The 144,179-nt window shown below is 40.0% G+C and overlaps 5 protein-coding genes and 2 long non-coding RNA genes across 11 annotated transcripts in view; 2 read left to right on the top strand and 5 right to left on the bottom strand.

The window, feature by feature from the left end:
* The first annotated feature begins 11,392 nt into the window (after window positions 1–11,392).
* On the top strand, window positions 11,393–50,072 carry BAIAP2L1 (BAR/IMD domain containing adaptor protein 2 like 1). The gene is made up of 14 exons (XM_057416848.1): window positions 11,393–11,619; window positions 20,710–20,785; window positions 24,211–24,297; window positions 40,159–40,220; window positions 40,316–40,387; window positions 40,720–40,857; window positions 42,154–42,306; window positions 42,736–42,903; window positions 43,682–43,832; window positions 44,956–45,163; window positions 45,472–45,549; window positions 45,856–46,021; window positions 48,914–48,954; window positions 49,473–50,072. Exons 1-14 carry the CDS (start codon window positions 11,569–11,571, stop codon window positions 49,546–49,548), a joined length of 1,527 nt encoding a protein of 508 aa, XP_057272831.1. The 5' UTR covers window positions 11,393–11,568; the 3' UTR covers window positions 49,549–50,072.
* On the bottom strand, window positions 34,195–40,742 carry LOC130603241 (uncharacterized). Of its 2 annotated transcripts, none has more exons than XR_008973100.1 (3): window positions 40,670–40,742; window positions 36,109–36,254; window positions 34,195–34,468 (listed from the first exon to the last, which is right to left on the bottom strand). It is a non-coding gene; the product is annotated as an uncharacterized LOC130603241 (long non-coding RNA). The 2 variants fall into 2 exon arrangements; XR_008973101.1 differs by having other exon boundaries at window positions 34,195–35,427.
* A 1,332-nt stretch (window positions 50,073–51,404) lies between the features above and the next one.
* On the bottom strand, window positions 51,405–65,266 carry BRI3 (brain protein I3). The gene is made up of 3 exons (XM_057416903.1): window positions 65,028–65,266; window positions 63,293–63,407; window positions 51,405–51,793 (listed from the first exon to the last, which is right to left on the bottom strand). The coding sequence occupies exons 1-3, from the start codon at window positions 65,191–65,193 to the stop codon at window positions 51,661–51,663; spliced, it is 414 nt and encodes a 137-aa protein (XP_057272886.1). The 5' UTR covers window positions 65,194–65,266; the 3' UTR covers window positions 51,405–51,660.
* A 3,645-nt stretch (window positions 65,267–68,911) lies between these two features.
* On the top strand, window positions 68,912–92,533 carry TECPR1 (tectonin beta-propeller repeat containing 1). Its single transcript, XM_057416787.1, has 25 exons — window positions 68,912–69,053; window positions 71,668–71,900; window positions 73,524–73,706; window positions 74,197–74,319; window positions 74,965–75,090; window positions 76,642–76,816; window positions 76,913–77,013; window positions 77,952–78,053; window positions 78,445–78,590; window positions 79,460–79,983; window positions 80,797–80,942; window positions 81,889–82,044; window positions 82,565–82,714; window positions 83,345–83,502; window positions 84,763–84,890; window positions 85,154–85,256; window positions 85,927–86,023; window positions 86,423–86,502; window positions 86,829–86,885; window positions 88,048–88,222; window positions 89,377–89,512; window positions 89,852–89,944; window positions 90,653–90,759; window positions 91,212–91,331; window positions 92,017–92,533. The coding sequence occupies exons 2-25, from the start codon at window positions 71,670–71,672 to the stop codon at window positions 92,212–92,214; spliced, it is 3,615 nt and encodes a 1,204-aa protein (XP_057272770.1). The 5' UTR covers window positions 68,912–69,053; window positions 71,668–71,669; the 3' UTR covers window positions 92,215–92,533.
* Window positions 87,037–95,262, bottom strand: LOC130603205 (uncharacterized). The gene is made up of 2 exons (XR_008973087.1): window positions 95,202–95,262; window positions 87,037–87,344 (listed from the first exon to the last, which is right to left on the bottom strand). It is a non-coding gene; the product is annotated as an uncharacterized LOC130603205 (long non-coding RNA).
* Window positions 95,263–97,230: 1,968 nt separating this feature from the next.
* BHLHA15 (basic helix-loop-helix family member a15) lies at window positions 97,231–100,073 on the bottom strand. Of its 2 annotated transcripts, none has more exons than XM_057416993.1 (2): window positions 99,988–100,073; window positions 97,231–97,866 (listed from the first exon to the last, which is right to left on the bottom strand). In XM_057416993.1, exon 2 carries the CDS (start codon window positions 97,828–97,830, stop codon window positions 97,330–97,332), a length of 501 nt encoding a protein of 166 aa, XP_057272976.1. In that variant the 5' UTR covers window positions 97,831–97,866; window positions 99,988–100,073; the 3' UTR covers window positions 97,231–97,329. The 2 variants fall into 2 exon arrangements, with proteins under 2 accessions (XP_057272976.1, XP_057272977.1); XM_057416994.1 differs by lacking the exon at window positions 99,988–100,073 and adding an exon at window positions 99,484–99,570.
* Window positions 100,074–101,557: 1,484 nt separating this feature from the next.
* The window catches only part of LMTK2 (lemur tyrosine kinase 2), a 42,659-nt gene continuing 37 nt past the window's right edge, over window positions 101,558–144,179 (bottom strand). Inside the window, exons 1-15 of one of the 3 annotated variants that reach the window (XR_008973132.1) lie at window positions 143,892–144,179; window positions 129,331–129,455; window positions 128,332–128,476; window positions 126,464–126,537; window positions 125,805–125,923; window positions 124,366–124,453; window positions 117,646–117,779; window positions 114,305–114,389; window positions 113,660–113,781; window positions 112,393–112,542; window positions 109,204–112,123; window positions 107,659–107,794; window positions 107,013–107,261; window positions 105,793–105,906; window positions 101,558–101,731 (exon numbers count right to left, since the gene is read on the bottom strand). The exon at window positions 143,892–144,179 is cut by the window's right edge and continues 37 nt beyond it. Coding sequence is in view for 2 of the 3 variants with exons in the window: in XM_057416991.1 (XP_057272974.1) it covers window positions 105,878–105,906; window positions 107,013–107,261; window positions 107,659–107,794; window positions 109,204–112,123; window positions 112,393–112,542; window positions 113,660–113,781; window positions 114,305–114,389; window positions 117,646–117,779; window positions 124,366–124,453; window positions 125,805–125,923; window positions 126,464–126,537; window positions 128,332–128,476; window positions 129,331–129,455; window positions 143,892–144,042 (4,527 nt within the window). In the remaining variant the exon portion in view is untranslated. Of the gene's footprint in view, window positions 101,732–103,574; window positions 105,907–107,012; window positions 107,262–107,658; window positions 107,795–109,203; window positions 112,124–112,392; window positions 112,543–113,659; window positions 113,782–114,304; window positions 114,390–117,645; window positions 117,780–124,365; window positions 124,454–125,804; window positions 125,924–126,463; window positions 126,538–128,331; window positions 128,477–129,330; window positions 129,456–143,891 lie in introns of those variants that run through there. The other 2 variants (XM_057416991.1, XM_057416992.1) reach the window with 2 other exon arrangements.

A 144,179-nucleotide genomic window follows, 5' to 3' on the forward strand; every position in this document is an offset into this window, starting at 1 on the left:
AGATAAATAAATTAATGTGTCACTATTCTTCAACACAGAACCTCATTAACTCAACTAACCCAGCCCCTCTTTAAAGTATTTTCTGCACTGTGGCCTATTTTTATAGCTCTGAATTTGATACAGGAAATATTACATCTGTAATCAATGACTGCAGAGAGTAATTGAAATGGGAAAGAGCCATAAAATGAGCAGGAGAGGCAAGAACAAAGCGAACATAATGTCAGAGATGTGAAAGAGGGAAACGGGACTTCTGTTCCTTTGTGTGTATGTGGTTTATTTTATATATTATTTTCATTTTATTATATTGGAAAATAGCACCTGGAGGTGGGGATGGAAAAACTGAAAAGTAAAGAAATAGAGACTGACTCAAAATTGGCAAAGAAAGAAGAGCTCAGAATATGAAGTGTACCTGATCCCAGCTGCATCTGATCCTACAGACTGGGTGGCAGCCAGGGAGCTCCATCTTCAGACCTCAAACTCCACTGCAGCTGTGGTAAAATCTACCTCACACTGTGAGTCAGACCAGCACAACATCAAACAGAATTCAAGATGCAGGGTTGCCCTAATACATATGCTGCTACCCACTTTTCCTGGAGGACTGTGCTGACAGCTCAGACTAACTCAGAAGCAGAAACGAATTTCCAACTCTTGTTTTGCTCAGGCATTTCAAGAGATTGGACACTGGAGAAAACTTTACATTAGGCTGCTATGGTAGTTGTCTGTTATCAAGGGATTCCCGTGTAAGTGGAATTCCTAGCTAGCCAGCACTTTGTCTGCCTTTTCAATTGCTTTGTGCTGCTGCTGAAGAGATGTGACTTTGGTCCACATTGTCTAGAAACTAAGAAAATATTACACATTTTTACATAGCCCAAACAGCACAAAGTGTTGGCTGTACTTAACCAAGCTGAATATTTCTGAATGTTTTGAGAAAAATACCCAGCTGCTAGCTGGTGAATCACCATAACAAAATGTTCATTTCTCTAAAAAGTTATCCATCAATGTAAGCAATGCGTGGTTCTAAATTCCCCATTCCACGGCCCATTTGACTTGGTCATTTTGACATCATTCCTGACATGGTGTTATGTAGCTGACGTAGTTCTCTTAAGCCTTGAACAATTCCCCACAATGAAGGAAATCAAAAGAAATTCACTGTCATTTTCCCCTTCTTTGCCTGCAGTTATTCCAATAACTAGTTTTGTTGTTGCTACTAAGGAAGGTGTTCAGGATCTCCTTGTCAGTTTGCTACAATGCTGCCTATCTTTCACCTTTTTGTTTTCCATGAGTACAGATTTTGGTCCTTGACTCTCAAGGATGCTTTTACTGTTTTTATAATCATTATTCTATTATAAATAGCCAACTATAATAAACACAGATTTCAGCCCTCCCCTTAGCAGTCTTTGTCATGTTGTCATTGTTGCACTGTTACAGCTCTTAACTTTATAATTTGCAATATCTTTTTTTGCCTAAAGAGCCATCCACAGCATAGAGACAGACCTAAAATGGTCACACTGTCACAGTAAAGTAATTCTGCCACTGAAATGCTACGGGCTTATATAATAAAGTTTGGGGGAAAGAGACTGTAGATACTCTCCCTGTACATTTCCCCTGCAGTGCTGAAATACTACTACTTATACTGATATTTGCATTAGCAGTATTAATTCTATGCACCACCTCATCCCTTAGAAGCTTCCAGGAAAATCAACAACACTTGTTAATATTTGAAGTGTTACTTGAAGCTTTAGCCAGGAAGTTGAGAATTAAAATGGACTAGAGGTATAGGACTTCTTGAAAAAAAGACCTGTCCCCAGTTCCTCACAGTGTGGATTTTGAAGGATTCAGAAATTGTAAGAGACAGATAAACCTATCTCTCCTGTCAGCTGGGGGAGGATGGGGACTTACGATACTGATCTAGAATAGGCTCCCAGTAAAATATTACATCTTCTCTGGGTACTCCAAAAAAGGGGACAATCATAATTGTCTTTTTTTCATTCATTACTATGTATGATAATACATACCTCATAGCAGCCTTTGAGTATCTGAAGGGGGCCCATAGGGATGCTGGGGAGGGACTCTTCATTAGAGACTGTAGTGATAGGACAAGGGGTAACAGGTTCAAACTTAAACAGGGGAAGTTTAGATTGGATACAAGGAGGAAATTCTTTCCTGTTAGGGTGGTGAGGCACTGGAATAGGTTGCCCAGGGAGGTTGTGAATGCTCCATCCCTGGCAATGTTCAAGACCAGGTTGGATGAGGCCTTGGGCGATATGATTTAGCATGAGGTGTCCCTGCCCATGGCAGGGGGGTTGGAACTAGATGATCTTAAGGTCCCTTCCAACCCTAACTATTCTATGATTCTATTCTAAAAGTGTAAAACTTACATCAGATCCAAACTGGCATCTGAATTTTGCAGCTTAGACCCTTCTCTCTATTGTAAAGAGGAGGTTTGAGTGTTTTTTCATTGTTGTTGTTTGATTTACTTTTAGTTGCTAAGCAGTATTACAATAGTAACAATGTGGGCAGAGAGGTAAAACTTTATATAAGGCTTTAGCTGCAAAGTATGCATACTCCTTGATAACTAATGTAAAACAGCTTTACAAAGAAATTCCATCTCTGTATACAGCACAACCAACTGATGGATGAAGAACAGGCAATAAAAAACATGGCATATACAACAGCTTTCTCCTGATTTTAAGTCAAAGAAGGAAGAAACAGTACCAAATTATGTTTCACAAATTATGTTTCTGAGGAACTGTTTTCTCTCTTAGAAGTTCACATTACTTGAAAATTAACACAGATCAAGAGAATAAAAATGAAAGCTGGAGTTCACTGAAACAAATTGAAAACTCCTTCAATCAAAATTTTCTCCTAAGTTTAACAGAATGACATGAACTTCAGACATGATTATGCACACCTCCTTTCCTAGTTTGGACAAGCAGCATTGTACAGGCTTTCTATAGGGAAAAAAGAGCTTCTAAATTTAACATATCCATTTAGAAACCCCTGAAGTTAATAAGAATCACTATATTGGATTCAGTGAATTCTAGAGTAGAGTGGCAGTAATATGCAGCATAGAAGCAACTCCATTTACCTCTTGGATCCAGAAGAAAGGTTCTCTGGTTCCAGGACAGTTAGTTCTAAAGATCTCCAGGAATCCCTGAAACTGAAACTGCAGTGCTTATGTGAAAAGGACAAAAGAAATAGTAAGATGCTTCTTCCTTGGAAGCCATGCAACTGAGCAGCTGCAAAGCCTATACTGTACCACAATCTAAACAATTCTTACACAGTAAGTTAGCTATAACTCTAACAATTCACTGGCTTAATATCATGGAAGAGTCATGTCTTAAAACCTTACTGAAAGTGAGTAGCCCACTGTGCAGTTACCACAAGACATGTGCTTTCTTCTTGCATGTCAGATGAGGATGACAAATACGCTCCTTAGCTCTCTCTTACATCGCATCCCCTCAATCATCTACATGACAAGTGTTACTTTACATGCAGGACCTCTTTTCTGCTATCTTACCTTTAAAATGAAATTTGAGTTGCACTCTGAGACAAGCTGATTGCAAGGACCCACCTTAAAGGTCAAACATGTCCAACTACATTGGATTTATTTGCCTCCACTCAACACAATGCTGTAAGGCTGTGGAATAAAATCCACACTCAGACTCTCACATCCTTCCTGCCAAGCCTCCAGGCACATACCATGTACCTGCAGCACCATTCCATGCATATGCTGCTCAGACAACCTACAACACAATTCTCAGATTAGTTCAGACACTTTGAACTGAAAAACACAAACCAAAGTAATGGTTAAGGGTGTACAGCCCAACGGGTAGAGCAGTGGCCCAAACCACATTGGCCAGCAAGGATGCAGTCAGCATGCCCCAGAGCAAACCCACCAAGAACTAGGTGGACTTGAGCCATCCAACACCACTTTGCCTTGAGGCTAGGAATCTCTCCTTGTGATACAGCCCACAGTTTTTATTTTCAAATGAGAAAGCTGAGCAGAACATCAACTCTTGCAGCAAATATTTAGGTATTGTACTGACTTAATGAAGAGAGTTAATCAGGAGCAGAAAAGCCACCCATAATCACCAACTTCCTTAACCAAGCTATTTTCCCAATCTCAATGTGGCTGGAGGTGAAGTATTTTGACCCTGGAGCTACCATCTTTCAGACAACCAGATTAACCATCCTCTCCATCACTATCTCCAAGACTGCCCTTGCCAGGCTAATCTAATAATCATCCTCCCATCTTTGCAGAACAACCCACTGCCTCCAACCATGACCCTTCTCAGGCGGTTTGCAAGCCAGATACAAGATCTCAAACAGAGACAGTAACTGTCACCATCTGCTATGGACACGCTCACACTTGTTACAGGGATGATTATAAATACCCATCCTCAGCTGCACAGATAGCTCCCACGATCTGCGTTGTTGAGCATCACCCACCACTGCTCGTACATTGTCCGGGAAATGTTGCTGGTATTGCCACTAGCCAGTGGGTGTTTAGAAACAAGGAGTAGGCAGGCACAGCACTTCTATATTCTATTTCACTGCTTCCTGGAACAGAAACTGAACATAGGAGGAGAAGGCAGGCTCATAAGGAGGCTGTATAAAGAAACTTCAGTAGGATTCAATCCACAAATATCCATGTATGGTTTTGGACCCATCATATTTTTATTACCGAAAAATAAAAATAGGTTATTTTTTGTGCTATGAGTACAGCTCCTAAAAAAAATGTTCACAACTAAATGCCAAGTTACAGGAATAATGTAATGATAGTTTCTCTGAATTCTTTAGTATTCATAGAATCTTCCCTGAACATTTTTCTAGTGATTCCCCATTACAGAGAGGAGTTAAGGAGCTACAAGTTTCTTTTCAATATGGAAATACAGTTCTAGGATTTTGAAAGTAACTCAAATTACCAGTATTATGTGCTTGTTCTATCTTTTTCTAACTGCAAAAAGGAAGAGGTAAGGACAGCACCAAAATTTATGTTTTAGTTCTTTGAAAATACTCACAGAAATACTTTACACCTGGTATATGTTTAGTTGCTAGCTCAGCAACAGTATCACAGTCCAGTTGAGGTCTTTATGCTCTACCCCACAGCACTGATAATTCTTATTCTGGTTCTAACGCACAATCTAGTAGTGATGTAACTAAGATCAGCAATGTGCAGATACTATGTTTAGCTGCAGTACTCCACATTCAGCCTCAGGCAAAACCAGTTTATCCATTTGGAACAGAGTACACCTGTTGTTAACTAATCCCCAGCTGACAAATTACAAAAGGGAGAATAACAAATATGTAGTTATTTAAAACACTGTGGTTTTGGCATGAGTCACCTCATAAACTCCTGAAACCTAAATGGATTAGAAGTTTCTAACAAGAATTTCACCAGGATGTTGGCTTGCTACTAGTGCCCACTTGCAAAATAAAGTCACAGATCCCAAGGCATATTTAGATTTCAATAACATGAACATCCTAACAGCATTTACACTCTTGAAAGAAAAAAAAATCCAAGGCTGTGTATGAGCAATATAAAGGCTGTTCCATTTGCTTAACACTAATATCTATCTTGTTACATTATAAAGCACTTTGAGAAAGCTTTGAGCATAAAGGTTATGCAAGTTTATTTTGTTCCATCATGCATAGTTTGCTTGCCATCTAGTGGTCACAGGACACGAAGAGTCTCTCAGCAGGAAACTCTCAAAAGGTGTGGGTTTAACAGCTTTGAATTAAATACTTCAATTAACAGCAGAAAAAGGTTAGCACCGCCAACATTGCCAATTGCCTACGACAGTTCCTTCAATGGTAAATTTACTCTAAATTCTGGGCAATTAAAAAAAAAAAAAAAAAAGAAAAAGGAAACAAAGTAAAGGAAAGAACTTGAAAAAAAACTGCATTCTTCTACACCATTCTTTACAGTCTCAAAAAATAAACCTTAAGAAGAAATCAGATCATAATTCACCTTATAACATTACCAAATAATTTGCCTTTTGAGACAGTTGATATACAAAATACAAGCATCCAAAGCATTCATCCCCAAGACAAAACAATCATCTTTAGTATGGATAAAGAAAAGTTCATTAAAAGCCTTTTGCACCTCCTTGATTCCACTCCCAGTGTACAATGACTTCATTACGTGTTTAAACTAAGCGTTTGATTAAGTGTCTTCCTTGATCAGAGAGCTCAGTATCTTATCGAATTGACCTGAGTTACAGCTCATTTGCTTTGAAACTAGCTCAGGACAAAAGGAACAGCAGGGAACAAAATGATTTTGTGCTTGCTTGCATCCAGTTTAAACTGGACTAAATCCATGTAACTAGCCAGAGCTGAATAAGACCAAAAGATTCAGTAAAGCCTTCAAAAGTTTTCTATAATTCTTTCAAATGACAATTTTTAGTGAGTTTTGTATTGTCAGCTTGAAGAGGATTAAAATACTTTACTTTAAAAAATCCTTTTAAGTGTCGACGGAGGACAAAACATACACACCAATCAGAAAAACAAGTGGGTAGAGTCACTTTAATTTCCTATTCAGAAGATTTTATTCTGACTCTGAATGTTGTTTGATGTCACTAAATAACAAGCTGTGTACATTTATTTTTTCTTAATCAAGTTAAATGTCTGCTAATGACCACAGGGAATGAGTTAGACCACAGCTGGCTATATCCTGCATATACGATTGCTGCTTAGCCACAATTTATGTAATTATTTACAGTCATATTAAAACACATGCTAAAGATCTAATGATGAGCTGCATTAATGGGTCATTATAGCACACTTAAATCATTTCCAAAGAATATCTGAATATGCTGCTGACATGCAAATAGGACAGTTACAGAAAACAGTCACATCAAAATATTAGATTTTAAGTGGAATGGTTTTAAACTGAAAGAGGGTAGATTTAGATTAGATATTAGGAAGAAATTATTCATTATGAGGGAGGTGAGGCCCTGGCACAGGTGGCCCAAAGGCTGCCCCTTCCCTGGCAGTGTTCAAGGCCAGGTTGGACAGGGCTTTGAGCAACCTGGTGTAGTCGAAGGTGTCCCTGCTCATGGCAGGGAGCTGGAATGGAATTAACTTTAAGGTCCCTTCCAAACCAAACCATTCTACAATTCTGTGATACTTATTCAAAGGAATATTTCTGAATATGGGCTTTTACAAAAGATACATCAATGATACCATTTTATCATTACCATTTCAATTCTATAAAGCTGACAATGCATGGGGAAATTTTTCTTGTTGCTACTCACTTTGTTGTCAGTTTGAAATAGAATACTCAAAACACACTAAGTCTGTTTAGAGGGAGACTTTAATTCTGGAAAGGGTGCTCAGTGGTGAATTAACACACCTACAAGGATCCTTCATCTGATACTTATACACAGAAGTTACAAAGCTTCACCTCACTGATATTATTCCGCCTACCTAATACATATTCCTTGTGATGAATGATCAAAATCCTCTGCGCCTGCCTGGGATATTGTGCTGAGCAAGCAACGTCTTCTACATCACTAAAGTCCAAGTCATCTCTTTAATCTGCTATCATCAAGGGGGTCTGTTGGAGATTATGCATAATTACAGGCCTACCGGTATTGCTGTTTGACATCAGGAAAGTATAATGTGAGGCAGCAGAATGACAGGCAGTGAGGAAGGAGTTTTATTTTCTCAACAGGCAATGTGTTACACGCTAATACCAACGCTCTAGTCACAACATGGAGGATGTCTGTTAAGGATAGGCAATTTAGCTGGACAGGTAACATACCTCTGGGGATTGCCCCCCTATGAAACATAAATACTGTCTCTTGTAACATTGTAAAATATTTTCGTCACTTGCCAAGTTACAGGTTGTTGCAAATAGAACTGTTTCAGTTCTGTTCCTCAACTTCTGCTTCCTGGGAACTTTAGAAATTCACCTGGATGAAACCCTGAGCAACCTAATGCTGAAATTAGCCCTACTCTGATGGGAGACATTACCAGGTAAGCTACTAACCTGCCAGGTTCTCTCTAACCTTCATCATTCTTGAGATGCAGTTATTGCTTGAGATGCAGCACACAGATAGTCAACAGACATAATTATACCACAGGAGGGGTTCATCACCAACGAATATTTCCTTCTTCATCTTTTCTGTCCAACAAAACAATATATGTTAAAAGTAAGCATATAAAAAGTAATCAGATGGATTTCAGTTCCAAGCAGTTCAGACAGCATATATGATTAGCGTTCACAGCTAGACTCCTGCTCTGAATTCCTTCCAAGAGCAAAGTTAGCAAGTACTCTTTAGAGTCTCTAAGAAACAATTCCCAAATGTACAACCCCAAGTACTCAAACGCTGCTGCACCCAGAATTCAGGACTATTTATGAATACAATAAAACAAACTTCTAAATAAAAATATCTCATGTGTTTATTACAAATGCTTACAGCATTATATAGGCAACAGAGCATAAAGATGTATTCATTAAGGCTTCAGTTTTGCAAGCTAGTAAATATTCTGTCCTGATCAGGCAAAACACTTTGATATGATACTAGAAGACTACAGTACATGCATTTAAATGTAAGAGCATTTAAAGTAACTTACAAAAAATAAGATCTCACTCAACCACTGTAAATTCATGCTGTTTGCACACATCAGGACTAATTCCAGCTAAGTCAGTAACGTAACACTAATCTTAACACAATGTAAGATCAAAAATCCCCTATTAAGTGAACAAAATATTTGCATTTGTTACAAGCTCAAGCAGACTTGTTTTCTCATTTGAAAATTGATGATTTATAGCAAAGGTCTGGATACTTGTAAATTAAGAACTGGATTTGCTCGTCCAGTTTCAAGGTTTTCAATTACACAGTAAAACACAGCACTACACCAGAACAGGGCAATGTTACTAATTATTAATTGATACATAAAATATTTCTAACACCACAACAGAAACAAATACAGAAAATGTTTCCAAATGCCTAACACACTTGTAAGAGTCTCAAGATATGGAAAAAAAATATACAAGACTATGGTGACAAAGTAAAACATGAATAAAGCATTAAATATATTTTCCACACTATCATTTTTGTATCAGCATCTAATTTCAACAATAAAACTGGCTGTTGCTTTTTTCCTTTATAAACACACAACCTGATCTCCTAAGGGGTTTGTAAATTATTATTTATAATGCTCAATTCTGAAATTTGAAGAAAACAGTGTTAATTCTTTCACTTTAAGAAAGAAGTCGGTCCTGGTATTTTCCATCTTTTAACTGCCTCAACTATTTATGAGCATTTTAATCTGTATATAGAAGAATTAATAGAGGCAATCATTACCCCACATTAAGGATTGATTCTTCCTTGCTAGCTCCATTTTCCACTTAGGCATTCTTTAAAACTCCTTTTCCTTGTTTCCTTACCCCTATCCATCCACTACTTCACAATTGTATTTTTAATGTCAATATTATATTTTTTTTAATAATCTACAGCACTAAAAATCTAGGAGAGATTATGTAAAAACTCTAAAAATTGTATATACATGAAGACTACAGAAATTATCAAACATCATGAAGAACACACAAGAAGTTCAGTAAACCTTTACAATATTTACATCTGCTTACAAAGTAAAATGGCTTTTAGAAAAGTATATTTTTGAAATGTTAAGCATCCCCACATTAAGCATCATAACATTTTTAAACAACTCTACCTACATCAATTATCCACATTGTTTCTTTCTGATACGCGTATTTTATTACTACTTACATTGCCATTACTACTACTGAACTAAATCATGCCAACTGGAAACAAAGCACTCTGAATCCTAGGTGAGCTGCAGGCACTCCACATTGTTCAGAGGAAATACGACAAATGCTTTGCCCCTAACAGGAATAATAAACTCCCTGCTATACAATACACTCCCAGCTCCTTTAGCAGGAGTTGGGGAAGGAAAAATCCTTTTCTACCTTCCTTTGGGTACCTGCTCCCACAAATTTGAATGCCTGTTATGGAGGAACATCCTTTTCCCACACTGGCATATGGTAACACAAAAGCAGTAGTACCCAGGAACAGTCTGTTTTCAGACTCTTCAGACAAAAAGAGTCGGGAATAAACAGTACAATTCTTCATCCCATTCTCAGGCAAGCAGCCATATCACATTCAAGAGGACTGTTTACATAAGCAAATACTGTTTAGTGGGTACATATATTGTAGACTTAGGCCCAAAATAATTCACTAGACCTATAGGACAACATTAGAAATTGGATTATTACAGAAAGGCAATTAATTCCATAAATACCAGAACCCTGTAAAGACTTTACCCGGGAGTATGAAGGCTCAAAAAACTGCCTCTCTGCCCAGCATTTTGCTTGTATTCAAGATAATGCTCCAACTATGCACTTTTTCCCAGAAGGTAAATTGTAGTTCTAAAGGCGTAAACAGCTCCATGAGCTTGAATTAAAACATTTTTACAGCTATTGAGACTCAGTAACAACCTCCTCCCACACGAGAGTCCAATATCTATGGTACTGTTCCAAGTCCAGTGTTTGTTGCCTGCCTGACACTATTCTATTGCTGCAATAAAGTGTGGGAATCAGAGGGAGAGATAGCAACCAAGAGAAGGATGTCCAACGTGTAAGGATGTTGATTATGCCTCATGCACTCAATAGCTTGCACTGCATCTCAGTTTTAAAATATCCAAGATTATGAAATTCCCACAAAGTCCTTCAAGATAGCATTGGTATTACATTATCAGAAAGCTATTCCGACTAGCATACTTTAAATTAATCTTACAATCTCTGGACAATTTATGGTCCATAAAAATGTATAGCTTATCCCAGCTTTCCTCACCCTGCTCCCCCCATGGAGGCCTCATGTGTCATTTCACACAGTAAAGATGACTGGGGCACTGTTTTATTGGTGTATATTTAAAAGAAATCTTCAACTTAAGCATACAGCATGAAGCTCGGGTGAGGCACTGGACCAGGACTCTGGAAAAAGACACTTTAGCTCTTGCCTGAAAGTCCCTGAGGAAACTCCCTCCCTCTCCTTCACGTGGTGCTACTGTGGAAGAAAGAACAGGAACCACCCCAGCCTCACTAGCACCCCTAGGACTACCCTAATTAATCCTAACAAGATTAATCCATTAATTCTTATAGAATCCTCACTTAATTGCTGTGAGGAAGAATTTACTTCCCACTTCGTTGGGCACCCGCAGCACTGCTGCCTCCTGAAGAGGCTTCCACAGGGCCCCGGCTGCGCTTCGCCTCCCGCGGCCACCGGGAAGGGAGAGAGGAAGGAGGTGGCAGCAACACCTCAGGTAGAGGCGGTACGAAGCCAACCACACCTCCCTCTGAGGGGAACCGAGGTAAGGCGATCCCGGCCCCGCCCCGCCCAGCCAGTCCTGCCGCGTCAGGCGGCAGCGGCCCCGCAGGCCCCGCCCCGGCGGCCCTGCCCAGCTGGTTCCACAAGTTTTTGACAGTTTCTTAGCGGCGGAGGAGGGAGCTCGGTCTGTTGCGGCCGCCCTGGGCTGGGGCCGAAGAGCTCTCCGGAGCACGAAGCTCTTCCCGCCGGCCGCCTCCCCGCAGTCACCATGTCCCGGGACCCCGATGAGGTGAACAAGCTGACGGAGAGTACCTACAAAGTGAGTACGGGAGGGGAGGGGCTGCCTGCCGCCGCCGCCTTGGCCGACACGGCGGCTACCTTTGCCCCCGCTGGCCGGCTCCGGTGTCGGCTGAGGCGGGGGCAGGCGGGAGGGTGCAGCGCAGCCTCGGCTCCTCACGCACGAGCGGAGCGAACTTCTTTCTTTCCTCTTTCCTTTCCCTGTGAGCCCTCTCGCCCCCCCCCCCCCCTTCCTTTCCCGCAGTGTGTCAAAGGCGGCTCGGTGCTCGCTCGTAAATGTCCCGGAGGGGTCCGGGACGGAGGCAGCGGGAGACTCGGCCCCCCCCTCGCCCCGTTTGGTCCTGCCCGCGGCCGCAGAGCCAAGAGAGACAGCTCCGGACAAGGCGGGCTTTCAGGCTGGATTCTCCCTCTCTAGCAGGCACAGTTCTCCCGCGAGTCATAGTGCCCGCAGTGTGTTTTGATGATAAAGTGGTTTGGAGATCTTGGTGCTTGTGGTCCTCTGCTTGAACCGTTTATTCGTACCGGCCAGAGCCTAAAAACAGCTTGGCGCTGACTTCAGTTGCTTGCCTGGGTCCCGAGCTGATAATCAGATTTCTGAAGGTACGCCCTAGCTGCCTCACAGCACCGGTGGGTGAGGACAGTCCAGTTTATGTCAGCGAACATGTAAACTTTACAAAATGCCTCGCTATTTGTAGGTTTTAAAATATTTTGCGTATGGGCAGTAGCTGCTGATTAAACTTTCTATAAACTCAGCCCTTCCAAAACACACCAATTCTAATTGTGCAAAGTTCCCTAAGAACCATCCTTTTGGCGAAGTAGCAATGGCAGTGTTGGATCTGTAATCTTCATTCTGTACTGTGTGTTGTACTAGAGAAAGCACTTAAATTTGCAAATGCATTTAATCATGCAAATGAACTTGCAGCTGCAGTTCATTCACAGCTTTGAGCTGAAAGGAAAGCTTTCTGGGGGATTGTTCTATTTTACAATTAAATCTTACTGGTTTACTAATGAATGTTTTCATATTTATGAAGATGTTGTCATTTAAAGGTCTCTGAAAGTATTTACTGTAGTATTTTGCTGTTAGTTTTGTTATTCTCCAACACCCTTAAGGTAACTTTACTCCTTCAAGTAGTCCAGTTATATTGGTGTCATGTATTTGCTAGTTATTTTCTTTGGATTTAAATGTCAAATTCATGCAAAACTACTGAAAAAAAAAAAAGAGATTACTTGCCTATAAATTTTGTCCTCTGTATTTGATGCAGGTCATCTTAAACGGTCTGGTGATTTGTGGTATCAGTTACATTCATGGCAAGGCCATAAGCAAATATAAATTCATCTTTCTCAGAAGAACAGCCTGTAAATACAGGCTCATAGGAGAGAAATGTGCAAAGTTGACTGTTCAGGGCTGTGCCGACAAAGGAATGTCCTACCCTGTCTATTGACTTCCAGAATGTAGCTAATACAGCTTTACAGAGGAGAGGGAAGAAAATACCCTGTGTGATGTAACAGGTATAATATAAAATAAGCTTTAAAGGATGACAGACCTCTAAATAAACAAAACCTGCCTGGTTTTTCAGTACATATTTCCTGAGAAAGTTTACCTTTTTGTTGTTTTTTTGTTTTTAACTTATTCAAGGAGGTAACGTAAGACTGAAATTACCCGCAAAAGCCCAGTAATCCAAAGTTAATGTTGACAGTGTGATGAAATGTCTTCCATGTGGGTATTTTGAGCGATCTGGTGCATTGCATCACATAGCTCGTACTCACAGGCCTGGAAACCCTCCCTCCCTGCCCTCATTAAAAGTTGAAACTTTATCCAGATAAGGTATAAAGGCTGCTTCAGGCAGAGAATGGATTCTCGGTCTACTTTAAAGCAGTTATTTCTATATCAAAGTTGAAATCTTGAAAGTAGCCCTTCACTTCTTACGGGCAGGGAGCACTACTCTGTGTATTTAGCATTTGCAGTGACTAATCACAGCTCCCTCATCTAAAACAAATGAACACCTCTTTGTGCTGTGCTTTAGCTGCAAGGTGAGTGTGCTCTCCTTTGCTTAATAATGCACATGGAACTTCTTCTCTTACTGTTTGCCATCCTAGCAATCCAGCACTTAAAACACCATGCTGGTAATGATAAAATCGGGAGCAGTGTTTGTGTTTCTCCTACCGGTAAGAAGGGCTTGGTATGGGAAAACCAGTGTGGTGTAGCAATGGCATCTGTATGCTGCAGGACCAAACACAGGCTTCTGACTTCTCAAAAAAAAAAACAATTTAAAAAAAAATTGGGTGACCTGGAAAAATAATAGAGAATGAAATTGAATGTAATGCTAGTCTGCTTTCCTTTTTCCCTTTCTTACCGTGCTAATCCATTGGATTTATTCAATACATAGTAACCCATGTTATGCAAAGCTTCAAAATATACTTACAGAAGTCATCGGGCAGCTAAGTAATGACCTTGTATTTTTACCTTGTTCATCTTTTATATTGGCAACAACATTGGAAAGTGAATACCTCAACTTTTTTTTTTTTTTAGTTAACCTGACTAAATAAACAACATAATCCACAAATATATGTGTGCACACACAAAAATCAAGGCTGACGTTTACTCTTTATGTAATACCTGAAGAATCACTTTAATGCGTTAGGAATGGCACGTGCAAAATGAAGCCAAAGGGCGTGGAAGCCTATGACTAAAGAGGGCCACAGCCTCCCTTTTACCAAGGAACTGCTGAGGGGTTCGCTGGTATGACACTGCTCTGCCCTTGAACTCACTGCAGCCATGTGGTGTGCTCTGGAGGGACACTGTATGACTCCCTCATACAGTTGGTAACCCCAAGAAAGATGTTACATGTTGGTGTGTCAATGCAGCTCTTATAGCTTTGTTTTGTCTGCTGTATGTGGGGGAAAATTATTTGGCATCCAACTGTGATACATGCAGTGCAGGGGAAAGGGGACCAAACAGGAAAGTACTGAGTTAACAGACCTGTCATTCTGTCTATGTGGTCAAAGGGCTGGGCAGCCAGCTCCCTTATTGCTCCCATGGTTTGAGGTTTCTGGAGCACTTGATAATAGCATGATAGCTGTAATTCACTGGTGTTGGTAATCTTGGATTTTAAAGGTTTATTTAATTCAGGTAAATCTTACCCAGAAATTTTGATTGTCAACCAAAGTGTAATTAGAAAAAAAATCAGGATGCATCAAAACAACCTTTATTCAGTGGAATGCTGTGTTTGCCTAAGGGGTAGGTATGATTATTTTGGTAGGCTATATTGTTTTATCATGAAAATATATCTGATAAATTCATTTTAAAGTTCCAAATTCCATGTCCCGAATCTATATCCCCGTGTTTTTAAAAAGACTTGCAATGAGATTAAACTACCAGACTTATTTACCAAAATTAAAATTCACTTGTGGTCCTAGCACGTGCTGCAGTAAGGCTGTTATTTTGCATCACTGAAATGTAAATCTGACATTGGGGAAGTGGAGCCTTTGGGAGTTCATGTGTATAAAGTCCAGTTCTATCTTAGTGCATACTATCTCTTGACCTTACTTAGAGTTATTCCTATTTAGAGTCTATCCTGGGTTGCATGTTCATAACCTGAAAAGGTTTGTATTTGAAATGCACTGATGGATGATTAATTGCTGTATTAATCAAGAAATGTTCTGTCAAGGTGACTAATAATTAGTCATAAGAATCAGTCTTTTTGAATAAACACTGGCATCCTGATCTTTTTTTTTTCCATTCTGTTAAACCTGTTTTAAAACAATATTAAGCTAACTTACAGCTGAGATAGCTTAACATGAGATGTGTTGAGAGCTTAATCGCACCCTTCTGAAAACTGTATTGTGGATTTCAAAAGCTAAAGGAGGAAATGAAATGCAATAATGTATAAAACACTCCAAGTACAGTAGAGAGCAATATGATTTACCTTCTACATGGCTCTTCAGATCTTCGCAACTGGGTTTTCAGACATAGACACTGAAGACTTTTTTCAAAAACTTAATTTTACTGTTTTCCAAGTTGAGAGATAACAATTTAAATTATTAGTAGCTATACAAAAGTTATCTATAAATATATACGTTGATGATAATATGAGTAATGTTAGACATCAAGATCTACTCTTTCGGTGCCATTTCTATAGTTTCGGATTTCCACCCAAATACATTGTTATCCACTCTTGCAAAAGTGCCTGCAGGATGTAAACTTGAAGCCACAGGGAGTCTATGCATTGTTTAGTTGTACTCATACCTGCTGAGCTATTGTTCTGTGAGGTGTGTCTTTAAGTAAAAAGCAAAGCTGAGCATTTACAGGAAGGCACTTTTACAATGGATGTCATTTGTTTTGAAGATTAATGTTGTTTATATCACTATCAGGAACTGCAGAAGATATAATACCTACACACAACAAGTGGAAATACAAGGCTTCAGTCAGCTCCTTTCTACCAGGCTGATTAACTCACATTGGCTTCATGTGGTGAAAGGCATATAGCAACTCTTATACCGGATTATATGAGGGTTTAATGACTCAAATGACCAGAGCAGGTTTATCTTGAGTTTTCTTGGAAGGTCACTTTTGCCAACTCTAAAATTCTCTACATAAAAAGATGTTTCCTGTTGCCTGTTTTGAAAGTGTTTCCCTGTATTTCCATTCATCCTAAATAATAGAAAGCTGTAGGAGCTGATCATGTGCCTCCTCTTCTCTTCTGGTAAATTATTCTGTTCATGAGAGGTAGTGTGTCACTAGAATATAGGACACTTCATTGCCAATTAGGAAGTAGAGTGTGTGTCCCTCACTGCACAGACAAATGATGTCTTGTGAACCATTGTCTCTCCTAGGTTGTTTGGTTTTTTTTTCTTTGTGATGTCTAGTTGGATTAAGATAAAAGTTTTATTCCCATGTCATTGTAGAGCATGGCACATAACAAGACTGATATTTTATGAGACTTTTGATAATTTTATATTAGTGGTTGTCTTGATCAGAAGTTCTTTGTTTCTCTGTCTCTGCTTTTTTTGAGATCTGGGTGCAGTGTCTGCCTTGCAGTTTTGCGCTGGTGTTCAGTCCCACTCATTTTCATTACCTTTTCTTTAGACTGCAAGTAAGAGAAGCTGTACAACTGTAAGACATCATATGAAAAAAATAGCTATACAGATGGATTTGAGTGGCTCTTTTCCCCTATAACTTCTGAAGCTGAACAAAATATTACAATCACTTTAACTGATTTGAAATGTTTTGGCAATTATAAAATTTATACCTAGTCCTGAAGAGAGTGTTGCCAGTGACAGTTTTCCTTTTGAAAATGTGCTCTAGATATATGTTCCTGGGCAGTACTTCAAAGGCAGCAGCAATGGTTAACTATGTAAGAAGAGCACTAGAAGCACAGCCAGGTTTTTCTTTGCTTTGAGAATCTAGAAGGAAAAAACGCATATTATGCTTCTCTATATTGCTGAAGAGAGGAAAATCATCTAAGAATTATTTCATTATACCATCTTGGAGACCCAGCAGGGATGGGAGAGGGGGAGCTAAGTCTATCACAAACTCTTAGTAGGAAAGTAGATGAGCCTTGCACAGCGCTGTGAGGATGAGCTAACCATACCCTGCATTAAACCAGGCAAATTCCAAAGGGGAATTTCCATTGCAAAGGTTTTTACTGCTTCTCTGGTTCCCTGGTGCAGACGCTTCTGCTAACAATCAACCACTGTGGCAGTGTAAAGGCTGAAAATCTTCCAGAGGCAGCTTGGTCTGATGGAGAAAAGATCCGTTAGTTGTGTGCCTTTCAGCTACCAAAGGCAGTGACCTATAAATTGTTTCTTCAACTTTTGAGCAGTTTTACGTATATGTTGAACAGATGTGATGACTGGAGCTCTTCCTCAGAGTTTGGTGTGTTTCAGTGGACCTGTTGTGTTTCCACAGTGTGATCTATAGCTGCTATACATGAATGCTCATTATGCATAGAATCAGCTAGTGAAAGTAAGCGATCTGGCTTCAGAGAGGGAAGTTTTTTGAAGGCATTTTTGTTGGGTTTTGTTCACTTCCTCCTAAATTAAAACAACTAATGATGGAGATGCAATCCCTGCTTTCTGTTTGAAATCTGAATTAGATGGCAAGAGAATTGGAATGTTAAGCCCTGAATCCTTAAGACAGTCATTCCAAAATCAGTGTTTTGAGACTAATAATTGCCATGTTACTGTTAGAATTTTTGGGTAGGAAGCAGTGAGGTTTTTACTCTAAGTCCTTGTTATGAGGAGGAGGGTAAGTAGGGATAGGAGCTGTCTTTCAAGACAGTTATTTTCAGCGTCATGTGGCAATTCAAGATGGCATTGGGATTCTTACCTGCCATGGATACACATGGTTTCTACATCATATACACCTTCCTCCCCCTCCATATCCTTGGAACACAGGACTCTATATTCTAACACAATACCCTAATTCACCCTTTTTTCTTTTTTTTGTTGTGATTCACTGGCTCCACGTATGCCAAGAGACATCATCTTTAGTACACTGCTGGGAAGGAATGGCAAGAAGTTGGAGTAGGAAGAAACACTGCTTGGAACAAAAGCCTCACAGTCACACTGCCTCAGCTGCAGGGAGGGCAAAAGAGGCACAGCAGCAACATTTACAGTAGTAAATTAAAGAGTTGTGGCAGGAGGAAGGATGTTCCCAGACACCAGAGCTTGAAATTCCATACTGTTGTTAGAACAGCCTTTGGCATTGTTGGCCCAACCTGAAACACACTTTCCCAAATGATTTCTGGATGTGGTTTGTGAGTTAACACAAATCAAGAGCCTGAGGACACTAGGTAGTTTGTTTGCAGTGATCGTGTTTGGGTGGGTAAGAGCTTAATGGTAAGACCAGAAATAAATCCCAGTTGCATTTAGTTTGTACAAATAAAGGCAGTGGGGCTAGGTATTCTTGTTCTGTGTCTGCTTTTGATGTCATATGTACTACACTACCATCAGAGCCTAACAGGGTTGGGGGGGGGGGGGGGGGGGGGGGGTTAATAGCTATATTATTTTTATTCAATATGACTGCTAAAGTAGAGTTGGTGAAATCTGGAGCTAATTCTTTTCTTCACTTTTTAAATTGACTGAAGTTCAGGTATAGCATTCTATTTGAATAATAATAGTAAAGTTCTGTCTGAATGACCTTGTCTGAAAATAAGACAAATGTGATGATGATATTCCTGTTCTTTCTGGATCCATGTACATACTAAATGGAAATATTTTCATTCTGTTAGTAGTATAACAGACAAAAGCTGGAGACTATTTCACTTGTCTGCGCTTTGTATTTCTCGTAAACAGAAAGCATCTGTTTTGAATTCCTGGAACTTGAAAGTTCTGCTCTGTGAACAGTATCTAGAAACATGTGAGTTGTGTCATAAAAACACTGTCATAAAATAGAATAGCAGAATGGTGTCTTCAGGTATCTCATGACAATAAAATTTTACAACGTAATGTCACAGGTATAGTTTTGTTAGGAAGATTCTGGGAAAACAAGGTCTAGAAGCTGCAAAAACATTAAAGTTTTTCTTCTGTGGAAGTATAGAGCTTCTGTGAAAAATGAATGTAATACAAAATACTTGTTACCAAATTGTTCCTGAGACTCAGTAGTTGCTGTTAAATGAAACTGTAGTTTGTATGGAAGAGAGAAAAGAAAGGATTAGAACATTGCAGTTACTTAACTATTAAATGACCAGGCACATCTGGCAAATTCTAGAATACTTGTTCAAGGTAGTTATTTACATACATGCAAAAGGGGGTTTTGTTAAACAAACGTGCTGTGTTTCAATTCAGGTAGTGATTCTACCCGAAGAAACCAAGAAACCACCAAGTAAGTGAAGCTCAGGGGGCTCTCCTTCAAACTTACTTAGCATTGTTCAGAAGTTAATTGCAACATCCAGGAATACCATACTTTGGAATACCACTATTTATGCTAAATGTGTTTGAGACATCTTGAAGGGCGTGATTCCAAGGAATGAATGACTACTGCATTTATATCAGCATGTCAGCTTTTCTCTTTTTCAGTGCTAATAACAAGATAAAAGTAATTCTGGAATATTGATTTGGGGGAGAGTTTCTGTCTCTGACCAGAAGGAAGGGAACTGAACCTTTCCTATGAGTAGGGACAACTCAGACTTTGTGAGTGATTTTCTTTTTTGGGTGAGCAAAAGCTGCTGCTTCTCTCTTCATCACCCCCCGACTCTGGGCAAGTTCAAATTTGAATTCATGCATCATGGCTTAACTTATTTTCTACTTTCTGCAAAAATTTGGAATGTTTCTATTTAATGGTGTAGCTATTTTCTTGCACTGTGAAAATTCCGGTCACAATTTCTACCACTTCATCAGTTCACAGAATTTGCTAGGTATGAGAGTAGTCATGCTTGGAGCTGCTGGATTTCAGATTCTGGCTGTTTCAGCCAATAATTGTATTTAACAGCCAAAACGGCTGCAGTGGACTTTTTTTCTCCTTCTATTTAAATAAGGTCATCATTTTCTTGCTGAAAGGACCACAGCTTTGCACAAGGAAATGCAGTATTTTCAAACAAACAAAAAACCCCTACTGATTTCCCTTAATGCTCTCTGTAACTTAGAAAAGATAAATAAAGCACTTGTCTCCTGTGATCAGTTACCTGGTGAATTTCTTTTTTTTTTTTCCTTTTCCTAGCATTATAGGTTTTTTTCAGCTCAGAGGAGGGGCACAACAAGAACTCAAATCAAGGTTCTTGTTACTGTCTGACTTCATAAAACAGTTAGTGGGTAGAGGTTTTTCTGTCACTTTTATTTCACCATCACCTACCGCAAGAGAAGGATCTGTGCAAGCTGTGATCACATACTTGACATCTCTTTGTATTATGAGCAGCCAGATTCTTTTTACCCCACTGGAAAGTTTACGTTTTCTTTTTCCTGTTTGTTGATCTTAACTGCTCAGTTCTTCTCCCTTCCATCCTTTGCTCTCCTCTTCCTCCCAAGTCTTCTGTTTTTCACCCATCCACAGACCTTTCAGATGTACGCTGTACATGCAAAACCTAAAACAGACCTAAGTGACACTGAGATAAATACTTCCATCCACTGTTGAACTGCCTTGGTTATAACACAAATCTTTTTTTCTGTTCCCCAGAATGTTATGGAACAGTTCAATCCAGGACTGAGGAATTTAATAAATCTGGGAAAGAACTATGAAAAGGCTGTTAATGGTAAGTCTTCTAGGTGCTAAGTTTAAAATTATATTTATTTCATTTAAATATGCATATTGGATATGAGGCTTGTGTATAAGCTTAATTTCTAAGTTGAACTTTGGATGCGTTTAATTAGGGAAAAAAAACAACAGAAAAGCACAAATACATATGTACCCACTCCACATAAGGTTTTTTAACTGTCCTGCAACAGTTGCATCCCAAACACTTAAACACAGAGCTACTGCAAAATAAACTGAACATCAAGTGTAAATAACACACATTAGAATAATAATATAAAAGGGAAAAAAAACAAGTTTTGTAAATTTGTTGTTTTCTTTTTTTCTCTGGAAATATCGCAGGAGTGGGTTATTTTTTTTTTTTTGTTGTCCATACCAAATCTGATTGTATCTTTTTAATGGAGTCAAAATCAGAATGAATAAATTTGAATCCAAGGACCCAGACTCTCAAACTTCTTGTAACATGGATGTTTACTTCCATTATTGACTTCACAGAAGCTGTCTGCCTAAGAATGGGTTTCGAGGACTGGGCCCTGGATTCCCAAAGCTCTTATTGTAGGACCTGTTAGAGCTTGCTCCATTTCACCTCTGCAGACCTGTTGAGCTGCTTGATACCATATTAAAGCGATGTAAAATCTAATTTTGCCTCATTCAAGTCTGTGGCATATCTTTTCCCTATGTGTAATCTAGTACTCTGAGAAATGTGATACTGCAGAAGTAGTGCATAGCCAAATAGACATTGAAATCTCTCTTCATGCAAATTTTAGACCAGGCTTGAGAACAAGATGAAACTAAAACCTGCTGAAGATGAAAATAGGGAAATGCTGACTTGCATGCAGTAATACCTAACCTGATGGATTAACATTGTGGTTACCTAATACCTAACCTTGGGGATTATACGTAGTACCAGAAGTAATAACAAGTATTTCCACAATTGACTGAAAAATGGTTATACCAGTTTCTGAGGGTTCTGCTTTTCACATGCTTTACTATTGATAAGTTACATTGTGCTGCTTCTCTTTTAATTCAACTTGTCACAACATAACTGTGCACAGCAGCACTGGAGAAGCTGATGGAAACCGTGATGTAGCAAGTTTGTCTTTTAAGACTGGCTGATAAAGCATATCTAGCATGAGTGCTTAATTTCAAGTGAATAAATGTTTACAATGTTGCAACAACTGTTGAGAAACGACATTAAAGTCCTCTTTGGACTCATAAATGGTTAATCTTTTCTCCATCAGTTCAGAGTGGTATAAATAGGTCTGTAACAAGAAGTAAATACTCTGTTGCTAAACAAATACTATGCAGATTTCTAAACAAGTCAGAGTAGGCTGACAACGTTACACTTACAAGACCTTCTGATAGATTTAGAATGTATATTTATACATCTTGAACATAAAAGGTCAAAACTTCTTTTCTGCCGAAGTTGTTTACTAGCCATAGAGCTGGTGAAGAGACTATCCAAGTGGAGTTCTTGATTTAGCTTGATTAGCACAGGAGAAATCATACATTTTTGTTCCTGGTTTAGTGCCTGTATTGAGACAAAAGATTGACTTGGGGGTATCTCCAGAAAACATTACGTAGGAAGAGTTGGAATGGCATAAAATCTTTGCATATGGGTGGCATACTGCTCGTTCTGTCAGTGGCACCAGTACTGTTTTTCTGTTGAGAAAGTTTGAATATAGAGCACCTGTGAGACACAGCTTAGAAATTACTCTTGTCTAATGCAGTAAAGCCTGAAAAACAATCATTGTTTCATCTGGAAGAGTTTCAGGTTTCTCAGTGAATATAGTTAGGTAATCAAAGTTGTCACCTTTGCTAGTAAAAATCACAAAATACAAACCTAAAATACTCTAGTTGGCAATTGCCAGGTATGTTCCTTTCAGAAAAAAAAGTATTCTAAAGTCAGCAGTGAGAGTCTCCTTGGCTTCTACTTTAGGTTGAAAATGTACTCGCCAGTTTGTCCTTGCTATTTCTTTGTGCAGATCAGTTCTAAATACTGTGCAGATGCAAGGCAACAACTGCAGATCTACTACATACGTAAAATGTTTCTCACTACTGGCCTCCTTGCAGTTTGAATGCTGATGTTTCCCTGTTCATATTCTAGCACAACTAGCTTTGCTACTAAAATAGCTATAACCAGGAAATGATTAACTGAGAATAACTGAAACCTTAGTGATATATAAGAAGAGCTTATTAGCTCCTGTAAAACTAGAATTGCTAAACCCCAACTATAAAGCATAAAAGGGGGGGAACTGTCCTGAAGGGATAAAAAGAGGAGGATCCAAGCGTTAACTAGGGTCTGTCTTTTTAGTTGGGAATGTTAAGCCTTCAGATTTCTACTTAAACTATATATACACCTGTTGCCTGAGGTTGTTATTGCGTAAAGTACTTGGAATACTGATTTTCTCTGCCATCCAGAGTTCAGTAATGAAGACAAAAGAAGTCACTTTCCTGGACTGTCAAAATAACTCTGTGCAGAAATTGTATGTATCAGTGCTAGTTTTTCATGTCTGTCCAAGAAACCAGAAATCTTCCACCATTTTAGCTTATTACGTTGCTGAACAATGTAATTTATAATGATTTTAGGTATTGATGGTACATTGAAAATTGAGAAAAGAATGCCAAATGGATTATCTCCATAACCTGAACATCATCTTTCAGAGATTTCATTTTTGAAGTTTTAACTTTTAAGGACTAAAATTTCTGGAAAGTGGAAAAGTTAGTGTCTATATATAGACTCCTCTTATTGCAATGTATTGTTCTGACAAGAACTTGTAATTGATGACAGATGATGACTATACAGTGTTATCCGAAATGGTAATTTTTAGGAATGACTTTATCCAACCTTTCACATTTCACCATTATTTTAAATCTGTCACACCTAGCAACTGCATTCCATCATAGCTTTTTTTTTAAGCAAGTTACTTTTTCATCTAACTTAATAAATGATGGTTTGCTTTTGAAGGGCTCCCTGTCTCCTTCTGGCAACTGTAGGTCCCTTGTCTCGTGGCCAGTAGCCATTTCTCAGATATGTGACTTGGCTGCTTAGTACAGGGCAGAGACCTTGGCATTTCTAGGAAGTTTGGGACTGCATTTCTGGTTTTCCAGTGGTTTTATCTGTACCAAGGAACTTTGTTATGTCCTGACCAATGGCTTATGGCTAAATCTACCCACTGGGTGCTCACTCCATTCATGTAGTCTGGTCTTCTGTCTTTGTCACCTGGTTTCACAAATTAGCATGTAGCTCAGTGACTCATGGAACTTTTTCTGGTAGCAGAATTTCCTTATTGCTATATACCCCTCTCTTACTATGTGCCCTGGATTACAAGATTTTGTAGGAGCATAAAGTAAGGATAATGGAAAATATTTTGACTTTGACTTTCAACACTCTTTTGTGGTTTTTTTTTTCCCTCCACCCCCAAGCTATGGTAGTGGCTGGAAGAGCGTATTATGATAGCCTTGCAAAGATTGGGGATATATCAGCTGATTCTCCAGTTTCTAAAGAATTAGGTAAGTGAAATCGCATTTTTTAAAATCACTTTAAAGTGTTTAAAATATAACCATTACTTTTATTTACCTGCTGGTACTTCACAGCACTGATGTGAAGTAGAGAAGGATCAGAAAAAATATCTCTCTCTTATGTGACACATAGATGGAAGGGATTAGTTTCCTCTGAGGTATATTATTTCTCAAGACACTTATGTTGTGACAAAAATGACTTTTTTTTTTCTCTGCGTTTGTGCCTATGCATTTAAAAGCATCTATTTTTTAAGTTCACGGAATTTTATAATAAATTAATGAATATGGGAAAATGTGTAGTTTGATTTGTAATACAAAGATGAATGTTAAATACCTCAGCAACAGAATACTGGTATGAGGAGTCCTACTGTATGACAGCAGTTCTGAGCTAAATTTTCTGGATGAGTTTAGTTCTACTTCACTGGTTTTCATCAAGTATATCACTGAAAGTTCTCAGATGCATTATATTTATTTTCTAGTTGAGCTGTTGAAAGAGAAACTGTAAAGTCAACGATGTACATTTACAGTAATGTAAAGTTAAGCCAAGTTCTCTACTTTCCTGAAGACAATTTCTGAATTTTTGGAAGATGGTCATCAGTACTTCATGTTGTACTCCTCTGGCTAGTGTTGACATGATACTGCTCAATCTATGAAATTGAAATTGTCATCAAAGTATTTATAATGTTTCTGACAAAAGAGTCTCTAACATCACTACAAAAGAAAGAGGCAAGAACTATGCTGTAATGAGGAAACATTTGTTTAAAGCCTTTGTTTGCTCTTTGACGAAAATACCTTGATAAAGTGTCTTGTGTCTGAGCTTTTGATTATGGGCGACACAGGAGTGTCAGTGATGTCACACGCATCTGCTCCTGTAACTCACACAAGCAGGTTAATTCAGCTGATTAAAAAAGGATGTTTTTACTACATGTTTTCTTCTAATGATTCTGCTGAAGCTGAACTGAGGGAAGACTCTTCTTGAGCAGTGGTTTCTCTGTGCCTGCACACATTTTTATCGTTTGTGCTGAAACCGCTTTTGTGTGAGTGTTAACATTGTGTGTTCAAAGTTGGGAGCGGCAGAACAGCAAACAGTACAAAACAAACAGTCCTAACGCAGTCACTTGCTCTATTTGCTTTGCAGGCTGTTTACAGAAAGCAGAGCTGCTGGTTTCAAACTATAGAATAGCAGAAGTATGAGCAAGTGAAAAGTAATAACAATGCAGAGTATTATAAAAATATCAACAAACGCATAATAACAATTTTTGCCATCAAGCAGTTGGTCAAATGAATCTATTTATGGAGCTTCATATGACTGTGGGATATTGCCTGCTTCTTTGCAAATATTATCATTGGGTTATTTTGAGCTGAATTCTGAAAATAATCAGGTTTCCTTATTATTGGGGACCATACAGAATTGTGATTGAAAAACATACTGTTTGTTTAGCTAGGAATTCTTCCCTGAAATTATAAAACCTTTTTTAGATATACTGTATTGGGAAAGTGTGGCCTTCTTCAGGGTCAGGCCTCTGCCACTGCTTTCTGTCCATCTTAAACTGGTACTGCAGAAAAATATTTTCTTCTTAAGGAAAACAGCAGCTCTGGATTTCTTCCAGCATATAGTCTCTGACAGAATACTTAAATTAGAGGTAAGGAAAGGCAATGAGCATTGGAAAAGGCAAGATAAGGTGGTTAGGAGTCTGTGAGAGATCGTTTGCATTTTCTTGAAAAAGTCTCCATAGTTCTGAAGCTGCGTTACAATACTGAACTATTTAGCAAAGAAAAGTGATACACCCCAGATGGCTCTAAAGTATCTCCGCTTAAAAGGAAAAGAGAATTTACTGCACATTGTAGTATTTAAAAGTACTTGGATCCATGCTAAGCAGTGTCAGATGTGTAAAGACTAGATCAAACCTTACTGTGATTTTGCTTATTTGTGGACCCTGTTAACCCCAGTGGAGTTACTGTAGGTGCAGCCCACTGGAATGATCTCTTCTGTGAGTTTCTTTAGACTTGCCATAAGACATGTTATTGACCACTAGCAGCTCCATCATGCATAATACTTATGCTACCTTTGCCAAAAAAGGGATCAGTAGCCATCAGTTAAGCTTCGTGATATGCCTGTGAACTGCTTTTCTGTACTGTGTTCTCCAGAGCATCAAGTGAGCTGACACAGTAGCTTGTTCTAGAAGAGCTGCAGACTAAAGGTGGCTGGCAAGGAAGCAGAGGAATTTCAGTATCTCTATGTATGCATGTTATCTGGAACATATCTGTAACTTTTTACTTTTCCCTTGCTTAAAATTATAAGGTCTCGTCCTGCATCCCATATTAACTGAAACCAATAGGAACATTCCCACAGAACACAGTAGGAGATCATTATAGGTTTTTTTGGTACTTAAGACATTATCTGGGTTCTTCCCAATGAATTAGATAAACCCAACAGTGTCAAAGTTTAAACCATTTGAGAATGCTTTAGTATTTGAGGACAAATTGAGGTACCGTGATCTGATGTGGACTTCCAGCATTTATGTCTTTGGACAACCTGAAGATGTAAATGTTTTCATTTGAGTAACAAAAAATTACAACATTCAAACTAATGCTTAAAACAAACAAGCCCCTTCCCTCCATGGCTTACTGATGTAACCGCCATCAAGACAATTTGGCTTATGGATGGTTAAGGCTTCATGATAGTGTGAAATCCACAGTGCTGTATTATCTACAGCAGAAATGGTGGCAAAGCATAGCTGCCAAGTAATTTTCTTTGACTTATTTTAAATGTACATGGCTCCCCTATTAGCTCTGTGGTTTGCCCATCAGGTACTTTTTGACTTTCCCTTTTCTCTGATAGCTAGCGTATCAAGCTGTAACTTTGGCAGATACAGCTCATAGTAAAATTAGCGTTCTGAATAATGAACAGTGGAATTAGGAAGGAACAAGGTTTCAGATCTTCCCTGTAACAATTTCACCTTAAGCAGTGACAAATGAAAAATAATATATTATTCTAAATTCAGTCGTATTGAATTAAGGTTCTTACACTTCATTACAAAAAGACTACAAGGCTCAGATGGCTAAACCCAACATTCTTTAGAATTTATGGAGGATCTTTACGGGCACATTGCACTGTCACAGTTCAAACCCAAACCTGCTGGGTGACCTGGAGTGTATTTACTGCCAAGTGTGATGTAAAGATTTGTATCAAAAACACAGTCAGTCCTTCCTTATCATAAGGAAATGCATAACATGGTCTTCCGGTAATGAAACAGTAAAATGGATACCAACTCCCATAGCAAAATAGAAACAGAAATGGAAAAGAAATGGGAGAAAGTAGAGGGTAAAATGCATAAAGGGAAAAGAAGTAGTGGGCCAAAAAATCAAGCAGAAATACCAGAAATTGCTTCTCTTCTGTGGTATGAGATTGGAGCAGAAGAAGGAAATGAGAATTTAATGGAAATCTGGATATTCCAGCTGATTTGGAGCTTTTGTGCTAAGTATCTGTATCTTTCAAGTCTGGTTGAAGCTCTCTGAATCATTTTAATACAGCATAACTTAATATAAGTGGAGGAAGTAGAAGAATATACTGCATTCGTAATATAATCCTTATGAATAAGAGATAAGTTGATTTAGGTCAACATTCCTTCTAATTGTTTGTATTTCCCTAAATTTATAAGCTTATAGTCCCTCAGACTTGGCTATGAGCATTGAAAAACATAACCTGAATTCATGTGGTTCAGGTTATTCTGCAATATGGAATTTGCATATCTTTCTTTCCTAGACACCTTTTGTAAATCTCACCAGGAAGAAAGGACAGGAAACAAGAAACTATGTATAAAAATGATAACATTTCATACTATTCAGATTTCAGCATACCACATCAGCATAGTAAAATTTGGGGGTTCAGTAATTTCACGTAGATCCACTGATACAGTGTAAAAATAGTAACTTCCATTTTGTGTTGCTAATCTATTTTTCTCTTGCCCAAACTATGGGTCTATGAGGCTTATGTTGTACTGATTTTTAGTAGTTAAAATTGTAATAAAGTCTCTTCTAGTAACATTGGCTTTGCTGCCTTCACTTACTCAAGGAATCAAGAAGTTATTTCTTGCTCACTCAATGAATACTACTTCTTGTATCCTCCCAACTATCCCCTTTAACACCTGCCAATTATTGTAATTATTGTGGGTGTAAAGTCCCAGTTTGTTTTGTGGCAACTGTATCTACAGCAGTCACCACAGTTATATTGTGGGCCTGTACGTAGAGCTTATTGCTCAAGAACTACTCAGTGTATATTATTCATTGCTTGTCAAAATATAAGAAGTCAAATTGTAAGAAAAATATTACATTGGGTGGTCTTGCCAGATGGAACAAAAGTGCAAGTTCAGCATGTTCAAAGGAAAATGAGAGAAGACAAAATCTCTTCCCTAATCTAACCAAGACCAGTAATTTGTTTAAAGGTTACTCTGATCTAGGCTTAATGTTTTTCATAGTCTCACTCTGTTCAAACTTACCTGGAAACAGGTATGCAAAAGCTTCTGCTCATCTGCAGTCTGGAATTTAAGAATGTGGGGAAAAATTGTGTTCAGGAGAAATTTTCTGTTTAAAAACAACTAGAAATAACCTAAAGAAGCATGTACTGGATGAAAAGATTACTTTCTCTTGCAGCAGTCACAAGACAGGGAGAGGTGGGTTGAAAAAAACCCATAAACTTCTAGCGGTGCACAGAGTAAGTGTAATTTTTGCTGCCAGGGGATGAGCCCTGAACTGGATGTTCCTCTCCTGCACAGAAGAAAGGACTGTTCTTCAGGTCCAAAAGACATCTTTGACCGCATTGTGAAATGCAGGTTTGCTCACAAAGTGGTGTAATTGTAAAGGTCTCCACAGCTTTGTCATGCTTTGTCAAATACAAAAATCTCTGTTGTGAAGTGACATAGTACATATCCATAGTGATCCTGTAACTATAGTAATACTACAGTATGGATAACCAGGAGTAGGGGTTCTCTATATGCACATTTTCTTTTCAGAGATCCCTTATACTTCCCTGCAGTTAGCCAAATGTCTGTAGTTCCGGGATAACTGCACAGTAGTTTGAGAATCGAGGCTGATAAACCGTCAGTGAGGTAAGAGAATAAGCTAAGGATTAGTGACTAGGCCTGCAAAGTTAGCATTTCTTATGAATCCATGTGAGTAAGCTGGTAAGTTAGAACTCTTGCATAACTTCTAACAGGATCATGGAGATACTTTCTAATTGTTTCCTAGCTTTTTTTTAAAGCAAACTAACAATTAGCAATTTGATAATAATGTAAATTTAATGCTAATGTAGTCAGTTGCGTGAAGTTCAATCTATAGTGTTCTGTCTGTTTAGGTTCTTTTTTCAAGCGATAACCAGTTCATTTTACATTTGCAACTAAGAGAAGCCCTGTGGACTGTTCTCTCTCCTTATCTCTATTTGCAGAAATGAGAGATTTTCTGTCAGAAACTGATCTTCAAGTGGCCAACTCAGAAAGATTTTTGCAACTGAATTGGAAAATTCTTTTGCTACAAAAAACACGTCTCCTTGCTGAGCAATTTCTGACCAGACTAAGGCGATACCTGTCTTTTTAAAACACTCTCCTGCAAGTATTTGTCATTCAAAACTATTTCCTTCCTGATTGATAAGGAAAATTGTTACTTGAGCAGGTGCTTTCCAAAGCTATAGCACTCTCTTGCTACTTCTGCGGTACAGTACTTGTCACTCTCACTATTGACAAAGCCAAGCAGAAAAAGAGAAAAGTCCATTGTTTAAGGTGAATGTAGCTAGTTGCACTTCAATTAAAAGATAAAGGGGAGGCAGGGGGGAGGTGGAGTTGTTGGCTTACTTTAGCATATAAATTGACCCTTTCAGCTGGAAACCTATCTCACTTGTGTTAGAAAGATGACACCTCGCACCCTTCCCTTCACAGTCTCATTTAAACTAAAGAAAAGAGATCTGACGTCCCCTGGTACTTACAGCGGCAGTGCTGTCTCTTCTATAGTATAAATATTCTGCTTTTGGGATAGATTCTGTTGGCTAGAAGGAGAACTGAGGTGTGCCAGCAACTACAGAACCCCTTTAGCACTTCATCTGATGGAAACTTCTGGGAAACCAGCTTAGAGGCTGCAGTTTAAGTAGCTAGAATCAGGCCAGCTTTTCCTTGGAAGGAGATGAGCCAGCCTTCATAGATACATTTTTACTGATGAAAACAGTAACTGGATTAGTGGAAACTTCCTACTATTTATAGATCTACTTTTCAAGGACATTCATAAGGTTAAAGCAAGCCAAAAATCATACTGACTTTTTTTCTCTCTCGAGTCACAGTTCTGGGGTATGATGTTTGGTATTCTGCATGTAAACTTTTGATAAAAGTCTGCTGGCAGAACCTTCAGTCTTAGATTCTTAAATATGAACAACTTAATTCCACATCTAATAATTTTCCTGAGCATCTATTGCAGAGCTGTCGGAAGCTGTATATATTCACTGATTTACAAATCAATTTAACTATGCAGATATTCATAAGCATGTGCCCTGCCAATTGCTCCTGCAAGCCAGTGTTGTGAATGGTGAGGAATACTTGGTACTGTGTTATTAACAGACCAAAGAGAAAGGCAAGAGAAACCCATTACCACATTGATATACAGAACTATAATTTAAAAAGGAACAGAAATCATGAAGCAATAAATCAGCGAGAAAGTTTGCTGCAGAACATGTCTGTGACAGTGAGTGTGATCAGGCAGCATCACACAATGAAGCTGAACAAACAGTGTTAGCTTAAGGGCTTCTGGTTGTTGTTAAATTCTATAAGCTTTCCCTGCTAAAATATAAAATGGGAATGATACTACCAAAAGATGGAGTAAACAAGAGGTGGGTTTGTTGCTAAACAGAAAGTATGTAAATGCTTAAAAATGGATATTGCAGCTTGTTCTGATAGGACTACCCCCAACAAAAGTTTGTTCTGGAAACAGTCATGTTGTTGTAACTCCTGTTATGAAGACTTCCAGATAAGCTGCAAATTTTCTGGTTCTAGAAATGGCTGAAGGGAGGAATAGAATATGAAAATAGGCAAGGCTCTTTTTTAGGAACAATTGCAGTAGCACAAGGGAAAGAAAAGGAAGTGTGAGCACTGGCATTCTTTGTGCACGGGATGTGTGTTTGCCACAGCTCTTCAAACTCACCCAGGCTTAAGGTGGTGGGGGCACTACAGGAGGTAGTCCTGCAGGCAGGAGGCCCTTCTCTCAGCTCATGCTTAGCAATCGTAGTTGTTCTCTACCTCCACTCCCAGGTATGTCTGTTGGGAAAGAAACAGGCCTGAGAGCCTGTGTGGAGAAAATACACTGAGTTGTCTTATCAGTGAGAGGAACAAATGGAAAATGGAACGTAAATTATAACATTGCAAAGTAAATGACATCATATCTGTAACTAGCTTGTAGATCCTTTAACTCAAGGTCTAAGTATATTTTGTATGCACAGTCAGCACTTCCTCAGGAGTTACTTCTCAACAACAAAAAATCCAGTATCAGTTGTAGATGTCATGAATGCAAGGGGGAACCAAACCCACTTGTCTTGGACTGCTGAGACAGACTTTTATCAAAACTTCTGTCTTGATTTGACTGTGGGTATTTTTTTCCTTTTGGACACTGCTCAGACTATTCTACTCGGTGGCAGTTCCAAAATGCTGTAGTAAAAGTTGCAGTGATTCCTTGCATTTTATTGAGTTTCATGTAACACTCATAAGGATAACTTATTTCTTCTCTCCAATACTGGAAACCCATTGCCAATTTCAGGTTTTGCTGTTCAGTGTGATTTGTTTGTTCCAGTCCTGCTGAAAAACAGAGATTAGCTTTGTTGTATGATCTTCATGAACTAATCTGCCTAAAGCCAGCAGGGCTTCATACAGGCAAGTTCAGGCTTGTGGTTGTATTGTAACTTACTTTCTTGCACCTCGCTTGTCTAAGAATTACAAGTCACTTGTTTAACACTCTTGCAGCTGAAGTACGAAAAGCTATTGTATATAAGCCTTACAAGGCCCTATGAAACATCAGTCACAGACACACATACCTTAATGTATTGTGTTTTTATATGTTTGGGTAAAAAAAACGAAATGCCTGCAGCAGTCTTTTTATGTATTAGTAACAAAGTAACAGGTGGAAAAACAAGTTTGCCATTTTTCATGCATTATTTATGTGGCATATGCTTTTCCTTTCCTCTTTTTAACATTAAAATTTAGTTACTCTACTTACCCATCATCTGAAACAAGATGAATATTTCATGTTAATTAACATCTGTTCAATGATATGGTAGATTTAAAAAAATCTAATCTGAATCTTTTTGACTAAGAGATCAAAACAGCTTGGGAAAGAGGGGAATTAGGCTAAAACTGTAATGAAGTGACATTCCTCTTTAAAATATAATGTAAGGTAATGTTTTTGTTCTGTTTTAAATTGTGAAATAGGAGCATCACACCAAGAACAAACTCAGAGTAACTGGAAATTGTAATGGTCTTGATAGTCTCTGAAATATTCACTCTTGTAAAGTCTGATGTGGGAACAGCTAATTGATGAACAGTTCACTGCCCGCTTAAGAGCATGTAGGGCACAGTGTGAATTTTGTAGTACCTTTTAAAATCACTTGTGTCAAACTGAAAGAATTTGGCATTAATTTTAGGCTAAGTAAAGTATATTTAAAAAGCAAGTTGATCCTTGGGTTTAACTCAATATGGCTTTTTTTTTTTTTTATAAACAGTCCTAGACTTTCTGAGGAGCTCTTTGTATCTTTTAATATTTAAATATTCCAAAGCTTTGAGGAACAATCAGAATTTTAATTGTTTCATGTATTGGGCAAGTACTTCGTTTTACTGTCTTACACTATTTTCTTCCACATGATCATTAACAAAGACAAGGAAATAATTACTACAGAATTTTGATCCTGAACTACAAAAGAAAATGCTATCATAATCAAGAGGTGCTGGGCTACTGCAGTGGAAGTGAACTGTGATGTATCCCTTCACTGTTTGTCTGATTGTGAAATGGGGAAGGGATTTTAGAATAGCAGGATTCTTTGATTCTGTTCCTCACACGGAGAGCAATGTGTAACCTTAACAACAGGAGAAGTGTTAAAGAGAGTATTGCCAAGTATGTGTTCTAGCAGATTGTATTCCAAATAGCATACAGCTAAGCTCCTGAGAATTGGTGGTTAGGCCTTTTGGTTTGCCCTTTAGAGATAGAAATTCATTTGGGGTAAAATCCTAGCCATCATCTTATAGCTGGTTCTAAATACATTTTTCAAGCTGGTTCCACAACATGATAAGCCTGTGACTAGAAGACAGAGGTCCTTGAGGAGATGGAGGCCACGCCTGAGCTGTCACCAGCAGTGCAATTTGCCCAGTTGGCTGTATGCTTCTACCTGGGTATAAGAGACTTGCTGGAAGGGAGAGGAACCAAGAGAAAATAGCAATAGTAGCAGCCTGCTACTAGCCACCTTTATTTTCTCATTTTTCACTTGCTGCTGTTTGGCTCTGGTGCAGAGCGAACGGGCTGTCAGTGAGATACAGACAGGTGTCTGTATGCATATGCTATATAAGTCCATGCAAATATATACATATCAAAATAAAGCAAATATTTTGTGAAGGATAGAACTTAATGTACAGCACTTGCTGTAAAATGGTAAAAGGTCTTTTTCTTCCAGTGCAAGTATGCTGTACCTAGAAAGTAGTGTCTGCTTATTAAACCAGCTGTGGGCTCAAAGTATGTCGGCTGTGACTGGAAAGGCATTATTTGGCTGGATAAAAACAGAAGCCATAGTACTTCTTACCCACCCTTGATTTTCAGCATCATGCAGATGAAGTCTTGATTGTGGTCAAACACAGGCAGTAAGAACACTGGGCTAGAATATGTTTTTTTCACTAGGGAGCTATATGAGGCACGCAGGCAGTGAAGCCCTATGTGAAGGAGGGAATAGAGCACTAGGAGGTCATCACCACCTAACACCATAGGTGCCTAACTCTCAAAATTAGCAACAATATCTTGTACAGTCCTATTTGTTACTTACTTGTTTTGTCAGGACACCAAGGCAGGATACATAGACTTGGGCATCTTCCAAGGTCTTAGAAACTTTGGAAGACTTGGTTATCTCTTTTATGTCAATGAGACTGTGAAATATCTAAAAAGATTTTAAATATTTAGAAGTAAGGGACCTTGTGGAAAAAGTTGTGATAAAACTGAGCTCTGGAGAAATTGAAACTTCTTAACTCTGAGCATTAAATCAGTTTCAGATATTTACCTGAATGAGTGTGAGCTAACTTTAAATGAGAAATTATGCTTTTTTACATGTCCAATAATGTCATGATGTTCAGTTTCATTTCTCATGGCTCATAATCAATATCACTTTGGGATTTTATTTTACTGGACTAGTACACGAATACATTGTGTCAGGTTTTTATTTCCTTTAACCCATGTTTAATCTGTTTTAAGTTATTTGCTTGTTGTATTGCAGAACCATCTCTGTTCACAGCCTTAGTGAGAACTCTGCATATTTTAAAGTAAAAATTGATCTGAGAATAGCATTTAGAATGTGAAGTTCTATTTGCTTCTGGTTTTGTTTTATTTACAGATTCGATTATTTATTTGCTGTTCTAGCAAAACATAACTATGTGGAGCTGCTGCTTCAGGGCACTACATCTAGCACGTATAATGGACCTAAAATACGTTGTTATACTCTGAAATCTCTTCCCCTATTCTCTTTTGTTATTCTTCCCCTTCGCCTTCTGCAGTCACCTTCATAAAATGGCATTGAATGGTCATGTGTCAATGCCATTTTATAAAATGAACTATAGGGAGATTTACTCCTTGCTTCCTATTTCATGTTCGTTCATGTGGTAAGGAAAGGCAGACTTGACCTCGTCCTACTGATTTATGTGCACATCAGTATTAATTCTACAGATTGTGGGGGTGTTGGGTTAGGTTTTTCTAAGCTTTCTGGACAAATTGTATTAGAAGCAAAGTAAAGACAGAGCTTGCAAATTTTTACATTACTTTGTCCTTCTTTATGATTTTTCCACATTAAATACTATTGACCCTTTTCACCTTCTTTAAAACATCTGTTGCACAATTAAATCCTTCCTATGACAAAATGATAAATTTAACACACTTGAGGCTTAACAGATGTTTTGTTCAGTCATTTATTTGTTATACTGCATTCTTTGCAACTTTCTATTTTACTGCCTCTCACGTACTACTGGCTTCAAAGGACTTTGTTTCTAACTTTCCCTTGTCGCCAATGCCTTTCTTTTGAGCAAAGGGTAACTTGGAAAATAGTATCTTGACAGAAACAGCACCTAGGTAATATACTTGAACTACATTCTCTCCAGGTGGAGCTTTGACTCAGCCTTTCATTCTCCTATTTAATGTAAATAATTTTTGGTTTCATCTCTAAGACATGAAGTTACTTGACCTGCCCTGGATGCAAAACAGGACAACAGGAGATAAATAAGTGATATAATTAAGCACTCTGTCCGTTCCCAGACATCTAAGAAAGTCTCTGTCAAGAGACTTGAAATCTTTCAAGCACAACCTTCTTTAACTAAAACCAAACTGAAGTATATTTCAAGTAAGGTGATGCAGTTAATACTTCTATTGATTCTAATATAGCTATTTAGTAGTTTTCAAGTTTCAGTGATTTTGCTGGTAGCTGTTAGTATTTGTTTCTTTATTGAGTTGAGGTTTTTTTTACTAACTTGAACTAATTCTTCTAGTCTTCTATTGGTAAGACCAGTCAACATAAGATATAAGCAGTGCAATTACCCAGTGTAAACAGTGAGGCTGAAGTGCAACTGCCGCAGGAGTTCTGCATTCTGGTCTTACAATGAGTATTTCTGTTAGAAATTGCTTTCCTTGTTTTTCATCCAAGCAAAGATGGTCTTTTAGGATGTCTTCTTGCTCATGTGATGCTGTGTATGAAGAAATAACACATATTTGGGGTTAGTAATTTTTTTTTTTTGTAACAAACCTAACAGCATTCATGGAATTCTAGTCTTGTCTTATTTTCCCAATAGAAAATATAGGCACAACCAGCAGTCTTGGTTAAGCCTAAAAATATTCCAGAGACTCCTGAAGTTTCAGCTTAAAAGATCTTTGTACCTGTGCATTGAACCTATTTGAAACCAAAATAAATTTACCATGGGACTTGGCGTTACTGTTCATGGTCATAGTTCAGATAATAGCTGTGTTATGCAGCATGGTTTCAAGAACCATGTAAGAAAAATGTTTAGGGTTTTTTTCAAGTTATTTAAGATACTTGAGGTGTTCTCCCATAATCCCTGTCTGAAAGAGATTTTCTTCTCTTCCCTGTAGTGCACTTGAGGTAATAGCAAAATAACAAAGCAAGTATCTGTAAACATTAAAACTCTTTTAGCTTTCTTAACCAAATGTGGAAATAGTTAATGTGCCTCTGCTCTTCTAGTCACAAAGATTTCATGTTCAGGGTATGGGGGAATGGAAAGCAGAAAAAACATCTTTGAAAGGCCGGTATTTTATAGTTATGTTTTTCATCAAGACCAGTGGTTTTGGATTATTAATTTGCTGCATAATATAATGCCAAAGAACTGGTTCAAGTTTACAGCATGTCTGCCACAAACTGGACTGAAGTGGCCTGTTATCATGCAGTCTGGTTGTGTTACTCTGTTTGATAGGTTTGGGGGTTGCCAATAAAGGATGACAAGGTTAATACCTGGTTATTGTATAGCATGAGCTCTCATGTATTAAACCTCATCATGAGCAGCTTGAATACAGAGCAAAGTGGTTTTAGTTGATGTGAGAAATAGATATTTGTCTTTACCTGAAGTAGTTTCCTTTACCTTTTTACAAGATTAATAATTAGTGAACACTAGAGTCTGACCTTAGGTTATGCTGTTAATAATCCAGAGTAACTGACTGTCTTTATTAGAGCTGTTCTGTTACATGTAGGCTAGGGGTTGTTTTGCCTTTCCTGAATTAGTCTTCTACAAAAACTTGTCTCCTTGTATAAATCTTACTCGGGAGGGTACAAAATGTGGCTAACCTGTTGTCTTAAACCAGGAATAAAAACCATGCTTTATATTCACTGTAAAAAGGTGCTCTATTTATTCGAAGGGCAGGATCTGACCTGTAAGTTAAATCTTAATAGGTCAAAGTGTGCTTCCTATGGGTTCTTTTCAAAATGTTGATTCGAAACATGAAAGAGGAAATTAAATGGGTGAGCCAGTACATACAGTGCCTGTGGATTACCACAGGCAGTAGGAGATCCAGCATTAAATGGCTTTTGCCTGATGCGCAGCATAGAGAGTCTTTGGTTGAGAGAAAAAGAAAATGCAATTAGAGATACAGTCACTAGTATATAAAAATACTATTTGAAAGTGTTCTAGAACACTCTAAAATAAACTTGTAAAATAACCCGGCCCAAACCATTTAGAAGGAAGTGTATTTTTTAAAGTTCTCTTCATTTCAGGACATGTTTTGGCAGCATTCTTCGTAATAAAGATGAAAAAACCCTCTTTCTAACCAAGCATTGAAAGCCGAAAGACTTGAAGGCTGCAGTCAGTTCAAGTGCTGTGTGAGACAGAAATAACAACCTCCCAGCGTCAGGTTTTCCATTCTTGCCGCACCAGGTGAATGGGTGTTTTATTGAGCGTCTGCTCTGTGGTGGCAGCGCAGGCCAGAGGAAGGGAGGGTGAGAGCTGAGTCAATACCCGACCTTGTTGGGTGTCTGTCAGTGCTCGGACGCTGGGGCTGGCTGCATTAGCAGTGCCAAAGGTTAGCCGAGAGTGCTGCTGTGGCAGCAGATGCTCAGAACGGGCTTTTTACAAACAGGGAGAGTAAGCTTGCTTTTAAAAGGGCAAAAAGTCAAGGCAGTTATTTTGGGGGGCACTTCAACACACACCCTGAATTTCTAGAACTTCCCCAGTCATTTTCTAGTCTGCATATTTAAACCTAGCAAACTTTGTAATTTTGTTTGTGCTTCTTGGTTATTTTATTCCTGATTTCTTTTCATACTATTTTCCTTTTAAAGTTGCAGATAAGTGTTTACAAAAGTCTTTTAAAAGTCTGTTAGAGTCTAAAATGCATCTTTCAGTTGAGTTCAGTGAAATAGAAACGCAGTGGACTGAAGTGCATTCACTACTACAGCCTTAAAATAACAAGGTGGCTTACTCATGTCTGTTACTTCAAGTGTTTATGTAACGACATTGTATTTACTTTTTCTATTGCATATGAGCAACTAACTACTAGAGCACCTCTCGCTCTCATAGTATTTATATTTCAGTAGTCACCAGCAACTTTAAATACAAACAAAAAGAGGGACCCAGAAAAAAAAAAGATAGCTATAAAAAAAAATAATACAGGACCCTCTGTCTCTCTCACCTACCATCCTGAGTATGAATTCCCTTTTTCTTGCTAATCAAGAAGTTAACTTACTGTATTCTAATTCCTCTTCCAACTCTCAAGTAGTCTGTTGTGCAAAGAGACAGAGAAGTGGGGACTGGGGCATGAAATGGGAGATGCTGTAAGGAAAGGCACATTTTTCTTCCTGAAATGCCTCATGTTCTCCCATAAACAGTAATGCAGACCTATGTTTTTTGTTGTTTAGCTAGATCTGTCTGTACGTTAGGAAATTGATATTGGAGGTTTAATACTGGCAGCACCCAGTATTCGCAGTGGGGTAACTGTAAGATTCCCGAAGGAGGCATGCCAGAGAACCAGCTGTGGAACAGAGCCTGCTGTTCTTGCCATGACAGTAAAACACACCTCTAGTCACGGCTCTCAGATGTGACACAGTCTGAGAATCTACTCATGGCCCCAGCACTTCCAGTTTTTTTGCAGCAGCTCCTGGGTGAGACCTAGTAACTGTGTGTACATGTCTAACATGGGTGAAGTCAGACTGGGTGCTTCAGGACACTTCCAGCTGCTCTTCCCAGCAGTGTGTTGCAAGCCAGACAAGACTGGCACGCACCGAGCGTGTCAGTGCCAGCACAAAGAAGGGAGTGGGTATGATGTGGCCATCTGCATCCAGAGCTGGATGATGTGGCTGCCTGCACCCGGGGCAGGACCGCAGCAGGCAGAGTTTACCTTGGTTTGCACACAGAACCACACCCAAAGGATTGAGGTATTTTCCCTCTTGTATCCTCCTAAAGCAAAATGAAACAGTTCAACTTTTAACTGCTCAGGGCTAAAAGCAAGCTGTGTAACTCTGTATCGGAGGGCAGCAGAGCCTAAGAGGGATATTTAGGATCTGTTGAGAGGATGCTGAGAAATCTGCTGCTTCTTGGCTGTTAGTTAATGCTGTTTGTCAGGCTGTAATCCCTGATAAAACAGCATGGAAATTAATCAGCATATGGATTAGCAGGTGTGCTGTGAATGAAAGTGAGAGGCTACTTTGTTAATTCTGAAGGTGCAGTTAGTTAATAAACATTAAAGTTTAATTTTCAGACTGAAAATGGATAGCAGCTATTTGGATAGTAACTACTATCTCTAGTTCTGTGCTATTCTCTGACTTGGCAAGAAAAGAGGCTGTTACTAAATCAGTGTGAGCTATTCTGGAGCGAAGGAAGTATTTATTTTGTCTGGCACTCCATGTCCCTTTTGCATAATAATCAGTGAGTAATTATTTTTTCTATCCCGTATGTGCTGCTTGGTTTGTCTGTGGCCAGATCTGGTTACTTATTTAAAATATGGGGATGAGCAACAGCAAGAAATTTCCCATTCTCCTAAATATATTCCAGTTAATATTAATGTTAGTTAAATATAATTTATTACTGCTCTCTGTTAACTAACTTCAGAACTCTCTGAAAGAAACAAATATGGTTGTATGTTTATCAACAGGCCAAGTTCTGGTAGAAATTTCAAGAACACACAAGAAACTCAATGACAGCCTAGAGGAGAGTGTAAGTTAAACCATTTCTTTTTCTATTTTCCATCAGAAATTAGAAATTACTTTTTTGCCAATTTGTAATAACTCTTCATTCATTTGCTTTTAAAGTTCAAAAAATTTCATAAAGAAATTATATCTGAACTGGAGAAGAAAACAGACCTGGATGTGAAATACATGACTGTAAGTACATTCAATTATAAAAATCATATTTTATCCATGTATGGCTAGTCAAAGAACTTTTCAGAAATAGGCTCCTAGCAATTAATCACTGTGTTGGAACTGAGCTTTAGATGCATAAACACTACAAAAATTGTCATACTTATTTTGTGTTAAAAAAGGAACCAGTGCAGAGCTTTAAGAATATTTTTAAACTAAAGTGGAGAGAGGCAATTGCTGAACTCATTTGCTATGTGATAGCAGCATCTCATAGATGATGGCAGTGCTTCTTAGTGACTTACTTACCCAGGTCCGGGGCTGAGTGCACTGAGATGTTTTGAATGCTTTGATTGCAGGCAACTTTAAAGAGGTACCAAACTGAACACAGAAGCAAATTAGATTCTTTAGAGAAGTCTCAGGCTGAGCTGAAAAAAATCAGGAGGAAAAGCCAAGGAGCACGAAATGTAATGAAATATGAGCACAAAGAAATGGAGGTGAGTATGTTGTCACTGATCTGTTTCTTTCTTTGTATCGGAACTGGTCAACAGCAAATGTCAAGTTATTACTGGCCACATCTGAGTCTGCTTCTAAAACTTGACTTCTGAAGCTTACCATGATTTTTGTGCATGCCATGTCATTAGTTAATACACATAACTCCTCTGCAAGTTGTTCAGCAAACAGTTAAACTTTACAATTTCAAGGAACATGCATTTTTGGTTCTTCAGAGTTGGTTTGTATTAAAGGCACTCCTAGAGTGTGTATTCCAGTTGAAATTATGCCCTATACTGCTCTCCTGTATGCATTCAGAGACTCTTTCAGTTTCTAGGTTTCACCCCTTGACCAGTACTTGATTTTTTTTTTTTTTATTATTATTACTATTTTTAAAGCGCCTCTGTATCTACACCTTTACAGAGAGGTTTACGCAGGGACTTAGCTACTCTATGCAAATTCAGTAGTCATTTGTTGTAACTTAAATTTCCCAAAGCAGGCATACCTAACCACTATTACCTGTCCTACTGATCTTAGAGCAGCATTGCCATCTTGAGGCGAAGTAAGAAATGGCAAGACAATGAAGAGAACTGAATTAGGAAGTCATAGCCTGGTTGTCACATCTCTCTCAAAAACTATCTGCTATTGATGTATTTTTTGCACAGTACTTTCACTTCATGCTAGCTTACATATTTTTTCTCCATATTTTTCTATTTCAGTTTTCAACATGATTAGTACCAGCTCCTATTTCTTACTACCTATATGACAGTCCAGGTTTTTTAAGGTATTGGACTAAGAATCAAGGATTAGCATTTAATCACAGTTTAGCCGTGAATCCTCATAACCTCAGAAAAAATAAGAGCTTAGTCTTTTTTTAACTCCTTTTCCCCTCCCTAAAACACAGTAACACAGTAGAGATGCAGTGTAACTTCGTGAGAGTAAATATAACTGCCATGGAGGAGATAAAGGCAATTAGTCTGATTAGAACACCTGTGGCCTTAAAGTTGCTCAGCACAGTTGCTGCTTTGATGCCATATTCTTATTTACTGAAGTGTTTTATTTAGAGGCTAAAAGAGTGCTGCTTGTTTTGCTTCACTTTCCCCACGCCATAACTAGATGATCTGTGCCTGATGAGATGTGGGAAGTTGGGTGTGTGCAGGAGAAGAACTTGGCGGTAGAGTCACCCTATCCCACCCTTCCAAAAGCTTTTTTCTAAGGCTTTGGGACTTCACTTCAGGAACTGGATCTAGTATCAAATAGAACTCAGAGTGCATATGATTATTTTTTCTTTCTTTCCTTAGTATTTGGAAACGGTGAGCTCTCGACAGAGTGATATTCAGAGGTTTATTGCAGAAGGCTGCAGAGAAGCTCTCCTTGAAGAAAAGAGAAGATTCTGTTTTCTGGTTGACAAGCACTGCAGCTTTACCCAGCACATGCACTTCTACCACATTCAGGTGAGTGGCATGAGTGAAGCAGAAATGAAACTCCTGAAATCTAATAATCTCGGAGATTGTAATTATCGCCTGCAGTATGTAGATCTGACTGCCATAAATAGCTAAGGAACACTGTAGTGCTAGACAGATGTGCAATATTCTCTTAAATGTGCTGTAGCAACAGTGAAGGGTTCCATGAGTTTTTAAAAAATAATATATTAAGAAAAAAAATGTATGGCTGGATCAGGTATTTCCAGTATCTGACCCTGAAAAAGGGCAGTCTCCTTCCACAATGGTATTTGTTTCACACAGGTGCTACTTACAAAAATCTTTAAGGACTTCCATTTAACTGGTGTTTCCATTTTGGTATCATGAAAATTAACAAGTAGGTCTGTGCAATTTATGAAAAAAGCCTATCTTTGACAAGTACCTTTTTAAACTTGGATGCAGTGTGCGGACTTCCTGAAATCCAAGCTGCCTGGGTGGCAGGAGATCTGCAGCGATGCCACCAAAGTGCCTGAAAAAGTCAGAATGATGATAGATGAAATAAGGACACCTGGTTCCACCCCAGTATCAGGAACTCCACTGCCTTCTCCAATGATAGAGAGAAATACCCTGGTAAGATATACTTTGATGGTTAAAGGTTCTCACTCATCTCTGCTCCCCTTGGAGCAGAGTGGCTTCACCACCTGCTTTTGTACCTAAGCATTTGGGATCGAGTCTACAATGTACCTCCGCAGGAATAATGGGTTGGGTATGAAGCAAAATCATTTTGCTGAAGTTCTGCTAGTGGAAGAACACAAGACAGAGTAGGCAGGAGCACAGCTCCAAACAAGCTCTGTTTTCAGCTGGGTGCCAGGGACTTCTGAAGAGCCCAGCCTCAGGACAACTTTTGTCCTAACCATTCATTTCCTACATTCTTATCTTATTGTGTAAGTAATAGTAATTACATACTCAATAGTTCAATATAAACAAAATGTTATTTTCTATTTTCTTTCTTCCCTTCATGATTCTTATGAACTTATTGGAGCACAGGTTACATTCTAAATTCTACCTATTTGTATGTTATGTTACCATTAGTTGTTGAATTTCTGAGTTATGTTAGTAAACGTTTAACAAAAATAAAATCTGAAAAATCTGGATATTATCTGAGTGTAACTGTGCTGTTTGTGGGAAAAAAAGTCTATCATAGCATTCCCACTAACAAATGTTTATCAAGGAACAGAAGTCTCATGCAAACTATTCTGTCAGCAATTTCATCACAATATGAGGATTTTCTGAACGTCCAAATATCAATTGCTTGGGAATATTTTAGCATTGTTTTCAAAAATTAATGTTGCAAAGAAGTTTTCACCATCTCCTCAGCACCATGACCCTGTTGTTTTTGTGACTCTAGATTGGACATGATTTTTATCCTCACAATGAGAATGCAGCGAAGGTGCCCCCTGCTCCGACAGGCAGGGCCTACACCAGCCCTCTAGTTGATATGTTCAACAACCCTGCAACGGTACCCAAGGCATCTTCTGAAAAGCTAAATAATTCAGCAGGTGAGCGTCACTCTCTTAAGTGTGAATGACATCCTGTAGTGTTTAGTGTTATCTCAGGACTACTGTCATCATGTGACTTCCAGGACATATAAAGGAGCAGAAAATGGTCTTTAGACACATAAATTACCTAACAGGAGAAACGTACATTATGAGAAGAACTGTTTGCAGTAAAATCAGGTCAAGATAGGTAGATTCTGGTGTAATCCCTTTATGTGTCTGTGATGAATCCAGCTTAACTGCTCTTAGGACTTCAATCTTACCAGAATACATTCTGTAATTTTGCACAAGGTACATCCATTATTTCAGGGCACACAAAGAAACATCACAGTCTAGGTTTGGTTTCCTTGAAGAGCATTAGGGAGGAACACACATGAGACAAAATGAGCACAGCAATGTATTTATTTCCTGAAACATAAAATCCCCTTCAGATTTGGTTTCTAAGTTTCTGATATATTGGGCATTTTTAATTTGTTCTACTATTGGGCAGGAAGGGAAAGGACTAAGCTCAGATCACAAAAGATATGTAGAACTCTGCAGTGGAATTACAGCAATTCCAGCATTTCCTCCTTAAAAGTGTGTTTACAATGTATTGTACTGATCAAATAACATACAATTTGAGATCTCCTTTACGCTGTTTTCTGGTAAACATCTGGTGTCTGCAGAATGCTGAGTATCTTGCACTCACACGGATTTAGCTGGAGCTGGTTGCTCGGCACATTTGGGAATGAAATCTTGGACTTCACACATAGTGACAATTCTTTAGAATGGAAATTTTCAAAGGTCTTTTCCAGCTGGGAACGTTCAGCAGCATTTCTCATGCCAAAAAAGGGAAGAAGTAGAAGTTAAAACTTACATTGCTGTTCATGTCTGTTGGTTCAACTTTACTGTGATGGAGGTGTGTATATAAATGCACATGCTATTAAGAACTTTAAGGTGATAATAAACACTGGCAGGTAACTGAGAGGTGTCTGAGTGGAAAGTACAACGTCTCAGAACTTGGTTTGCACTCACATATTCCATTATCTACTTTTTATTTTCCCGTCAGGCTATTAAATTATTTGATTTTATTAGTGTGGCTAATTTTGCTTTTTTTTTTTTGCTTTGTTGTTCTGTTTTTTGACAGAGAGTTCAGAGGATGCCAGTTTATCACGTTCAACTTCTGTTGCCACGGGGCTAAATATAATGAAAAGGCAAAAAGTAAAGACGATCTTCCCACATACTGCTGGAAGTAACAAGACATTGCTGAGCTTTGCACAGGGGGATATCATCACCCTTCTTGTAGCTGAGGAAAAGGACGGCTGGCTTTATGGGGAACATGAGACAACCAAAGTGTAAGATCGTCTATTACCCAGGGTTGAACATAAAGGAAAAACATGTCTCATCAGATTTTGTTTGGAGATGTTCGTAAATGCTTTTCACCTCTTTTGCTGCCTGTCACTGACTGGTGACTTGGGATCTTTCTGTAAGGTGAATCACTGCAATTACTTCAGGGAGATTTTGTACACTAATTTGGTACCACCAGAAATAGGGTCTTTAAAAGTTAAATCTCAGTTCATTGGGTCTGTTTTCTCCACTGCTATCTCTTGAAGTGTCTTTCCAATTTTATATAATATGAATCTGAGAAACTTTCCTGTTACAGAAAAGGATGGTTTCCATCATCATATACAAGACCACTGGAAGAACCAGCAGAAGAAAAAGCATTTGCCCCAGTGCCAAGGTAACGTTTTGTGTAGGACTTGCAGAAATGCTCAAATGTTATTTTTCTACTCATGTTCTTTGTTGTTCAGTACCATACATAGTATATACTTCCTGACAGTGTGTAATATGATGCCTTGATTACATTAACATGTTCTGATGGTTATGCAAAGACCCAGGAACTACCTTCACCCCAACTTTAGAGTCCTGCTGACTTCAGCAGGGTTGTACGCTGTTACTAACTTTCAGCTCATGAAGTTTTGTGGTTCTTGGGGCTAAAGTTGAGAGAGATGACTGCAAATGTCGTTTGTTGGGTTCTGTCTTGCAGCCCTGCACCAATCCGAAGTATTAGTTCTGTAAACCTTGTTGAAAAAGGTGATGTTGTCCTCCCGCCACCAGACTACCTGGGGTCTTTGCAAACAGAGAAGAGAATGGAGCCTTCCAAAGGTGCTGCTGTTAAAACACCGACTGACAGACCAGAAAATGCTGGCCCAGTAAGTCATTGATACATCACAAATCCAAATGTTCCCCCTACTTTTCTTCACCTACTTAGCTGAGCTCTTAAATGAGGCTCTGGAATGTTCTGCTTTAGCTACTTGTGCTTGACTTTGCTGCTGCTGTCTTCAGGAATGTCGTCAGGTTTTGGTATTTCAGACCACCAGTAGTAATAGGAAAGGAGAAGTGTTCAGGGATGTAAGTGTACTAGGAGACTTATTCTGCACAGCAAACTTCTCAGGAATGGAATCTGTTGAACATGAAAAGAATGCTCACAGAAAATAGTAAATTAAAACAGTACAAAAGTGATTTTTTTTGTAATGTCACATTTTATACATTGGTTCCTATGGCTGGTTGTTGAGACCTCATGGGATCAACATGTCCTTCAAATGCAGTTATGTTCCCAACAGTTAAAAGATGTCAGCCCATGGAAGCTGCTAAGTGAGCAGTTGAATGAGTTCTCTGCCCTGTGACAAGTTGCCTTCCTCTAGAGCTTAAAAATTATTGCATCTCATGAACTGTCTGGGTGTCACGGTGCTGTGCTACTGGTGTTGCTATGGATAACTGTTCTCAGTCTCAAAAGTGATCACTATAAGCATTGCTTTATTAGTTCTGTGACATTAGTTCAGGGATTTGGGGAATAAATTTAGGACTTGTGGACTAGTGTTCTTGTTGAACTGAAAAACCAAGGGGAATGGCAAAGCATTTAGTTGACAGACTAGGCCAGAATTCTAATTAGAAGAGTATATTCTCTTTGGAGGCCAGAATGGAAGCTTATGGCATTTCCAGAGTGGAAAACAAATGTACCTTTTTTGAGATTCTGAACTGCAACAGGGAAAGCAAAACTAAAAGAAAAAAAGGCAATTCTGAACTATAAAATAATACCTGCTGTTGAGATACCCTTTTACTGTGCCCCCTCCCCCCCCGATTCTTCTTACCTGTTACCATACCAAAGAAGGAAGAAAACTGTAGAGGAGAGCAGTTGCTCTTGCACCTCAGTGTTCTGCTGGAAAGTCACTATTTATTTTCCTTCTTCCTGAATTCCTCAGAGCTTCCTTGTCATTCCTGCTTCCGTGCAAGGCACCAACCCCCACACTACTGCAAGGCTTTGGAAGTAAGCTCATTAAACCAGGCTGGTCTTTAGGCTCATACAGAATTGACATACGTGTAAAGCAGTATGCTTACAGTGTCTGTTATGCAGAAGCAAGATTCCTTGAGGCATCTGATTTTTCAGAGTACACGATAAAAATAGATCAGGATTTCAAGAAGGAAAGATGAGGAATGGCTCTTGCAAGTTATATTGTTCATGCTCTCATGTAGGACAGTACTATGCAGAACAGTATTACCTAAGAAAGACTTAGTAGTTAACAGGGCTTTGAGAGTTTGAGTTCAGTGAGAAGTAGCATTTGTTCATTCTAATTAATTTTAGGGCTAAACTGGACCTAGTTCTAAGGTCTAAGTCTATTCCTGACTGATATACACGAGCAATTTCATTGGAATCACAAGTCATGCACATGGGTAAGAACTCTGCTGAATTAGGTCCTGATTAAATAGGTTTCTTCATGTGCATCATGATATTGTGAATACGGTAGGTAGGACTACTGGCACAATAGAGAGCGTGCCTGAAAACAACAGGCTCACAGGCCTTTGCTCAGCAGTGACATTTTAAGTCTTAAAACCAAAGTGGCCATAAAGACTGAACGATTAATACAACTCAAGCTGTTGCATAAAAGGTGGCTGCATATTCCTGCTTCTACATGCAAGAGTGTGTATTCAAATTTTCATTTTGAACTGTATCTGACACCTATTAGAAGCAACACAGTCTGCAGTTTAAAGTACATCATTAAGTATGACTATTGCTGAAAGTTGGGGGAAAAGGAGAAATTAACTGCCCAAACTCCCATGTAAAATGGGCTTGCAAAGGGTAATACAACACGTTTCCATTTTATGACACCTGGAACACTGGGTCCTGCAGCAGCACAGTGACAGTGACACTGCATCTCTTGGGTTGTCCTGCCTTCACAAGAATGAAGCACACTTCATCCACAAGTACAGTGCAGGCTGTAGCTATAACAACAAGGCTTTTCAGATTGTACACTTAAATATGACAGCTTCATTAGACTGAAATATTAGCAACAGCTATGCAAAACCATTCCTCCTTTTATATCACTCCCATACAAGCAAAGTAAATTATACATGTACATCCAGCAGCTGTTTTCTTGCTCTTCTATTACTTACCACTCCTACTAGCAGAAGTCACAGGAGATAACTGAACTTGTACTTTGTGAATCCACAATAGCTAAATGCAGTATTTTGTAGAAAAAAAAAAAGAGAACCCTAGATCAGAAATCTGCCCTCACTCCAGGCTTTTAGCATTTAAATATGTCATTATGCTGGCTGCTGTCTCTTTTAACTTCATGGCTTTACATTTTTGTGAAGACTCACTGAATGTATTTGTTCTGTGAAATCTGCATCAAACCTGGTTTGGTGTTTTACTGTGACAACTGCATTTTATAAATGCTGCTATAGAAACAGAATGGTGTATTTGTGCTGCAAGGAGTTCTGGCCTTTTTCCTTTGGCTATTGTAGTGACTTTCTCTTGCTCTTTTAACCCCGAAAATGCCCAGTGGACCTTCAGGTGATCACTGATCATAAACCTCGGGGGGAGGACACCACACATAATAAAAAGCCAGACAGTGCTGACACCATTTTTTTACCTTTTTAACTTTGATGTTCTGAGAATTCTCTCCTTCCCAGTTCAGCTGAATTACACAATAATTATTCTAAATGTTTTAGCTGCTTGAATGACAAGATCTCTTCTTCAGCAGGATAGTGAGATCACCTCTAGCACGGCTTTTGTACATCTATGTAAATATTTTCTTCTTCTACAGAAACCTGATGCGAATGGCATTATAAAACCACCTTTTCTAAGGTATATTTTTTAAAAAGCTTTTACACTAATTTAGTTGTGTTGAGTTTTATATTGACTTATTGTATTGATTGTGAGGGAAAAATAAGGATGTTTTTGCCAAATCACTGTGACCTTTCCTAGGCACTGGTAAAACATTACAGCTGTAATTAAAATACCTCAAATAAAATACAATGTATAGGCCCTTCTGAGAAAAAAATAAATGTTTCTGCACTAGTTTGACAGGGAACAGAACTTTAAACTGTCTTTGTGGGTTAAAAATCTTTCAAAACTGGAAGCTGTTTAAGAAAACAAATGTCTAAATCTAAATGGGCATTAACTTCCCACATTTTGGATCACTGCAAAGTGAGCCTTCATACATCAGCTTCTTTTTAAAATTCAAGTTAAAAAGAGTTACCTGGAATCCTTTAGTCTAAAACCATAACTTAGTCTTCAAACAACGTGGATAAAGGAACTGCATGGCTTAAACATGGGGTTGTGTTGCAGCAAACCTTCTAGTAACTGTGTACATTTCTTTTCAGTGGAGAAAATCCCTTCGCAACTGTGAAACTCAGGCCAACAGTAACAAATGACAGATCAGCACCAATTATCCGATGAATGTACAGTCCATCATGTGTACTTCCTCCTTAGAAACACCATTTTCAGTAATTATTACTATCTAAACTTGCTCCAAGAATTTATTTAAATGTAATTACTGTACAATAGAAGCAACCTGGAATGGATTTCTGATTTATTTTTAAACCTGTACTTTCTAACGAGGTAACTGCTTTGGGCTAATGTTTGAGCACTTTGGCTTGATTTTACAGTATGCCTTTTTGTAGTAGGAATTGTGAAAATACTGGGGCTAGCTTGGATTCTCTAGTGAACCAGTGTAACTAACAGCTCTCAGATCTGATTCTTTGGCATTTGTTATTTGGAAACTGCAATGATAAGTTCTAGAACACAAGCCTGCATATGCCACTTACTAAGTAAGAAAAAGATGATGCCCCTTCCCCCCCAACAGAACAATTTAACAACTGCCTTATTCTGGAATAGACAATTACCTGTATAAAGTGATGATTCATTACTTTGTTTAAGAAAGACACGTTAGGTTATAAATAAATATTTATCCTGTAAGAATAGACAGTTTGTAATGCTTTGCTTAATGTTCAGATAAAAATTTTCAAGTGTTAACATCAACTCATTCTAAGTCTGATGTTGTACTCCATGGTAATTTTTTCTTTAAAATATATTGTCAAACTTTAGTCTTATAAAAAGTCGTAATAAAACAGTGCCATGTTTTTTCTCTCAAATGCTAATATAAGAAGATGTCTTTGAAGTTACTCCATTACTGAGCCTTTCACAAAAGAAAACCAAATGAAGTCTGAAAATTGCTGAAGCAACCCAGCACAATTGCTGGCATAGTGCAGGGTCTGAGGCGAGTGAAATACAGCTTTTAACTTCCATCATAAGGAGAGTTGTGCAGTTTGTTACCTAGGGCTCAGATTTCCTACATCCAATGGAGCTAGCTTGTCTGAAAGACTCTTCCTACATTAATAATCATCTCAGAAATTAACCTGGAATTTTAAACCTGAGTCCTCACTCTGCATCAGCAGCTGGGGCTTTACCACTGTACAGGTCAGGTATTTCCCACCCTGCATTCTGTATTGTGACTGCTGCCAGTCATCAATCCTTACTCTCAATTATTACACGCTTCCTACAGCGTCCCATGGCTAATTCATGTGGTGGTGTCTGCTTCTACTATAAACTGTAAATTCAAGTCATGTGAAATGCCTTTCAGTTACTTAATGTCAAAAAATAGTATATGAGCATGTGATGGCTGAAGAGGTAGAGTCCATTCATTCCACCTCCTCCTCTCACACAGCCTTTCAAGTTCAAGGCTGAGGACACTCCATTTGCTGTGTGGAACCTTGCAAAAATATTATTATCCCTTTTTGACACACCAACCTTTCAGAAGTGTTAATTCACACCAGAGCCCAATTTCTAAAGCATATCAGAGGCAAGTCAACCTAGACTGTATAAGCTTTCAATAGTTCAGAATCAGAATTAAATTATCTGGAATGCAAAAACCTTTACTGAGGGCAGCTCTTACCTGGCAGTGTTGCAGGCTCTCTACCGCTGTCTGTGGACTACCACCAGCTTCAGAAGGTACGATACTGTCACTGCGTGATGCAAGACCTTCACTAATGAAAACAGGGCTCCCACTGTTACTGCTATAAAGAGCGTACATTAGTATAGTGGTAGCACACACAAGCACTTGCAACAGTTTACTCAGAAACATTTGATTTGCTTGAACAAGTACAACCCTAAACCATGGGTTTGTTTGGTTTTGGTTTTTTTTTTTAAGATTCTGGCAACAATTTATCCTTCTTTGTAGCTAGGATTACTAAGCCCACTTTCTGACTACATGTTATCTGACACGTAAGTCACACACTTAATAACCCAGCCACAACTTGAGGATTGCAAAAGGAAAAGCAGTTTTATTTAGTTTTCAACAGGTGCCACTAAACATGGAAAACGAGTTGGGTTTTCATGTTTTGCAATGCACATGCTCATAAAAGATTAAGTTTAAATTACATGCAAGAGACTAAATTTCTTCACACTTTACAAAACAGGTCTGAAGCAAATAAAATGATTGTACATGACATTTACATTAGAAAGAGTATGCTAACAGTTGTAGCTTCCATAAGCACGTCCACGTTCATCCCATTAACCAAAAGCTGCCCCACAATTTGGGCATCTTCTCTGCCTCAGTGCAAGACAGAACAGAATCCCAATTGGAAAGAATACAATGGCACACAAAACACCAAGACAGGTGAAGGTGTCCTCCAACACGCCAACCCTGCAAAAAAGGAAAACAGACTCAGTCAAGGACACCCACCGAGTTTGCCTCAAAGTTACTACCTTGTGATTTGGTAGTCACTAAAAGCCATGTAGTTTTATAATGCAAGATAAAGTACAAAGTGGTTAGGGGGAGAGGTTCTCCTTTAAAAGGCCTTTATTTTCACAGCTTGCAGCAGCAGGTTTTGAATTAGACCACATAAAGAAAAACAGGAAAGTTGCAAGCGATCAAACTGTAGATAACAAGCTGTTTAGTTCCAAACAACCATTTCTCTACCACTGCAACCGGGACTGGTACTTTGATCAGAAGAGTCACTACACCTCAGACCGTTTGTATCAACTCCAAATACTGGTTAATGCAGCTACAGTGAAGAACACATCCAGACACAGCACTCACTGAACAGCAGGAACAAGTCACACTCCCACCTAAGAGCTGTAACAAGAAAGCTGTGCCTCTGCAGTCACCACTGGGCTCTTCTGCAGTCATGCAGCCTGGCTCAGCCAACCTGGCCCAGTGACTACACAGGAATAAGAGATCACACAGCTGGGACAGTATCAAGCTGTATTCCTTGCTTGCCCTTCCTGGGGTACAGTCCTCATACCCAAAATGAGGAAACTCTTCCAGAACTAAACTTTCATGTCACTGCAGTTTACTCTCAACCATGAAAAGCAGCCTGCTTTTAGAATAATGCACTGACTTCTGGAATGACAGTGCTGAAGATCTAACTGTACCAGTGTTGTTGCACTGGTTATTGCACACCAAAACAGCTATGTTTCTCAGCTTTTTTAGCTATTTCCCCACAGGCAGCAGTCACACTGGTGTCATATGCTTTGCCTGCCTAGTTTCCGCAATTATCCTGGGATGAACCCTCTCAGTTCACTTAACCTCGACTCTCCCACAGTGTATGTGTGCTAGAGCTCCTTCAGAAAAAAATTACCCTTTTCTGAATGCTTTGATCTGATGATTTGGTGTTTTTTTCTCAGCTTCTTCCCAAGAGAAAGGTTTGGATGGGCAGTGTTGTGTAACACTGGTGAAACACCCAGCTCATGGTTTCACCAAGCAAGTTAAAACGACTGCAGACAGCGAGATGCAGACAGGTTTGTTTCAGTCTGTTACTTCAAATTAATACACAACCTGGCAATGTCTGATTCCTGCAGTTGCCACCACATTCTCTCAGATGTGCTGGTGTATCTTTCTTCAGAAAGCACAAGTCAATGTAACTAACATGCCAAGGTCTGGGGGCACTGGGCATTTAGGGCTCTGACCAAGTTAGCAGGATAAGAATGCCTTAAAAATCTGAACTGTAAATCTACAGCAGAAGACAACTTTGAATGTCAGCACTCTGTTGTGGAAGGTGCCAATTAAATAAGTGTGTAGAGGACTGTGCTAACTACTCACATTCGGACTTCCTAAGTCACCACAACAGCTGAGAGCAGCACTACTGTCATGAGCTGTTTAACAGGTTTATTTCTGGTAGCTAGGAAAGTCCAAAGGCCAAACACACATTACTATTAAAGTAACCCTCAGTAGGTGTTCCTGGTTTCTGCTTCCAAAACCTGATGTCCCTTTAGAACTGTAGGAGAACCTGCTACTGATGTCAGCCAGCTCCAGCTGAGTCCTCACTGAGTGACCACCCCACAGAGAAATTCCTTTTCAGCACAGCTCTGTAACAGCACATAATTATCCAGTAAAATTTCAGTAGCTGACTTATTTCTGAAGTGCTGTATCTCAACATCCCCCCAAATGAAGACAAACAGTAAAGCCTGAGTATTCAGACCTCAGAAGTTTAAGCAGCTACACTAAACAGTCAGAATTTGGAGTTCAGCTGAACACTCGAATAAGATGCATCCCCTTATATTCCCTGGTGCAGTGAAAGTCAATAGAAACCAAGCTAAGTGACCTTGAAATACACTCTACAAGCAAGGTGCCAAGGCCAATAAGAAGCTGTTTCCTACAGAGCAGTCACAAACAACCTATTGTACACAAAAACAGAGTAAAGGAAGGAAGATGTAGACTCAGAGACCATTTCCTTACCACAGTTGGCTAAAACATTAAAACCTGATTAAACTTAAGAACTATTCCCCTTCCCCTCAATCACTATGAGAAGCCAGAGGCTTTTCAAAGTGTTCTTGATACTCTCCTGCTTATACCTCTATCATCGCATCACAAATCCAGGTATCAACATTGGCCTAACATAAAACTTAAGTGTCCATGGTACTTCCCAAATTCATAAAACCACCCTTCTTTGGGATGGAATTGCCACATTCAGCACATCTTGTAAAGGACAATGGTTCTGGCCTGTCACCCACAGATACTAGTGATAATATGATAAGCACTAAAACCCCCTAACATTTACTGAGCACTTTGTACAATAGCTTTGGTATCACTTTTACTCACCAATTGAAGCAAAAGCAAAGCTTAAGGAGTCAAGCATAAGGTAACAGTGGAAGTTTCTTTTTATAAACAGATTTCTTTGTATCTCTAAAAGGACATGAGAGTCTCCACCAATGACATCTACACAGACAGACTGCCAAACAACACCAGACAAACTGCAGTACCAGGCGCTCATCCAGCTTACCTGCCAGGGCTTTGTATTTGACTGATTTCTTGCCACAAGGAGTTGCTGACTTAAAGAGTATATGGACCTAAAACACAATCCTATCTTCATTTCTGGTATTTCTACTACAAGTCTCTCCTGTAGGTGTGGCTGATACCACAAGAGTTTCTTTTCGGAACCATGAACTGTGTGCCATCAACTTGCCTTTACACTTCTGCTGACTTGATGACAAGTATGTCCAGTGGGTTTGTGAGGGTCAGAGAGAAAGGAATCGTGTACCCCACCTAGCATGCAACACATCCCTACCTCTGCAACAAAAGTGGTGACAAATTATACTATACGCCAGCAGCCAAGAAGGAGCCAGGCCATTCCTGCTGCAAAGCAGAAACTCACCCCTTGTCCTGGCACATTAGTCACTGACTCACAGCACTTGCCCTGCAAGCAGCACTCTGAGAAACCACAGGCACAAGATTTGCTCAGCTTGGTTAATATTTCTTTTTTTGTCTGTGTCTAGTGTTCTGCTACAAAGAATTTTAGCCTGCCTCCCTTTCCCTCCCACCACAAAGCATTATCAATGGGGAAAACAGTCCAACAGGATAGTGCTGCCAGGGAAAGAAATATGGAAGGAGTTACTGAAAAATTATAAGCCCAAGAGCAGTTACTGTCACTACTAGAAAAAAGACAAATACACAGGATCATATAATGAAGTAAACTTCCTATATATTATGGATTATTAATGCTTCATCCAGACCACTGTATACAGCTTCAGCCCTCAAGAAGAGTCAAAAGGAAAGAAAAATAGTAGAAAAAATTAGTGCCCATTAACTTCCCCTCATTACCCAACTTTCAAGCCCAAATCAGTTGTTATACCATTAGTCTGTGCCAGGAAGAAGATCAAAATCTGCTTGCTAGGTTGAGTTCAGAGCACACTAACGCAAACAGAGATTCTTTTATTAGGCTGACTTTTAAAGCAGAATTGAAGACCCTCATATTAATCCTTGCTTCTAGAGATTTCCAACTAGCTGTCCCACCTGAGTGTATTACTGTGTATGAGGAGGGGTTAAGTAGTACTGCTTAAAGCTAAGTGGAAAGCTTTAGCATCATTTCTTTGCAGCACAACCTCTTTGCCTAGGGCGTATTTAGACACTAAAACGGCAAAATTACATTGTAAGTGACCCTCAAACTTAGACTGCAATTAAAGAATAGAGTCAGTAAACAAGGCTGTCATACTGTCAACTCCATTCACCAGGGGAAATATGTGCTACTAGAAGTGCCATCTCCTGGGAAGAAACTGCTAATAGGACTGAAATGCAAAGCAATTCAATATAGGATAGCCAGACTGGTTACAGGTACAGTGACAGAAAGGACACCAGCTTTCAACCAGAACTGGCAAGCCTGGCTGCAGAAGCTGAATGTGGCAATTTGTACTTGTGGAAATGGTCGGAATGCTGAGCAACCTGGGAGAAAACAAAAATCAGCAGGGGACACTCAGGAAGGGAGCCGCTCCTTTTCCCCCCTCTACAGGTTAACCCAGTAACATGTTGTGTGTACAGAGAGGCTCAGACACAACCTAGATGTTTCTGAGTAATTAAAGATTTAGGCAGGTTTGAGTACTACAGATCCACCCAAGAAAGGAAAAGCTCCTTTTCCAAGCATTTCAGTGACACCAAAAATAACATTACTTGCTTTATTAGTGTGTTTTAATCTTCTCCTTTTCTCTTAATAATTCCGTATTCAGCTCCTATCCTGAAGTCTACCTTTGTGAAAGTAAGCCAGTGTGTTAACAATATAACCAGCCTAATTTTGATCTGACTTTAAAGAATAAACACATTCATTAAACATCAGATAGGGATAAATCAGGGTACTTCCGGTCAGCCCCAAGTAGCTGCAAATCCAAGTGTAGATGACTGCTGTCCAGCCCATTACAATCAACCCTCTTAAGCAGCTTGCAAGGCCCAAGTCTCAGATGTCCCTGAGACTTTGAATAGATTTATTTTAAACTCCCTTCCCCCTAGCCAGGGTTATTCGGGAAGTTTTGTGGTAATGCAAAATGCCAATTAAAAAAACAGGGAGGGAATAAATGACCATTCATACTGAACCCCAGACCCAGGGAAAAGGCCCCACAAGGGACAAAGCAGCCCCAGGAGCACTACTGGGACAGCGATGGAGGAAGACCAGTGGCAGTGCAGCCAAGCAGCAGACCAAGGGAGCTCCAAGTGACACTCATTTGGAAAGCTCATCAGAATTGCAGCTGCATGACCTCCACCATAACATACCTGTTATTTCAGAGCCAGTTCCTGTCACGTCTAGAGCAGGGGGATTACTACTACAGCATTAGCTACACAAACACTTTTTGGCTTGTGCTGATTTGTGTCACCACCTAATTTTAGATGAACACTTATCCAATCACTGCTTAGCCAGTTACTAAATTTAAAAGGAGAAAAGAATATTTTTTGTAAGGGAGACTATGCTTATGTCAGTCAGTGTTCACTTGCGTATCTTACCTGAGCTGCAGAGTAACTAGAGGCTCCATATTCAAACTGTAGATTCACTAATGTAACCAACGTTCTACAACACTAATGTAACCAATGTTCTACAACATAAACCACATAAAAGCTGATTATAACTGCACCACTCCCAATCTAAAAATAAAATGGAAAGAGTTATTTATACTGCAAGCAGCATCTTGGATTTAAGCTGTAACTGCAGCTGCCAACTCCATAAAGTAAGGCCAATTATTCCCACTGACAAGCATTTAAAACCAAATTACTTTTCAGACAACCCCCTTAAAAGTAAGTCTTAAGACATTAACATCTTAAGTCAAATGCTCAGAATCAGAGGTCTGATAGTGGGACCTGTGAATACAGCATCAGGACAATTCAGCATGTGCATTTGAGACCTCACGCTCCATCACAGTATTTAAATGGGTGCTTATCAGCATTTTTCATTCTTTGCAAATTAAGTCAAAGGGTCATCCCAGGTAATTAGAGACAACCTGGTTGTACAACAAGCTCTGCAAAGCCTATAAAGAAACTTCACTAAAGGAGACTGCTGTCTTCTATGCAGATACTCACTCACTGATCAAGCAAGAGGAAGTTTCTAATCAGCATCTCATCTCTCCTGCCACTGAGGTCAGCAAGTCTCTAACTTTAGATTTCAATGGAAACATCAGAGCAGTGACAAGCCTGGAGTATGGAAGCTGCACATCTGTTCTTTAATTTTGAACACGAAAACATAGGTATCTTTTCTTTACATCTGCCCTAGCTAATGCATCACCAACAGCTAGGTTAAGCATGTTCACATTTCACCTGCAAGCAGCAGAAAAGAAATTGACAATTATATATTTAATTACTGAGTAAGCATGGGCTGCTGACAGTTTTAATCTCCATGAAGAGAGAGGTGCCCGCTCCTCTAGCCTCAGTTTGAAGGCACTGGATGGTTGTTGATCCATATTCACAAAAAGGACCATAAATCTATATAAGCCTCTGGAATGCCCTTCTCAACACAAGCTACATATATATGTAAATGCAATTCTCCTTAAAAGTCACCTTCAAGTAAGAGACAGCACAGTATCTGCAGATTTATCTGAATTCCCTCATACTTCAGGCCCATTTCCTATCCAGAGGGCGGGCTGCAGAGCCAGAGAAATTCTGGCAACAGGAACAGCGTATATCTAGCTGTTGTCTTTCTGCAAATGCCTACAAATCACCAGCCTTCCACTGCTTTACTTCCAGTTCTGAGAACACACTAATGAAGAGACAAGCTTCCTGGCTTCACATCAGCAGCCTGGCCTCACAGCTGAGGTGAAGCATGCCAGTTCAAATGCTCTATGCATGGTGGACATCTATTCATGACAAACTAAACTGAGACCCAGTGTGGTTTTTCCAGACTCATCTGCATACACAGCCAAATCAGTATCACCTCTGGCTACCAAAAACAAAGCCAGTTTCCTCCTCTCACCCAGAACAATTCATTCCTGCATAGAAATTCTAATTATCAGAATACAGACACCAAGACAAATGGTGACAGTAATAAAAAGAAAATGCCACCAACACAGACCCAGTGACAGACTGTTCTCACTCGGGACCTATTACCAGGCTTACCACCTCCTCTCTTCTGAGCTTAGGTAACATTTCCTGCTAAGCAGCTGCGTGCCCCAGCTGCTAGGCAGGGAGGAAGAAAAAAGTTAACAGCTATCCTCGTCGGTAATTCCAAATGGCAGACTCATGGCATCTGCTCAAGTCTGATGTATCAAGGCTTTCTTCTTTGGAATCACGTGCACAAGTCACTGCTGAATTTCATGCCCTAACTCCTCCAGCCACCAGATTACAGCACAGCAGGATGAACATCCCAGTCTGCCTGAGCAGCACGCGCTCACATAGAGCTGCACACTAGAGTGTAAGGGAGCTACAGTATTCCCAATGAGGGCTGAGCATCTGTGTGACAAAAGCCAGTGCCAGGAGCTGCTGCATTATTATACCTGTTTCTCTTTATATCACTACTGCAAAGCTGGCTCCAGTCACAAGATTCAAAAGGATCTCTGGCATGTCAGCCTGCTGCCAGAAACTGAAAATCCACAGTTTTTCCTCAGAATACCAGACATAGATAGGTTTTGAATAGATGTATCTGTATCTCTGAATAGATAGGTTTTGTGTTTGGGGTTTTTTTTTAATTCTTTGCATATTTAACCAGTACATATTATGAAATTATATTAAAGAATATTTACATAAAGTCTAAATATAATTGTTGTAACTATAGAAAGCCTAAATCCTGAGCAGTCTTCTCTCAAACAACATAGAGATTTTGTAATTGAAATAATTGAAGTAAAAGCAGAAGATTGACATTTTGAAGCATTTGATTACCTAAGTGCAATTTTCCCAGTCTTTTGTCAGGAGATAGGCACTTACTTGGAGAAAACTTCAACCAAAACCTGAGAATGTGCTACTTTGTCAAGTAAAAAAAAACAAAACCCAAACCAATCAAAGCCACACAAAAATAGTCACCCCCAAAAGAACAACTTCTGGCAGGAAGAAGGCAGTAAGAGAGATGTGAGTAAGTGAAGTTTTAATCAAATTTGCTCATCTTCCAGTCCTAGAAGCAGCATCAATGCTCCAATTTGGGGCCCACTACAATACTTCTGAAGCAGCTGTTTTGTAACCATGAGAAGAGAAAGCGCTACAATGCAGCAGCGTTGTGTCCTTTCCCTCACCCTTTCTTCCAAGCAATTGAATTCTTCTTAAACGGGAAAATAAAAAACCAATAGGGCCCATCACAGGCTCCTTCCCAGATTTTGAAAACAAGAGCTTCTGCAAACATCAGATCAAGAGAATGTTTTCACAATTTTTAAATGGACCTTTCTTCTGTTAAGCAATAGGAAAGCAAACATTCCTCTGCAGTATGTTCTACCAAACAACGCAAGACAGAGACATAGAAAACGAAAGTGACCACAAGAGAAGAAGCCAGGCTGCATTCTGCCAGCTAAAAAGGTAATTACACAGCTGGATCACTAAAGTTAGTGGCTGTAATGATTTAATATATATTTGGGAACACAGAATAGTTTAAGAGCAGGACTGGGCCATTTCTTAGATGTCAACTACAAGCAATAAAGCTGACAAGTAATTCTCTGTACATCAGGGCTGGGAGAACAACTCACATCAGGACAACAGCACTACAATCACCCAAGACATTTTAATAATGCAAGGAAGGATGAAACACACATTAATACTGAAGTCTGTAATTAGAAAGCAACACTGACCAATGATGAATGAGGATGAAATGACTAATGAATAATTCTGAGCAAGAGGTACAGCTTGCAAGACAGGAGAGTCATCCCTCAGATGCAGCAATGTTTCAGAGACAGAAGGAAATAAAATGCAATTACATAGTGAGCATGAGCATGCCACCTACTGCAGAGAGGCTACTTCTGGAGATACTTTATACTTTTCATACTTCATAACATAAAACAAGACCAAAGATGAACTGTAGCTACCTTAATACTCCCAAGATCATTCATGACTGCAATAAAATAGACTTCTACACAAATAACAGACCAATACTGCATATTTATCCTCAACACCATATATTTTAAGTTGGAAATGGCTTTGATTTCTATTAGCAACATTCATACATGCCAAAGTGCAAAAGACTGCTTTGTGTTTCTGATGGTAGAAAACCTTGTGATAGGCTTTAGCCTACTCTGTTACATTATTCCACACCCACAAAGCTTTTTCCTCATGATCTAAAGCAGATGGACTTATCTGACAACCATGCACAGCATCAAATCAGAAAAGTAACATGATGACTGACTTGGCAGTTTAATAACAAAGTTTTATGTACCATTAATAGCTTTCTATCAATGCCCTTTCAACAACTTCTCTGATCAGTCTTGTATTCAGAGTGTAGCTGCACATTGCATTCTTTATAAAATAGGTTTCCAGGCCAAGGAAGTAAAACCAGAACTATGTTTAAGGTATTGAGAAGTCAAAGAGGATTATGAGCTCTTTCTTTAAGAGAAGCAGCCAGTGTAACCTTCCAGAACATGAACCCTGACCCTTCAGGTTCCCATGAGTATTTCTAGTATCATGCTTCCCACGCAGCGTCCCCGTCACTTCTCTGGAAGTAGCAGACTTGTTACTTGTCAGAAGGCAAGCAAGCTGAGATTTTTTTGCTTCTACCTTGACACTTGACTCTTCCTCTTTAGACAATAAAGAAAAAAACATAGTGATACTGCAGAGAAGACTGACCCACCATTACTAGGTAGTTATTCATCCTTGGGATTCCCAACCAAGAATATTTCAGAAGTACTGGGAAGAGTCCTACAGTCCCAGCTGTGCAGTATTACGCCTCACAGTAATCAACATGTCATAGTGCTCCTCACAACTTTTTTTTTCACAGCCTAATCCAAAACCTGAGGTTCCAAGAGTAAACAAGGTTTCTGTGGAGAGCATTTTGCTTTAAGAAAGAGTCCACAATTAATACCTCCACCAGAGCAAGCCTGATGACCTTTAGAAAACTATTCAAGTGAGGCCACTTAAAAACGCCTTACAAAAGAGTGCTCATTTTCCCATATTTGGCTCAAGGATACTTGCAAATGATTGTCTCAAAGGTATCTCCTAGAGCATTCCAGGATAATTCCCAGGAAAAAAAAGAAATCCCAAGAATAGCAGCAAGAGTCTACCAAGTTACTGCACAGACCACTTCCATAGTATAATGTTTTCAGATTTATTGAGTTTGGGGACAGAAGTATAAATACACTGCCTGCCTTTTACCAAGCAACACATAAAATATTTTCTGTCTTCTGGTTGAGCTAAAGCATAAGCATTGTAATGCCAGTCATGTGGCAGGATCCACCACATCCTCTGAACAGCTCAGTGGTTACTATCCCTCACTGTTTGAAACACACATCTTCTAGACCAAAAATGCCAACTGGTACAGGTTTTTCAGCCTTAAGCAGTGGTATTTCAGCAGGCATCTGTTTTTACACAGCTCCACAAGATACTTCTTATCTGAATCCACCTTTCAAGGGATGCAGTGACTCTCAAATACCATCTCTAGCAAAACCGAAAGGCACCTGGGGCAGCCTGTGCCACTACAACAATCTATCACATTCACCATTCAGCTACCTAGCAAGTCTGTTTCCTACACAGTTTGAAACGGATAAGGGTTCAGACCTGCAGAATATGAAGTGCCTCCTGGCAAGATGCCACAAGGGTAACTCCCATACATTCTTACACAAGGGGAATGATTCTGCACTTGAGCCAGAGCTGACCAAGCACACCAGTGTCTGAACTGCAGCAGCAGCAATCTGGCTGCCCTCAACCATTAGTTAATATCCTGGAATGAGCAAAACTGAGAAGCAAAAGGGACTACAGCTGACTTACCACACTTGTGTGGAAACAGAATGCCTCCTTCCCTTTTCTTATGGCCGTTGATCTCTGAGGGGTAAGTTGTTCTTTTGTTGCAATTCCCACTAATAGCTGACCACATTTTCTGGTTTTTACTACTTCATCAAATTAACACTGTGAATCAAACCCAGTAATCTCCCTGAACTTCTGCAGTAAAAGGATTTTTAAAGCAAGAGATCTTTTAAAGCCTTAAGATACTGATCCTTTCAACCAATACTGACCATCACCCTGCCTGGTTTTGCACAGTCTGGATGCTGGTACTGGGGACACACACCACAGCAGCAGAAGCCCTTCCACAGGACAGCCAGATCACCAGCAGTGACTATGGTCAACAATTACAAAGTTTCACAATATAAAGTCATGCTACCCATTATCACTTGGCATAACAAATTAAAAAGGACTTCCTGTCATCCTCTCCCCCAAGAACTGACCCTTTACATCTGTTACTAAAGTACTTTTCAATTAAAAATACACTTACAGATCTATAAATATGCTGGGGAGGGACTCTTCATTAGGGAGTGTAGGGACAGGACAAGGGGTAACGGGTTCAAACTTAAACAGGGGAAGTTTAGATTGGATATAAGGAGGAAGTTCTTTCCTGTTAGGGTGGTGAGGCACTGGAATGGGTTGCCCAGGGAGGTTGTGAATGCTCCATCCCTGGCAGTGTTCAAGGCCAGGTTGGACGAGGCCTTGGGTGATATGATTTAGCGTGAGGTGTCCCTGCACATGGCAGGGGGGTTGGAACTTGATGATCTTAAGGTCCTTTCCAACCCTAACTATTCTATGATCTTCCTCCATCATAAAAAGCAGATTCATATTTATATATAAAGTCTGTTGCATCAATTATAGTAATTGTCATGAGCCCATTAGGACAAGCTCATGCTACAGAAATCAAAGCACTCCATTGCTAAGTCTGTGCTTTGTCAATCAAGTAAATTCTGATACACACACACAAAGTATTGAAAAGCAAAGAACTGCATGAACGCCTGCAATCAACCCAAGACTTGAGTTGATTTCCCAACTAGAGAGACTGTTTACCTGCAGGCAGGACAGCCACCAACTACTACGACAGAAGTGGTAGCAACAGGCTGCTGAATAATGGTGTACGTGCTCGAATAGTTTGGCTGTGATGTCGGTGGAGGAACAGCATACCCTAAAATAAGGAAAAAAACTCAATCACCACATGTAAGGCACAAAGAACAATGATCATGATTAGAAAGTATGCAAACAGAATGTGGAAAAATAAAGAGAAATGTAGTCTCAGCTGAGGACCTGAAGAAGCTCTATCAATATCAGAGTTGGAACACACTACTCAGCAAATCTAATAGCAAAGCCACTTCATAAACCCAAGTATCTAACATAATTTAACCACTGAAAAAGGACACTGAGCTAATAATTAACTTTATGAATTTGTTTCAATGCTCTTTAAGCACCAGGAAAAAACAGATTAAACAGAGAATGACCACAGCTTTCATTTCTGGATGTTATGTATCAGGTATGTCCCACTCCAGAGGGCAAACTAGTTTAAACAGGATAAATTTTCCTCTGGTTTCCAGCTTAACTTCAACATATTAAGTTTATAACTGCACAGAGAGATAAGAGTGATAGGATTCAAGTGGAAAAGAAACAAGCTGCATACCGTAGAGAAAAAAAGAAAACTTTCAGAAACCCCCTTGTCAGCCAGTGAACAAGAAGACACAACACTTTAACTACTGCATTGACATTAAAATTTAAAAGGGAAAAAACGAAAAAGCTTTTTAAAGGGACAGTTAGATGTGTGCAGTGTAATCCTGCAGTCGAGGTACACTCTGCCCACTTATGAGTCGTTTTGAGCTTCTCTCCCAGAGAACAGTTCTCAGATTTTCTTGAGCCACGTTATGCATCAGTAAAGTCTAGCATCCTTCCTACTTATAATTAACCTGAAAATAGTCAGTAATATTTGCATTGTAGGAAAGTAAGTTCCAAGGTATTAACTGAAAGTTAACCTATAGCCTCAAGATTCAAGCCAACGCTTGCTAACTGCAAGATCTGCTATGTCTGCTGTGTATTTTTTGTGACTTCTGAAGCATTCCCACAACTTCAGACTCTTTCGCAAGAGGCTACTTCTTTCTCTGATGAGGTCAGCATTAATTCGGTTAAGAGAAGTACTGTACCTACTCACCTCCTTAAGCTTCTGCAAGACTGCTGAAGTGTACCAGGAAAAAACAAACATTAACCAGAGTACAGTGAAGTGTGTGAAAAGAAAAGTGCAGGTTTGGGGTTTGTTTCACTGCTAGCGCGGCTGTGCCTCTGTTACTGTTTTGAGCAGAAACCCCCACACCGGAGGGACACATGCAAAGTCGGTCGCATTTTCGGGAGGGCAGCACACAAACACGTTTTACCTCAGAAGCACCTAAGGAAGGAGGGGGGCGGGAGATGGCGCTTTTAAACACCTGGATCCCCTCCGCACCTCCTCCCTGCGATGGTTTTAAGCGTGAAAGGCGAGAGGCTCCAACCGCCTCGCTGCTGACAGGGAAGACCCACGCAGGAGGCTCAAGAGTTCCCCCGTTCTCCCCGCTTCTGCAGGGCAGCCCCTCAGCGGCGCAGGCCACGGCCCTACCCCACAGTTCCGGGGCACCCCACCGCCAACCCGTCCCGTCGTTGGGCTGGGGGGGGGGGGACGGACCTCCCCACAGCCGCCCCCCGTCCCAGAGAAAGGGGCAGCGCGGCGCAAGCTCTCTCCCGCACCCCGCCGAGCTGGCTGCCGGCCCTTCCCCCGCCGCCTCAGACCCACCTGCGGCGGCCGCGGCGCCCGGGTAGGGGTACGGTGGGGGCGGCTGGAAGCCGGGCTGCGGGGCGGGGATGGCGCCGTAGTTGCTCTGGCCGTAGTCGTAGCCCGCGCCCTGCGCGGCGGGGCTGTAGGCGGGGGGCCGCTCCTGCAGCAGGGGCTTGTTGTCCATGCTGGGGGCGGCGGCGCTGCCTGCCCGCGGAGCCGCGCCAAGCGCCGGGAGGGCGATGAGGAAGCGGCGCCCTCGCCTCAGCGCCCAACTTGGCGGGCGCCGCCCCAAAGGGGCCGCGCTCCGGGCGCCCGCCGCACTGAGACCCGCACCCCGGCAGCCGCCAACCCGCACCCACGGACCTCACGGCCTGGCTCTGGCTGAGACGGTGCTGTGCCCCTCCTGCTGCCCCTGTGTTGGGGCGAGAGCAGCCGCCCTTGGACCTCGGGTCACCGGGTGATGGTGGATTCTTAACGCGCTCGTTGAGACCATTTCTATCATCGTTTTGCTCCAAGTGCGCCTCTACCGAAACGAAGTTGCCTGCTGGAAACTGGCTGCCTGAACAGGAGGAGGACGAGGTTCATTAAATCCCAGCTAATGTTGGGGTCGGCTGCAGCTGGAGGGTCTGCTCAGCCCGGGGAGGCCCCGGGAACAGTGACAGAAAGGGGGATGCAGGAGGTTGGCAATTCTGCATCTCTAGTAACACCCAGAGCCACTCTGAATCATGCAGTAGCTAAATGAATTCAGCTGAGCTTTGGGAAGATGGAGACGTTGAGAGATGGTGTCTCCATATATGTAAATATGTACATACATATATATTCTGCGTGCATATGTGTTTGCTTTTACACAGCACCCACAGTCTGAGGAAAAAGCAAAAATCATCAGCAAATGGTGCTGTATCCTGCAGTGACTTCTGCAGACTTGCATCCCGACTGGGAAGAGCTGCACTTGAGCTAACGGGAAGAGAGAACACTGGGAGTGGCAGCACAGAATGGGAATGTTGTAAAATGGGGAAAGCTTTTGAAATGAGATTAAGGAAAACCAGACGAAAGCTCACATAGCTCAAAGAGATACTAGATTTGTTAGAACACTGCAGAAAAGAAGAGGAAAGCAAGGGGCGTGCTGCTTTCTCCCATACAGCAAACTGAAGGAACACCTTCAACAGCACTTCCACCAGGCTCGGCTGCTTCTGAAACCTGAGTTCTTAATGGCTGGATAGCTCAGGTCAGATGCTGAAAGGATCTTAAATATCTTTTATCACAGTTAAAACTCTGGCCTCTTCCCTCACCTTCATCCCTTGAGGTGTCTGATTCACCAAATCGCTTATTTTTTAAACACGCACAGGTTTTTCCTTCACCACAGGCAGCAGCGTTGCCCCATCAACCACTGAGTCCCATGACACCGCTCCTGTGTGGTTTGGAAAGGTCAGTCCCGCTCCATCAGAAGGGGAGAGAAAACATAAAGAAGGAAAATGATTAAACAGTCTGCCCCAAAATCAAACAAATTCTTGGAAAGAGGCAGAGATGCAGATGACATGACCCAAAATCCAAGGCAGTCCCAGCATCACATGATGGTGAGAGGCTTCCTGCCCTTCTGCTTCCCGTCTCCTCCCTCCGGTTTGCAGTGCCTGACTCATCTGGAAGGGGCACTGCTCACAGTTTGCAGTGACATTTAGAGACTGCTCCCACTCTGAGGAAAGCTTTTGCTTACTTTAACTGTAGTGGTATAAATATTATATGAGGGTTTTGAAAGAAAAAGTTTAAAGCACGAATGCAATGCAGTACTTCCTCATTAGGGGAAAGATACTTCCCTAAAATCAAAGTCAAGTGTTGAGGAAAATCCCCCTTTCCCCACCTTTTAGGGAAGTGAGATTTAGGAAAGCATGGAAGAGCCGACAGTAGGGAAGCCACCAGTATGAACCGTCTCTGCAAAACAGTGGAACAGGATCTAAAATACCTTGACTATGCTTTGGACAGAGGAAACTGTTCTGTAATAACAAGAGATTCAAAAGTTCACAGTTGATTTCAGAGTGCTCCAGCCATGCACAGGCCAGGGATGTGCCCCAGTCCCAGGGACAGACCTCCCTGAACTGCATTTTCCATATGAACTGTGGCTGTGCTGTTGTACACTGCAGATTGTATTTAGACAGCTACAATCGTGGGCAAAACTGAGAGAAATCTCCACATTTGACAAGGGGCAGTGACCTTCACCAAGTGATACCTCCTTCACTGGAGATAATCCTTCCTCCTGAGTCACACAGTAACCATGGGGCTGCAGGACAGATATCTGGATGTTTTCTCTCTCTAGATGATCTTAAGACCCTTTCCAACCCTAACTATTCTCTAATTCTTTTGCAAGGCCTCAGAGCCCCATTGAGGGAAAACCCAGGTGCACCCTTCACAGGGCAGAGACTAGAAGTAGCATTCACATTAACCCAGTGCCCCAGGGTTACACAGCACACCCACTGTTCCCACTCATGGCAAAATGAACATCAGTTTGTATTTAGCTGTTTGGTTTTGCAAAACTTATCTCTTGTTACCTCCTTACCAAATGGAAGTCTCTATTGCAGCAATGGCAAGTGAAGTAAACAGGGCTCAGAACCAGACACCCAAAGCAAGCAAGGATGGATGCATCTTCTTAAGGCATCCATTCATTCCTAACTTTTGCATCAAATTATAGACAGAGCAGAGCCACCGACCACAAAAACATCACATGTCGCCAGTGTCATGGAGAGTGTTTGTTGGCTTTCACATGTAAGGTCCTCCTTAAAATAAGCATGAGAAAACTGTACTGGTTGTACATGACTTAGCATGCAGATGCCTTGCATAATCAATCATTCCTCCTGACATCCTGTAAGACTACAGGACTGTGGTTCAAAATCCAAACTGTGAGAAAATCCCAGAAAATGCTCCTTAAACTCTTCTGCAATACAGTTCCCATGGAATAACACCAGTCTTGTTTCCGCATGCTTAAAATGGCAACTGGAGAGAATACATGTCATATGTATGTTCAATATTAGAGATCTTGTAAAATGAATTTCCTATAATCTAAACATCACATGATCTTTATAAATATGTTTTGCTATAATGATCAAATCATCAAAACACAACTAGGGAGCAATGAGTTCTGCTTTGAGGTGGCATCAAGCTGTGCAAAGGACCAAACCACAGCAATGTGAGTCGAGTGTCCCTGGGGCTCAGAAGGAAACAACCCAGACGGGATGGTTTTGCCTCATACAGGCTTCGTTCTAGAGAGTTTAATGTGTACATCAGCCCTCTGAACCACAGCCCTCTGCACATGAAAACCATCTGAACCTACAAACCACAGAAGAGCAAGGTGTTCTCTTTAACCAGCAACCAGCAGTTCCTCGGGCTGGATTCACAATGGATCCACCAGTTTGCTTTGGGAAAGGCCTGAAATGAAAGCTGACTGCTTTTCACCATTCTTTACTGCACCTTTGAGGTACACAAAGATCTGAGATACCTTTTGTTTGCAGATCTCTGTTGTGTTTGGTTATTTGAGTAGACAGGCATGGAAGTTCTTGCCCATCATGTTTGGTTTTCTGACTCACTTCAGAATGAATTGGAACGGGATAGCTAAACCTGAGATTTATAAGCAAGCTCTTCCTAAGGGAGATTACAATTTTGTAGCAGGGTAAGTCCTGCAATAAACATCAAGCAGCACCTTTGGTGTCCTTCTGGGAAGGACTGCTACTACACTGCATTACTACAAGCTACGAGGACGCCTCCTTCCTTATACCTCAGGCAGGACATTTACTGATGCATCAAGAATAAGCCTAACGTCGGGCTGCATCCATTGCGCTGCATTCACCGCGCTCCCGCGCAGAGCAGCCCACCGCGCCTCCGCACCCCGCCCCGCCGCGCGATGACGCGCCGCAACGCAGCCAATGAGCGTCCGGTGCTGTAGGGCGGACGCTGCCGCCGCGTCGGAGCGGGGCTGCCCTCAGCGGGCGCCGTGCGGTGGCTTCTTCCGCCGGTGAACGGCGCCGGGCGGCGGGGAGAGGTGCGGCCGGCGGGAGGCAGGTGAGGGGCGGGCCCCGGGGGCCGGGCTGAGGCAGAGCCGCTCGCTGTCAGCCATCCCGCCGCCGGGAACGGAACGGAACGGGGCGGGCAGCGCAGCCCAGCGCGGCGCGGCTGGAGATGGGGCCGCCGCAGGGCAAGGAGCAACCCCCGCCGTATTCTTGCGCCCCCCCCCCCCCCATCGCCCATCCGGCGGCTCCGGTGCAGGCGGGAGCGGCGAGTGGGACTGTGCTGAGATGCCGGCGTCCCTGTGCAGTTCCCCGGGGGACGGCGTGCGGGGCGTTTTCGTCACCAGTGGAGACCCTCTCCTGTCTTCTGCGTTTGGCTGCCCGCCTCCCTACTGCGGGGGAGTGGGCTGGAGGGGGAGCGGCCGCCATGTCGGGCCCGGGACGCCCGAGGGTCGGCCCCGGCAGCAGCAGCCCGGATCTGGCCTTACTGCCCGGCTGGGAAAGCAGCGGGCGCCACCGCTGCCCGCGCCGGGGGCCGTTCCCGGGTGTTGTGTGCGCGTTGTTGAGCTCGTAGCGCACTTGCGGACCCCCACGCACGGCACGGCCCGCCGAGGGTGCTGTGGGAAGGTGGAGGCGAGGCAGGTTTGTGCGGATCTTGGCTAGGTTTGCCCCGCGGGCACCGGAGCCGGATCCTGTTCTCTCCCCGGACCGAGGAACCGGGAGACACGGCCCCTCTCCGGAGGAACCTTGTTAACTTGAGATGATTTGGGGTGTTTTTCTTGAATTCTGTAGCAATCAGTGTCATGTCAGGCAGACGGAAATTACAATTAACAGTATCTCGTCTTCATCTCAGTAGTTGTAGTTCAGAATGACCTGGCTGAGCTGAGGGGTGAGGAAGCATTTATCAGACGTGGATCTGAATATTCGCAGTCCCCTGAGGATACTGGGCAACTTCTGCATTTACTGAAATGCACATGAGCCACAAGTGCTGAGCATCCTTCACGATCAAGGGAGACATGTCTTCATCTTCTGCAGCACAGTCTGTGCAGAGGGGCCAACACTGAAGTCTTAAAAGTAGTTTATAATCGCAGATTCATTTGGGGTTTTCCTGTGATTCTCCAAACCTCGGTCCTCAGAAGTTCAGAAGAAGGAATATACTCGGCAATATTTTAGCTGTCTTGAAAATTTAATCCAGTTACATGTGCCTGGATTATTTTAATTTATTTTTGCAAACCTTGTAATCTTTGGAATTTTTCCTGAACTCTTCCAGGTACTTCTTGACTGCCCAGCCTGTCCTCCCAGATGCAGGCCCTTGCTTGCATAGCTGCCCACTTTTAATACACTCAAGCATCACTTCCCTTCATTACCTGCTAGGCAGGTACCTTCGCTGCAGTATCTGTAATGCTGCCTTTGCTCCAGACTCATGTTCTGGCTGCTTTGTGGATGGAATGCATTGTGTTTTCCTCTCTTAAAAAATCTTTTCATCAGAATTTCAAGTGCTAATACTGAAAGGCTTATTTTCATGGTCTTTTCCTAGTGGTACACCCATTATAATTTCGTCCTCACCTTCACTTTGTTCCATTCAATATTTTTCTTCCCACTTATTATGTCCTTTTGTACTATCCTACTTCAACTAACAGAAAGGCAGTATATAAAGAAGACAAACGGCTGGTCCGAGAGCAAACAGAGGCAGTAAATACATGCCTGTGTACTCCCAGCCGCAAGGAGAGAAGAAAAAAATAAGTCAAAATTAGAGGATTCATCATAGTTGTGCTGCCACAACTAATAGGAGAATTTTGCTTGTTCTCTGCTGCTATAAGTGTTCTCACTGCTACCTGTTACTCACCTGGTGAATCCGGGTTTTTAGGTACTTAGCAGCAGCAGTTCTAAGAATCAGAATTCTGAAACATCCCCCTGGAATCCTGTATGAATGCACTGTGTTGTTCGTTCCCATTGGCCTAGTTGTTTCCAGGTCTGCCTCCAACATTCAAACACGAGGTACCAGCTGGTCCCTGTGTACCACTGCTTGCTACCAGTCAGAAGCTGTTAGAGGTTCCTCTTTTCTTTCATTATGTGGGATCAAAGTCCTCTTTTCTGCCTTTCCCTCCTGGTCCCCCACCGTAGAGTTAATAGAACTGGAGGCAAAGTTCAAAATACCCATCAGTACTTGGGATTGTCAGACATACAGAACAACCAAAATCTGTACAGTTTAATGGCACCCAGAAGGCCAAGTGACAGAAACAGTGGCCTTTCTTGACTTTTAAGAGGACTGGTGTACACCCACCTCACAGGAAGGGTAGAGCTGCAGTACCCAGAAAGTGTCAGGTTTCTGAGTGATGCAACGGGAATAGACTTCACCCAGGCCTCTGCTGGGAAACCACACTCTAAGTACACTTAAATAAATACCCACCTAGGTATATTAAATGAAGATCAGATCCCAAAGCTGTTGCCAGAATGCTTTGGAAAGAGGTTTCCTGACAACAACAGGTCATATGTCCATGGATTAAAACTAGATATGTGCTCATGGAAAAGCTTTCTTCCTCTTTGTACCTGTGTTGCATGCACCACGAAGACTGAGGAGACTGAGGAGGAGAGAAGGGTTTGTGTAACTGAGATGAGCAGGGTGTGTAGCACTACCAGTGTTACCAGATCTCCTTTTTGCCTTTCAGCCATGGCCATGCCCAGTTCCCTTCTATGGGCTGTTGACATTTTTGGGAGGGTTTACACCCTGTCTACTGTTGGCCAGTACTGGGAGCTCTGCAAGGATGCACAGCTGGAATTCAAGCGGGTCTCTGCTGTCAAGCAGTGCTGCTGGGGAATAGCCTGTGACCATCAAGTCTACACCTACGTGTTCTCGGGTGACGTTCCTATTAGATACCAGGAAGAAACTTATGAGAACCAGGTACGACACATAGTGGGTACCCGTCACACTGCCACATGCTCATCAGAACAGAGTGATAGCAAACCCCTGCATCAGCTGTCCCTGCATGTTTTTCTCACAGGAAGCTTGTTTGGCTTTATTCTCATGTTTTGATGATGTTTCTGAAACCTGATGTTTCTGAAGAGCATGTATGTGCCAAAGAGCAGGTTGTTCTTTTAATATTTTAATTCTCAAAGGAAGGTTATACTTTGCTGCTCTTGCCAAAAGCAACACCAGTGTGCACCACAGCCTGCTTCATGCAAGCCATTGCAGGCTGGAACATTCACCCTTTTCACCTGATATTTTCCCTTCCTTAGTGACACATAGTCCCCTTTAGTGACACACAATCAATCCCCTTATTTCCAATGTAACTTCCATGCAGCAAACATATTATCAGTAATATATTATTCTTAAGAAAATGCAATTTTTTAGTGTTTCAACTCTAATAAAGGCATAACTATCCATTGAAGTACAATGTTTCCAGCTTTTTTTAAGATGATCCTTCCTATGTGACATACTATAACAAAAGAATGTATTCAAAATAGTATTTTAAAGGAAACTGATCTATTATGGTTTTAAATTAACCAAAAGTTGTTTGAGAAAACTGAAGGGTTTTCTTGAGCACATTTCTCTGATTTATAACAGGCAATGGGATAAATATAAGTTGAGAAAAGACATTAATTTATCCACATAGGTAAAAATACAACAAAATAATTTTATACATTACTTAACATTGTCACAACTTTCCAGCCATTTAAAAGTGTTCCTTTTGTTATGCAAACATGATCTTTTAAAATGCAAAACTTTACATTTTATTTTATTTGAAAACTTGTTTTGTTTGTTCTAGGCCATGAAAAAATGCAAACCAAAATACTAGAGTGAAACTCAAATAGATAATATGCATAGCATTGTAGCCAGATTCCTAGTAAAAGTAAACAAACCACTCATTTTCCACATGCCCTAAAATATAAGAGAGTATGACATGACAAATTTTGCCAGTACTTACATAGTAGGTAAGGGGTGGGTGGGGGAAAGAAAAATCACAGCTGCATTGGCAAAACCCTAGCAAGTTATTTGTCCTGTAACTGATTAAAACCATATTTGGAAAAACATCCAAAACCTTTGGTATAACGTAAGACACAGGGAAGAGTTACTGATACCGTTATCTTGACACAGTTCCTGGTGCAGAGGCCGTGCTGTTTTTCTAGTGCAGGCAAGACACTAATCGTCTTTCTCGTGGTGAGTAGATTAGAGATCCCAAGGCCACCTATACAGCATTATCCTAATGCTGCAGTGTGATGGTGCCATGCATCTCCCAAGAAAAAAGCACTATCAGTATTAGGATATATCATCAGATGTTCCTATTGTGTGCCTGAAAAATCACTTTTTGGGGACTAACTGCAGTCAACCCTTCTTTGATATTTAAAAGACCTTCTCCGAAAGACTTTGTTAGATAGGGGCTTACAGCATGAGCGCTGTCTCATTCACCCCAGGATTTTATTCCTCTCTTACTGCAGAAAATTAGCAGTGTATCACTTATGACTCCCTATAGATGTCCATTGGAATGCTGTGATTTCAAATAAAATCATGTATTATTTCTGACAGCGCTGGAATCCAGTTGGTGGCTTTTGTGAGAAATTACTGCCCAGTGACCGCTGGCAGTGGAGTGATGTGAGCGGGCTAAAACATCAGCAGCTCGATAGTTTCACACTGCCTTCACCCCATTGGGAGTGGGAGTCTGACTGGTATGTGGATGAAAATATTGGAGGGGAACCAACAGAGAAAGGGGTAGGTGAACAATACCAAAAAGAGATCTATTCTGGGAATTCTTAGGCTGTGAAATAAAAGGCACTTTTATAGAAGTATAAAAGGTCTATAAAAAGGCACTTAACTTCACATAGCTGCTTTCTAGGAAATAGCTCAACTATAATACAACACAAGGAAGGTTCTTGTTTGAAGTCTGTAGCAGCTTCTACAGAAGCTTTTTCCTTTGAACAGGCCACAAAATGCTGGCTACCGGATGCCACTGTTATTTATGACTTTTACTATGAAAAAAGTAAAATGCTTTACTGTGTCTTGCTTGTTCTGTGTATATCATGCAGAGGAATTTGAACAGGATTCATATGGAATTAGCTGGTGTGCTAACTGGGGCTGTTGAGACATGCACAGTAATCTGTACTGCAGTTGTAGGAGTGATTCTTGCGCAGAATTGCTCCGAGTTGTGATTTCAAGCTTTCCCTTACTCCTGATTTTCATACAAGAAAACTTCTGTTTGCAGGGCTGGACTTACGCCATAGACTTCCCCAGCACCTACACAAAGGATAAGAAATGGAATTCTTGTGTCAGACGCAGGAGGTGGATCAGATACAGGAGATACAAATCACGGGATGTTTGGGCAAAGGTTCTTGATATCTTCTCAATATTAAATAAAACTGATTTTCTGAAATAATCAATTTTAAATGCAGGGGAATTAATTTTTTTATCAGTGCTCTGTAGGCTGCACCTGTATTCCTTGACTTCCAACTTGTAATTCCTGCAGGTACAAATGGAAGTCTGGGATTTTTCATAGTAACTTGTGGTGAAGGTGCCAAATCTCATGGTAATGCAGTTGGAGATAGATGCTCAGCTCCTTTGCAAATTTCAAACCAACTTTTTAATTTTCTTTGGTTGTTTGACAAAGCACACTCGTTTGAGGTGCAACAGTCTCACGTCAGTCACCAGCTGCATCTTTTATCTGTATCAAAAACTGTTCTTTAATAATTGTTTCAATTTAAGAATGTACAGAAGTTGTAATTTGTGATGTTCCAGCTTTCCAGTTCAAAGAATGTTTGTATGTACTGTTCTGAGTGTAAAAATTCCCTTCAGTTAGGGGATGAAACAGACGTTTTCATCCTGCTTCAACAGCATTTCCTCTCTTTCTGCGTGTAGCAGCCTTGAATGAGAGGAATCTCCATAGATTAACCAGTCTGAAAGAGAAAATTAGGCCACCAGGCAAATCACCTGTCTGTTTGCAATGTCTCCTCAATCTTTCTTCTCTTTGCTTCAGATCATATCCCAAGATGATCCAGATAAATTGCCAGACCCTTTCAATGACATCTCTGTTGGAGGATGGGAAGTCACCGATGAGCCTCTGGGCCGTTTATCAGTGTGGGCTGTTTCTTTACAAGGAAAGGTATGTGCATGTTCCCCAAGTTTTCTCATACAAATTACTACTGAAAAGGAGTTAAATACTTTTAAGGTGTGGCAGGTTTGTTATTCATAGAATCGGAGAATGGTTTGGGTTGAAAGGGACAGTAAAGGTCATCTAGTCCAACCCCCTGCCATGGGCAGGGACATCCTCAACTAGATTGTCTGATGTTGGTAAGGAAATAGCTGTATTTGCATTTGGCATAGGATGTAAAAGCTGTGTTGAGACAACATTATGTAACAACTTGAGCTGTAAATGGAAAGGCTTAGTGTCTCATGGGGTTGCTGGAAGCCTTAAACCTCTATAAACATGTGAATCTTAAAAACTTGGGAGGAGGAATGTCTTGTATTCTGAAAAATGGCAGTGGCACTGGTAACAGAGAGAAGGAGCCTTAAAACCTGATAAAGATTCTTGCAAAGCATTATGCCATGTGTCTGTGATGGAGAGTCAGGAATGATTCAAGAAAGGGTTTCCAAAATGTTTTTATAAGACTTCCTGTTCAGAAGACTTCTGATTTGGCAACGTGAAATCCAGCTCTGGAATGTTTTGGATTTATTTCCTATTGAAAATTATCAATTTTTCTTTTGTTTGTTTCTAGGCCTACCATAAGGTCTCTCCTCTTTTGCTCAGTGCTGTAAAGATTTGACTGTTGCTTTCCTTCCTTCATCCTTACAGCATGTATCTGACATTACTTTGTCTCGACAATTTCTAGCTTGTGGTCAGTCTCAAGGTGAAAAATGTAATACTTTTAACAGATTGCCTGAGATTTCAGTCACCCTTGGCACTGCCTGGAGAGGCAAGCAAAGTTCCCTGTGCCTCATGCTCCCCAGTAATAAGTGACAAGCATCCCACTCTACAAGCTCAGTAGACTGACATTGTAGAACGCTTTCATTTCCCAAGTAAAAGTTCCCAGAGAAACAAAGTATTTCTAAAAATGAGCATTTAGCCCTCAGCAGTCATGCTCTGGAGCTCTGGTATGACTGCTGGAGGATGCTTTCTATGTGTGACCTTGCTATTTTGACTGCGCTCTATAGAAAAGTGCACAGACAGTAGGACCACATGGACTGGGTGTCACTGAAGGCTGTACAGATTGGCATTTTTTACCCGTGTTATAGCAAGTTCTGTTCTGTGGAAGTGAAGTCAGGCTATCATTAAACAGTAACATTTTATGTATTTGTTCATTCTTGATTTATATAACATGCCCTGAAATAACACTAAAGTGTAGTTTAGATGTTGAAATACACACAGAATATGTAGCAATAAGTTACTGTACCCAGTCCAGGTTCACTACCACGGTAAAAGCCAGTCTGTAAAAAGCCTCCTCCCTTTGTACATAAGGAAATAGATTCAACTGCGTAATCACCATCAAAAGAATACCTTTAAAGGTCATAGTGCATAAACTGCATACAAGCATCCTGTTGTTAGAGGAGGACTGTGCTTTCCAGTTTGTCTTCATGCTTGTCTCAGAGGTTGTGTTGTTGTAGTGATATTTTTCTAAGTTTTATTTGATTATGTTTCTTTTTTGAACTTGTCTAGGTATGGTACAGAGAAAATGTCTGCCAACACAATCCAGAGGGTTCCATGTGGTCCTTAATCACCACTCCTGGTGAAGTTGTACAGATAAGCTGTGGACCATATGACCTCCTTTGGGCAACTCTTTGGGAAGGCCAAGCTATTGTGAGAGAAGGAATTGATAGGAATAACCCTCAAGGTAAAGTTTGGTAAATGTAGCTGGAAACCCCTTTGATTTATATAGTGTTGCATAAGAAACTAATCTACAGTGCCTTCTGGGGTTTGTTTCTTGCAGGAATTTCCTGGAGCATTGTGGAGTCTCCAAGCTCTGAAAATGGGATTATGCACGTGTCTGTGGGTGTTGATGTGGTGTGGTGTGTTACAAAGGATAGAAAAGTAAGAGGTGTCAATGTCTGGTTCTGCTTGTTTGTTTGTTTTCATAATCATAGCATATCTCAAGTTGGATATGCTCCATGTTCCAGTGGGATCGTGGAGTCCAACTCCCTGCTCAGTCTTGAAAGTCTTGAGAATGTACTAGAGTGCTCTTGTGCTGGTTGCCATCAAATCCCTTCATGCTGAATTCAAAATCATAGATGAATTCTATGAATGTATAGTAGTTTGAAGTCATTGAGTAAGTCTGGTTTAATGAGTTACTACTTGTCAGCTGACTGTGTTCAACCTGCTCCATCTGCCAAACAAAACCACTGCAATAAATGTAGGTAAGCTAGCACGGTTTTCTTTAGGTCTGCAAGATAGTCAAGCACACTGTTATGTGATTGACCCAACAACTTCTAAAGTAGCTGCTTGCTGCTATATAATGATATGCTAAATACAGCTGGAAACTTCTTCCAGGTACCCAGCCCACAGACACTTTTGGATTGGTAAAAACTAATCTAAGGGGAGACAATTTAAAGAGCTGTATCACTAAAAAGATCCCTTTGACAGTTCTCTCCACCAGCCCCGCTTCTGGGGTTTGGACGCAAGAACACCATGTAGAACCCCATTCAGAGTAACCAGAAATAGCCTACAGCTGACATGTAATACAAAGTGTTTTTCCAATGGGAGAGAAACTAACTCTGTCTCAGAAAGTTGTAACAACAAGTCTCCTTGTGGGCTATTCTAGCTGTAGTTGGTCACAAGAACACACAGTCTGGGTACTATTAAGAAAATTGTCTTTACTTGATAAAGAACCAAGGAGGTAAGTGACTTCTTAAGGTGATACAGCAAGTTCGTTTTAGAGATTAAGACTAATCCACTAAACAAACTAAATTCCAGGTGTCTGCCTGCTAATGCAGAAGGAGCAAAATTTGGATTTTCTGCTGTTGTTGTTGTAGGTGTGGTTTAGAAGAGGAGTGAACTCACATAATCCTTGTGGGACAAGCTGGATTGAAATGGTTGGAGAAATGATGATGGTAACTGTAGGCTTAAATAACCAGGTAAGACAGCTGTATACCTGTTGTGAGGGTATTTATGTTCCCCTTTGTACAGGCAGTATTCACACGTGGTGAGGACTGTCAGCAGTGCCAATATGGACAGCTGGACAAGAGGTCCATGTGCTTGAACTGCTAGGAGGGAATGCGTGGCTAAATTCTTCACCAGAAGATAACAGTATGTCTCCTGTGTGGCACATTCAGGTGCAAACAGTTTTCTCTTGATGGTACAGAATTTTAAGCTGCATCTACAGTATCTGCATTAAGGAAGAACGTAAAAGGAAAACGCTGTGTCCAGCAGTTTTTTGTGCTGAATTTTCCATTACTGAACCTTTTTGTAGCTATCATCTACCTGCATTCCATGGCATTTCCTTCACCAAGTCCTGTCCTTCTCTAGGTGTGGGGAATTGGCTGCGATGACAGAGCAATTTATTTCCGTCAAGGTGTCACACCAAGTGAGCTCAGTGGGAAGACATGGAAGGCAATTGTGTCTGCCAGAGAGAGCGACAGATCTCAGACCGGGAGCTCAACAAGTCTGCTCAGGTATGTACTGAAAGACCTGCTCAAGACTTTGTATGCCAAGAATTACAGTGCTGGGAGATAGTTCTTTACATTCAAATGGTACGGACAGGGAGGAGCAGGCAGGGCATCCCTAATCATTATGTATGCCAAAAGGCATTTTGGGGGTTTTGCTGTTAAAATTAACAATAAGCAGCATTTATTGCACACAGAGTAGAAACTGAAGCTCTCACTTTGCAATTCAGTGCATGCCTGCAGTAAAGTAATTTTCTCTGGGCTTTGCTATCACTATCTGGAACTACTCTCTAGTAAGAGAAAACACTACCTATGAAATATCAGGAAGGGGTGTCAGCTCTCTTTAGGAATTATCCCTGTCCCAAGTGTCACTGTGTTTCCTGTCCTAGAGAGGTTAAATCAGTAACTCCCAGGTGACTGCTGGCCTCTTGGCTGTGCAAGACATGCCAATGGAGCCAGGATTGCTGCAGAAACTACTTGCTTGAGTCAGTGTGCTCTGAGTAAAAGCCCTATAGCTAAGACAAAAATCAGAGTTAATAATGGGCTTTAAAAAATCCTATTTATTTCATATCCATAAAATCTGATGTTGCTTCAGTGTTCCTGCAAGTTGTAGGCAGCAAACACCACCTATTGTTTGAAAAGAGCAATGAAATATCTATGGAATATCTTCCTATGCCTCAGATTTACTAGATTGCTCTGCCAGATTTGTGTTAGACTCTTTCCCCTGGTAATAGAGTTTGACCTTTAAAACAAGAAGTCTTCTGTTTCTCTCCCGAAGCTGAAATGCTGGATTGATTTCTGTATGTCTGTGGTGTAAGGCCTGTGCTAATTTATAGTGCTGTGAGTGATAGTTAATTAATTATCTATTTGTCCTTCAGTGCTGGCTGTTTCTTTACTGATGATATTCAGAACCAAACAAACGCGGTCATTCAGGGTCATGCAGATACTTCCTCTGATACAGAGCTTCCGAGTGTATCCATGAACCTTGCCAACACCCCCCCAGCAGGAGCTGCAGCCAGCAGCAGTGGTAACAGCCCAGGCAACCAGACAGCAGAAACTCAGGAAAATGTGACTGTGAATCCTCTGGACTCTGGTCAAGGAGAAGTCACCGTTGCTTCAACTAGTAATGAGAATGCTAATCTTGAAATGCATAAACCTACAAACCCAAATCCTTCTGCAGAACTGCAGTGGACAAACATTGACTTGAAGGAGGCCCAAAAGCATGCAGTCCTCTCTGTCAGCAGCTTTGCAGAAACATCCAGCCTGTCTTCCCTTGGCATGTTCTCAGTGGGAGCCGAAGAGCAGTATGGAGCCGATGATCACCCACTGTGGGCCTGGGTGTCTGGGGGAGGCTGTCTTGTAGATTTGCACAGCCCATTGAAATGGTTCACTGTTCCATCAGGTACTCTCCAGTTGCTACAACAGACCCTAATTCCCAATCACAGTTCAATATGCTCTTTAAGAAAAACGTTAGTTTGGGTCTTTTTGAACAAAACCATGGCACAAAACTTCTGATAATTCATTTACTGCAGTTTGTTAATATACTCCATGTCTGAGGATACTGCTGCTTGTATTTAGCTGGAAAGCACTTTGGGATTGTGATATAGAAATCTAAAGGTGGTGTTTTCTCTTGAGTTTCAATAAGAATTTTGTAAAGTAGTCTGTGCTGGATCTGCATCTCATTCTTTATTGCACAAAAAACTGCAGCTTCAGGCAAAACCCCTCATACCACTGCATGGTAACTGAAGCAGAGAAAAGGGCTCGTTGAGAGATGCAGATGCCACAAATAGCTGCCTCTCTCCTACCATTCCTACTGAGACAAGGGTAAGATACAGAAATTACTCAGAGTCACTGTGTGAGCCCAGCTCATAACTGGATGGTGTTAGATTTTAGACTGTTGAGAGGCAGTGAAATACAACCATATTTCCAAAATAAACCATGAACTAATAGATGTAATAGCAGTGTAACTCTTAATGCACCTAGATAATGACCTTGAAAGATTTTGTATTCCCATCTAGTGATCCCATTTCTATGCATTATTTACAAAGTTTGGCTGTCAATTCTGAAGTATTCAGTAATTCTTAAGTATAATAGCTAGAACAATTAGATTAGATTGGGTTGATTCAGTCCAGCGTTCAAAGCAGCATTGTGTTTTACCTTTCACAGAACTGTATTTAAAGCTCACTGAAGTTTATTGGTTTGGGTTCTGTTGTAGGTTTGTCATCCTCTGTGCAATCCCTGTCACTGTCTATCACTCCAGCACAGACAGCAGCATGGCGAAAGCAGATCTTTCAGCAGCTCAGTGAAAGGACAAAGCGGGAGCTGGAGAATTTCAGGCACTATGAACAGGCTATTGAGCAGGTAAGCAGTGAGGATGCTTATCTGTTTACTAAACACATCTATCAATACTGGGCATCAGTAACATATTTCTGATGTACTGATTAGAAGTTATTGTTAGCTTTATATTCTTATTTCTGCCTATGACAACTTTCCTGGATTATCATTGTCTGAGCTCCTTATGGGAAATTTAACAGCTTATCAAACATGGAGCAGCAATCTTTATCTAAAAACATTAGCTGATAGTTTTGTATAGGATCAAAACCAGATTGGTCAGCATTATTTGAATACACTGAAACATCAGATCCACAGAGAAATATTTGCAACAGTGGAACATTGTATGAATTATTCCACCACAAGATGAGGCTTCTTAACTGAACCAGTGACTCAAGTAGGTGAACTTTCCCTCTCTGCAACTCTTAAGGAATGAATGTAAGTTCCATAAATAAAACAATGATGCAGATGTCAACAGCAGGACCTAAATAGCAGCACTTTTGTTTGATGTTCTCTGTTATGACTCCTTGGCTCTTTTCAGATTCATTCACATTTTTGGTCTCTTCATTGCTAATTGCCAAATGACATCTGGAATTCATTTGCTTAAAACCACGTGGAGTGCAGGGGTTTAATCAAGTTTAAAAAGATGATGTCAAAACCCTTTAGAGTCCAAGCAGAAGTTGTGTTGTAACAGGAGCACACTGGAGTCAGTTAGTATCTGTGTGCTACTGCATTCTTGCAGAGGTAAAATGTTAATACCATTGTAAACATGCTACTTCAGTGCTTTTTAGTCTAGTTTTGTCAGTTTCCATTTTGTCTTCAGCTTCTTGAACACTCTGGTACACTCTGTGTCAGAATGAACTGATCTGATCAGACTGACCTGCAGCAGAGATTTTTTGTGGTCACAAAAGTAGTATTTAGGAGAAAGCGAGTCACACAGATTGCTTACTCCTGCAAATTTGTGTTTGCATTGCAGTCAGTTTGGGTTAAAACTGGAACCTTGCAATGGTGGAGGAATTGGAAGCCTCATAAATGGATGGATGTTCGAGTCGCACTTGAGCAGTTCACTGGGAGTGATGGAATTCGTGACAGCATCCTGTTCATCTATTACATGTATTATGAGGAGAAAAAGGTGTGTTCAGCTTGAGACCCTTGAGAGAGTTGTATTTGACAAAGGAAAACCTTCAAAGGGAAAACAGTTTTCTTAAGGAAGGCAAATTAGGGTATGCTGTTGTTCTAAGGAACCAATGTAAACATAGCCTAGAGTACTAGCAAATTGCAAGCTTTCCTAAGTTGTAGCTATGTTAATGCTGTGTCAGAAATGCCCAGTCAGCAACAATCCACATTGTCTGAACCATCAGCTTTGTACTAATGAGGAATTCTTCTGGAAATTCAAAATGTTCTTTATTGTGAAGAAAGAGCCAAGCTTACCCAGCCAGCATCTTCACCAATAGGGTTAATGCATATTGGCAGTAGGAATGAGAGGTAGTGCAGGACTAGAAATAGAAGCCTGTGCCTTCTTCACCAAGAACTGATTCTTTGCTGTCCTTGGCAGGAATACCTCATTCATAGTTCTGAAGTGCAAAAATTCTGGCTCTAAGGAGGGTATATCTAACTTAGTTTTGCTTGCAATTTTTTTTGCCTTGTCGTAGTATATCCATGTGTTCCTGAATGAAGTCACTATTATAGTTGAAGTTCTGAATGAAGCCAAACATTCCTTTGCACTTTATACACCTGAAAGGACAAAGCAGCGGTGGCCAATCCGCCTGGCAGCTGCAACGGAGCAAGAAATGCATGACTGGGTAATTCTGTGTATTTTTTATTTCAAGATGGCAATATCTGCAATAAAACATAAAGCTAGTCTCTGAATCTCAGCATCACATTTAGAGTATCTAGGCTACTTACCTGTTTTCAGAATTTAGGTATTTAAAAAGTCTGTTCAAACTTAGAGGCACCTGAGGCTTCGTTTGTCCACTGGAGTTTGCATGCTTTCTGATGCTGCCACTGCTATCTATAGTAAAACTAACATTGCTTTTTCTTCCCCTTCTATCTCCAGATATAGATTAGGCTATGAATGAGTTAGGAGTTTAATTCAGTTAGTCTGTTCTTCTGCATTGGTAGAAAAACTGTTATCTGTTGTCACTGTTGTAGAGCCTTATGTATAGGCAGGCATATACACAGTGCAGCAAAGGAAGCCCTGAATGATAACTTCATAATGACCAGATACTGCAAACACAGTAGTTCCAGTGATTGTTAATAATTTCCAAAACACTGAATTCTGGTGCTTTTGCGAAAAAGCTGCAAATTCACTTCACTGATGTGCAAAAACATGCAAAGGTAAAACTTTGTTTCATAAAACTGAAGCATCCATGCAGAAGTTTTTGTTACCACTGTAAATGGAAGCTTTTGGTTCTGTGCTTCCTGTTTTGTAGCTGTCTTTGCTGAACATGTCCTGTTGTGAAAGCAGACGGATTCAAGGCCCTCCTTCTCACCACGCCATTTGGTCAGTTACTTGTAAAGGAGACATCTTTGTTAGTGAGCCAAGTCCTGAACTGGAGGACGGACCACAAGTGATGCCGTGTGATCAGATGTAAGAGGTTTCAGAAGCTGTTCTTTCTGCATGGGATGCCATGCAGCAAAGACTGTCTTTCATGTCAATTTGGTAACTTTGATTGGCTGTCAGAGTATATATAGTACACTGCAGATGTCTTTCAATGACAAGGTTAATGGCTGCCTTCATATTCATGATTTCATGTGAAGAAATTCACCAAATCTTATTTGAATTTTTAGATGCTGGAGCTACTCATGTGATTTCATAAGCCTTTCTCATTGAGATGCCATTTTTTGGTGATTGCATCTTTCATGCCTAAATTACTTAAATTAAGAGATGACCTAGTCTAAAAGTAAACATCACTGTAATTGTAGTGGAATTTGAGTTTTCAGTTTTATCAGAGTCAGGACTGAAATTCTCAGTCCTTCGTAGTCGCTACGGTCTGGGAGCAGCTTTACAGTTTTGATTACAACTATGCCAATATAGTACTGCCAACTCTTCTAGCAGAAACATAGCAGTCTCAGAAATGGAGGCTTAAAGGCCAGTCTTCAATTTAAAAAATATACGCAGTTTCACGTTACTCGCAGAAAATGCCTTTTAATAATACTAAGAAATCCTTTAGTCCTTTTTCTTCAGGGTAGAGCACCCTAAACCTCTGGCAAATCACAAAGGTGATGTGCTCTTGCATCTTAGTTTGAGGGATCCATGACCTAGATGATCTCGTGCCATTCTGGTAACTAAAATATTCTTCTACAATCTCTTTACTTTTCCCATTCTTCCCCAGAAAGGTACCATGGCTAACTGGCTGTGTAAAACCCCAGAAAGGGATTAACCTGTAAAGATTAGGAAAATAGGAAGAATCAAAGCCCTTGTTTTTACCAAGCTCCATAGCAAACACATAAGTAATTTGCTATCTTGTTATAAAGGCAATTCCTAGATATAAAAAATAAATAGAGGATGAAATTAAAGCTGAGGCAGTTGATGGCCACCAGGACATAAGGATTCCAGAAAGACTGTCCTAACTAATGTAAAATAAAAAAAAATAAAAAAAATATATACATAAAGAAGCACAAGCACAAAGAAAAAGTAAAATACTTCCAAGCCCCAAAATTCCAAGTGAAGGCAGATGGGTTCCTTACATCTACTTTTCAGTGGTTGTCCAGAGGGAAATGCTTTCCACTGGCAACAGCCTGCACTTACAGATTGCACAGAGGTTGAACAAGCGTGTATGTGAAGTTGAGTAGCAGGAGGGGAGAGCATACATTCCTGATGGATGTGGTGCTGTCCTTTTTTTGGCAGGTTTTGGCGTCAAGTTGGAGGTCATCTTCGACTGGTAGAGTGCAATAACCAAGGCATAGTGTGGGGCATAGGATATGATCACACAGCTTGGGTTTACACTGGTGGATATGGAGGTGGCTTCATTCAAGGTATGGACATTGGTCTGCTGTGGTGTGCATGTTTCTTATCTTCCTGACTGGGTCAGCTTATTCACGCTATTTCAGCTGTCTGTCCTTTAGCCTAACAGGTAAGGTTATACAGTGAAGAGGCCAAACATTAGGAAGGAATCAGTATTGCAGTTTAAGAGCGAGAAACAGGATAATCTGCAATATTACTGCGCCTGTTGGAATTTAACATGTACTTTCTTTAAGGTTTAGCTTTAATATAATCCAGATGATTTATTTCTTAACAGGGCTGGCCAGTAGTGCTGATAACATTTATACACAATCAGATGTGAAATGTGTTTACATCTATGAGAACCAGCGGTGGAATCCAGTCACTGGATATAGCAGCAGGTTGTTTATTGTATTTATTTGCCATTGGTTTTTACCACTGTCAAATGAAACAAGGGGTTTGTTTTAGCTTTTTAGAGTAGTTATTACAGTTACTCTGTCTTCAGTCTCCTCCAGCATTTATTGTTAACCTGAGATGGAAGGAGCAGTGTTTCTCAGTTTTCTAGATTTGTAATTATGCATTCAAAATGCATTTGTAGCAGAACCTTACAAATTTGTGCTTTGCAAGTGCACAGTGTGCCTACTTGAAACATTTTTCATTATTAGGGTCATACAGCAAAGTTTTGACTAGGATATATACATTCATATATATTGCGCTAAATACATTGGGTCCTTGAATAGTATATTTAAACAAAAGTATTGAAAAAGCATTCACACACATAAGTGTTTATGCCAGAAAAAACTCAGGATTCACCTTCCAGTTTTAAACAGTAGTAAGGAACATCACTCTACAGAGAAAAGTTTACACAGTCCTTAAGTTTGGTGTAACTGGAAGCAATTGTGCAGGTTCTTTCCCACTATCCTCATCACTCACGTGATATTTCTAAATACAGAAATTAATGATGGAAGACTGTTTAATGTATGAAAGTAGGGAGTGCTATAAGTAGGCTTTTCTTCCCTCACCTTTCAAATTCCCTGTTGTAAATGACCTTGCATTCCTTGTATGCAACAGAGGCCTGCCCACAGACAGATACATGTGGAGTGATGCATCTGGCCTGCAGGAATGCACAAAACTCAACACCAAACCTCCTTCTCCACAGTGGACTTGGGTAAGTTTTGTCTTAGAGGTCTTTTCTCAAAGAAGGCAAAGCTTAGCAAGTAGGATACAAGACTGGGACTTAAATGACCCAGATTTTCTTTCTGGATTTGTCATAATACTTAACCTTGGTTTCCCCATTTACACAATAGTAATCTTCCATAATCAAAAGAATGTATTGCACTGAGTGGGACTCTCTTGTTTAGGAGGCTTTAGACTGCTGCTCTGATCCTTTTCTCTTCAACTAAATTAAAGAGACTAGGGAATTTAAATTAATTTATACTGCAAGTATTAGGTTTCTAGCAAGGCACTGCACTCCAAAAGGTGGAGGTAAAGGGTGAAAGAGGTTGTTTTCATTATATAGTAGGTGTAGATTGTGCTTATTATTCTCACTGTCTCCTTTTGACAATAGGTATCCGATTGGTACATTGATTTTAATACTTCAGGAGGAACCGATCGGGAGGGCTGGCAGTATGCAGCAGACTTCCCAGCGTAAGTGATAACTTTTTCTACCTAAGATACTTGCAGGCACATGCCATACTTAAGTCCTTGTTTCTTCTTGATTGCTGTTTTGCGTATTAACTGTGCTTTAACAGGGACAAGCGTGCCTTGATTTCTTGCTTTTCATGGGGACACTAACACTGACATTCACTGGGGAGGCAGGGCAGCAAGCTGAGGCTAGCAAATACAGTCTCAAGTGTTTTAGAGTCAACAGGGATGTCTGGTGGACAGATAGATAGGCAGTGCTCTCAGGCTGGCACTGACAGTGGAGGTGCTCTTACATGCTCATGAACACCTATTTAAATCTCTTTTGGTAGGTCTTACCATGGTCACAAGACAATGAAAGACTTTGTCCGACGGAGGCGCTGGGCAAGGTGAGGAATTTATAAATAAAAGTTTGGAACTTGAATGCTAACTGTTCCCTGGAAGTGTCCTTTAGTTACAAGGGGGAGAGTCTTGTCACCCAGTCAACAAAAGCAATAGTAAAGAAACCTGTAATAAGTAACCCATCTCCAATAGAGAATCTGATGATCTTTAGCACTATGGCTTTAATTTTAAGCCTTTACAGGTAGATATCCTATTTGATTTTGTGGGATCTGTAGTTAGTGTGTATTCATTGTTTTTCCAGCTTTTCTATGCTTTCTGTACTAGAGCATCTGCTAGTCATGATAATAAATTGCTGTGGACTTCTGCATTGTTCTGTTTGCTGTTGATGCTACATAGCTTTTTTTGTCCCTTGCACAATGATCTTTGAAGGAAGGTCCTGAAGCATCAAGCTGTTGTTCCAGAATAGGCAATAAAAGAAATGACATCCAATCAATCACAGGGGTGACCTGAAATAAAATAAGCAACTTGAAAAATACCCTCAAGTCTAAACACTTCCTCTTGTTTTAATTATCAATAGAAAATTGAAAATTAATAGGGAACAACTTAAGGCTGGATCCAGTTTTTCAGAACTGGAGGATGGAGGGATGTCCAGTGTTTTTTAGGACATTCTTCATACAAAGAAATCACTATTGTGATGATATTTCTGAAATAGCACTACTTTGTTGCAGTTTCCACAGAAAAAATACACCAATTCCCAGAAAGACTTACCTCTAACTCTTCTCTCTGCCTGCCTTAAGATGCTATGTAACTTTTTAACAGGCCCCACTAAAAAACTAATTGTTAGGTAATTTCCTTAACCAAGACAGGAAGGAATGAACCAGGTATGGAGTTCTGTCTGCAGTTGGATTCTCCAATCCAGCTGTTGCCCAGTGAGTTAGAGCCAGGAAGCAGTGTAGCACAAACTTCAGCGTTGGGTTTACAAAGTTTTTAAAACCAGAAGCTTTGAGAAATCAGTAATATGTCAAAATTCAAAACCTCATGCAAAACATGATTGATTGTTATAAACCTCCTTGAAATTAAAAATACTAATGCCTACTTAATGAAAAGACTTCAGGATTGTTTGCACTGAAGTCAACAATGGACCAGGAAACAAATTCAGTTGTAGAAAGTATGTTGTTGTGACGGGTTTGTTTTTTTTTTCTGCTTCAGAAAATGTAAGATAGTCACCAATGGGCCGTGGCTGGAAGTGCCTCCTGTTACCCTGTGGGACATCTCCATAATTCCCAGTACAGATGCAGATAGTGAAGAAGCAGTAGCACTGTGGGCAATCAGTGACAAAGGAGATGTGCTCTGCAGGCTTGGAGTGACACAGCAAAATCCAGCTGTAAGGCTCCCTGTTTGTTTTTACTGCCTTATTGATGTTTTTAATATGATTATGCAAGTACATACACACAATCACGCAGTGCCTTCTCTCAAGGCACCTTGTTATTTTTTTCCCTTATATCTCCCAGATTTGAAAGTCCTTGTCGGTCATCTGTAACAGTTTGCTGCCCACATTTCTTATAATAGTGCTTCTCTTGCATAATCTACCTTAGCTTATGCCACATCACCTGCAGGAGCCTCTCTCAGCTCCTGTACATCTTGTGAAGCATTTCACTTTTTGCACTGACAGCTTTGTTCCTTTTTTAATTGTTGCTAATGTGTGCATCCTATTTAAATGAACTGTTGAGGAACAGAATTTCTCTGAAGTATGGACCCATATTTCTAATGCCTGTTGATACCAGAGGGAGTTTATCCTTTGACTTTTCTGGCCTGGAACTGACTTTACTTACTGAAGACAGATGGGCTTGGACTGGGACAGAAACAATGACTGCACATCCAGTAAAGTATGCAGAAAGGAACAAATAGTCCCAGTAACTTCAACAGGAGTACTTATTTCCTACTAATAGACACATACTGAAACATCAGGTTATGGTTGGTATGTGCTGATTTTAAGCCATATTTACAACAGGACAAAATGTAACAATATACTTCAGTGGAATTTGGGGGGAAAACTGCAAAAAGTTGAAAACTTACAGGATTTTTTTATTTTTCTCCCTGTTCGATCAGTTGCAGTAGAACAGATCTGTAAAGCAGTGCAACAGCAAGAACTGGAATACTGTGTCTGGAATGTGAAGTCCTGTATCAGTTGATTTTTGTAAGACCCATTCTGCATAATCAAAACCAAGGGATTATTAAAAAAAACCAAAAAACAAACGACTAGCCCAGCTATTCAGAGACATGCAGGTGCCTAAATTCCAGTGATCTCAACATTAAAGGCCCTGTTAGAGTCTAACACTGCTATTCTCATATAGTTACATATCCAAGTATCTTTGAGGATCAGGGACCTCGTTTCTGTTCAGTTGTACAGGTAGGTAAGGATTATTCTTCACAACATTTTTCACTGTGTAGGGTTTGTCTCATTTGGTAATAATCCATGATACTTTGTCATGGAGTTCTGAACAACTGCTTCACAATTCACCTTCTGTGGTTTGTTAGGGAACATCCTGGCTGCACGTGGGAACAGATCAGCCCTTCATTTCCATCTCAGTTGGAGCATTTTACCAAGTGTGGGCTATTGCTAGAGATGGTTCTGCCTTCTATCGGGGTTCAGTGTCCCAAAAAAAACCTGCAGGTAAGTGCTTGCACTTTTTTAATATGGTCTTCATCTTACAGATTGTGTAAGCTCTACTACACTGCCATTTCTGAAAAAGACAAATCTGTTTAGAAGAGGTCTTTCCAATAGCTGTGCAAAACAGTGCATATGAGCAACACTTGTGGTAATTTTAGCAGTTAATTTGGTCTTCACTTCTGTGATTTAAAGTGTTTGTTTCTAAAAACAAGCTAGTAAAAATATATTGTCATGTTTAGAGCTTTCTTGCACAGCTCTGTACTTCAGCCGCAGATATTTCTAAAACTTCCCATATATAACTCTGTTTTCTCAATGTTTGACTCAAGTATCTCTAACCTTTAGGTGACTGTTGGTACCATATTCCTTCACCTCAAAAACAGAAGTTAAAACAAGTCTCAGTAGGACGAACATCTGTGTTTGTGTTGGATAAAAATGGTAAGGACTTTTTAAAGTTATCTGTCAATGTAACAGAAAATAGATCAGTATACATCAGATTGAATTAAAAAGGAGATGCTAAGTGAGAGCACTTGTGCTTGGACAGATGGTTACTGTTGCTAGAGATGGAGTAGGCAGCCCACTGAAGTACTGCTTTTAAAGACTTGGGGTTTGTTGAATCTGATAGTGCCCTATGTAGCAACAGTCCAGCATCTGTGCTATTCTTGGGGGAAGAGATAGGTGAATGTCGAAGAGGAGAACTGCTTGGCAGGATTTTATCTAGGGTTTTACCTAGAACACACAAAACTGAAGAAGAATACTTGCCTGTTGCAAAATCTGGGAACAGCAGCATCATTGCAAGATAAATGATGAAGCATTTGTTTACAAAAGAAACAAGCCTTTAACACTACTCTCCTTCAAATCTCATTTGCTTTACGTCTCTGATGCATAGTTCCTTATGTGAACATTTTTCCGCAAGAAAATAAAACAGAGTATTTACTGTTTTCCAGAAAAGTTATAAAGAGTAACTATAGAAATACAAATTTGAAAGTAGGAACCTCATTATTCTTCACTGTAAGATATTAGTCAAAACCATAATGCATTTCCACAGAACATGGGAAGTATTAAGCATTGCTTTGTTATGTTGTTTACTAGCGTTTTACACCAAGCAGACATCCTGAGCTGTAACCAGGACTCCGTATTTTATAGGCAACCTTTGGTACCGGCAGGGTATCACACCTAGCTACCCTCAAGGATCTACTTGGGATCACGTTTCAAATAACATCCGTAAAATGTCTATAGGGCCCCTGGACCAGGTGTGTATCAAGCTTCCACATATCTCAGCAGTTATGCATAACATTCTTTTGGAATTAAATTAAATATTCTTCAGACTTGGTTTTATTTGATTAAGATGATTGTCTAAATACTGAAATCCTGACAGCAAGACAAAAATCATGCCAATGAAATAGTCATACAACCAGCCTTTTGCTAGGAAAAGCCTCACTTTTTCCCCTCTTACCCTCTAGTAAGGCTATTTTATATATTTAATCTCTTTCCTGTTAAGTCTTACTCTCTGGCAATGTTTTAATTATGACACTGGTATCTAGTTGTTTTTTTGGGGGTGTCTCTGACTACGTTAGAGCAGTTTCATCATTAACACTATTCAAGATCAAGACTGGTTTCTGAAAGTGAGGACACACTTAAAATTTTAACATCTAGAAGAGCAGCATGGAGAGCACATTTTATTGCTTCTCTTTGCTTTCTTGAGGTCTGGGTGATAGCTGACAAAGTACAAGGAAGTCATAGTTTGAGCTGTGGGACAGTCTGCCATCGGACTGGTGTTCAGCCAATGGAGCCTAAGGGCATCTCCTGGGACTATGGTATTGGGGTAAGTGCTGGGGACATAACACTGCCTAAAAGTTGTGTATCCAAATATCCGTAAGAGTGTTGGAACAGGAAAGTGCCATCCTGCTTAGCTGGCCAGCTTTCCAAAGTTGGCATATACCTGCAGGAAATGGACCTTTTTTTTTTTCAGCTTTAGGTTCATTTTATAAGTTAATATAGTAGGTGATGCAGTTGCAGCTAGGAAGTCATTTATTTGCATTTGATAAGTATTCATTTTAAATAGGTAATTTCAAAGTTACAATGAGAAAAGCAGTAAAGTAAGTGCCATTAAAAAAAAAAACAAACAAAACAAAAAGTATCTTCCTTCCTAGTCTGCACATGATTATTCCTGATTGTTGCTTCCATGTATTACACTCAGTCTTTTGAGAAAAGCCATTTCAAGGTTTTGGCTTCTTATAAGTTTGTGGAAAACCTGCAGTGACTCTATTAGGAGCACCTGACCCTACTAATCTCAATTCCTGTAGTAAAAATAATCCTTAAGGGGTATGTTGTGTTTTTGTTTTGGTTTTTTTTACAAGGAACCTTTTTCCTGATTCAGCCCAGAGCAGGATTACTGCCCTCTTGAATAAATAGTATAAAACTAGTGGCACACATAAATATATCACATCAGATACTGTACTTGCAGGGTGATGTTTCTCCTTTTGTATTTCTTTATCGATCTCTTACAGGGTGGATGGGAGCACATTAGTGTCAGAGGAAATGCAACTGAAGCATCTAGGCTCACTGTGCATGACACTTCTGAGGAAAACCTTGCAGTATCAAAGGATTTAGAAGATGAGGAGAGTAAAGGGAAAACAGAACACTGTAAGTCCCCGCTGATGGTCAGTGAAAGTCAGGAATTGGACAGAAATGCTGTTAATTGTTAAGTTGTTGCCACCTACATGTTCCAAGCAGTAGTCAGTATCATTTAAAAAGAAACTAAATATCTATTGCCTGGAGAGAAAAACATGACCTTTTTGTGCTACTAAAATATTTTACTGAACTGAAATTTGCAATGGGGTATTTTAAATACTGACTTCTACTACATCATGTGCAAAATGTGGCTTGATAGAGCTAATAGTTTTGTCAAAGCAGGCAACCTTTTTAGCCACGATGTATTTCTGACCCTTGACCATAGCTGCTACAAACCATACAACTGTGAATATTTTTGCAGACGATCATTACATTTACTACATTTTTTTTAACGTTACAGTTCCCTTCATTTCTTTCAGACTCACACACCTTGCACACTGTTCTTCAGATTCACATTTGAGCAGAGATGAAGATGTCACATCAGTGTAAATGAATAGCAGGCAAACCTAACAGGTCCTCATTGCACAGACATGCATGTAACTCTGCTCATGTGAGTCCTGCTTTTACAGGCATGTAGCTTGTGTTGTGCTATTCTTGCTCCCACCAGTAAAATTAAATTCTACACAATTGAGCTTAGGGTGCAGTTACCAGTAAGGGACAAACTTTGCTATTATTGCTCACAATGAGCAATATCACAATCAAGAAATGGAGACACTAGTTTTGGTGAGACTGTGGAGAGCACGGACCTATTCAGTCTAAGTGACAATGTCTCAATTGTAAACTGTTGGTCCAAATAGTGATAAATCATGTTTTGTCTAAATCTTAACTGGAACTGTGGTAACTGAGGTATGCAGATGCCTGCTTCGTGAGGGTGAAAGGCACCAGACACTTGAGCTGGGCTGCATTCCATATCATTGCAAATCATGTTTTCAATAGTGTAAAAGAGGAGGTCTTCAATAATATTGTGAAGTCACAGTGGTAGGAGTGCAAAACAACTTTCCTGGTATCAGTGGAGTTTGCCAATATATACTAATGTGGGTTCAGAATGAAGCTCCACTGGTTGTTTTCAGTGATTGATTCATCCCTTCTTCCAACAAGAAGCCACTTCTTATTCTCAAAAAAAAAAAAGCTTTTTTTTCTTGTCATGATTGAACTGTGATGTGAAATTATTAATTGAAATCCAGTCCTTGGGAAGTACTGAAAAAGCCTTTCCCATAGCTTCAGGAAGGCACCATGTTTTTCTCCTCGCAGCAGTTTACATCCATTTTTCCTCTCTGTGTGACTGTGTATGGCATTATTTTTGTATGATGAGCCATGTGGTGCGGTTTCAGTACTGTATTTGTAGAAGTAAAAGTTATGTTTGCACGTATTTAAAGAATATATTTGGTATTTTAATGCCAAGGCAAGCACTGTTTCCAAGTCCGAATGTGAATGAAGACTGAAGATGCTTTACTGTTTTAAAAAAACGTGTTGATCTTTCCAGTATGTGATTAAAGATTTCTGGTTGATACATACATTGTGGGAGTACCATCAATAACATGTTTGCTTTAATTACCAGAATAGGTTTTGCATAACTTGCACAGTATCTTGTCCAAATAAATTACTTTATTACATGTATTTTTAGAGAATAACTAGGATTGTATTTTCTCTGCATCATATAAAAAAGATATTTTCTTTTAATAGTGTTTACATATGCAGCAATCAAACTGATTTCATACGATAAGCTTTATAATGTACCTTTGCATTTGTCCCTACATTGCCAAGTTTCACTTACTTTACTGTAAAAAAGACAGGTTTAAGTGAACAAAAGATAATTTATGTTGTTTATGTTTTAGTACTAAGTGTTTGCCTTCTGAAACTATTATTTAGGAAAGTATTTAATTTAAAAATATTTTGTTGTGGCTAGTAAGGAAAAGAGACTTTAAAATGAGGGAATTTTGAAAAATAAAAAAAGTAATTTGTCACAAAAAAAAAAAAGCTTCTGATGAAATCCTTTTTGACATGTCCATGACTTTGTAGCACAGCACCACTGTGGAACTATCAGCTGTCATTCCACTGGAACGTGTATGCTCTGTGCCTGGCTGTTCATCGGGATGTCTGTAATCAAGTGAAGAGGCAACCTTCACCTGCCTCCTCTGCTACTGTATTTATAGCTCAATATTACATGCCATTTGGGGCTTAATGTTAGAAACACCTCTATTTGCAGTAAGTCCTGACAGTCACTGCTACAAGCATTTAAACTCCATGTTTATAAGAGTAATATCAGTAAAATTGTTTCTTTAAGTGATGTGCAATTCTTCAGCACTGGCACTGTCAAAATACTCTTTATTCTAAGTCACTGGTTTTCTTCCACTGCCAACGTAACCAAATAGCAATTCAAACACGGCTTTCCCACAGAAACATTTTGGCGATGACAGTATCTGGAAACTCTCATCTCTCCTGTATCTCAGATCTAGCAGATTAATGACTTTAAAAGTATCCAACAAAAAAATGACCATGATCTAGAAGTGATTAGTCGTCATTACTGATTACAGAACATTACAGAACCCCAGAACTTAGGCTGGAAGGGACTTCAGGAAACCATCCAGCCCAGCCCCTTGTAGAACTAATGCCATCAAGGTGCGCCAAGCTGCGTGTCCAACCAATATCTCAACCTCTCCGCGGATCGAGTTTCCACAACAACCAGCGCACGATCTGAGGTCACCACCGGTGCAGCCCGGGGCGGGAGGCTCCAAACCCTCTCTACACCCGCACAGGGGCAGCAGCGTCCTTCCCTCGCGGGGGTGGACGGGCACGGGCACGGGCACGGGCACAGGCCTCCGCAGCAGTAATGTCGGCTGCTAAGGCGGCGCTCCCTCAGGCTTCCCTCAGGAGCGGCACCGCCCTCTGCTCCTCTCGCGACAGGACGAGCCCGCCAACACACCTGAGGGCTGCGGCACGGAACACGCCGCCCGCTCCCCGCTCCCTCCCAGCGAGGCGGTGTGGTATCCGAGAGCCCACCCCTCCGGGGGAAGGCCCCCGCCAACGCCGTGCCCGCTCCGTCCCGTCCTGTCCCGGGTACCTCGTCACAACCGCGGCCGGCTCCCTCGCTCGCTCGGCCGCTGAACGCCGCTGACACAGCCAGTGGAGAGCACCGGTGGCACGCGAGCCGAGCCTCGGGCCGGGCCCCGCCCCGCCCCTATCGGCGGACTCTGGGGTCGCGGGCTGCCCCCGAGGGCTTTATCAGTGCAGAGGGTTACCTGTTCAGTCAGATAGCACACAGCACTAACGGCAAATGGAGCCTGTAAGACCAGGCAATCCTGTCGTTAACACAAGTCCTAGGGCTGGATAATCACAGCTATTTTAGTGTCGAAACAGCTTGGAAACAAAGAAAACCCCAAATCAACACAACAGTGACATAATTTCTATCTCCAGTAAAGCAACTGCACGTATAAAAGACTGCTGTTGATGTTCTGCATCACAGGGATGGGTTGCTATGGTGGAGAAAAATCAGAACCATAGACTGGTTTTTGTTGGAAGGGACCTTGAGTTCATCCAGTTCCAACCCCCACCACATGCAGGGACACTTTCCACTAGAGCAGGTTGCTCAAAGACCCATCCAACCTAGCCTTGAACACTGCCAGGGATGGGGCAGCCACAGCTTCTAGGAGCAACCTGTGTCAGCGCCTCACAACCCTCATAATGAAAAACTTTCTCCTGATATCCAATCTAAATCTACCGCCTGACAGCTTGAAGCCATTGCCTCTTGTCCTAGCACTACAGGCCCTTGTAAAAAGGGGTTCTTGTAGCCCCTTTTAGGCACTGGGAGCCGCTCTAAGGTCTCTCTGGAGCCTTCTCCAGGCTGAAAAATAGTTCATATTCCTTACCAAGCTGTCTGGGAAACCTTACCTTTTAGTCCAAGTGAAAATTATCATGCTATGAGCCCTGCTGAGGCAAAACAAACGGCATGTTACAAACTATGCAGTGCATCATATCCCTTTTGTGATGGACCTGGAAACTCCTGCCTCAGCCACTGTTCCTCCTCCCATAGCCCTGCTTTGCAAAGAGAAGGGTCACACCCCATACTATTATCAATCCTACCAGTGTAGGAGATGTTGGATTCCTACTTTGCTGTCAACACAACACAGCAACGGCCAGCCAGCCAGCGCAGACTTGGGCACATGGTGCTCCACAGGCAGCACAGTTCCAACTAAGGGCACCTCCCACTGGTCTTCAGGTGAGAAGATAAGAGGAAATGAGAGGTCCTCCGTGACATAAAACTTTTTACAATTAGAATGGAGGGGCGGGGGGGGTGGACATTTTCCTTTTTGAAGAGTTCCTGCTTCATTTATTGTGTTTAATAATAGCAGAATCTAGCACTAGCCCAGAAAGAATCCTGATCACATTACAGGCTTCATTAGCAAGTAATTTTAATTGGATAGATCATTGTCTAACTTATGACTACACTAAAGTATTTTTATCATAGTTTTGGCAAAAATAAGTAATTTGTCCCTTACTTATTATTTGTATTACAATGGCACCCAGAGATGCACTAAAGAAAGACTCTATGAGGCTGGATGCTCTGGAAACCAGAAAACGTCCTGACTCTGGAGAGCTTACAATCTAAGAAAGCTTTGTAGATATTAACAAGTACTTTAGAAGTTTTATGCTTTGTAAGGTTCAAAATTATCAGAGCAGATCTGAAACACTCAAATATTCAGATTTGGTGGCCGATTCCTCATACGTGCTGCTTCATTCATCAAGTCAGTCAACTGTTGGCATCAATTTCCTCCATAGTAGAACAGGAGAAACCTATTCTGGCAGGTCACTGACAGGTTGGTAAATAGCACTACTGCCAAGATTCTCTACAAGCTCTAGGGATCTTGGGTGACAATGGGCCTTAAATGCTAAACTGACAACCCTTCCAAAGAGGAGAATTTTCAGTAGTTGCTACATCTTTAGTTTCAAGGCAACTACAGTGTTACGGGACAGGTTTCCAGACCCTGACACACCAAATCTATCCATTAAGCTCTGAAAAATTCTTACAATTTAAGTGTTGTTACCTGTTTATCTTTTTAAGACAAAAAGTAGGGGATATACGGAATCAAAAATAAACTCTTAAAACCTTTATGTACTGACATGCATCATGCCAGAAGGAGAAAGAATGGTGATATTAGCTAACTGTAGGTGTTTTGGCTGAAGCTATGAATCTATGTGGAGTATTTTTGTATCTGTTCCTCATTATCATCATTGCCATGTTGCTGTTGATAATGCTGGTACAATTTGGACCCCCAGCCTCCCCCTATCCCTTCTGCTGCTGGCAAGTGTCCATTTGACATATTTAGTATAATGGAGGTCAAGGATTTAATGTAGTTTTTTGCCAGTGTGAGAGTCTCTATTTTGGACAGTTTGTTCTCAGCCCTCACATGAGGGATCACCTCCCGCAAAGCCTGGAACGCATTGTTGAGCTTGTGCATTCTCTGCCTCTCCCGCTCGTTGCTTTCCAGTCTCCTCAAATGCCTGTCCTTACTGCTCCAAGGATGCTTGGCTCTGGCTGGAGCCATCTTGCTGCTCTCCTTGTTTCCCCCATTCCTCCTTTCTTTGTGCCGCAAACATTTCACCAGTTCTTTTTTCCTTATTGATGACTCCTCGGAAAATGCTTCTTTGTCAGCAGTGTGCCTCTGCTGTTTTCCTTTGGTTTTAGTCTTCATGTTTTGGTAGATGTACTGGTGTTAGGCATCAATGTGCTGTAAAAACATGAACATCATTAACTGCTGCACAGCTCCATGATGAGCAAATGATCTGGTGCAGGTTTGAAATGTTTGTTTACTTGTTCACTACTGGAAAACCATCCCTGTCTCCCAATTTAGTGATGTTCATTTTAGAAGTTGTGAATGTTATCAGTCAAGATGACATGTGCAGATGAACAGAGGCAGATGAACAGAAGAGAAAATCCTTTTATAGAGAACAACAGATCCTCCTTCAGCTGGAAGGAAAAGGTTACAGAAGGAGCAGAAGCCAAATTAACAGAACCATTGAAACAAAGATGTAGTAAATCACCTATTTGGGTCCTCATGTATGGAAAGCCAAGTGAAAACTACACACCTTTACTTTCTTGTAAATAGGTTTCAAGCTCCTCTTACTGCACGTAACAGAAAATAGTCTCCAAGCTGATCCAGTCTTCACATAGGAAAAGTGAATCACAAAAAAAAAAATAACAGGAGTGCAACAGTCAATTAGGTTTGATAACACATTGCCTACATTTTGATCTCATATGCTTCTGTCTTCTCCCAGCTCCAGTTACCACAAGTTACAATAAAAGCATATACCACCTCATTGTATGTGTGCAGGCTCAAGTGTGAGATACTAGAACCCTCAAGTTTTTACTCAAAGTAATTTCTCCTCGAACTCCTGGTAATTGCTTTTTGTAGGAATGGGTTTCCACTGTGTTCATGAGCAGACCACTAGAGGGAAATATGACACACGAACTCCTACAGAAGCTCAGAAACTCACAGCTGGCAACACGTTTTCACATGCAGTGTTTCTGCACCCTGGGCTAGTCCCCACCACACACAAAAATAATTACTCCTCTTCCTACAGCAACCAAATAATGGTGGGGCTTAATTGCAGTTTCTGCCCCAGTTCAGCAGCAGCAGTATTTATTCTTCAGGTTATCCAAAAAGACCCAGCAATGCTCCTTCCTTGCATGTTACCAAGGGCAGATGACAGCACTGAGATCTTGTCCTCCCTCAGCCCAGATTCTTTGCCAACACTACACCAGAAGGCAGCAGCCCCACAGGAACCCTGCCTCCAACACTAACCATCAAGGTTACTGATACTATTTCCATAACATTTCTACTTTCTTCCAGTTCACATTGAAAGGTTCAGACTTTAAAACAAATGTTTAATGCTGATGCTGTGATGTAGGAGCAGTAAAGAGTTGGTGAGCCAATTAAAACAAAACCAACCCCAAAGAAACCCACAGGTGCTCGACTGTCCCTATATAGGACATCAACCTTAGCTGGAGCAGGTAGTAAGCAGTTCCCAGGTGTGCTGCAGTAAGTATCACTTCCTCTCTTGTTGCTTTAGAGAGGTCTTCAGCTGCTCAGCATTCACACTGACTTGGTTCTCTGCCTGTGAGGGCATCCTGGCTGTCCCAGGTTCCTTACCACCAGGGAGGCAATTGACAGGAACTCACAAAGCAGCTTGGTTATCGTAGCATCCAGGTGACGAATGCTGAAAGACAGCACTGAATAGCTTATGTTGTGGGAGCCTAGAAGAAATGCTAGAGACATACAGGTACCTTAAGAAAGAAAGACTAAAGCCAAGCTCTGTGACCCTTCCTGACCCTTAATCTAACTCACTTGGCAGAAAAGGAGTAACTGCAGGGGACAGAAATAAAGGCAGGCACAAAGGAGACCAGTCAACTTCCCCCTCCAGCACAAAAAGCACTGTTAGTGAGAGCAAAGAAATGAGCAGCTGCTGTTGGAAAGAAAAACAGCCTGCAGGGCTTGGTGAAGAGGAGGTTTGTGGAGGCAGCCAGCAGAGAATGCTGGAAGAAAATGCAAGAGAGAGGAGGCTTCAGCAAATTGTGGGAGAAAAGTACCCTTTGAAACTGCAGGCTAGGGCAAAGCAGATGGGATAACATGGTAGAAGAGGGTGCAAGCCTGAGAAACACCCTCATGGAGCTACAGCGAGGCTACCAGGACCCCCAGGGTGAGAGCATGGGTGTGCGAGGAGGAAATGGACACAGAGCGAGGATCAGGAGCAAGCGACTGAAGTGGTCAAGGCAAACTGGAGAGAGCAACCAAATACCAACAATCTTTCCACCCTCTGCATCAGTCTGGCTTCCCTCTTCTGTGACTTACCACTGCCACCAGCTGTGGAGAAGGTGCCTAGCGCTCGAGGGGGGCATAGGCAGAGACCCATGTGAAGCCAGGTGCAGCAGCAGGGGTTGAGCCAGGGTCTACAAGCAGGGGCCAGCGAGGGCCCCTAGCCCTGCCTCACGCCGAGGCCCCGTGAGGCCGGAGCTGGGCCCGAGCGCTGCCCCGGCCCCGCAGGCACTCGGCAGGTGGCTGCGACACGTCGCTTTAGCGGCGGGGGCGGGCCCGCCGCGGGCGGGACCTCGGCACCTCGCGGCCGTCAAGTAACAGACCCGCCGGGGAAGGGGTGGCCTCAGGCTCGGCCCTCGGGTACCGGGGGGGGGGGGAGAGGGAGGGAGGGAAGCAGCAGGCCCAGGCAAAGGAGTCCCGCAGCAGCACATCAGCCCGGCTGCTAGCGGTGCCCGTTTTACCCCACCAAGGGGGAGAGGGCCCAGGGCCAGCACCACAAGGCTCCTGGGACTGGGATAGGCACGGAGCTCTGGGGACGACAAAACCTTAGGGAGTAGGCAGCACTGGGCTAGGGCTGAGCCTAGGGCTGTGTGTGTGTGTGTGCATCCAGGCACTGACACCAGACCGCTGGATGCTAAGACAAGCAAATCAGGGTCACTGTAGGAGGGGGTCGTCAGTACTTCAGCAGATGGAGGAGGAAAATGTCCGAGTGCACTGTTCTGCCAAGGGCTGTGCAAGGTACCATAGCACCTTGTGTGACAAAGGCCCTCAGCACTTCCCTCCCTTGCAAGCTGCTGCTGCTGCTAAGGATTGCAAGTGCTCAAATTCTTTGATAATAGGTTCTATTTAAGATGACCAATTTAGTGCTATGGGATCTTTTACATCTGTTCTCAATTACGACCACCGTCTCGGTCAAATTTCAGCCCAGTAGTTATATTTTACCTAATGAAGTTAAGTCATCTTGATATCAGTTTCTCATTCCCAGGTCTCAACAGGAGCCACGACTCAGAACAGCTGCAATGCTGAGGGGGGGCTTCCACAACAGCCTCCATAACCACTGACACTGCTGTGATCTGTCATCACAACCTTAACAGTAAACAGGTTAAAAGAGACATTCACTGCCCCTCAGAGTGAATGTCTCAATCTCAAGTCAGAGAAGCTACCAATACACAAGTACTAAATTTACCTGATATTCACAGAACAGAATCATTAGGGTTGGAAGGGACCTCTAGAGATCATCTAGTCCACCCCCCCTTGCCAAGGCAGGGCCACCTACAGCAGGTTACACAGGACCACATCCAGGCGGGTACCGACTGTCTCCAGAGAAGGAGACTCCACAACCTCCCTGGGCAGCCTGTTCAGTGCTCTACCTCATGATCTTGGGTTCATTCAGCACATGCATTTAAATTAAAAAAAGAAATCTTCCAGAAATAAACTGAATTATTATTGAAAAAACATACTGTTAATCTGTTTGCTGAAGGGTACTTACATTTTGATATCTCCATTCTTCCTACACATGCTTAATTCTAGGATTAAAAGCAATATTCACCTTTTAGAATTACACCGTTTGTATTTCAAGTACTGCTTCTTTGTGTATACACCTTACCTGAAGCTCACACAAGGTGGTATTATTAGAAGAAATTAAAGGCAACTACACTATTTTGTGTAGACTCATCTGCTGGACTGTAGCTTTGAGGTTTTGGTACTTTCTCAACTTCTGGACACTAACAAATATATCTCACAGCAGAACTACACTGTGGACCTGATCCATTGCTGGTATCTGCTTAAGAATGAACAAACAGACAAAGAGATTATAAATATATAACTGTATTTTATTTTTAATATTAAATATTTTTAAATTACAAGCAGTTTCTTGAATCACACTATGCATGATAATCAATATACAGTAGAAATTACAATTTAAAAATGTACACAATTTAAAGACATTTTGACCTGAAATTTCATTAACTATGATATATTGCCATAAACCTCATACCTGTATTAAATTACAATAGGAAAACCTCATACCTATGATTTTGTTACATAGTTTCTCATTTACAAATAGAATTAAACATTATATATACACACACATCAGTACCATTTTATCATTTAAGTTACACCTACATCTGTGCAAGTTCAAACAATTTCATAAACAAAACTAAGTCATATTCAAGTTTCTGAAAAACAGGCTGCTGGTATTACAAATACTTATTTTCAGTAAGTTTATATGATGTTTGACTCTCCTGTAGATAGTTTTTTTCCAGTCTTGTACCAAAACCATTAACATACAATGATATTACTGTATGACTTAAAGCTGAAGTAACTTTGTACACTCTGTTCTTATTTAAGGCTATTTCTTATAAGGCTAATATACTTGGATTCCACCTTTCACCAACTCCAACAAAAATAGCCATGTCACTAACACCTGACAACGCTGACACTTTAGCATAGTGCTTAATCATAAAAGTCTTTCTACCAACCAGCCTCCTCATGAAAAAGACTGAGTACTACATAAAAATCTGCTATAAATACTGATAAAAAGAATGAGGCTTAAATGGCTTTCATTAGTGCATCAACAAGGAGATGAAAAAATGTTTAATCCGCTCATTTCCATGAAAATGGCAGTTTCCATAAATGCAGTTGGACACACAACAGATCTGTGGCTTGGGGATTTAGGGGAGTACAGGTGTTCCATGAAAACTGGACATTCTTCTCGCTTTGTTGGCTTCTCGTAACAGATACTAATTTTTAAGCAAACTTCCTTAGGTGGGAAAAAATCAGCTTTTAAAAATGATTTTAGTAGCCAAATGGAGACAATGCCTTCACTATTCACGTAAACACGGTATTCTACTAGAAAGGGAATTAAAATATAAGCAGTCCTCATAGTAAACCACTGAAAATAGATACATGTACTTCTAAACTGGAAACCATGCCTAAGTAGCTAGTGCAAGACATTACACAGTTTAATGAATGATTTGTAATAAATCCCCTTACTATAATGTAACACGTTTGGAATTACCATTCCTCTTCACTGTGCCACTGACAGCCAGGCAGATATTTAAATATTGCTAACAGTTGATCAGTTAAACTACAGATTTTTTCCAAAAAAAAAAAAAAGACCTTTTATATTATTGTAATCCAGGCTAGTGGATTAACAAAATTAAAATTCATATTTAAAGTGAGGTGAGTCAGCTTAAATATTTCTTTCTCTTCATTTCTTTTCTCTTCTGGGAACAGGTTGCTCAGAGAAGCTGTGGTTACCCTATTGCAGGCAGTGCTCAAAGCCAGGCTGGACAGGGCTTGGAGCAACCCGGTCTAGTGGAAGGTGTCCCTGCCTGTGGCAGGAGAATGGACCTGGATGAGCTTAAAGGTCCCTTCCAACCCAGACCACTGCACAGCTAAAAATGACATTATGTTGCTTATCATCATACATATCCCAGCTCACTTTGGGAAAAATGCCCCTTTATCAACTCATCAGAAAATTTGGACAAAAGAGTAAACTTTCACTTCCTACATAAGATTTTCTATAGATTTCTGTCAAGTAAAGGAAATTCTTAATGTGCAAGATAAATATCTGATTTTCCAGAATGATAAGAAACAAAATGCACAACCACCTTGTAACATTCTGGAGTAGAAGCTTTTATTTAACCTTGGGCTGTATTTTAAACCAAATTATTCAAAATTAAGGCTGAAGTCCAGTTCTGATAGATTTTTCACCACGCAAGGCAGATAAGCCCTACCATGCTTTGCAGACCATTACAGAGTTTCATTCTTACTGTGGTGAGGATTATAGAAGACAGATGAGATACCTTAAATCTAACTGTGTCAAGGAGTTTGATGTTGGAATTACAGAATCACTAAACAATAGTTTGTGCACAAAGTCTATTACCTGTATTTTGAATATTGAGAGGAGTGCACAGCTTCCTTAAACTCTCTACAGTATACACTCTAAGCCTGTATAAAGAACTATGTCCCTTTGACTCTTAAATCATATTCTGGGAAGAAGTCCATGAAAAAATTCCATTCCCTACTTCATACTGAAGAACAGTTCTGACTAACTCTGAACCTGAGTGCCTCACCAGAAAAAGTCATCTGAACAATACATTGGCAACTTTAAACAACATTATCACCAAGTCATTCCCTTCTGATCGGTATGGAAGCCATTCTTGTTAAGGGCTAAATAATGCTGGAAAAAAGCAATTAACATTCCTGTCATTTTAAAAAATACTTAAAAAAAACAAAACAAAAATGTATACAGAGGTATACAAAACCAAATTTTACACATCTGAAAATATCTAGTCCTCCCACACTTCATGGGATGAGAAGTCTCTGGTGACTGGATCTGGACACAGAGCACTTGGACCACCCTTATATGAAGCTCTGCCAAAATAGCCACTAAAATACAAAGTGTTCAGTATGTTAGTACATTTGTATTTTAGGACACTAAGCCAGGTAAACTCTCCTATCCGTGTTTCCTACTGATCTGCAGCTGCATAAGGCATTCCAAGAGGTCAGGGATTTGTTTCTCAACTGAACTCACTTTGGAGTAGTAATTAAGGATTTCTCCTCCCCATCCAGCAGTTTAAAGGATTAAACTAGCTAAATGCATGGTAGAGTATGAAGGTTAAACATGCCCACACTGTACTCCCTTCCCTACAGACAGCTTCAGAGCAAACATTACTATACAGTATCTTTTGATCAGTATGTATTTCAAAATGTACCACAGGGTCTTGCAGACAACTTAAAATAGGTTTGGCCTTAAAAAGGGTGCAAAACTGGGTATTAATCATTAATCTAATTCTTAACTGTCATAACATCACTGAGAGGTAGATTTACCACAGTCCTCTGAATGGCAGCCCAATCTACACTCAACAGAAGAGTGAGCTTTGAAATTCACAAAATGGGCAGCTGAAGGCCCACATGTGCCCAAATCCATTCCACTGAAATTAGTCTTTTTATAAGATACGTAAATTCCATAGTTTTGTACAGCCAATTTTTCCTCTTCTCTCTCCAAGGCAGAAATTGTAGTAAAAACTGGAAGGCTCTTTAATTATGATATAGTCAGATGCTATTACAGTTTAAGCAGTCAGTAGGATTATGTTCAGGAACTAAGAGACATTATCTCTTACATCTAAAAACTCCAGAGTATATCATATATTCTTTTCCAATTTCCTATAGAACATGAACACTAACAATCAATCTATAATCATTATCATTTAGAAATGGTACTGAACATAAGATTTCAGCAAGTCTAACGTAACACTCAGAAGTTATGTACGCTTTACATGTACCGTGCATAGCAAAGGCTACAAAAAGGACAAATTAAACTGGATAAGTGGGCCAATTCAACTTGTCTTATTCTCCTTGAAAGATTTAAGATTTTGAATCTGTACATCAGGAAATAAAGGAAGAATAATCCATAGTGCAATTGTAATAAGCAAAGTAATATGTAGTGATATCCTCTTGAATAAATATGGCTCACTACTGATCAACTATCATCCATACAGTTTCAGCAACACAGCCACCTGTTGCACAGGACAGTTATACACAGTTCTACAACAGGTGTATGTTCAAATAGATAATGAACTACATGGAAAAATATAAAAAGAATATTATACAATCTCATACATAAACCAGACTGTAGTGTAATTGCTTTACTTGTTTAAGTTATCTGAAAAATACTTCAAGTACTTGAAAACAGCGGCAGAATCATCTTTCAATGAAAAGCAAAATTGCACTGATTTAAAAATACATTACAAAGTTAAATACACATTCAAATTAATGTCCTGATTTAACATTGTTTTCAGTGTTTACTTTCATTTCTTAGTACTTCTTGATTACCTGCGTTGCTTCAGGAGGATCCAGAGACGATGAAGCTTTAGACAGAAAGTCTGTGTGTTCTATGTATGCAGTCCAAAGTTTTAAATTAATCTTTTTCTCCATCTTCACTGCTTCCTGTTAGTAGAGGAAAGGTCATAAGGTACAATGAGATCCTTCTGTACAACCCTCCCTTCTTTGCAAGGCTCTTCCTACAGCCTGGCATTCTGCCCTTTCACACTTCCAAGTTTTGGTTAATCTTTCCCTACAGCTTTCAACTACTGTAAACATTTGGTACATTTCTACATAGACATCTGCTTAAAGCACACGGTTCAATGTCACTTCTTAGGACTCATGAGGCAATGTAAGATCTCCATAAAAATCTCTTATCTGCAAGTTACTAGGCAGCAAGCATTATCTTATCAATAAGCACAATACAAGAACAATACAACTCTATATAACCCCGATTACATATTTACCATTAGCAAGGCTCAGCAACCAGTAATATTTAATAATGCAGCATTTTATCAAGATTAATATGCTGAACTGATTCAAGCCTATTTGGGTTTGCCCCTTTAACCTCAAAAAATGTTCCGAAGTTGAAAGAAAAGCTTTTGGTTACAGACAAGAAAGCTACTATTAATAAATACTGCTGGTACTCAATATTGATGTGATATGAACAGACTGACTCTCCTTAAATGGTCTTATTCACAGCTCTAGAAAACATGCTGCAATTCTTGTATGTCAAGAATGCTCTTTCTAAAAAGCAGTATGAAAAGAAACTGAATTGTAAAATAAGCTTAGACAGCAATGGCAGAAACATTATGTTCTAGCATCCTCATCCTGTGCAATGAAAATAAAATTCTGACTAATGACAGTGTGATAATGACATTTATTCAACTGCCATGGTGTGGCAGCTATAAACAAGTGCTTAAGGATTGCACAGATTTCACAACTATTGCACTATTTCTTTTTTAACAGAAAAATTGTGAACTTGTCCTGTAATATTCAACAGAATATTCAACAGAACCACAAGTTTGTAGCAACTTGGATGCAAATAATCTCAAAGGAAAGCTATGTCTTAACTGAAATACAAGACCACACATAACATTTATAGTATTAACAATGCATTTTTAAATTAAGTATCTAAAATAGAACAAGGTTTGTCATATCTCTGACTTCTATCTTTGATTAGAGTTTTGAATTTGTGGTTCTAAAATAATTATTATAACTACATCACTTACCTCCTTGCTCTATATCTGAATCTGTAAGATGCGTAAGAGAAAAGCTTGCCATGTTTGCAGGAGAGATAGAGAATCTGGAATAAGGGGACGTATGTGACCAGTTCTGATCGAGAGTCCGGGAAGGTGGAGGTGGAGAGAAATACTTTGATGACTGAAGAGGTGATTTAGAACTAATAAGACTATTAGCTGCCTTTGACATAAAGGATGGCTCTGGAGAAGAGAAGTCATCATCCCATTCAAAACCCCCACCTTGAGGAAAAAGAAAAAAAAAAAAAGAGAACTGACAATAATGTAAAGTCATAACCAGTTTTAAAAGCAACCCCCTGGAAGACTGTGCTAACCCAAAGCAGAACTTGTAGCTTTTCTGTTCTAGCCCTCAGGAGTCACAATATTTGTCTCCCCTACTTTGGTAGCCTTCCAAGACACCCCAGACACATCAGTGTATAACCAACCGGTATCGCATTACCAGCTTTGATGATCAGTAACACCATTACCTGAGCCTAGCTGTAGTCTGTGCTCAGGATACAAAACTGAAGCCAATATGGTACAGCCAATTTACAAGTCACATATCATTTAAAAGACATTTCATTAACAGCTATGCATAAAACAGCCTCAGCCCCTGCTGTGCATAAATATAGTCCGGTACCTTCTTCATCTGTTGAGCTTTCTGAATTTGCAAATCTGTTTAAGTAACTAAAACTCGAAGGTGGAGCCGGAGTGCTGCAAGAGTCTTCCCCATTCAAGTCTACTGCATGGTTTCCCAGCTCCTTAGTCGGCATTTCCTAAGGCAAATACAGTAAGTTACTTACTTATCCCTCTTGTACACACAATGTGTCCATGCCCACAGATGCAAGCTTTCCAGAAATCCACTCCCCACTGTCACCATCAAATGTACTGCGGAATTAAATGGCCTGCAAACTCTTAAGTTACTACCACATAACAAAACCTTGAGTTACAGATTAAGCATATGCAGGTAATTCTAGTTCTAAAGAAAACTGTATTAAATCTACACTAAAATGCACTCAGGAAGCGACTTTAAATCTTATTTATGATACTTAAAAGTTTTGTATTCCTAAGAGCAAAGCTAAACATCTTCCAATTAAAAACAGTTCCCTTGTCAGCCTGACCCAGGCAGGTGTTTAATTCTTTAACAAAGCCTTAAGCCAACTCACAACATTTTAAGTTTTTATTTTACTTTTTTTGTTTTTAACGCTTAATCATGCACCAGGATAAAGAGACAAACTTTGTACAACTGGTATTTGAAGCAGCCAACATCTTATCAGTTACTGTAAAAATAAAAGTTCAACAACTAAGAGCAGGTTAAACACAGCCGATTTTCTCTTCCCTTCTCACAAAAGGATTACTATTCTACATAGGCTGCCTAAACACAAAACACCTATGTTTTCTATTCCAAAACAAAATTAACCAATATTTACGTGCGTCATCATAACTAACATTTCCAAAGCTTGACAATGTGACTGTTCTTTCAAACTCACTATACGAGTTTAGTTGCCACAATGGTAAAACACTATCCCTGATGTATCAAGTTACAGAAGTTAAAAATTGATAAAGCAGATAGGGAAACAAAGGTAATCTTGAATTTTAGAAGCAGATCAGTATTTCACTCAACTTGAATAACACTGCATGTAAAAATTAGCATTACCATCTAAATATTGTTCTTATCTTTAATTATGGTTTAAAGTAAATGTACCTTAATGCTAACTAACACAAGAGCCAAAGTTTGGTTGCTGTTTAGGGTTTTTGGGGTGTTTTATTTGGTTGGTTAGCTGTTATTTTTATCCCTTTCTTCCTTTCTTTTATAAAGGCATTTAAACTTAAATTCAAAGTCCTCAAACTCATTAAACTAACAAATTGATTCCAAAAAGTTACAACATTCTGGCAAAATAATCAAATCGAATATGGTCCATAACAATGCTGCTTCACATGTTCAAATTAAACACAGCTTATAAACATCAAAAGGACATCACGTTTCACTCAGAGCATACAGTTAGGGATCCAAAAGCAATGGAGTCTCAGGACTTGACAACCAACCGTGCCAAAACAACACCCTCCTTCACTTCCAAACAGCCCTGCTATTCTACACCTAGCAAAAAAAAAAAAAAGCAATTCTACCAAATGTTGTTTAAAAAACTCAAACCAACAAAAACTTTACTTAGTAAAAAAAGCATACCTGATCAAACAAATAGACTGTCACATCATCAAAGAACGTTACAGCCTTTTTCTCATTTTTCCAAGGCTCATGCTGCCTCTCATCAAGAGGTGCTGGAAGTTTCAACAAGCTTCTCAGATGTTTTCCATCATCCTTCTCAGTAATTATCTCAGGTACTTGATGAACAGTTTCATCTTCACTGTCAGAACTCAGACTATGCATATGAAAAGTCCTCATGTCATCCTCAGAATCACTGTTCTCATCTTCTTCATCTGCATCATCGCCATCTTCTAAGTCAAGCATTCCAGAAACATCAAGTTTTCCAAGGTATTTTCCTTCAATATCTGGCTCTTTCAGTTTTTGTCCTTCAATGTGATAGAAGGACTTCTCGCTGTTACTCAGATCTAAAGGACTGTGTATGTTATGCACAGGCTTTAAGTCTCTGTGTGAAAGAAGTTCTGAAGTATTAGTGCCAACACAAGACACAGTTTTACGTGAAGTCTCAGATAGTTTTATTTCATCCCTTAGGTTTCTGTCCATCAATATCTCCACGGAATTCAGAGTTGCCTCAGCCCACTCATCAGGACAGCCCTGCATCCTTACATCTACCTCTTGGATCTCTAAGTCATGATTTAGTTCTAGTTTTGCATTTTGATTATTAGTATCCTCATAATTGCTTACATCACACTTTTGCTGTCTCTCCTCAAAACTGTAATCCTCTTCAGTATTATTCTCTCCTCTTCTGGAAGAAACACCACCCGTAGTCTCTCCTGACAGACTGACAGTCTCTTCTGTTTTTTTATCTGGTTCAGAATCATTATCAGAGAAATAGGCAGAGTCTCTGTAAGAGTTCTGACTTCCCCCCAGAAAAACCTTTGGGGTTGTTTCAAGATTGCTGTTCACTGCATCTAAACCAGCTGCTGCTTCTGAAACAATTATGACTGGATTAGAAGGTAAAGCACTGACATTGCTCTCACTAACACCACAGAGAGCAGCATCTACACTAGAAGCATCCTCAACAGTGATATGGGAAGTCCACTCTGGAGATTCCAGGTTCTCTGTTTCATAGCCACTGTCAGCAGGTTTATCAGGTGGCAAAAGTTTCTGAGGGCTTTGAGCCTGTAAAGATTCTAGAACCTCATTTACATCTAAAGAATCCAAAGAATCAGGTGTCTCTAAGGCTTGTTCTACAGTTTGTATAGGAGATGGGTTGTCTTCCAAAAGACTATCCTGACTTGTACAGTCTGAAGTAGCAACAGAAACTGAGGTGACCTCTTCTGGAATATCCTTGCAGTTCTCAAAATGATTTGATGCTTCTTGTCTTTCCTCCAACAAACATTCATCTCTTTTTATTATGGGAGATGTATCTTGCAAGTTTCTTCTCACATCTTCCTGATTGCTACATTTTTCTCTATTAGAAGCTATTTCATCATAGTTGGGAAGCATTCCCTGTTTTACCTGTGCATCACACTCAGCTGTTTCAACAGCAACACCAGAATACGGACTGTTTCCAACATTATTATTTTTGGCATTACTAGATAGCTCTTCTTGACAGAGAATATCAGTGTTACAGGACATGACTTCACTGACTTCCACATTCAAAAGTTTTTCCTCCTCCTTCAAATAAGGAGGATTTGCACATTTATCACATGACTTACAGGCTGCAGATGGACTAGAGGATGCCTGCACTTCCACAGTAGTCTGACACTGAGAATTCAGATCTTTATTCATTGTCACCGGGTTACAATTTTCATCTTTCACTGTTCTAAGACTTTCATGTATTAAAGAAAATATCTGTGCATTTTCAGCCAGCACAGGTTCAGGCTCTACAGAGACTCTATATGAGGTTTCTAATACACTCTTTAGAACATTATCTGGTTTTTGTCCAAAATCACTGCTGGTTTTCTTAGACAATAACCCTGACAATAAGTTTTTCTCTTGAAGAAATAAGAAGTTATCAGAAAGTTCTTCTAAAGTTGCCAAGTCAGGCTGGTTAGAGATATTTTCACATAAGCAAACTGTTTCATTTTCAGAAGCATGACTAGAATGCTCCTTCTCAGAAAGGCCTGCTGCCTTCCTGGCATCTGTGTTTGAGTTTAAAACAGGTGGTTTAAAGTCTTTAGAAATATCATTTGTTTCAGCAAAACCAAGTATTTTTCTGTTTGCCAATTCTTCTGATCTGTCAATGTCATTAAATCTATTCTGGAAAGGACTTTCTGGACTACTAGTAACAGGCAAAAATTCCTCTTTAGGATCTGTACTGTAGTGGAAGAAGTCCCCATCCGTACTAGATTCTTCAACATCAAGATCCCTGAGAACTGTGAAATGAGAACTTTTTTCTTGTACAGCTTCTTGATGATCAACTTCTGTAGTTAGTACAAGTGACTGGTTATCAAAATTCATGGTGCAGCCACTTCCTTTCTCCTCCAATTGGATATAGTAGTCATTTCCAACAGAAAGCTTGTGTGCATCAAACACAGGTAATACCCCAGGGACAGCAAGTGATGCTTCCTGACCACTCGCATTCTGTGCTCCCGACCCTTGCTCTGAAAGTGACCTCTCAAAAACCTCCACTGGAAAGAAAACACTTGCGTATGTCATTGCTTCATCAGGATTCACATGACCACATTCATCAAAATGATCATGTTTAGCTGCCTCCCAGATATATTCAAAGCTGAGACCCTGGCTTGTTTCAGTTACAGTAAGAACTTCCTCCATCTCATGGCCAAGTCTATCTCCTGCAAAGTGATCCAAGATTGGAAACGCAGAATTATTTGTTTCTCTGTTTGAGGTGTTTGGTTTAAGAGCATTCCACTGCTGTTCAAAATCAATCTCCGAGTCCCTTTGGCTTTGCATGCGAAGGTAAGTTAAAAGTCTGTGCACTTCTTCCGCTGTTGGTCTCTTTTCCGGAGGTAGCCAACAGAACTGCAGAACTTCATACCTATACAAATAAGAAACATGTCTTAACAGGCTTCACAATGAAAAAGAATATATAAAATTCAGGTATGTAACAAGCTAAAAAAAAAAAAGTAAAAATTAATATCACTGGCAGAAAAATCCATCTATAGAAACTCCTTTTACTCCCTTTATTCAGAGTTTCTTTGCCAGGAAGATGATTCCAAGGAGTAATTTCAGCATATTAAGAGAACTGAGTAATGCCAGAAACTTCTTCAGCAGCTTTAAGAATAAATAAAAACACTTGAAGTTTACCATCTATCAGAGTATGGCTGCTCCAGGCGTGGCTTGAAGAGTTTAACCTGCTTCTCCCTTATGACATGGGTTAAGACTTCCCTGTCAGAAAAGTCTGAGTAAGGCTGAGCAGCATTCTCAAACAGCTCCCATAACGTTACCCCCAGGGACCTGAAAGAGAGCAGCAAATTACTGTGCATTCCAAGAACTGTTTTAAGGTTGCTTTTCTAAGAAAATAAGGATTATTATGCAAAGCATAACTGGCAAGAAGAAACAAATACCACTCTCTCATTGACTCTGTAACAACTTCAGAACCTGCTAACTCATTTTATTTGACAGAATGCCAGAAGCTCAAGAATGAAGTTGTTTGAAGGCAATGACAACAAAGGCAACACCAGTGAAGACAAAAGAGGCCTCAAATGATTCAACTATGGAAGAAACCCCCACATGTTAAATAAAAAGAAAATGTCTATTTAGAGAAGCAAGATGAAAAAACATTATGGTTAGTCCAACAGTAAGAAAAGCTTTCATCAGAAAATGCAGTAGTTATAAGTCAAACTGCTAGAAAACTAACCTTTATTTCTGTTTTCATCAAATTACTTATTTTTAAGCTGCAGTCATCAGAAGCCACCTCTTTTCTCATTGCTGTATACATACTGTATGCAACACCAACCACTTTTCAGTGATTACAGTTGATGCTGGTCTTTGGGCAACCTTTCCTTGCTCAAAATGCAAAGCAACTGACTCTGCAGGTATTACTATAGAACAATTTAAATTGGAAGGGCTCTTTCAAAGTCATCTAGTCCAAACCTGTTCAAAGCAGCTCTGTGTAAGAGGCACCAAAATTCAAGCTGGAAACCTTAACACCCTGGCTGCTTGTAGTTTTGATGAACAGTATGATCTGTGGGAGCCTGCCTGAAGGGTTCAACTTTTTATGTCATCCACAACTACTACATTACTAGAAAAATTATTTATCATTTCCTTCCTTTAGAAACATGTAAAGGCATTTGGCAAATGTAAAGTAATCATTTTTATTAGTATAAATGCTTGTTCTTCTGCTAAACAGTTTTTTCTTAACCTATCTGTTCTATCAACAGATTCCTAAGCATCTTTCCAAAGCAAGATATAGTTTCAGGTTTGTAGAGATTAACCTACTGTATGTCTGAGGAAATAAAGCAATGCATCAAGCCAATAATGAATTTAACTATAAATATTGACTCTTTTGTGTAACATTTGAGGATATGTTCACAAATCTCTCACTGAAATCATTCTAAAGCCTACTACATACCATATGTTACTGTATTTATTTTGCTCTGCTGATAAGAGTCTGTCTTGAAAACTTGTTACTAACTCAGGTGCAGTCCATCGGAGAGGAATTAGTTTCTTCTCATCTGTCTCAATATAATCTTCCTAAATCATAGGAAAAAAAAAGACTGAACAAACATTGGATCAAATTCCAGAAGTTAACAGTCCTCTCCTTAATATGGTTTTATGTGATCCCTATGCTAAATAATAAATCCCATTTTCCCCAAGTAGCAGAGAATAATGCTGTAGAGAAAAGGCGCTCACTGCCCACTGCACAGTAGAAAAACTGAATGCCAACTTCCTTGAAATATTTAGATACTTTGAATATTTTCATTACAAAATATTATTTCTTAAACATTAGAAGGAATTTGTGCATATTTTAGGACTACTGTGTGTGTATATATACATTTAACCCAAAGCTTCTTTCTTTTAAGCACAAACTCCACTCACCTCTACAAAGATCAGCTATTCTGTTACATAACCTTGCTACAGTTATTTGCCAGTTTTACTTTGAAAGTTTATTATTCAAAGGACAATCTAGTATGAGTTTGTAACTTTCAAGCATGCTTGTTACAACCTTAGGCCCCAAATCCTTTTACGAAAGTGGTGCATGACTAGATTAACTTACCTTATACCTACTGAATCCTATCCCATAATCTCCTACTTTGACATTTAAATCAGATGTAAGAAAGCAATTCCGTAAGGCCAAGTCACTAAAAAGCAAACAGATAAATAATGAAACCAAACCAGGTAGTCTTCAATGCAAATCAAGACAAGTGGGTTAACAGAAGTGACACTTGTTAGAACTGTCAAGGCCACAGCTTAAAGAATCAAGTGAAAAGGCCATAAAATTATATTAAAAAAAAATCACAGAGGAGTTGCACATATGCACACTTGTAGATTACAGTAGCAAAGAGCAGGCCATGACAGGAGCAGATCAATAATATGAAACAACAGTGCTAAGGATTCAACACCTACACTACACATACTTCAACATTTCATTCATCTGACATGTAGTCTGATCCCAGACCTAAATCCTGCTAAAGGCTAAAGCAAGATAGGTGCAAGAAAGGTGTGCTCCTGCAGTCACCTTTCTGATTCCCTTTGGATGGAATTAAACCAGTTCACATACTCCAGAAGACCAATTCATAACACAAACCCAGTCACAGTTAACTGGGGAGAGTAATTTCAAACATACAACTTTGATCCGAACTGGGATAATTCTCTTGCAGCTTATATTTTCATTAAGTTTTACAACTTATACAAGCCAGCAGCTGATCCCATATCTCACTGGATTAATTGCAGACACCACAGTTCTATATAGACACTACTTACTTTCAGAAAAAAAACAAACACTGATACGGTCTCTCCTTACACTAAACTTACTGGACAAGATTTCTTTTGTAGCCACAAGAATATGACTGCCCTTAGGCCCTCCCACATTTTCAAAACAGAATCAATTTAGATCTACACAACTGAGCAGGATCTGTGTTCTGGAAGGCAAAGAAAACTAAATATAGTGACAAGGCAATCATATTTGAAGATTTTATACAAAAAACCTGTCCTGGGTTCAGCAGTAGCAGTCATGTTTCTCCTTCGTGGTAGCTGGTGCAGTGCTGTGTTTTGAACCTGAAGAGGGAAACCCCAATGGATTTCTAGACCCTAGACTGTTACGCTGTCCTTTATAAAGGAGTTCAAAATGTAGTCACTTCTCTAGAGCAGACAAGTATACTTTTAAACATTCAAGCTACACACAGAATTTAAATGCAATGATTTAATTCTACTAATAATCCTCTGATGTAGGTTTCTAAAGCTGTTTATGTGCTGAAGTGATGTAGGTCCCTCTTTCCCTAACACGTGTCACTGCACGTCTTGCATTTTAATTGCCATAAGCAAAATATATTAACAATTCAGATCAGGTATAAATACTTAACAATTTGCAATATGATACTAAGCAACTAGTAATATATTACACCTACAGTTAAGTTCCTCTAAATAACAAAACCGTATGTTACACAAACTAGATCTACAGACAGTCTCTGGAAAAGAGTACCAGAAGATGTATTTCACAAAAGTCCTTTATTAACCAAATCAAAAGCTCCTGAATACACACAGAATGTGTTTCAGTTTCCCGCATACACCTGACCACAAGTACTTAGAGCCATCAGTGCTGCTGTAATAACACCAAGAAGCTGTATCAGAAAACCCATCGTGCAAACTTGGAAATCTATGCCAGTTTAATGAAGTCACGTGCTTACTGTGGAACTGTAGCAGTGAAGCAGAGAGCTCAGCACAATAATTGCTCAAATATTTTGCTCTGCTTTACCAAAGGGTACCAGGCAATTAAGCGCAGTGGAAGAACTCCACCATTGCTTCTGCATGGCTTTAAAAAAAACAAAAACAGCCTCTGAAGTACAATGGTCTAAAAGCCACAGCTTCCTTTCTTCAGAGAAAGAAGAAAATGTTTTCCTTTCCAGACTCACTGAACTACATAGGTCAGAAACACATTTGTAATCCTAAAGCATGCCTCAAAGCTTCCCAACTTGTTTTACACTATGGAAATAAATATCCTGGAAGAGAGAATAGAATTTTGGCTGCTTGCATTTACCACTAACAACAAAATCACTGATGCTGGAGCCTTACCGCTTACTCTGACAGCATCAGGATAGTGTTGCTAGAAGTGAATATTTACAGTGGGAATCTTGCAGATCCACAGAATAATTATTTATCAAGTTTAATGGCATTTCTCTGAAAGCATACTGTTAAATTTAACACCTACAGAGCCACGCCGCTGCAATGCAAGAGACAGGGACCACTCAGTTTGACAGGTACAACTGGTACTACCTTCAACTCATGTGAAATTGTTAAACAAGTTAAAAGAATAGCTCTGCCCCCAGCAGAGTACAGGCTTTGGGGTTTTCTCAGGGTTTTGCTGTTTTACATCTGAACCTTTTAAGACTTCAGACTGATAGCTCTCCCTGAACAAGGCCTCCGCTTTCTCTAAGCAGCAAGAAGTGCATCGATAAGCTCTAGCACAAGTTCCTAATTTGCTGAAAGAGGGGATTTAAGTGCTGCTTCTAGAGCAAAGAACAGACTGACCTAACATAAAACCAAAGCAAACCACTTTATGATACCCAAGGGTTCATCAGGTAAGCTGTGTCTGGGGAGCAAGTACTCTCAAATATTTTAGTCATTACAAGTCTAAGGTTGACGTCTTCCAATTCCTTAGCACCTTTTTATTTATAGCACACAAAAAATGACATATTTCTGAGTAGTTCCATGAATACATTTTTTCCAGCCCTTTACAACTCCTGCCATCCTTCCAGTACTGACTGCATTAACTTTAATATAGCATTTTTCTCCCCGATTAAAACAAAATGGTTCTCACATGATTTCTTCTAAATGTGACTACCACCACTACTGAAGACTTAAAAGGTTACATGAACAGTAATTCAGATGAGAGAGCACCTGCTTCAGTGAGATTTTCCATCTAAATTCATCTTCTTCCTTACTGCATTAGAAAAGGCAGCATTTGGTTGTGTTTCTTTTTTCTCTTTTTACTAACAACAGCTCACCAAACAAAGTTTTCAATTCCTGTAATCTATTAAAAATACACAGCAGGTAAAATTCATTCTAACAAAATTATAACACCCTTTTCCCCACAATAAACCAAAGAAGTTGGCCAAGAATTAAACAACTAGATCTTCCAGATTAGCTTAGCAGCAGGCTGTATTCCACAGGCTGCAAACCTAGAAAGGAGGTGATCAGCTTTCAGCCAGGTTGGAGCTGCAACACACCACTGCAGTAGAATTAGAATCTTCATAAACATCACACCTTCATGACTTAGGATATGTCAGGTAGGTGGAAGTTAGTTAATCTTCAATACACATGGAGTTTAATGAAAATATCTACATGAATTTCAGAGTAAACTAAAAGAGTAACTAAAAGCAATTTATCTGGAAAACATACCTATGCACAAAGTTATGCTTATGCATTACAGCAAGTCCAGCAGCAATCTCACATGCCATTCTCTGCAGCAGCATTATTTGTGACTCTCCTTTAATGCGTTCCTCCTCATTGCAGATGTAAGTTTTTAGGTCACCCTGTAAAAGAAATTGAAAATACTGATCAGCCTTGTATGCTAGTTCAATCTGAAAAGTAATAAAGAATCAACTAACCACATTATTAACCACATTTGTGCTTACTAACAAAATCTCTTCAAGTTTCCAGTCTCCATAAAGACTCTTACAGAAGTCATTTAAGGCAAGTGGTATTGTCCTTTTAAGGGTTTTTAATCTAATCATTTAGTCACTAACATCCTAGATCAGACTGCCACATAAAACCTGACATACAATAACATTTTCCATTAAAAACAGTTTAATGAGCTTCTGCTTTTAAATGAGATGAGTTTTCAGCAAAGCTGATCAGGGGTGGAAGGGAAAGACCAGAGTAAAGGGTTTCAGACATTGCCAGCTTTAGATATACACCAAAGCTTTAGATATAAAAAGCATGGCAGTACACCTCACTCCACTCAAAGCATTCAGAGGATGGCAGCAGTTTTACTGAACCTAGGCAAAGGTGAGCAACAGACACAATTAATGAGACCACAGAAAACAAACAGCCATGAATATAAGGAAGAAATTCTTTACTGTTAGGCTGGTGAGGCACAGGAATGGGTTGCCCAGGGAAGTTGTGAATGCTCCACCCCTGGCGGTGTTCAAGGCCAGGTTGGACAGAGCCTTGGGTGGCATGGTTTAGTGGGAGGTGTCCCTGCCCATGACAGGGGGGCTGGAACTGGATGATCTTAAGGTCCTTTCCAACCGTAACTATTCTATGATTCTATGAAAGAGAAAATAACTGAGGATTGTCTACTACTCAGGAAAAGGAAGACTAACTACAGTAAGCGAATCCAAGTAAGGGAAGAGAACAAGTTTCTAATGCTATTATTGCTCCTACTTTTGCAGCTGGACTTCTAACTTAGCACTCCTGTATCTTTTGTTATTTAAAATAGACACTTCTCATAAGTTTTGCAAATTATTTCAGAGGACATTTTCATATTCACACTGCACAATATATTACATCACTACTTGCTGCATCAGTCCATGTCCATTGTCTGCCTAAATCTTGGGCCAGGAAGGAGACTGAAGGGGAACCTCTGATGTTCAGGAAAGACTGAAGAACACTAAACTTCCTGCTTCTCTGGTGCTCATGTACATTATGGAGTTAGAACCGAAGCCTTTCACGCTTCCTTAACATGGTTAACTGGGAATGACAATTTACAATTCTAGTAGTTCAAGCAGTAGACGTCTGTGTGGTGCATTAAAATCTAAGAGGGCAGTGACAGTTGAGGTGACTGGCTGGACAGTCACAAACCTGGTTTGTATTGAATAATGTAAGAAGTAAGGGACGGACATTCTACTTCAAAGATGACACTACTCCTATGTAAAACGACTTCATTTCATTTTTTTAAAGCATTAACAGATTCTACAGTACACTCAAGCAGCTATTCTACCTTTTACACATACCCACTTAGGCTGCAAGAAGCTATACCACATTTGAGAAAGCATGCATAACTTCTAATATTTTAATGTTGTAGAAGCCTTCATTACACTCTTTATCCTTAGCTACTAATTAGGTAACATTTATGTATTTGCATCTTACAGAATAACACTTTTAAAAATGTTTCCTGAAAGATTCTTCTGATCTACAATTACAGATTGAATGTGCTACGAGCTCATGTATATATGTATAAACATTATATATAAACACACACAGCCCTTCCTACCTTGCCAGAGCAGATTTACTAGAGCAGAGTTACAAAGAACTACAAAACAGTGTCCGTAACACAGATTCCCAACTGCAAAGCCAGAGCAATCCAAGCAAGTACCAAACATACAGCTTCACTGACTGTAGGTGGCAGTAAGCGCCTGAAGAAAACCAAACTCACCAAAATTGTCATTCATTAATACAGCAACTGATTACTTGGGGTTTGTCCCAGTTGGATTAAGTTCCTATGATGCCTGAAATGCACCAAGGAATTACTTTTTAATTTTTAACCACGTTAGTAACAGCAGTGCTGTGTGGCATCCCTTATTTACTCAATAATTCATGTAGGCACACGTTTTCATAGGAAATACAACTTTTATTAAATCCAGCACCTTGAAACATACTGGTTTTATTTTTCCAGTCTATTCTAATTAGGGCTACAATCAAGGTTAAAGATACAAAACCAGGCTTTTTTGTGGTATTGCTTTAAAAGGACATTGCTTATACCAAACTGAGGGGGAATCCATCCCTCAAGTGCTGGACTGCCATCCAGAGGCACCTGGACAAGCTGGGAGAAGGATCCAAAAGGAACCTTAAGAAACACTGGAAGGACAAATGCAAAGTCTTGCACCTGGGAAGGAAAATCCCCTTGCAACAGGACTGACCAGCTGGGCAGCAGCTCTGCAGAAAGGGACATGGGGATCTTGGCAGACAGTAAGCCAACTTGGTAGCGTGCCAACACCTACACATCAAAATTTCAATAATCATGCCTGAGAAAATCTCCTCTCTCCAACTTTCTCTGTCTCTTGCCTCTTCCCTCCTCTCCCAGGACTCCACAAAGCACTAAAATTTGCCTTTCCTCCCATCCTTCTCTGTTCTATTCAGGATCAGTTCAGCCATCTTTATAAGTCTTAACATGCTTTTTCTCAGTAACAGCCACTAGCTGGAGGCATATTTATGTACAGCACTCCTCTGCAATTTTGTTTGTGCGAATTCCTCATTGGGTTCATATGAATACCCAAACAAATAGTTGATATGACTCTGTAAACCAGTAGGTATTGATGATAGGCTTTTAGAAGTGTAAAGAGGCCACCACATCATATCTACTGAATACTTGCTACCCAGTTGGAAAGCTACCTGCCAAGTCACACATAACACACCACATAACCCTCTGAAGTTCAACAACTGAAACACCAATCTGCCTCCGCCCTCCAACACTGCTTCACTAACTACCCACAAGCTACAGGGCATTCCAAGCAAATACTGCATCCCTCTCTTCTCATCTGCTCAGGGAATTGCAAGACTTGAAGAGTTTCTTTAAGTATTTGATAGGCAAATCGGCCTCACAATACACATGCTACTTCCACATCTGAACAGCTTTCCTTTCCTCATAAATTATGTCAATCCACTAGGGGATTTGCTGTGCTGACAAAATGCTGGACACATAAGGCTGAGTAATAAATTAAAGTTAATAAGCCAGTTACCACTATTTTTAACATGGCATCATTCTGCAGTGTTTAACAGTGAACAGTTAACTATTCATAGAAGCCTGCACCAACATACTGAGCAAACTAATACGGGGAAGGGGGATGTGCAAGAACTTACTGAGCATTTCTTTTTATATTTACAATTTTTTAAACAATTTTAACACCAGCAAAGGAAAATTAGCTTAAATCCTCTCTCTGCAACCTACCTCTCTTGCTCTTTGCCAAGCTCTGCCAAGCAAGGAACATGGATCAACTGAGATTACATTACAAAATCAGCTAAATGTTAGGAAATACAGCTGCTGTATATGCAACCAATCTCAAGTAACAGAAATGCCTAAGTAGTTTATAGGGCCATGGCAAGTCAGCCTGCATGACATTCAGCATTGCTACTGTCACAATTAGCTCTAGTATCTCTGCACAACAGTTTCCAGTGCCTCTGATGAAGATCTTTCAGTGCCAAGGAACCTGGGAACTGATAATCCAACAGGGTTGCCTGAACAGCCAACAGAAGGTCAAGTGGCCCTAAAAGGGTTAAAAATCCAGTGATTATGACTTTGAAGGAGTGTGAAGAAATGAACACTGTGCCCTCTAGACTGTGGTCAGTAAAACAGCCACATTTTTCATTACTTAATATACCAAACTTGCAAAATGAGGTCCACATTGCCAAAAGAGCCTCAAAAGAACTTGCCATCTGAAGACACTTAAATTTCCTATCAAATACAGTTAAGATTTGCCACCTTTTTTCTTAATCATCAAATTCTTAATCACATAAGTACAAGGGATTAAAACAAATGTATGTACATATACAACACCAGTAACACAAGGTAAAGAGCTTTAGCATAGCACTATCCTACTGCTAACAAAACAGGACCATGTTTCTTAGACTCTTGTGTATTTTGGAAGCACCTTCGTACCCTCTGATTTGCCCCATTTCAGAAAAAATGAAAGCACAAAAGCAGCACTCAGCTTTCAAGATCACTTACTCACAGCCTAAAGCACCCAACTAACCACCAACCCAGCCACAGTGATAAAAAGCAGCTTCTAGAATATCAGGGCATTGACACTCCACTAAAAACCTGTCTACTAAAAAAACCCCAAACAAATGGTGCTGTCTGGCTTCCCTCACATTTTTTCCCTTCTTCAAGCCTCTTCTCTCCCCCCACTCCAACAGCGCTACCTCCCATACTAGGCCCTGGGACTACAACAAGGATTTAGTGACACAGAGCAATACTGAGCTAACTTACTGCACTGTGTCAATCTCTGCACAAAACTCTTCAAATGAGAACTGTTTTGTCTGCCTAGCCCCTGCATATTTGTGTGCACAGTGAGTAAAATCCTATGATGTCTAGGAGATAGTCAGTTCCACCAAGTAAGAACTCTTAAGTGAGCCAGACTTTCAGAATGAAAGTCATGTTTAACTCACTGTAATATATAATTTCTTAAAAACAAGTTTTAGCTCACTTGGAATAGAAATCAGCAGAGACATTTATTTTCCATTCCAAAGAAATTACCTAACTACATTCAAATTTATAAAACTACCACTTCGGCTGTCAAGCTTACTGCCTGCAGTTAAAGTGAAAATCTATTTTATCCCCTTAAGTAAAATCCTTTCCAGATTACTCTGCAGGATCATGACAATTTCTGGCATTAATCATCAGGCATCAAACAAGGATATTATTTTTTTCTGTATACTTTAAGTAGGGCAATCTTTAAAAGTTATTCTGTCTTCAAATCCAAAGTTGGATTAAATGGCATAACTATTCAAAACCATGGCTGCATTTAAATCTAATTTAGATGTGTATGTGTTAGACTATAAAATGCAATTCATTTTCAAGAGTCCTTTTAAAGAATCTCCAATTTGAGTAGGAGGCTTAAACAAATGGTCAGTAAAAAAAAAACAACATTATCTGGTTAACCTTAGGCACCTACTTTTTAACTCTTAACAAAACTGGAGCATTTTACTTTGATCAGTCACTGAGGTTCAAGTGTTTCTTCCATTTAGAAAAGAATGATTTTTATTAGCACTTCTGCCTCATTAATTCAGCACAGCTAGTAAATTTGAGCAAAAGAGCAGTAATGAAAAATACGGTTATTTAAGGTCACAGATTAACTGATGTTTCTCAAGAAAACTCAAACGTTCACGTTGACTCACTTATATTGCTTGAGGCAGCTGAGGCAATAAGAACTTTGGTGCCATATTTGTGCACCTGAGTTTAAAGGAGAATTCTATAGCAGAGAGGCTGGTAAAAAAGGGTGCTTGCTGAATTTTATGAATGTAAACTATCTTACTTCTAAAAGACTTATTTCTTAGCAACATAAACGTACTTCTGAGTACATTTCTGCCTTGGCACTTTCCAAGGAATTCTGCTTTAAATGATACCTAGATCACAAACTTTAAAAGCAGCTACTGAGCCAATGTTTAGACAGTCACCTTGAGTCTGAGTTTTAATAATGTGTCATGCTAAAATAAAGCAATTTATACCTTTCCAGATCATGGATCCAGCACCATATCCAAATTTTAGTCTCTGAAGACTGTGTATACTGGGCAAAGTTCAAAGTTTTTCTAGATGTGTACCACCCCCTTTCTTACAACATCCACGTAAATTCCAACACATGCCCAGGAATGCAGTGACTGAGCAAGTTTTTTTGTTCAGCTACCCTGCCCATCTTCAGTGGCCTTTGTGGTGCTAACAGCAGAGAAGAAAGCGGCAAGAACACCCTTCACCATACTTTTTGGTGTTCAGGAAGCGTAAGGCAGTGCTTGGGAAGGGAAAGGAAAAAGAAGAAAGATAAATAAGTAGGGAAAAGAAGAATGCAGTAACAGAAGGGCTCAGGAAGAGACTAGGATGATACTGAAAATTCTAGCTATTAAAATACACATTACTGATTCTGAAGTAAGCCTAGCATTGCATTTTAGCCCAAAACTGCACAGCATGGGTAACACTTGAGCACTCTGGAAGGGAGGCAGAAGAGAGGAAATTCTTGTGTCAATTTTCCTCAATTAGCATTTTCATAGAAATGGTAATAAAAGCACATTAAGGTTGCACAGACAGCAAACAGAACTTAGGATGTAATGCAGGCATGTGCACGTGATACTGGACTGCAATGAAAAGCTTCCTTCCATGACCTCTTTTCCCCTCCAAGCTCCCTGTTACATGACGTAGGCAGACTGAAAGAGACTAGTAAAACCATTATCAAAGACAGAACAGCTATTTCCCTCTTCAGAACATTCCACAGCACCTAGAATTTACATGATCATCTGCAAAGAATATAAACAACTACAACTGCGGTCTGTCTCTAAACCAGAAAAAGTCTTCTGAAACTCTGGCTATTCAAAAAAACTTCCCAGAAAGAAAATAATTTCATGAGCAAAGGGCAGTAAATAAACTACAAACAATTTGCATCGATGGAAAGCCTTTTGTGTAAGTGCACTTACCAAGTCACAGAACTCAAAAACTAGGAGATAAGGAATGGCTTCCACACATTGCCCAATACACTGGAGAACATTTGGATGCTGAAGAATGCTGGAATGAAAAAAATGCAGTTAAAGCCAGAAAGATCAAGTGTATGTTATTTGCAATACAATACACTGAAATCCCTAACAGAACTTTCAACACACAACATCAGGTGGGGGCGGCACAAACAGATTGAGCAAGTATCCAAAGCCACAGATTCCATTTTGCACCTTTGTATCTCCTTTGTACTACTGCAGAGTATCACTGAGCAGATGAAACTCTGAGGATCTCAAAACCACAATAGCCAGCACTGCCACAAGAAAGTCACACTCATCCACCCTTATACTAAAAATAAGCATACACAACTGGTTTGTGAACTACAGCAAGGAACCAATCTGGCTAAAAGCTAAACATTTTTTTAGCCAGCTTAATTCCCAGCCAAATCAGTTACTACTTCATAATTGCTTAAAAACACTTGTGTCAATACAGCAGAAGGAATGAGATCTTTTTCTTCTGCCAACAATTTAAGCCTAAATGCAAATATAACTAGGACATTAAAAAGCATTAAGAATAGAAAGCTCTCTGTGACCATTCACTTGTAGCATTTTCAGGCAAGGTAAACCACATTGTGATGTATGTCTAGTGAACTCCAACAGGCCTCTCTTTTCCAGTCATCTACAAAAGCCATTAACTTGTGGCAGTTAGCTCTTCAGAGAATTCTCGCTATCAAGAGAAATTACATTCCCTCTCATACACAAAATTCCTTTCTAGTATACAAAAATTCAACCCCTAGGAATGAGTATCCTCCAAGCATAATACAACAGAAAGAACACCAAACAATCCTCTTCATTGGCACTTCCAGTCAGATCAATTGCTTTCTCAATTGTAGGCTTCTCCTGGATTGTAATTCAGGCAGGGTTTTTGGTGCACAAGCCTCCTGGCAAGCTGCCTGAGCCAAAGTATTTTTTATCAATTATTTTTTTCAAAAAGGGAACTGTGAAGAAAATAATGTGTATTTGACAACAGACAAAGCCTTGCCAGTTCCCCTGCTTCTAACAGGAAAGCCAAGTACAGATGTTAAACCTCAATTCCCAGAGGCAAGTAACTGGGCATAAGGCTAGTCTGCAGCACTGGGAGTTTGTTCCAAACAGCTGCAGAAGAAAATCTGATAAACTAAACCAAGTGCGTTTTTCAGTCATGAGCAATAACTACCAAACGCATTTAAGCAAAGACCTTATTTTTATTTCTAAGCAAACTCAACTTTTGCTCACTTTGGATAGACTGTTTTCCACTTTTTAAAGACAAGCATCTCTGTTACAAGGGAGGGCAGCAGAGACAGTATCACTGAAAGGAAACGTCCCTAAGCCACATGCAGTAGTATGAAGTGTGTAAGTTAACCAAGCTGTGAATCATTACTTACTAGTATGGTTCTCCATTTCTTATAAACTGTTCTTGCTCCTTTGGACCTGCACTTGCCTTCAACTCCTTCACTATTACCCTTGCTACACTAGTGCCTGTGTAGATCTCTCCAAGCAGAACCTGAAAAAGATCAACATAATCATTGAATCATGGTGTCCTTAGCCAAAAGGAAAAGAAAAAAAAAAAAAAAAAAGGAGTTTCCCTGCAAGAGAAACAAGAGCTAAAAACATGCTGCAAGAAAGATCTTTCATTGTCAATACCTGCAGAGCTTTGCCAATTCACATGCCTATTTAATAAATCTTAACAACTGATCTACACAAACTTCGAGAAAACATGTTTTCTAGTGAAGACCACTTATTTACTTAGGATTTTTTTCCTTGAAATAATTGTTAATAACAGGAATGTATTAATTCAAACCCACAGAGGGAAGTGTCTACCTAGGAAGTAACTGTAGACAGAAACTATGTGCAAATTAAAGAAGCACTGATCAGTGCTATGATTAAACCTAAAAAGTTCATGCAAGGAAATATCCAGTTTCAGTTTTTCTTATGTTATTACCTTCTTTTTTTATTAGAGTACCATTATAAAGGAAATACAGTCACCTTACCCATTAGGAATAAGATTCAAATTGCAGTACAATATTAAAAGAGAACTTCTCACCTTTCCAAACCAGCCATTTCCAATTTCCTGGATATAGTTTAGACTCTGACGTGCAACTTGAGGCTTTGATCCATCTGTCACACACAATGGAACAAATGCAACATGTATCAAACCACTCAGATGGCCAAAGTTACCAACTGTTGAGGAAATAGTGCAAGCTCCTACAATATTTATTCCCAATGACAGGACTACATTCAGACCAAACAACAAAACCTAGTTAGACATACATGAAGTACGAAGGTAATGTGACTACAGCATTGAAGTGAAACTTCTATCAACTGCAGCTTCTAAACCATACTAGAGTATACCCCCTACAAAAGCAGTGATTCTCCTTACAAAATGTAAAACTTCTTGGTTTTTAACATATTCAGTAAGAAAGCAAAAAAGGCTGAGTTCTAATTCCAATACAAAAATGTATCATACCCTGTAGTTAGATAAGGCAAATAACCTAAAGCTTCCTATGCAAATAAAAGCACAAAAACCAAGACAACATTCACTGCTTGTACATCTTAACATTTATAGTTACATAGAGAGTTACCATTTTAAGAGAAGGGGTTTGACGGCTTTATTTTTCAGCCCAACTGCCCTACTTATAGCTCCCATCTGGAAGGAGGACATTTTCCAACTAAAAATACTTCACATAAAGAGCCCAGAGAGGGAAAGGACAGAAAACAAGACCCAGATCTTGACAGAGGATGGACAGTAACATCAGCAGACTCTATGTAAATAGAGGAGATTCAGCATTGTTTATCCCTCTGCTGCCTAATTGGTTAGGAACATTAATAAACAGATGAACACAACAACTTTTTATCACTACTACTTGACTAACTGAGAATTCTAGCCCACATTTTTATGTCCACAAACTACATTTACACCAGTATCATTTTACTGGAACAGCTATAGCTGTATAATACATAAGGAGCATTGTCAACGTGCTCCTAAGCATGGAGTAGGCTTAGGAGCTGTATCAGTACAGCTGTATTTTCACCAGAGTACCTTACTCAAGTACGCTGCCTTATTTCTGGCAAAATAACTTTGACAGAAAGTATAGCTTTAACAATTATGGCAATGTAGAAAAGCTGACATTAATTTCTTCACAGAGGATTTTCCCTCACTCATGAAAACACTGAGGAGTAAAAGTTTTGTGTATTAAAGGCACACTGGCAGTTTCCTGGAATCTGTAGGTACAGAAATTTTAATAGAAGCTTCCCTGAACATCTTATAATTAAGCAACACAAGCAATGTATGTAAAAATGTGAAGTAGTATAATATGAGAATGGCTACTTTATGCTAAGTTGTACTTGTAATATTTAAGATGCTTTTTTTCCTCTTACAAAACCTGTATTTTAAAAAATACATTCCAAGAAACCTTCCACATAGGGAAAAGAAATCTAATGCTCTCTCTTAACAACAGCACATTCACAGCATGAAAAGTCTACAACGGCATTAAGAAAGCAATGCAGCTGAAACCGTAGCACTGCAGTAAAGCAGGAGATTCACTCTTGTTTCCACTTGAGGCTAATTACTAAAATCCAATGACAACTTAGCCATGAAGAAAACCACTGAAGAGCAAAAGTCACCAACATCCTAAACTACTTCAAACCCTTTATGTATACACAGGCATATTGAAAGTACTCCAGAGAGGTTTATTTAAGCTAGCTTCATTCTCTTAAACTAACTTACATGGCAGCCTGCTGTAAGTTAAGATTTTTGAAGTAATACTTCACATTTTATCCTGTACCCTACAAAATATAACTCTATCTACATGTATGTAACAATTTGTTACAGTAAAATCAAACAATCATCCACTCTCCATTTTTGACATTGAAATTATCCACTTTTGTTTTTTCATTAAAAAAGTGTTTTACCTGAGCGAGATGGAAACTGGGAGGGAGTTGGTAAAGCAATATTGGGAACTGAAAGAGTAAACACTTCTGCTGGAGACTGAACAGATGGAGTATCTTCTGCTGGAGGTGTAAAATCTATTTCATCATCAAAGTTATCTTCAAATTCCTGAAAAAAGAAATCTCAGTAAACAAGCTGATCTTTGTCTTAAAATTAGTACTAATACATTTCTTTCAGTTTGAATGAGCAATGGGAAGGAGGCTTAGCTATTTTTCAAGGACAGTAACAGATTTTGTTTTCTAATCCTTAGTTTCAACTCATTACTGATTAGAAGAGGTTAAAGTATCAAGTACTGCTTTCAATAAAAACAGGTGGCTTGTTGCTTTGTTAGGGTTTGTTGGGGGGAGAGGGTTTGGCAGGCTGGTGCATTTGGGGGTTTTGGGGGGGTTTTCTGGGGGGGGGTTGTTTTTCACTTTACATACTATCACTGGCTTCAAAGGAATTAACATCCACTACCCAGGCCGAATCTTCTCCATTTAGAAATGAGAGCAAAACTCAATTTTAGGAACACCAACAACCAATGCTCCAAAAGTAACTGCTTCTCGATGATAATTTCTCAAGGGTTTTGCTACAGTGGATATGTACCTTTGCTATTCTTACCCAAAAGGAATGTCTTAAACCCTGCCAGCAGACTAAAACAGACAAAAGGATACACAGAACAACAAGGTTCTTCACAGCTAAATTGTCAGAAGGGTATACTTTCACTGCTGATCCTGAGGGCTCGTAATGACTCTGAACAGACAATAAAGTTCCTTACTGCAGCATGGTCCAAGTACTGAAAATAAATAGTTGCAGCAATACTCTGCAGCATGTAGAAATACAGTTGCTGGCTATTTCAGAAGAGAGAATGTACAGAGACACTTAAGTGTCACTAACTGCAGTGCATTATCACAAATCATCATGGAAGTATTCTGGATATCAGAATGCCACTTGTATATACATTTGTAACTTCAGATGCTTACCTTGAAATCGATCTCAGGGTCTTTACAGCAGGAAGCACAGTTTGCAAGCAATGTTACCAGTACTACTAGAGCACATATAGACAGAATCACAAAAGATGAGGAAACTTCAGCTGTAGCTCCTTCTCCTAGAAATAAGCATGTATGTGGTGTTAAATAAATGTTTAGCATTTTAAGAAGATCCTTCAAAACATATTGTCCATCTGCATTTATTTAAAAGACAGAGTTTGAACATTTAACTCTGTGGATATGAACAAAATAAGAGGAAACAGAGCAGAAAAGAAAGACTGGCAAAATACATCTATGTTCTACCACCTGCCTGCACCATTCTGGACTTGATTCAAGCTAAGAGGCCACAGCCAACATGACATACCAGAGTAGGTTATGAGCAGGGATAGTCCTGAGCCTCAGGATTCTGTTTAACTCAACAAATTTTTACAGATATCTAAACACAAATACTAGAAATCTGGCCTTTATGAAGACATTTCTGATGAGCTAACACATCTGTCCTGAGAGAAAAGGCAGCTAGAAGAAATCCTCACTTAAACTGTGTACAACTTGAAAATACGTTACTGCAAAGCAATACCATCTCTTCCAATAAATGCATTCGTGACAGTCTGCCAAATATACAAGTTGCTTTCACAGATGCAATGGATCTAATCAGCTCCAGCCCAATTTCTACTTGTGATTCATTGGGTGATTTGTCTCCATTTCACAATTTTAGACATGATCCCTAACCATACTGCAAACACACTTCCAAGTAACTATATATAAACAATTTACAACACATTTTCTGTGATTAAGCCAGGTTATTATTATTCACAGAGGATCAAAATGAAGTGGCATTTTATAAAAAACTTAAGTCTTTGCTAAGGGAATTGAACCTATTTTCATCCCTATTTTCATCTTAAATAGAGAACAAAGATATATAGCTCCTTGGGAGACCACAGCACACATCTTGGGGGTTTGTTTTTTTAATGATACTACCACAGGGACTGGAAAAGTAGTTGGACCATAGAATCATAGAATAGTTAGGGTTGGAAAGGACCTTAAGATCATCTAGTTCCAACCCCCCTGCCATGGGCAGGGACACCTCACGCTAAATCATATCACCCAAGGCCTCGTCCAACCTGGTCTTGAACACTGCCAGGGATGGAGCAACCTCCCTGGGCAACCTATTCCAGTGCCTCACCACCCTAACAGGAAAGAATTTCTTCCTTATATCCAATCTAAACATCTGACTAAAATATATTTAGATATGACATCAGTATTAATGTTTAACACTGTCAGGTGACTTGGAACAATTGGATTTTATGGGAACATCTGAGTATCAATGGGACTCTTTGGCAGCAAACTACAGTGTAAATGAAGCCTCAGAAATAAAATGAGAAGTTGATCACTAGTTAAGGGACATACAAACTTGTCCATCTAACTCTTAAACCTTCCAAAAACTATAAAAATTAAGAGATTTCCAGAAAAAGCTATAGCTTTTCATCATGTTCCACAGAACAATTACAGAACATTTAATTACATGTAAAGAGTAAATTGCCATAATCAAAATACTGCTTTAAAGAGTGTCAACATACTCCTGGAAGATCACATATTTTCTCTACAACTAGGAACATTATCCATACAACTATAAAGGTTAGCCAAAAAGAAAGTTTTTCAAACAACTGATGCTGTTTCTAGTTCCCACAATAGCTCTGGCATTCCAGCCTCATTAGAGAACATGAACACTGTCTGCAGACACTATCTACGTATTGTTTAAACACAGATCAACCACAATATGAGGCCCCTTGCCTCCTTTTAGTCAAAATTATGGTAAGAAGAAAAAAGATCCCTGAAGACGGGGATGTCTTCAGGGATGTTCATGTTATGTTCATTTAAATCAAGTCTTCTACAAAACACCCATGTGTTTTTCCATCTGTAAGCATCAACAAGAAAAAGGGGAAAGGTAACAGCTGATTCATGATTACTTCCTTCAGATGTTCAGTAGCAAAGCAGACTGACGATTACCTAAACCACAAATAGAAGCATTTGGTGAAGTCATTAGCTAAATTACTGTAACAAACACACAGGTAACATGGCTTTAGATAAAATTTAAGAGATTCCCTTTGAACTTCTAAACCAAGCCACAGAAGGTAGCTTTACTACAAAAAAGTAAACATATTTATGCTACCAGGTATCACTGATTAGAAGTATTATTTTAAAGACATTTCTCTAAAACCATCCCACCTAATTTCTAAACAACTTCCTCACCACCAACTCCACTGAAATGAGAAGTCAACTCGCCACAGACTATCTGCTGAACAGACACAGATTTTCCCCCGCTAACACCACCTGGAAACACATCACCACAGTTACAATATATAGTCCTCCCAGTAGAAGATCAAGACTTCTGAACCCTCCGGAATGCTTCATCCAGTGTACCAGATGCCTCTGGGACAGACAGAAAGGCAAAAGTAAATCCCTATATGAACTCTGACACCAAGGGCACATTTTCTTATTCAGAGAACACATCACTAGTATGTCTTAAGACACTGCTATTCAAAGACTAACTTCAGAGCAGATCCTTAAGAGGGAATTACAAAGCATCTCAGCTGTCATGTGTATACAACACTAAAACAGCTATCAAACTTTTATTTTGGGTTTATGGTTCACTTTAACATCTCCTTTTGGAAGCCCACATGGCTAACATGCATTTTACAGTGTCTTCTGCTCCCCACAGGAGATGAGCATTATTACTTCTCATTAGCATCCTCCCTGCTCCAAATACCATATCTTCTTCCAGATGGTCTTTTTGATCAGCCTCTACTGAAACTTGGGAGCAATTATTCAAATCTGCTCTACCACTTTCAATTTTACTGCTTCTTTTACAGACCTCACAAGGGGCTTATGCACCTCAAAGCACATCTATTGTAACTGTATTAGCTGGACCAGTACAATATGCTACCTCTACCTACAGACTTCTCACTCATGCCCTTAGACAATGACAGCTACAGCAGCGAGACCATGATGTGTGTTCACATAAACATTATCATAGTTGCTCCAACTCCGGATACCACTTTTGACCTCTCTGAAGTTATAAGTTGTCACAGCAAATCCAACAAGGAAGATTCAGGCTCCTGGTGGTCCTATACCAGTTTTCTGGTTAATTTAACTCAAAATTAAACATCATGAACACTAACAATCATAAGCTGTACTCACTGTACATGTCAGATACACTGCACATGTATTGAGTTACTTCATATGAAAGAAACAACATCTTTTGGTTGGAATTCCTTCTGTAAAGAAAACCTGCATATTTATCAAGCCTAAAATCTAAGTGTTTTAGGCAAACTGGTGTTTGACAAATCCCTACATTTAACCATCTCCTTTAGGTGTCCTGGAATGAATACAGAACCAAAAAAAATACTGCTGCTCTTCACTATGTTACTTCCTAACCTCATGGACCTTTTATAATTCCCAAGAAAAAAAAAAACACCTCTGTGAACTAACAGCAATTAATTGGAGTAAGTAATGAAGTAAAAACAGGGGGTGGGAATAAAGATCCCCTTTGAAAAGGCAACTAACAATTTACAGTTCATTAAGAAGATGGAAGTCATCTGAACTTCCAGAAGCACAAGGCAAATTTCACATACAAAGATATAAAAAGATGCTTTAATACAAGAAAAACACCAATTATCATGGGCAAGTTCCTGCAACACTTACAGAAGAGCATTTCAGATGACTCACACAAGAGCTACTTAATAAGAATTACAGAATCCAGCTCCACTTGGATAAACTTTCCAGTCTCTCACATAGTCATTAATAACTGATATTTATTTTAATTTGCACTTCATTTAAAGAAAAATGCAAAGTATAAAATGATGGCAACCTGTAACTGGGCTAAGATTTATTATAAGTGAAGTTATTTTAATAGCTTGAATAAATATTCAGTAATGGAAGTCCCTGATTAAGTATTGGAACTGGTATTTGACAAAGTGCTGAAAAATCTGCCGCAGTACAACAACCTCTTTTGCATTTTCAACTATTTCTATCCAATGATTAATGCACTGGAGCTTAGTAAAATGACTTGGAATCAAAAAAGTAGAAAATGGTTAATAACTCCTTCTGTTTGTAAATTGTCAAAGTATGAAGGAACAATAGCTATTTATTGTAAGATTCTGACCAAAAGAGCAATCAGAAATAAATCCATTCAGTTAAATACAGAGGACCATTTTATACAGTCAGTACAGAAACATTTTCTTTAATTAAAAGAACTGTTAAAATACATTGAAAATTTAATTCATTTTAATCTAAATCTAGATAAAGTCCAATAAATACCATTCACAATTTCATAATGAACGCAGAAGAATCCTAACATAATAGATTATAAAAGAGAACATAATAAATTTACCCAACATATCATCCCAGTTTAAAATCCTACCATATTTAATGTAACCCTACGCAGTAACAACCTACTACATCTTAATATCTATCCAGAACTCGGAATCTGTTCTTTAGGAAAAGAACTGCATAACAGATCCAAGAAAATACTATATATAAAATGCCAACAAAATAAGGTTTCCTGTAGTTAAAATCAGTCTAGACTACTTTGGTCTGGTATATCCAGAACTACTGAAGCAGGAGGAAGAGGCCTGGATTATATCACTACTATATTAAACCAAAGCAGGAGATGCAGTGTGTCTGTGTTACTATATGTGTTACTGCAAGGTTAACACAACAGAATGCTTTACAAAGATCTGTGCTAGTAAATGTTCCATCTCAAAATGGCATCTAGATAGTCCTAAATTATCAACACGGAAAATAAGGTCTATTTTCAAAGCCTCACAGTATTAAATACTGATTCTATGCTGTTATTTACCCACTTTTTAAGTAGTACATGGCATCACAAACAATTCAAAGCCCTGGCTGAGGTAGGTATTTATTTAACAACTATTGAAGCAGATTCTTCAGCATCTCTGAACACGGCTGTTCCATAAGCAAATTTTACACTAAAGTCTAAATTTGAGCACAGCACATTTGAAGTCAAACCCTGTACACAGGCAAGTACATGAACATGCTCACTGAAAATGATGATAAATTATACTGGCATTCTCAGGATCAAGTACAGGCATGAGAACATACACTTCAGTATGTATCAGAATGCTTTAAGGGGTGGAAAAATGTTGTTTTCATACAAAGCATATTTCAAAGCAACTTATATAGGTCAGGACTCTCTGTATCTTCTTAAGTTTCCTTCAGGTCTTTCTTCATAAGACAGTTCAACTACCAAATGCAGTAACTAAGCAAACAAACATTTGTTTCTCACTAGAACTGGTTTCCTTCTCTATCTATTTCCCAGTATGCCCATAGTACTCTCAAGTACCCACATCATCCACCTGCAGCATCCTTTGCTACCATTAGTTAGGAGCAACAGACATGCCAGCTAGCCAAACGTTCATCCCCGTTCACTTGCCAACCAACAGCCACCCCTCAGCACAATAGAGGCCTGCCTGTCCATAGGAGGGATGACAGGCTTCCTTTCATTCTACCAGACCATGATGCTTTAACTCCGACTCTCTCAAATTTGGTTCAATATGATTAGTCACATTGAGGTCTCAGCCTTGAAGAAACAGGGCTAAAAACCTCACAATACCACACAGTTCTAAGCTTGGGGGAAAAAAGAAAAGTGTACGTGACAGACATTACCGAGTACACTAATGAAAGACATCCACTACTGTGATAAAGGTAGTGCCAGGCCCAGATAAATTAAGCATTATCAGGGCACAGTGAACTGCAAGGGAGCATCTGATTTTAAGCTTTCAGCACAGTAGTTGCTATGCAACAACAGTCCCACTGCATAAGCAAGAGCTTCTTTTCTTTCAAGAGCAGCTATTTAAATGGCAGTTCTGCACTAATAGCTATAACTATTTCCAGCACAGTATCTAACATGACAGCAGTCATTTAAACTGTCTCTTGGACAGCCTGAAATTACATGATCATGAACTGAGATGGTGCTTTCTGACAGCATGTCAGAACAGGGCAGCCTTTAAAATACCAATGAATGACCAAATTAACTTTGCTCCATAGCTACTTTGGCATGTTTTGTAAACTTGATCAATTTACTTACTTGCATTTATAGGATATTAATGTAACCAGGTTAAAAAGTATAACACCACCCTAATTTACAGTGGTTTTAATAAAAAAGACTTCTAAAAAGCATCGACTTTCCTAAATAATGCTGTCATTCTCCTTATGCTAGCAACTGCTGAGAGTGTTCTCGACTCCTACCCAGTTCTTCACAAGTTGGGTTCAGATCATCACCTCTTCCTCACAAAGGGCTTCTTCTGCATTTATTTACTCCCTGAAATCTTCAGAGGTTTGCTATTAACATGCACAAAACCAGTACAGATACAAGGCCTATAAATTCTAAATGCCTACAAGTAACAGGCGGAATACTAAAACAAACGCCTATCCAAAACAATTTTAGACACATCTAAATGCGTTATGTCCAATTTGTACGAGAAGGTGTAGCACTATATGCATGGCAGCTCCTGTATTTAAAAAACAAAACAAAAATCAAATCACATTCCGTTAGTTACTGCATTCCTGTAATCTCAAGTTTTTCCTGCTATGCTCCATTTAACAACTGAGCCAAAACCCCAGCGTTTTTGAGACTAAGTTTCAGCAGAAATGTGTGTAGTACCATCATTTAGCTGTGCAATACTGTATTACAGCAGGCTTTAAAATACTGTACTAGAACCACATCCAAATCGCCATCAACCTTCAACTAAGATACAACACAAGCAATCAAAAACTCAACACAAGTTTTGAAGGAGTGTTATTTGCACTACAGAGATTCCTCTGGGAGGAAAAAAAGAGTGGAAGAGAGACTTTTAGCATGAGAGGCACTCCAAATTCCAATCATCCCTTTGATTTGAATGACCATTACCAGCACAACAGGAAGAAACACTCCCAAGATCTCAGATGACTTCCTTTGACTTTGTGTCCTCAGTGCAATGCCAGCACCTTAATGAAATCTAAAACTGTTTCCATATGTACAAAGTAGTTCAAGCAAAGACTGGAAATGTTCTTACACTGGGCAAATCCCTAAGAACAGACATACATAATACTTCTTAACAAACTTCAATGAATTTCTCTGTTTATACCTTAACTTTTCAGGTTTCAGATCTGTAGTATTTATTGCTGTTCAAAGAAAAATGAAATGTTTAAAAATTTAAAGCAATAAAAATAATCTGGAACTATTGAAAATTTTATTAAAGAGAGTTACTCCAAAAGCCTGCCCTCTCATGACATTATTGCTACCCTTACATTGGATAATGCAAAGTTTACACAAGTAGCAAAAACAAACTTCAGTACAGACACTACAAATATATCTTTATGCAAAAGCACTTTATCACCTGACTTTGTTTCCCCTTCTTCCTTACAAGTGTGGAAAATCTTAATTCCTACCTTTGGTTTCAAGGAAAAAAAAAAAAAAAAGCAACCTCTTAAGTACTTAAAACTACAGCTGCCCAAATTACTTGTAGATAGAAACATTTCACCCCTCTACTCAACTTAACCATTACAATCCCCATCACACCCCAGAACTCTATTATTTAAGTCCCTCATGGGGAGGTGGGTGAGATGGAAGGCCAATACATGTGCACAGGACAATTCTTTTGAAAAACCACCAGCTTTTCTTCCCTACATGAGTTAATCCTCAGCAGTAAGGGTAACTAAGACAGCAAGTGACAATTTCCTACAGAAATTTCCCCCCCCATGAAGCAATTAAAAAATCCCTTGACACATTCCTCCAACCCACCTCATGTTCTGGATATAGCTCTTCAGTGACAATAGCCAGTTCCATAGTTAAACGTTTTTTTTGTGGACATGCGACCCCAAAAATCATTCCTGTCCTATGCAATTTCCAAGAAGTAACCTTAGCTAATTCCTATCACATCTGGATGTGTAACTCTATGTCAACAATTTTTGGTAAATTATCTCAACCCACCCATTTGTCCTTAAAGAGTAAAGTCTGTTAAAGAAGCCTGATCCTACAACCTAGCCAACACTTTTCCAAACTATTTTATCCCATGCTCCCCCTAATTACTTTACAGGGTGCTTCAAATGAGCTTCTACAGCCACTTAAGTCCAATTTGTACATAAAGGTGGCACAGGTTACACATCCTGAGGCAAGAATATCTGGGGCAATGCTGGATTCTCACGTAGTACAGCACCCTCCGAACACCACAGCTCAAAACCTCACTTTTAATGAAAGCTTGTCCTGGCCTGAGCATTGGTTGAACAGCAAGTAACTAGTAAAAGTGTGAGCTGGGGTTAGCTTCACATTTCTGTCCTTATCCTATTACACTACAAGTCTTCCCAGTAATGTCAAAGAATTACTCACACAACAGCATACTTCTCAATTTTAATAAGGACTAAATATAGGCTAGTACTTCAAGTGTTTATAGAGTGAGATCTGTTTGAAGTTTCAGTGTTAGAATCTGATGTTTGCACAAAGACATCTTAAGACAAGGTAAAAAATATACATGTTAAATAATTATGTACCCTAGGTCTTCATGGCAGTGTTCCTGGAAAATCTGGGTAACATTATCATCTTGCAAAGGTACCATCTGATTGTTAAGACTCTGTATGTGTACAAATACACAGATATACATAAAAAATCCTACTGAGCATATTTTATACTATACTGCTAGATGTTGGTTTGACAATCCCTGCTCAAGTACAGTATTTTTCATCTGCTATACCATTTCTCCAATAGCGAGGCACTGGAGTTGTAGATGTTTTTAAAACAGGGTAGGTAGACCACAGTCATTTAAAGCAGCACAAAGAGATTACACACAACCTTCACAAGATGGGATTTTCTAGAATCTTGATTTTACAGTAGATGCATTTCCAACTACGATGCACAACTAAGTTAAGAAATGTGGGAAAGAAAGAAAGAAAGAAGCAGCATTTTGTCAGAAGAACTTATGCAGCTCTATTTCTCATCCCTATTCACAGCTGAAGGACCCCTAGGAAGGACAGACCATAGAATGACTGACTGATTTTGGAAAACTGGATCTGGTCTACAGGCTGAGAGCTTAAAAGGCAGCACTCAGAAGTCTACTATTAAACTCTTCTACACCTCTTTCCCAACAAAGAAGTGTCAGGGTGCAACGGTAGTCTCTAAAAATGTTATGTTACTCAGGCCACTGCAGTGATGCTTCCTTACCACTAAGGAACCTTCTGTAACTGTAGTAGTGTTGGACACGGTGTTACTTTGTACCAGCTTTTCATACTTAAAATCCCTCATAAGAAAATTCACTGACACAACTTGTTTCACACCATCATCTTGCCTAAGCTACATGTGGCACAATACCTTGCTACAGGCTGTGCTTCAACTACACATCTAGGCTGAAACAGCTATCCTGATACACTTTGTACATTTCTGATTATAAAAGCGTCTACAAAATATTTCTACCACTGATGTTGCTCAAGACCTCTTATTACAGCAGTACAATGAAAACAAAGAGCTTATACAGCAAGAACTTATTTACTGCTCTGAATATACAGCTTATCCAGAGCAATAAATGCACTGAAGCTATCGCAAATTTTATCCAGACCTATATCAAGTTCCAGATAGATGCACACACCAAATAGAAAGGCAGACCCAAAATGAAATCTAAGCAAGACTCCAGTGCTCCATGTGCTGTCCTGCTGGTGCAGAACCAGAGTGTTAGGACCAAAACAGAGAACTATGATTTCTGCAGCCTCTGGCATTACCGTGACCAAGGGTCCCTTTATCCTGTGCAGGTATATGACACGTGGATGGTGACTGAAACCAGACTACAGCACATGTCAGAAAAATCACTTACGTTCAAATTTGCCTGACAGTTGTTCAGTAGCCCTAAAAAATTTAACTTGGTCTTCTGTGATTTTCAAATAGAATGCTGGATCTCACTAGGTAACAAACTCCTTTTTTTTTTTTTCATACAGTGGGGCAAAACCAGCACTAATGAGCCCTTTGAAACCAGTGACCTGTGCCTGACAGCATACCTTTGGCTGTCTCTGATCAGTGCTATCCTACCATGTTGCAATGATATCTGAGGAATTATTAAACACACCCAAGCATTCAAGATGTGAGAAATAACCTCAGGAAGTGACCTCCTCCTATAAGGACTGCTTTAGTTGTAGCAAAGTCCAGACACTTTACAGCCAAAGGCCGAGAGAGAAAGTGGATCAAACCTGTGAACAAAGCCTTGCATGGAACATCCCTGCAGGCCAAGGAGTCAGGGTTGGCTTCTTAGCTCAGTCACAAACTCTCAGACAGAAACAAAAGATAAAAGACAACTTAGCAGCTCAAGCTCTACAATTATTAGGCATCTGGGACAGAAGCTAGAAAAAGAAATACAGTGAGAAGTAAACAAGTTTAGCGCTTGAAAGGGGGAGGAAAGATGGACCACTCCCAATAAAAGTATATACCACAAATTAAAGTCCCCATTTTACAAGCAAGATTTTTCTTATTTTCAAGTGATCCGAGTCACTAACTTGCATATCCTTAGAAAATCGCTTTCCTTAGTTTGTGCAAGTGTCGCAGACATTTCGCATTGTACCAAACCACAAGCCACAACCACAACTGGGCTCCAGTCTGACACAATTCCAAGGGAAACATCAAGCCAAAGCAACCCAAATGCAACAATTTTCCCAACAGTATATATATGCTGCAGAACTCCTCTTAACATGTCAGTGATTTAATCTCAAAGGTTTAACTTATCACCTACGGCCAGGTGATTTCACTAGATACAAATGTGTGAACATGTATATACTCTAGATGTATGCCTCTGGATGCTACACACCAATCTCTAAGCATCTTTTCCAGAGCTACACATGACTAAGCTCATCAGCAAGGACTCACTGCCATGACATGCAGCCCCAAGACCGAGGTTCTCTGCACAAACCAGGGAAGCACCAGCCCAGGTGCCCCAATTCAACTGAACAGACTACATAATTCATCACAAATGTGAAATTGAACACACCTACCAAAAATGCTGCCACCTATTCAAGTTTTACAGGAAAAAAAGATCATTTTGGATTCCCTGTTACTTTGTATTTTCACAGACTTCATAGAGCAGAGAGATGATATAAATACTTTGTCATTATATACATACCCTTGATTCAGATTCTTAGCTTTCTTGGAGAGGCAGATGAATTAAGGTCAAGTATGGAAATCCAAACCAGAAGAACAGAAGTGTAAAGCTTTAGCACAGTAAAGTAGACCTGTCAGATTATAACGCACTAAATTTGGCTACTAAATACTGCTGTTAAAGAGTAGCTGCCAAACACCCTTACTTCGACCACACTGTACTAGAAATGGAAGTCATCTTTGTCTGATTCATTCAGGTGAAATCACAAACAATCTATAGGCTCAAAACAACTACAGACCTTCATTATATGAACTCCTTTACAGCACACCTGCCCCCAGCCCTCACCTCCAGTATAAAGTGAAACCTTTAAATTTAGCACTATCACAGTCCATATCAGTATCCTCCTTTTCCACTCACAGAATAAATTAAATCCAAGCTGGCCAAAGTATTTTTAGCTAGCAGCATCTTCAGCATCTTGTTTTTCCCATTTCCTACAATAATTGCCACGAACCCTACCAGGGGAACAGTTACAGCCCAATTTCCTTTACCTCCTTTCCTTAGTGTTGAAAAGAAAAAAATTAAATGAGTTTAGAAATATAACCTCAAAACCAGAAGATTACTATAGACCACATCACCAATGCACAGCTTCATTTGCAAACACTATGAAGCCATACTTAAAAGAGCAGCATCATTCTCCCTGATCAAGGCTCTGGGAACTTGACAGTTCCCTAGCCGTAGTGTGGCACACCTCCCCAGCAAGTCGACAAAATGGGGCATTTTTGAACAACGAATCCAATCTAGTCTTGCTAGAACCTGTCCATTACCACTTCCTGCTTTCCAGCTCCCTCCCCAAAAGAAAGGGCAATTTATTATGGGTATATTCCACAAACTATTCTGCAAAGTTCACTACAACTACGGTGACCTTCCTCTTTTTCTGTGGATTTCCCACTTTTTCTGTAACAAGCTCAGGGCAACATACATCAAAATGTGGTTGTCAAACAAACTTTTTGACAAAAAAAAGGGTTGTTAAAGCAGCAACCTTTTTTTACTAGTTGAAGAACTGTGCGATCTGAAATAATTCTGAAACCAGTTACTAATTATTCCATGAAAAGTTCATTAAATTCTTCACAAATTCACAACTCGTATGTATCAGAACAAGTATTATGGTGAACTATAATGACTGCCACAGCCCAGAATGAAGACCATCAGTCATTGCCAGTCTCAGGACTGGAAATAAAAGCAAGCTGTCTTGGGATATATGGGAGAGAAATTCACAATATGGCTGAAGTTGTTTTTAAACACAACACAGGATTCCTAACCCAGCAAAACAATGTCACAGGTTTGTCTTCTCAGATTATAAAGCATACGTAGTGTGAGCAAGAAGGTTCAAGACAAAACAGTCTAACTGCCATCCACTGGTAAGCTATTCAAAGGAAAGAAAAACAAAGTCCTTGTAGCTTTCTAACTGGTTTCTGCTGTTGTGACAATACAGGACATGTTGCAGGACCAAGAATCTTGCACACAACCCCATTTGCACACATTATTTCATTCAGTAGGAAGTCTTCCCAGCAAAATGCCAGTGAAACTGGAAAAGGTTCCTCTTGAGGCCTTGAAGATTTAAATACTAAATATCTGTCAATAAAATACTCCAAGGGCACTGCTTCTTACCATATCGGCAAAGATACAGTAGAAAGCAGCAGTTTCATTTCCTGGAGTTAATTTGGTTTCTTTGGGTTATTTCAGGTAAGATCCCATGTATACATGCTTTGGCCTAAATTACAATCAAAACCAACATATAAAATTATGCTGTCTCATTAATGTCCTATGAGCCCAATATCAGAACATGATAAATACTTCTCTTAGCAACACTGCACTGAACATCCTTGATTCAGCCTTTAAAACAATCATTTAACCTCCCCTAACACTTTAACATTATCTACTGTATTTTGTCCAGTCAGTTTTTCCATCTGAGAATGAAGCTTTTTACCAGTCATGGAAGTTGTTTTGATCTCCCAGTTCTGTAAGGCACACACCATAGCCCTGAGAGCAAACACCTGACAACTATCCTTAAACCTTTACACAGAAAAACTAACTGCATTTCCGAGAAATACAGACATCAAAAAGGCAGAAAAGACCTCCACACAGAACTGACTCTGCTGCCTTATCTTATGGCTTGAGAACAAGTTAATATTATTTGGACAAACTTCAAGTATTTCATAAATGAACAAACTACCTTCTAGTCTCAAAGGAAACACAGACTTGATTGACAGGTTTCTCTTTCTTCAGAAAGTACTTTCTACAAAAGTAAGAAAGACCTCAAAGAAGGCTGATGGAGGGAGTAATTTATGAACAAATCAGAAATGTTCTTGGGAGTAAAAAAAAAAAACCGAGAAAGAGGCACAGGTCCAAAAATAAAGGAAGTATGGCTTCCGCTCCCAGTTTTGATACTTTCTGTGGAGCAGCAGCCAAATTACCTAATCTCTGTGCTTCAGATCTCTCCCTACCCTCTGCTCCTCCTCCTCCTTTGTGACCATATTGTCTATTTCAGCTGTTCAACTCTTCGTGGCTAGAAATGGATCTAAGAACACATTCAAAACACACCCAACAAAACCGAGTCTTAATACAATGTTATGTGAAATACCAAAAAATAAAAACACCTCAGAGATGGTTGTTGCCTACCAGTACTAATAAACCTCTGAACAGTAACGCATATAACTAACAGGATGTCTTTTTATTTTGTGCTTTTGACAAACAGGAAAATAAGCAAGAAAATCGAAGGAAGTTAGGATTACCTACATAAGAGACAAATAAATGTGAACTACATTACTATTTAGAGAGTCTGGGCCGGGGCGAAATCCGACTAATCTGACCGGAAAGGAGGGAAGCGCCGTCTGCCCTTAAGAGCCTCCACCCAGGAACGGGAATCCCGGTGATTCACAGGGAAAAATAGGAAAAAGAAAAATCACGCCGAAGGTCTGTAAAGGCTAGAACGGCAGGCACTACGGAAGGAACGTATGTGGGTAAACACACAGAAGACAAGTACCTAGCTCAACCTAAAGAAACCGAGATACCTACAGGAGGATACCGCCTAATGCCACAAGCACCAGCCGTGACCTGCAGGCCGGCAGCCGCAGCCCGCTGCGCCGGGATCCCATCTACCCACCGTGCCCTTCCCGAAGCCTCGGCGCGGGGTGAGCGCGGCGCGGGGCCCTGCCCGCAGCCCGGGGGAGGGACGGGGCTCTGGAAGCCCGCAATGCCCCCGCAGAGTCCCCGCTCCCCCAGAGCCTGCCCCAGCCAAAGGCACCCCGCGCCCCCGGAGCCTGCCCCAGCCAAAGGCACCCCGCGCCGAAACCCCCACCGTCCCCTCGCAGGCCCCACTGCGGAGCCCTCGCCCAGCCCCGCTTCCCCCCGCCGCCTCCCGCTTCTCACCTGCACCTGCTCGCGGAAGCGGAGCCGCCCCGCCGCTCCCTAAGAGAAGCGACAGCAGAAGGACGAGCCCGAGCGGGCGCCGGGGTCCGAAAGGCAGCGGGCAGCACCCCCGCCGCCCGGCACCCCCGCCGAGACCCCCGCGCTGCTGCATGCCCTCCGCTCCCGCTCCGAGGCGCAGCGCCGGATGAGGGGCTCGAGCGTCTCAGCGTCTCCGGCGAGCCCCCGCGGCAGCCGCTACCCCCAGCCTCCTCGGTGCGGCCACCCACGGCATCGGACCCGCCGCCCGCT

The sequence above is a fragment of the Pezoporus wallicus genome, unplaced genomic scaffold, assembly GCF_028554395.1.
Source record: "Pezoporus wallicus isolate ANWC-B61680 ecotype Strahan unplaced genomic scaffold, APGP_CSIRO_Pwel_v1 scaffold_7392, whole genome shotgun sequence".
Classification (NCBI taxonomy): Eukaryota; Metazoa; Chordata; class Aves; order Psittaciformes; family Psittacidae; genus Pezoporus; species Pezoporus wallicus.

Coding starts and splice junctions, on each gene's coding strand:
- BAIAP2L1 (XM_057416848.1), top strand. CDS start 11,569: ATGTCCCGGGACCCCGATGAGGTGAACAAGCTGACGGAGAGTACCTAC. Junction 11,620..20,709: donor TGACGGAGAGTACCTACAAA/GTGAGTACGGGA, acceptor TCTGTTCCCCAG/AATGTTATGGAACAGTTCAA. Junction 42,307..42,735: donor TGCACTTCTACCACATTCAG/GTGAGTGGCATG, acceptor ACTTGGATGCAG/TGTGCGGACTTCCTGAAATC.
- BRI3 (XM_057416903.1), bottom strand. CDS start 65,193: ATGGACAACAAGCCCCTGCTGCAGGAGCGGCCCCCCGCCTACAGCCCC. Junction 63,408..65,027: donor GGGCGCCGCGGCCGCCGCAG/GTGGGTCTGAGG, acceptor TCCTTATTTTAG/GGTATGCTGTTCCTCCACCG. Junction 51,794..63,292: donor GGTGGCTGTCCTGCCTGCAG/GTAAACAGTCTC, acceptor CCTTTTTTGCAG/GGTTGGCGTGTTGGAGGACA.
- TECPR1 (XM_057416787.1), top strand. CDS start 71,670: ATGGCCATGCCCAGTTCCCTTCTATGGGCTGTTGACATTTTTGGGAGG. Junction 77,014..77,951: donor GTGTTACAAAGGATAGAAAA/GTAAGAGGTGTC, acceptor TTGTTGTTGTAG/GTGTGGTTTAGAAGAGGAGT. Junction 84,891..85,153: donor TGGAGGTGGCTTCATTCAAG/GTATGGACATTG, acceptor ATTTCTTAACAG/GGCTGGCCAGTAGTGCTGAT.
- BHLHA15 (XM_057416993.1), bottom strand. CDS start 97,830: ATGAAGACTAAAACCAAAGGAAAACAGCAGAGGCACACTGCTGACAAA.